The sequence below is a fragment of the Amblyraja radiata genome, chromosome 23 (genome assembly GCF_010909765.2).
Source record: "Amblyraja radiata isolate CabotCenter1 chromosome 23, sAmbRad1.1.pri, whole genome shotgun sequence".
Taxonomy (NCBI): domain Eukaryota; kingdom Metazoa; phylum Chordata; class Chondrichthyes; order Rajiformes; family Rajidae; genus Amblyraja; species Amblyraja radiata.
The window spans coordinates 9,958,460-10,102,638 of record NC_045978.1 but is presented as its reverse complement, the minus strand read 5'-3'; the positions used below and the strand labels follow the sequence as shown (position 1 = coordinate 10,102,638).

The 144,179-nt window shown below is 41.1% G+C and overlaps 1 protein-coding gene, 1 long non-coding RNA gene and 1 pseudogene across 5 annotated transcripts in view; 1 reads left to right on the top strand and 2 right to left on the bottom strand.

The window, feature by feature from the left end:
• Nucleotides 1–11,493: 11,493 nt before the first annotated feature.
• LOC116986544 lies at nt 11,494–11,646 on the bottom strand (annotated as a pseudogene).
• Nucleotides 11,647–30,578: 18,932 nt separating this feature from the next.
• On the top strand, nt 30,579–99,763 carry LOC116986221 (ubiquitin-conjugating enzyme E2 variant 1-like). Of its 4 annotated transcripts, XM_033041528.1 has the most exons (8): nt 30,579–30,798; nt 38,691–38,810; nt 42,347–42,438; nt 46,629–46,773; nt 51,886–52,098; nt 89,498–89,646; nt 94,992–95,117; nt 96,928–99,763. In XM_033041528.1, the coding sequence occupies exons 1-8, from the start codon at nt 30,603–30,605 to the stop codon at nt 97,072–97,074; spliced, it is 1,188 nt and encodes a 395-aa protein (XP_032897419.1). In that variant the 5' UTR covers nt 30,579–30,602; the 3' UTR covers nt 97,075–99,763. The 4 variants fall into 4 exon arrangements, with proteins under 4 accessions (XP_032897419.1, XP_032897416.1, XP_032897418.1 ...); XM_033041525.1 differs by lacking the exons at nt 89,498–89,646; nt 94,992–95,117; nt 96,928–99,763 and adding an exon at nt 53,557–55,249 and having other exon boundaries at nt 30,593–30,798; XM_033041526.1 differs by lacking the exons at nt 30,579–30,798; nt 38,691–38,810; nt 42,347–42,438; nt 46,629–46,773; nt 51,886–52,098 and adding exons at nt 61,349–61,416; nt 64,551–64,601.
• A 41,734-nt stretch (nt 99,764–141,497) lies between these two features.
• The window catches only part of LOC116986220, a 7,738-nt gene continuing 5,056 nt past the window's right edge, over nt 141,498–144,179 (bottom strand). Inside the window, exon 2 of the long non-coding RNA XR_004415442.1 lies at nt 141,498–141,836. This is a non-coding gene — a long non-coding RNA (uncharacterized LOC116986220). The remainder of the gene's footprint in view (nt 141,837–144,179) is intronic.

Sequence of the window (144,179 nt, the reverse complement as noted above, 5' to 3'; positions counted from 1 at the left end):
GTGTTGGTGCCGCATTACAAACAGTACATTTCTTTATGTTTACATTTGCAGGCTGTACAATGTGTTTCTTCTTCTGCTGTGCATAGCACTTGGTTGCAGAACTAGTGTGAATCCATGTTTTAATTTCAATGCAAAAATAGTTGCTGTCGGTGTTGATGTCAACTGCTGTTAGATGCAATTCTAAGAGTGGTTGCTAATGCCTAGATACGCATTGCTTTCAATGCAACAGCAATAGCTGCAACTGGCACATCCCTCCCTCTCCTCACAAATCACCATGCTAATTCACTGACACATGCTGTAATTTGATATTCTGATGCAGCTAGGGTTGCCAACTGTCCCGTATATGCCGGGACATCCCGTATATTGGGTAAATTGATTTGTCCCATACGGGACCGCCCTTGTCCCGTATTTGACAGTTACTACTCGGGTCGAGTGGACTGTCGGGTCGGAGCGCCGCGTCTGGCCCCGCCTCACCCGTCCCGACGTAGTGCAGCCCATGGAGTGCAGCAGCAGCACCTCGCCCGTGGCCCCGTCGGTCGGCAGCCTGGCCAGCTGTCCAACCTTCGGACTTTCGCTTACAGCCGACACCACCACCCCTCCTTCTCATGGCCGATCATCGGTTCATGAGTCGGATGGGGTGCCGGACTTTGCGCGTGACATCGCGTGGGCCAAAACTCCTCAGCTGGCCTGCCGGCAGCACCCGGGCCAACTCATCATTCACCCAGTCACGGCCGAGTTGGTCAATGAATTGCCGTCGGAAATGTGTCCCTTATTTTGACATGTTGTCCCTTATTTGTGAGTGAGTTGGCAACCCTAGATGCAGTGGACCATTTTTGCCTCCCATGTACTGAGCTTTTCCTGCAACAACTTCATACGAAAAGGAATCTTTAATAGTTGCGTTTCTGCCAATGTCAATCCAAATTGGGAGCAGAGGTGATGTTTGCCATGATTTCTATTCTGTTTCTGTGAACAACATGGGCGACACAGTGGCGTAGCAGTAGAGTACCTGCCCGACAGTGCCAGAGACATGGGTTTGAACCTATATACAGGTGCTGTCTGTATGTAGTTTGTACATTCTCCCCATGACCCGCCTGTGTTTTCTCCTAGAGCTCCGATTGCCTCCCACACTCCAAAGACGTGCAGGTTTGTAGGTTAATTGGCTTGGCCTTTCAGGAGAAACAGATGTCACTTGGTGATTTTCCATCATTCGAATACCTTTGTGCTGTATTGAAATGTTCCCCCAGAGTTCTCCTATTAATTATTTACAGGCCTCCTAAATATTATGCTAATTTTTTCGATGACTTTACAGAATTATTGTCTAGCATCTCCACTGACTTTGACTGTCTAGTTATAACTGGTGATTTTAATTTTCATACTGATGATTTGAATGACAAGGGTGCAAAATAATTTTTTACTATTTTAGACACATTTGAACTGTCTCAACATGTGAAAGAGGCTACTCATTGTAAGGGACACACCCTGGACTTGATTATCACAAAGGGTCTCAATGTTTCTGATATTTTCATGACTGATCCTTCATTGTCTGACCACTTCTGTGTTTTCTTTAATATATCTTTTATTCCCGACATACAGACAAAATCAAATACTGTCAAAAAACGGTATATAAATGAACATTCTAATGTACTCTTTAAAAATGCCATCTCCTTGTTACCACCTCTAAGCCCATGTTCTGCTGATGATCTTGTAGATAACGTTAACTCCAAAATTGTGAAAGTTATAGATATCATTGCACCTGTCACAGTTAAAACAATTTCTGGTAAGCAAAACGCACCCTGGAGAAAAGCTGCTTTTGTAACAGCCCAGAAAAGAGAATGCCGGAAAGCTGAGCGCATCTGGCGGAAAACAAAACTTCATATTCACCATGACATCTATAAAGAGAGCCTCCGTGCCTACATTTTAGACTTAAAAAGTGCTAGAGAAGCATTTTTCTCCAATATCATTAACAACAACACTAATAAGGCAAAAATCCTATTTGCAACTGTTGACAGACTGACCAACCCCCCAACACAAATACCACCTGAACTCCATTCCACGCAGAAATGCAATGAGTTTGCATTATTTTATACAGATAAAATTGAAGGCATCACACATGCCATCAATATCACCGCTTCAAACAAAAATGTTGGATCACCACCCTGTTTAGGCAAAGGTAACGTGGCAATGATGACATGCTTTAATGTCATAGACTCTAAAACTCTTGTGGAAACGGTGACACAACTAAGGCCATCCACCTGCTGCCTTGATGCTTTACCTACCAACTTCTTTAAGAATGTTTTTGACTGCCTAGCAATAGACATACTGCAAATAGTTAACAGCTCTCTTCAATCAGGCAATTTCCCAAAAGCCTTGAAAACTGCAGTTATTAAACCTCTTTTAAAAATGCGGAGCCTAGATGCCTCTATTATTAACAACTATAGACCAATATCAAACCTATCTTTCATAAGTAAAATCATTGAGAAAGTTGTCCTCCAGCAACTTAATCACTTCGTGGCTTCAACTGGCTGCTACGACAACTTCCAGTCAGGATTTCGACCTCTTCATAGCACCGAGACCGCCCTTATTAAAGTTGTAAACGACATCCGTCTTAACACAGACTCTGGCAAAGTTTCAATGTTAATGCTATTAGACCTCAGTGCGGCATTCGACACTGTTGATCACTCAATACTTTTGGACAGGTTGGAAAAATGGGTGGGGCTCTCAGGCACAGTCTTAAGTTGGTTCAGGTCATATCTACAAGATAGGAACTATTTTGTTTCCATTGGCGACTTTGTATCAGAACCAACCAACGTGACGTGTGGAGTCCCGCAAGGTTCGATCTTAGGGCCCTCTTTATTCAACATCTACATGCTCCCACTAGGGCAAATCATGCGAAATAATAATATTGACCACCACTGCTATGCCGATGACACTCAAATCTATGTAGCGCTATCACCAAATGACTATCGCACCATAGATCTGCTGTGCCAGTGCATTGAGCAAGTCAAAGACTGGATGTGCCAAAATTTTCTCCAACTAAATAAGGACAAAACGGAGATAATTATTTTTGGTGCTAAAAAAGAAAGGCTTAAAGTAACCCAAAACCTTCACTCTCTGTCCCTGAAAACTTCAAACAAAGCCAGAAATCTTGGGGTCATTATGGATTCAGATTTACATTTCGACAGTCACATCAAATCAGTAACAAAATCGGCCTACTATCACCTCAAAAACGTAGCAAGATTAAGAGGACTCATGTCAGCTCAAGACTTAGAAAAACTTGTACATGCCTTTATTACTAGTAGGCTAGATTATTGTAACGGTCTCCTTGCAGGTCTTCCGAAAAAAACTGTCAGGCAGCTACAGCTTGTTCAGAACACTGTTGCTAGAGTTCTAACAAAGACCAAAAAATTTGAACACATTACACCAATTGTTAAATCCTTACATTGGCTCCCTGTATGTCAGAGAATTGATTTTAAAATCCTGCTGCTCACCTATAAATCACTACATGGTTTAGGACCAAAGTATATCACTGACATGCTTCAACTATATAAGCCTTCTAGACCGCTAAGATCTTCTGAAACCAATCTGTTAGTGATTCCCAGAGCAAATACAAAACATGGGAAAGCAGGATTTAGTTACTATGCAACAAATAGCTGGAATAAACTTCCTGAAGATTTAAGACTTGCCTCAACTTTGACCACTTTTAAAACAAGGCTGAAAACTTTTATGTTTACTTTAGCTTTCAGCTAAATCTTAACTATATTGCACTTTTAACTTTTGCACTTTTTATAATGCATTTTTAATTTTGCTTTTCTTTTCTTTTAGTTCTTCTATTTTATTTCATTTTATTATTTCATTTTATTGTATGACATGTTTTTATGTGAAGCACTTTGAGTCTGCCTCGTGTATGAAATGTGCTATATAAATAAAGTTGCCTTGCCTTGCCTTGCCTTGGTCAAATTGTGGACAAAAAATATCCCGAGTGTGTATAGAATAGTGTTAGGGTGCGGGGATCACTGGTCAGCATAGACTCAAAAGGCCAAAGGGCCTGTTTCCGTGCTGTATCTCTAAACTAAACTTAAGTCTGGGAATGCTAATAAATTCTAACCACTATAACAACCATAGAACATTGATGTCCATAAAGGGAAACCGTTTATGTTTGCGAATTTTATGTGGACAATATGCATTAAAAGTGTATTATGTAAGTTTTAACACAGCAGCACGCATTTCTGATTGAAATCTCACCCTTTGGAAGCTAGTCACGCCAGATTGAATCAGATTGCCAGCTTTGTTGCTGCATGTGATGATGCTATCACCAAGCATGATGTTCATTTCCTCTTTCGACAACTGGAGTTGTTACAGAAATGTGCCTCTGTGACTTTATTTTTCACTTCACTGTCTGACAAGGAGGAAACTTTATACCAATACACCAACTTTTACTCTGGATGTGTCAGAATATGTTGCATTTAAAACTATAATCAGGAAAACGGACACAAAGTGCTGGAGTAACTCAGCTGGTGAGGCAGCATTTCTGGAGAACATGGATAGGTGACGTTTCAGGTCAGGACCCTGCTTCAGATTCAAGAAGAAGGGTCCCGACCTGAAACACCACCTATCCACATTCCCCAGGGATGTGGCCTGACCCCCTGAGTTACTCCAGCACTTTTGTCTAAACCAGCATCTACAGTTCCTTGTTTGTACTACTCCACCTGAATTGACCAGTGTTTTCAGCCGTTATCACTAGAGTTTTCTGTTAGAGTTTCCTCCCCTGTGAAGAAGTTACTTTGCTAACACACTCTGGTTAGTTATTCTTGATTTGGATTTACATACCATTGCTTTGCCTCCTTAAACAAACAGATCTGCCACGAATTGCAGAAGGAATTTATCCCACCAGTACTCCTGTGTGGTGACTTTGTTGGAGTATTCTTGATTTGGATTTACATACATTTACAAAGAATGGAGCATTTAAGGGCGGCACAGTGACACAGCAGTAGAGTTGTTACCATACAGCACCAGAGATCCGGGTTCGATCCTGACTATGGGTGCTGTTTGTACGAAGTTTGTACATCCTCCCTGTTACCGTGTGTGTTTTCTCCAGGTGCCCCGGTTTTCTCCCACATTCCAAAGATGTGCAGGTTTGTAGATTACTTGGCTTCTGTAAGTTTCCCTAGTGTATAGGATAGAACTAGTGTATGGATGATAGCTGGTCGGCGTGGACTCTGGGCCAAAGGGCTTGTTTCCATGCTGAATAACTCTAAACTTAAAACTAAACTAAACTTTTGTTGCTACCTTTGTACCTCTACCACTTTGTTACACTTGATGAGAGACAAATGTCCTTGATATTTTTGCACTGCCACTTCCATCAAGATTGCAATTTTGTAAAGTAGTTCAAACACAAGACTGTTTTACAATGCTATATCTGCAAGTATATCTCTTCAGCCCAGTATGGTAATATTTCTTGCAGTTCTAGTAATATAATAGGCATCACTAGGAGACACAAGAGACTGCAGATGCTGAATCCTGCATAGAACGAAGCAATGGAGTAATTCAGTGGGTCAGGGAGCATCTCTGGAAGACATGGATAGGCAATGTTTCAGATCAGAACCAATCTTCAGCCTGAAGATGAGTCCTGTCCAAAAACGTGCTTATTCGCATCCTTTGGTGATGTTGCCTGACCCGCTGAGTTACTCCAGCGCTTTATGAAATGTTACTAACTGAATAGTTTTATCTTCATGTCCAGCTCTGAACACTGAAGTATAACTTGTCAGTTATAAGATTCCTGAATGTTGTTGGAATACATCCCAATGTAATCATTGATGTGATTTACTCTTTGAGTAATGTTTAAACACACGCCACCTCAGAATCTCCAACAATGTGAGCTAGCTTAAACAAAGGGATATGGGGAGAAAGCAGGTACGGGGCACTGATTCTGGATGATCAGCCATGATCATATAGAATGGCATTGCTGGCTCGAAGGGCCAAATGGCTTGCTCCTGCACCTGTTTTCTATGTTTCTAATCACTATCCCATCACTACCAACATACTGTATGTCAGTTCCTCTTTACAAAGAGTACAATTTGCCATGAAGAGAAATGAATATTTCTCGTAAGAAATAAACAAATTCATTGAGGTTAGCACAACAATATTTTCTCACAACTTCACATCAAATCCCATTAGATTTTTCTTAAAGAAGAAATTCCCTCTTAATCACCTAACCTATGCATTAACCAGAGCCATGGTAATAACTCAGCGATATCACACTTTTCATGATAGCTTGCTGACAGATGAGCATCGATATAAACTCATCTTTCTCTTTTGGACATAGAACAGCATTTGATAATTTTTCAGTAAATATCGTACATATTAATCATTTTGATCATGTTAAAGCCACAATGATAATTCTGATTGGGCAAACTCCACACGTAAAGTTATGAAGGGCAATTTGAGCCAAGGATGTGGGAAGCTAGCAGAGCTGTTACTCCATTTGTCATTCTGGGCAGGCTTCAGGCCTGAACCAAATGCAGCCTGATATGACTGAAGTCTACAATTTCCCTTGTTCAGCTATTAAACAATAGTGCACTTTATACCATTGAGGGAAACTTCGGGATTTGTCAGAAAACCTTTTACTGGCTTCAGACAAGCTGCTGACCTGCTTCTTGTAAGTGGGTGGATTACAAAGTCTTTACAGTTCAGGCCTCTGTTCAAAAATCAGTAAGGGCCCCATTGATACAAAAACTTGCCTTCATTAATTTATTACACTTCTGCTTACAAAATACTTTGGGTCAATACCATTGGAGTCAGAGGAAGGCAGAAACCTCTTCGAATTTACTATTCACTTGGTGTAAAGGTAGACATAAAACTATTGTATACATTACTGATTGACCTGTTTACTTGGGTTTGGCAGCTTTTAGGATTATTTAACGTCTTCAAAATGTCACAGTGAACCTTTCCGCTGGGTACTGATATTAGATTATTTTAAAAATATATTGGGCTTGGTCAACAATTTCAAACATTGTTATTTTTTGTCATTTACTTAAATTGTTTTGACATGGATATTTTGATTCAATAGAGGTGTGGGGGGGGGGGGGGGGGGGGGACCACCGTGAGGGAGAGGGAAGAACAATGGAGAACCTGACCTGGGGGGTGGAAGTTTAAAAGATTTAAACTTTACAAAAATGGATTCATTCAAAAATGGAAAATAAGACAAGCTGTCACCTTCTCCCATTAAATTGCAAAGGCAGCAAAAAGCTCTAACCCTTGCTCTCAGTACACTAGAAAGATGTTGGTGTACCTTTTTCCAATAACATAAGTGAGATAACAAGCACAGCTTCATGAATGTCTCCTCTATAATATAAACATTAAAAGGATATTCAGACACTCTCGGCACTTACCCTTGCTCGATAAGATTATAATGTGCGTCATTCAGTAAAAGAACCAAAATGCTCGTTCTGCAGAAAAATAGCTTTCTCTTATAACCATATGTGGCTAACCCTTCTTCTCTCAGAAGAACCTGTCAATCTTGAGAAGCTGTCAATCTTAAGAAGCAAGAGGCTGTACTATGCTCTGTAGATAAGGTATTATTGAATCGCTGATTATTGGAGTATAAATATATGTACTTAAATCACTGCCCCTTTGTGTGGGGAAACTCTGTATAGTGTGTATCTTCATACTGTAAGAGTCTTACCACACCCGCCTAGTGAAATAAAGATTTTACTGCTTGTATACTGATTATATTTGCGTTTTTGTCTGTTTAGTGAAAATGAACCACAACAGGGGGACCGCCGTGAGGGGGAGAGGGGAAGAACAATGGACAATTGGGGAGGGTGGGAGAACAAAGGACAATGGGGACCCGGCGTGTGGGAACCGCTGTGGGGGGAGAAAGAAATGAGGAGCCGCCGTGCTTTGTAACTTTGTTAGTGCCGTAGGTGACTGCTATTTGTATACATTGGCTATGCAAGCAAAGAATCTCACTGTGCCTAGTCACATGGAACAATAAAGTAAAATGTTCCATTCCACTCTAATTGTTTTTTGGATCTTAAGAGAAGAGAAGGAAATGGGTTTTGTAAAGGGAGGTAACGTTGAGGTAAAAGAACAGTCATGATATTGTTGAATTACGAGGGGCCGTGGCCTCCCCCTGCCTCTATTTATTTTTCATACTATGGCTAGTGGTCAACAATTATCAGATACTATTCACACAATCCTTTGTCCCATTCCACCGACTTTTCTTCATATCCTTCCAAATGGTTTCTTGTAGAACTTTGATCCCTTGTCCTTTTAAAAGGTATTCTGTTTTTATTTGTATATCATGTTCTGCGTAAACAAAAATCTAATTTGTCCCTTTGTTCCTTCATAACTTTCATGTTTATTTATTTTAATACTCGAGACTATAAACTTCTTTATCAAAAAATCAGAATCAACTGTGCATCTAATAGTTGCTTGCAGAAGACAAAGGCATGGCTGTTCAATCAATAGGACCATGGTAAATGCTATTTTGGACTGGATTGTACTGAATTACAACAAGGAAATGATCTCGCTGGCATTGATGTCTATTTACCAGACATGCAACACTAGTCCCAGTGCCATGTTACAGTTCTGCTCATTCAGCTATTCAGTTTTCATTAGACAGAAATCAGAATTCAAATGCACACAGTAATAAATATCACATACCAGTCTGCAATATGAATATATCGTTACTCAAGAAAGTTAGGCCAAAATGATTTGTTAACAACCTTTCATTTATAGAGAGTAGGGGATTAGAAAAGAGAGAAAGACAAAAAGTTGCTTCCTGATGATCTTTAAATTTTTATTTCTCAATAAATATTAACCTGATTTTAATAAAAGTATCATTATTATTTTTATTCTCTTTATTAGGTGCTTGTCTATTTGGCCATTTCTAAATTAGGTGTAATTTGACCGTTTTACTTGTCGTATTAAGGTTGTTGGCCATATTTTATGATTAACATACTTTTGGCCTGAAGAGAAAGTATTCACAAATATTTAGTGGTCATAGAGTGATATAGCGTGGGAATAAGCCCTTTGGTCCAACTTGCCCACACTAGCCAACATGTCCCAGCTACGTTAGTCCCACATACTTGTGTTTGGTCCATATCCCTCCAAATTTGTCCTATCCATGGTTTCTCATTTTAAAATGGTTAAAGTTTCAATCTGGGGCCATCTTTAAGGGATGTGTGATATCCAGAAACAGTGAATTTATCACCCAGTTTAAGGCATCTAATAGGTAAATAATTTTGCACAACCAGATAATCAGGAAGATAAAAGAATGGATTAACATTCGCTGTAAAATAAGGCAGGCAGCAAAATTATGGAACTATAATAGAAGGTAAAACATTTAAAAACTTTGAAGTTCATAGATTTAAGTTAAGGGTCATTCAAAAATGATCAGCGTTAATTGTAACTTGTTTAAAAACTCAATCACCTTCAAAGGTTTGAGTTTAGTTTATTGTGACGTGCACCGAGGTAGAGTGAAAGTTTTTATAGTGTGCTAACCAGCAAGCAGAAAGACAATACATGATTACAATCGAGCCATCCACAGTGTGCAGATACAGAATAAATGGACAAATGGAAATAACGTTTAGTGCAAGATAAAGCCAGTAAAGTCCGATCAAAGATCGCTCGAGGGTCTCCAATGAAGTAGATAGTAATTCAGGACTGCTCTCTAGTTGTTGGTAAGATGATTCAGTATCAATTTATTGATTTTTGTTCATTACATGCTAACTGCATGTTATGTTTACAGGCCAGTTATGCTGCTGCAAGTAAGAATTTCATGGTTCCTTGGTCAGTACATACGACAATTATACATTCTTGACTCTCTTTTGACTTGAAAACATGTAATAGATTTAATGTTTTTGTAGAGACAATAGCTGAACTTCATATGATTCTGTGTTGTTTGCTTGTAGGAAAACTTCCAAATCACACAAGCAAATTATGCTTCTGTGATTAACTGCCAATATGCACATGCCAGAAATTCCAGTCAAGTGAACACTGACAATTTCACCAACAGTTTATCCATAAGCCCTGATTCTAAGCCCTATAGGGAATGGCTTCAAAATTCGTACATGTTTGTTAAGTCAATTAGGCCCAAAGAAACATAGTAGACTATCACAAGGTTACGTGTAATTCTCCAGGGATATTTATGAACATGCAATGAAATGACAAACCATATTAAGGTGACGGGGAAAAGATTTAATAGGAATCTGAGGGGTAGCTTTTTCTACACAAAGGGTGGTGGGTGTGTGGAACCAGCTGCCAAAGAAGCAGTTAAGGCTGGGACTATCCCAACGTTTAAGAAACAGTTATGCAGGTACAAGGATAGGACAGGTTTGGAGGGATTTGGACCAAACACGGGCAGGGAGGTAGTGTAGCTGGAACATGTTGGCCGGCAGGGGCGGAAACCCCGGGGGGGCCAGAGGGGACATTCCCCCCCCCCCCCCAAGTTTTTGTGATCCCTATTTTAAAATCTCCGCTTTTAGCGCTGGATTGAGCCTCCGAAGCCTCGCGCTTGTGTGTGAGTGTGCGCATGCGTGCGGGGCTGCCAAAAAATTGTGTCCCCCGTCCCCTCCATGTTTTGATAGCGAGTTCCGCTCTTGTTGGCCGGTATGGACAAGTTGGGCCGAAGGGCCTGTTTCCATGCTGTGTCACTCTATGACTATATTGCATGAAATTTAAACAACTATATACGTTTCAACTGTGAAATGAAAACAGGGTGTTTGCTGGAAACACAACAGACCTTTTCACAGACCTAAGAAAGGGATAAAACAATGTCACTTTATTAATTATGTAGAAATTGAACAAAATAATAATGTCATTTTGCCAATTAACACGCGTTTCATTTTTAATAGAACACCACTAGCCAACTTTGACGTAACACTATTCCTCAGCACACTGCGGGTTCCTCACCTGTCATCCCTTTCTCTTCACCAGTAGTCAAGTTTAATTTAGTTTAGAGATACAGCGCAGAAACAGGCCCTTCGGCCCACCGAGTCCGCACCGACCAGCGATCCACGTACATTAACACTATCCACAACACACTGGGGAGAATTTACACTTATACCAAACCAATTGACCTACAAACCTGTGCGTCTTTGGAGTGTGGGAGAAAGATCTCGGAGAAAACCCACGCAGGTCACGGGGAGAAGGTACAAACTCAGTACAGACAGCACCGATAGTTGGGATTGAACCCGGTGTCCGACGCTGTAAGGCAGCAACTCTACCGCTGCATCACTGTGCCGACCAATTTTTAAAAATATTTTTTTAAATATTTTTATTTATTAGAAGTACAGTAAATTACAATAGTACAAGCCAGATATATCTTATTACATTTATTGTACCCCTTCATTTTTTAAGCTTTAAGGAAAGGTATAGATAAAGAAAGTAGAGAATTTTCTTTTAATACTTTTATTTATTTATTTGTTTGTTTGTTTGTTATTTATTTAATTTATTTGTCAGATTTTTAAACATTATTATTTTATTTTATTTTATTTACGCAAATGCAGTCTGCCGCTACTACAAATTTGGCAGTATCCCGCATTTGGGGACATCGCAGGCGTCAGCACACCTGGTGCAATGGGATAGTCTGGCCCTGGGAGATCTGTCATCATGACCACCGATTCTCCCCGGCCAAGTCTATAACCCATTTAGTTTCTTTAATGTGAATGTTTGTCATTGGAGAGTCCTATAAACAGGTTAAGTGTGCAAGTGTTTGTTTTATTGCCTGAAACACTCTTTGCCTTGTACATAATAGAAGTTTGCATCAGCACGCCTTAAGAAAACATCAACGTCTGCTGCACACCCACAATTTTATCCCCTGAAGAATTTCTAGCCCATGTTGTTTTATGCATAAACTCAAAGACTGATAGAGTGATAGACCACTTGGGCTGTGCCTGGTCTTGGTTTATTTGGATGAAAGATGGTCAAACAGAAAATGTTAATCTTGCTATTCTCTGCACAGATGATGTCGAACCTGCCGACTACTTTCAACATTTTCTTTTTTCTTTTTATTTAAGATTTCCTGAACTCATCTTATGTTCTTTTGTTTTGGGCAGCAATGATAACAGCAAAATCAGACTCCAACCTTTTCAGATATGTCTTCTGCTGTTTTGGACGCAATCGTAGAAATTGCACAATCATTAGTCCACCAAAGGGTACAGAATACAGACTGTAAGAACAGGTCAAGCGTATCTAAGTGTAACAATAATAATATATGTAACCAAGGAGCACCAGAAATATTATTTTGAGAGCACAGCATGACCAATTGTTACAATGCACAATTGTTACAATGTTGCAATTTTGATTATCTGAATCCTGATATCGTAAAATCATTACAATTTGTTCGGATTCAGATGATTTTGGATTCAGTGCTAGTCTTCATGAAGAATGGTGAAGTGGCTCTGAAATGTTTGTAAGTTATAATTCTAAAGTCTTTGAGAATAAACAAGGAAGGGACGTAAATTAATTAAAACAGGAAACAATGCAGCCTGGATGGATCAAATCACCTGATTTCACACAAGATGCTTCGATTCTAACAGAGAATGCTGTATATTGAAATAATTCAAAATTAGGCCCTTGGAATAGACTCCTGCATGTAGATACTGAAGCAAAATGGGAACTCGTGTTAACTGCTTTAAAGACAGTGAGCAGCTGTTTGCGAGTAAGAGTCCAGCTTGACAGCAACTGTTTGTGACGCACAGCAGAGAATGAATTATTAGGAATACAAAGGTAGTAAGCGAATTAAAGTTTAAAAATAAAACACACTTTGAAAGCTCGAAAAAGAAAAGAATGGTCAAAGAAGAGGGTTAAAAAATACAATATGGAAAATAATATGGCTATTGAAAAGACTGAAATGCAAAATATGTTGAAGAAGGATTAAAGAACAAGGAGAGGTAACCTTATTGAAGCTTATAAAATTCTAAAGGGGCTCGGAAAGATAGATATTTTCCATGTGAAGGGAAATAGCAAATAAAGGAACAAAAGTCTTGGGTTAAAGAATTTTTTCATTCAGAACTGACATCAGAAGAAATTTCTCGAGGTGTCCCGTATTATTGGAATGCTGACCCCAGAAGAGGTGTTCAGTCAGTGTTCAATACATTTTTGGTCTGAAGAAGGATCTCGACGCAAAACGTCACCCATTCCTTCTCTCCAGAGATGCTTCCTATCCAACTGAGTTACTCCAGCTTTTTGTGTCTATCTTTGGTGTAAACCAGCATCTGCAGTTCCTTCCGGTAGTATGGGGGCGCTGTCAAGTATGGCTGCCCTGCCTACAGCTGTTCATCCTTTCACCCTTTTTTTATATTTAGTGTGTTAAAAGTTTTTGTCTTGGAGGTCTTCTAGTCTTTTTATGTGGGGGGGGGGGGGGGGGAAGGGGGGTAACTGTATTTCTCAGTCTCTACCTGGTCGGAGACGCGTCTTTCCTCCGAGCCGCATCTTCGCCCTCTACCAACTGGACTGGAGTGGCGTTTCCTGCCGGGACCAGCCAGAACTTCAGCTTCGGCGGTGGCGCAGCGCTGACGCACCATCGTGGGGCGGGCGATGCCTTACACGCAGGCAATGTGAGCTTAAGGTGCCTCATGACTAGAGCCAGGATGTTTAGGCACTAAAAAACCCTGAAATAGGCAGGCAAAAAGGCATAATAAAATTACAAAAAAGGCACGAAAAAGGCATGTATTTCCACCACCAAAATATGGTTAAAAATGACCAAAGTTGCCTGGTTGCACGTAATTACTAATCAAATTTGTCAAAGATATTGGTCAGCCAACCTAATATCCTTTTTTGTGCTTTCTTAGTTTAGTTTAGTTTAGAGATATAGCGCAAAAACAGGCCCTTCGGCCCACCAAGTCCATACCAACCAGCAATCCTACACACTCGACACACGCTAGGGACAATTTCTACATTCATACCAAGCCAATTAACCTGCAAACCTGTATGGTTTTGGAGTGTGGGAGGAAACCGAAGATCTCTTGGAAAACACTCGCAGGTCATGTAGAGAACATACAGACAGCACCCGTACAGACAGCACCCATAGTCAGGATCGAACCCTGGTCTCTGGCACTATAAGGCTCTACCTCTGTGCCACCATGCTGCTTTGTTGCCAAAATGAGTTTAGTGATGTTTTTGGGACGTTTTACTACACTTGCCTGGCCCAATCAGTTGTGAATTGTGCGCCGGCTGAAAGTGTGAGAAAAAGTTCATAAAATTTGACCCCAGGTAAAATGGTAGCATTTTGCTGGAAAATCTCCCTACGATCTACCCATATTAAATAAAGGACTCAAATGGTTATTTTAAGGTTTAATGGTTTGTATTCTTAAAAAAAACCCCCATCAGAATCTCAAACAAATGCTCCCATATGTATATATAGTTCTGAACAATTTCTGGATTAACAAATGCCAATAATGTGAGTCAATGTAACAATGGCACATATTTTAAATTCCCTCCATTAGGCAGTTTTGTGCCTCCTTCTTGTACGACCTGCGTAATTTGACGTATTGAAAATTGCCATCATATATTTGCCTGGGGCAAATATTATGTTTAAAATGCTGTGTAGATAAAAACATACAGTCAAAATGGAGAACTATGTGAACAAGTATCCAATTCCCAGGTGCATATCCCACTACCTGGCCACTCTGTTCTTATTCACATAGACCTAGAATGGTCCTTGTTTTCCTAGATCTTAACTTCTTGGACCAGAATAAGGCCATTAGGCCCATCAAGTCTGCTCTGCCATTCAATCATGGTTGATCTATCTTTCCCTCTCAAGCCCGTTCTCCTACCTGTGCCCCATAACCCCTGACGCCCTTACTATCAAAAAGCTGTCAATCTCTGCGTTAAAAAAATATCTATTGACTTGGCCTCCACAGCTGTCTGTGGCAATGAATTCCACAGCTTCACCACCCTTGACCTAAAGAAATTCCTTCTCATCTCCATTGTAAAGGAACATCCTTTCATTCTGAGACTGTTTTTCCTGCTTAATGTTTTCTCGGATACAATCAGGACTTGGTTCAAGATAAACAAATAATTCAGCCTAACCCAGCCTCACCTCATTGACATCTGGTTTATAAAAACACACTGCCAGTGAAATGTAACTTAGCAAGTGCTCAACAGCTCTATCATAAGCAAGGTGGGAGAAAGTAATGAAAAACAGGATGTATTGTGAGTTTCATTAGGATAATTATTTTTCAATATGAAACAGAATGGTGTGGGCGACTTAATTTAAAGTTCGACGGTCTAGAAATGTTCCTGTGTAGGGCATGTTTTTATACAATATGTTACATTTTTCTATTAAAAATCCAAATGTGAGATGTCATTGTATAGTGCTTTGGCAGCAAAAGTACATACAGACGTGTTTTGTTGGAATGTGCATTAAGTCACTGTTTTTTGGCAAAATAATCGATCTTTCCACTTTGAAGCAAGCTTTCATAAGAGGTTGTTTCTCTTTTAATTGGATTTCTTCGGGACTGGTCCACCACTATCCAACCAATATTTCCGTCACTCTTACCACCTGTGTTCTTGGTTCTCTAGTGTCACAAAATATTTCGTAATCACAACCCAATAACTTGTTGAATAATTTCTAACCAACCCTGACCTCCAATGGTCATTTCTTTGAACCCTTCCTTGTGCCTCCATCTGATCTCCTCACAGAAGGAGTTACTGGTAAACAATCTCTGTCACAAAATGAATGTGGCCCCATAAATACATGGTCTGTAAGCAAGTGATAGACTGATGCAACACCCAGGCACCCGGATTTATGGCTGCCACTGAGGCATTCTCTCCTGAGAATGTCTGACAGAGAGTTATCACAAAAACATAGAGATTAATGATCTTAATTATCATGGGATCAATCTTAATTCACTGTGGAATCTTCGGAGCAGATGGCACCAAGTAAACATCGCCTCTATTCTGGTCCTCTTGGTTATTATTTCTAATATATTTACAATGGTATTTTTTTTAGCATTTAGAAGAATGAGAGGAGGTCACATCGAAACTTATAAAATTCTTAAAGGATTTCAAAGGCTAATTGCAGTGAAAATGGTTCATCTGACTGAGAAGGATGGCACAATTTCAGAATAAGGATAGGTGCGCTTAGGATTTGGGGTGAGAGGAATGATAGAGTTCATTCAAATGATGTTCATTCAAAGGATGGCAAACCTTTGAAATTGTTTGTCACGGAGAGCTATGGAAGTCATTAAGTTCATTCTCAACAGAAAACAATAGATTTCAGGGTGTTATGTCAGGATGTAGATAATGCAGGAAAATAGCACTTTGATTGCAGATCAACTATGATCTTAGATAAACACAAAAAGCTGGAGTAACTCAGCGGGACAGGCAGCATCTCTGGAGAGAAGGAATGGGTGATGTTTTGGGTCAAGACCCTATGATCTTGTTGAGTAGTCAAGCAGTCGAAATCCAATATGACCTACTCCTCTTCCTTATGTTCTCTTTATATGCAGGTCTTAAAGATTCAATTAATTACATCTTTTCATTCAGTGTTGGTTGTTACATGCATGTGTCTGCTTCCCAATCTTTCTTTCTTCATGTGTCCATTTAATGTCAAAATGCAATAATTTTGAAAACAAACACTGAAGTTAACTTAATTTACCAATTATCAGATTCGTTTGAAACGATGTTTCATTGTTCCTGCTAAACTTCTCAAAAGCTTTATATGAACCATGTAATTGCAGGAGCTCTGGTTGAAATTTATGAGATCCTTAAAAACAGGAGAGGTGCTGGAAGACAGGAGGGTGGCAAATGTTGTGCCTCCTTTTAAGAAGGACTGTGGGGAAAATGCTAGGAAATCCAGGCCGGTGAGCTTAACATCTGTAGTTGGAAAGTTACTAGAGAATATTCTGAGGGATAGGATATACAGGCATTTGGATGGGCAAGGGCTGATTAGGGATAGTCTGCATGGTTTTGTACAAAGGAGGTCGTTTCTCACAAATCTGGTTGATTTGTTTGAAGACATGGCAAAAAAGGTCGATGAGGGCAGAGCTGTAGATGATGTGTACATGGATTTCAGTAAAGGGCATGTCCCACTTAGGCGATTTTTTTGGCCACTATAGGCGACTAGGCTGTCGCCACATGGTTGCGGGGTGACACCTCTATGGTCATGAGTTGTCTCCTCAAGTCGCCTAAAGAGTCGTAACCTTTTTCTTGTCGCCGCTGGATTTTGAAATGTTCAAAACATTTCAGCGATTGTGGGCTTGACGTAGCTTGTCTTCTCCTGTCGTAGGTGCTGTCGTAGGTTGTCGCCGGGTGATGACTTCGGTGATTTCCATTGGCGACTACCTACCTTAACGTACGTCAACAGGCGACAGGTACCGGCGACTGAATTGTCTTCAGTTGTCGCTGACTGGGTCGTAGCTTGTCGCAGGTGAACATAGGTTGACTTTGGTTATCGTAGGTTGTCGCCTGTGTGGTCGTAGATTGTCGTGGGCGTGGTCATGGTTGGACGTCCTAATGGGTCGCCGGTTGTCGGTTGCTTGCCGTAGCTTGACGTCAACCTGGTGGTCTGTTGTCATAGACATTGTCGTGGGGGGGGGGGTGTCCAGTCGCTGGTTTTTCAGCGACCTCGCCGGCAGTCACCGAAAGAATCGCCTAAGTGGGACAGGCCCTTAAGTCATTCGACAAGTTTCCGCATGGTAGGCTTCTCTGGGAGTCTAGGAGTGCAGGTGCATGGTTTTTTGAAGGTTGAGTTGCAAGCAGATAAGGCTTTTAGCACATTGGCCTTCATCAGTCAGAGCATTGTATAGAAGTCGGGAGGTCATGTTGCAGTTATATAAGACGTTCGTAAGACCGCAATTAGAATATTGTGTTCAGTTCTAGGCACCATGTTATAGGAAAGATATTGTCAAGTTTGAAAGGGTTCAGAAAAGATTAACGAGGATGTTGCCAGGACTAGAGGGTGTGAGTTATAGGGAGAGATTGAGAAGGCTGGATCTCTATACCTTATAGCGCAGGAAGATGAGGGGTGATCTTATAGAGGTGTATAAAATCATGAGAGGAATAGATCGGGTAGATGCACAGAGTCTCTTGCCCAGAGTAGGGGAATCGAGAACCAGAGGACATAGGTTCAAGGTGAAGGGGAAAAGATTTAATAGGAATCTGAGGGGTAACATTTTCACACAAAGGATGGTGGGTGTATGGAACAAGCTGCCAGAGGAGGTAGTTGAGGCTGCGACTATCCCAACGTTAGACATGCATAGGACCGGTTTGGAGGGATATGAACCAAGCACAGGCAGGTGGGACTAGTGTAGCTGTGACATGTTGGCCGGTGTGGGCAAGTTGTGCCCAAGGGCCTGTTTCCACACAGTATCACTCGATGACTCTAATTCATGGGTAGTTTTGTCCAGAAAAGTATAGGTACTCACTTGATTAAGAGCAATCAGCATGGTAAAGATCTGGGTGAAACTTGCCTGGTTCATGGGTAAGTGATCTTAAATTTCCAACATCCCAAAATGCACATCAGGATAATCATTACTGCAGGAAAGCAGAGGAGGAAATATCAAAAAGTGGGGAGGTAAAGAATCAATACTTTGTAACTGGTTCATGTTTAAAACTAGACTCTCCTCCCAATGTCGTTAACAGTGAGGCAAGCTGACCACATTGTGAATATGCTCTGTTTTCCCAGAAAGGGTTCCAAGTCACAAGGAATGTAGATGCTGGTTTATACCAACAAAAGACACAAAATGCTGGAGGAACTCAGCAGATCAGGCACCATCTCTGGACAACATAGGTGATGTTTCAGATAGAACACACGTTTAAGTCTGAAGAAGGATCCCAACCCGAAACATCATCTATCCGTGCTCTCCGGAGATGGTGCCTGATCCACTGAGTTAAACTGGCAATTTGTGTTTTTCTTGGGTTCCATTTTATATCAGATGGGGACAGGGAGGAGGTAAGGATGGTGACAGCAAAGCTGTGACTAGGTTTACTGTCCCTAGGAATGGGATGGTGTCGAGTTATGCTGCGGCATTTAAAACTGGCACAGGAACAAACATACAAAGCTAAATTTTTAGAGGGGGCGAACGTTCTTTATTCAAAAGAAAAATGGTAGCACTGCATCAAGGCATGCTCTCCCCAAATCTAAAGTAAAGGCCTCAGGCATTTTTTAGGCCTCATCTAGAAATGTGATGATGACAGAATGAAGCAGATCCCAGGTCAGTCCCAAGTTCTTCAGCAATCATTGAGGGCCATCAGCAGGCTGTTTACTAGCATGCAATTTCCCTTGGTGGAGAGGTCAATATATTACAGCAAGAGATTAAGGTTCTGTGGCAGAAGAATTACAGGGAAGTTGAGAAGATATTTTTCACACAGTGAGCGGAGGAGTTCTAGAAAGGGAGGGTGGGTGGAGGCAGAAATCCATACACTTAAAAATTGCCTGGATGAGGAATTAGAAGAAATGGAACATGGAATATTTTCGATGGGGATCTGGGAAATGGGAATAATTTCAATGGATTTACTTCTAGCTGACATAGGCCTGTTGGGACAAATAACCCCATTGGATAGATATCTGTGAATTAGTGATTTACCTCTTATGGCCTCTTGGACACTATCCAGCTGAAAGGATTATTCACGTTTGCGGGAATCTCTTGGAACAATAAGACCTCATGTTACCTGGAGACTGCTGTAAACAGTCCTGCTGGTGTTAAGGAAGCTTGTAGCTGCAAATCTGATGGTGTCTGTGCGAGTATAACAGTAATGTGTCATTAACAAATGAAATGTGCTTACGATTGCCCACAGACTGTTCCATGAGCATCATCATGTAGAGCTTTCTGCTCCAATTTATAGTGGTGCAAGTGGAGACCTGCATTACACAAATCATAATGTTACTTGTAGTGCACACCTGACACCAGGCAAGCTCAGATGTGCTCATATAAATAGTGGATGATAGCGCCCAGCACAACTTCACCAGGAAATAACCTCCAGCTCAACCTCATCTAGCGTAAAGTCAAAACTCAAGCATTTAGCACTCAAAAGAATGAGTGCTATGTAATCCATTATAAGCTCATATCAAGTTGTCTTACAGTTAGGGTATAATTGAAGATAATTATAAATATTTGCCTTCCTCTAATTTTCTTGTATACTTGGATTATTGTGTTCAGCTTTGGTCACCCTGAATACCATGAAGTTGGAAAGAGTATCGGAATCTGAATATCAATATTTGAATATCAGGACATCATGAAGTTGGTTAGAGTGCAAAGAAGATTTACTATGTTGCCAGAATTCAAGGACCAGACTTATAGGGAGAGATTGGACAGGTTAGGACATTATTTCTTGGAGAGCAGGAAGCTGAGGGGTGATCTTATGGAGGTGTATAAAACCTTGGGGGGAACTGAGAGGTGAATGCACATTTTACCCAGGGTGATGTGAATATGGAACATTGGTTGAGGTAGTTGAGGCAGACACAATAAGAACAATTAAAAGACACTTAGACAGGTACATGGATAGGAAATAGCAAATACACTACACCCACAGTATATAAAATTTGCCCCGCGGGTCCATTTCTCCCCACTCACCTTAAACCTATACCCCCCCCAGCTTTTGACTCCTCTACAATAGGGCAATGACTGTGGCTATTCACCAGCCTATCCAACCTCTGATTTACAAACATGTTAGCAAGTCTGGAAGGTTTGAGTTACAAGGTATGACCCACTGAGTTACTCCAGCTTTTTGTGTCTCTCTCCAGAACCAATGTTACATTACAAACAAGCATTACAAAGTGCTGGAGCAACGCAGCTGGTCAAGCAGTATCTCTGGAAGACGTTTCGGGTCAGGACCCTTTTTTGGACTGCAAGTCATTAGTCAAGCCACAGTATCCAGACAACATTTCCATATACAATTTGTTATACTGATTGTATTGGGAAGGGTGATTATAGAGTGATGGGTTGTATATATGACTAAGATACTGTATAGTATATGAGGGTTTTTTCTTTTCTTTTTCTTTTTTTTCTTTTTTGTATGGCTTTGTAAATATTTGATTAGTGTATAAATGTAAATAATTTGGTGTACATATAGTGGCTGGTGTACATATGGTGTACATATAGCTGCTAAATTTGTATAAGATAATTACAAGCAGTTGAATAAGGGGTGGGAATTAATAAGCTTTGGCTTCTTCCTGCTCCTTTTCGGACACATACGATTTCATTTATTTATAGATATTGTTTATGACACTTTATAAATATTCTTGTTTTGTTTTTTGTATGCTGTTTCACACTTGCTTTTTATTCTTTTATTCTGTTCGAAATAAATAATAAAATAAATAAATAAATAAATATATGCACGCTTGGATGCCAAGCCACGTGTCATCATTCAATCAAATGAGAAGATGGGCATTACATTCAGAATTTGCAAGACCAAGGTCCTCTACCAACCTGGCCCCACTGCGGCACACTATCTCCGACAATTGCTACTCATGGTGAGATTCAAGAAAACCTTTAGTCAATGAGCAAAGGGTATTTAAATATCAAAACCTCAGGCGGAGAACTTCTAATCAGCAGAGGTCCCTACATTTCTTTATACTCTGAGACCTGAACCATCAACGGCAGGCTTCACAAGGCACCGGAAGAATGCCACTAGTTTAGTTTGGTTTAGTTTAGCTTAGTATACTTTAGTTTAGTTTAAAGATACAGCGTGGAAACAAGCTCTTCCACCCACTGAGTCCACGATGACCAATGATCAGCCATACGCCAGTTCTACACCCCCTGGGGACAATTTACAGAAGCCAATTAACTACAATCCTGCATGTCTTTGACTGTGGGAGGAAACCAGAGCACCTGGAGAAAACCCACGCGGTCACAGGGAGAACGTACAAACTCCGTAGAGACAACACCCGCAGTCAGGAAGTAGTAGTGGTACTGTAAGGCAGCAACTCTACTGCTGCGTCACCATGCTACCAACAACTCTCTTTGCTCAAAATGCCCAAGGCCAACTCAGTACAATGATTAATTCTATAATATAAATACAACATTCACAATGACTTTCTCTGTTGCTACCAGAGACATTACTCGACAATATTCTAAACTTTTGCATCACAGAACCACACTTTCTTGGACAAATCCAAAACATTCCATTGCCCTGCTCTCAATCTACAGTCCTAAATTATCCACTACTTCAAAAAGATTATCCATGTTGACTTTCAAACTACCAATTGTCTCTGATAAGAAACAACTCTGCATGGAGACATTTCTTATAATCTCTTTTCACATTATAATTTAAAAAAAAGTATGTGTCACTGACTCTCCCTCCAGCAGTTGTCTTTTCAATGAAACAAAGTCTATTAAATTTAATGTTCAAGCCTATTGCTATATGCACGAGTACATTGAGGTACGGGTATAATTACAAATCTTGCCTGCAGCGGCATCACTGGCAAATAGACAAACACACAAAAACAAATTCTATGTAAATTACACGTAAAATTCTACTAAAGAAGACTGTGCAAACAAATAGGAAGTTACTGCACAAATATAATTAGATAAAACAAGTGCATATCAGTGCAAGAGGTGGGTCATAGTGTTCTGTTGTCGTTGAAGGTTTAGGGTTGTGTAGTTTGGTTCAAGAACCTGATAGTTTTAGGGAAGTAACTGTCCCTGAACTTGGTGGTGTGGAATGTTAGGCCTCTGTACCTCCAGCCTAATGGTAGTAATGAGAAGAGGGCCTGGCCTGGACGGTGGGCATCCTTGATGATTGATGCCATCTTCTTGAGGCATAATTCATGTAGATGCTGTCAATGGACAGGACAGCTATGCCCGTGAAGTACCGGGCTGGGTTCACTGCTTTACTTCAAACTTTAGAGATACAGTGCGGAAACAGGCACTTCAGACCACCGAGTCCGTGCCGACCTGCAATAACTCTGTATGTTAACGAACACACACTAGGGACAATTTTACAACTTACCTGAGCCAATTAACCTGCAAACCTGTACGTCCTTGGAGTGTGGGCGGAAACCGGAGCATATGTAGAAAACCCACATGGTCACAGGGAGAACTTACAAACTCCGTATAGGCAGCACCCGTAGTCAGAATCGAACCCGGGTATCTGGCATTGTCAGGCACCAATTCTACCATTGTACCACTGTGCCGCCAACTGTCTGCAGCCTCTTGCATTCCTGTGCATTGGAATTGCCATACCAGACCACAATTCAACCAGTCAGAGTACTTCTTACAGATTCAGATTCAGATTCAGAAAACTTTATTGTCTGTCGTAACAGAAAATCTTCTTTGACGTGGCTCAACATACAGACAGGACAATGTACTGATAAGCAGTCATACAACACAGATTTCTGCGAGCACACACAGTGTGTATAGATCTTAAAAACAAGTATACAGATTAAAAACTGTAAAAATAGACAAGATAAAAGTTGTGGATACGTGTAAAGTGACAGTGCGTCAGGGTTAATTTGTCCATTGTTCATTTTTTATTTAAGCTGTTTATGGCAATGGGTATGAATGAGTTTTTGTGGATGTTTTTCTTGGATAGGGGGACTTTATATCGGCGGCCTGATGGCAGAAGTTGGAAGGACTTGTGCAGGGGGTGGGTGGGATCCTGTGCAATGAGGTTGGCTTTCCTTTTAACTGCCTGGGTGTGGAGTACTGATAATTGATTTTGAGTTTTGCCAGTTATTTTGCTTGCTTGATTGATGATCCGGGAAAGCTTTGATTTGTCTTTGACAGAGGTGAGGGTGAACCAGGATGTGATGTTAAAGGTGAGTACAGATTCTATGTGATTTATAGACAGCTGTTAAAATGTCCTGTCTGACATCAAAGCTCCTGAGTTTCCTCAGCCGGAACAGGCGTTGTTGTGCCTTCTTGTACACAGAGTCTGTGTGCTGGGAGAAGGACAGGCGGGTGTCGATCTCTGTGCCCAGGTATCTAAAGGCCTCTACCTGCTCAACTGTCTGCCCATTCAGCCTCAGAGGTTCAAAGAGAGGTTGGGGGGAAGATGTTTGCCTCCCCCCACAACACAGCTCCTTGGTCTTGGAGATGTTAAGCTCCAGAGAGCTCTCTTTGATCCACAGCATCAGGGTGTTGACCTGCTGATAGTAGGTAGCCAGAGAATTGTGATCCTTGATGTGGGCCACCAGGGCCATATCGTCTGCATACTTAAAAAGGGGAATGTCACTGTTATTGTTTGTTATGTTGTTTGTGTAGATGGAAAATAAAATCGGTGATAAGACACAACCCTGGGGGACACCAGTGTTTAAAATCATGTTCTTGGATTTAAAACCATTTACCACCACATGCTGAGGCCGGTCCTGCAGGAAGTCTTTTATCCACAGGATAAGTGATGGGTTGACTTGTAGATCCAGAAGGCGGTTGCAGAGGGTGACCGTGTTGACTGTGTTAAAAGCGGAAGAAAAGTCCATAAATAAAATTCGTGTGTGGGGGTGTGGGGAGTCCAGCTGTCTGCTAACTGTGTCCAGGAGAGTCAAACAGGCATCCTCCACCCCACGCCTTGCCTTATAGGCAAACTGGAGTGGATCAAGCCTGTCCACCACCATAGCAGTGAGGTGATCACTTACCACGCTCTCCATACACTTGGAAAGAATGGATGTGAGTGCCACCGGTCTGAAGTCCTTCATCTCCCTGGCGTTAGATTTCTTCGGCACCGGTATAAGTGTGGACTCCTTCCACATCCGTGGGACACAGCTGGAGTCAAGGAGATGCTGGAATAGCTGAGTGATGACATCACCCAGCTGAACTGAGCATTCCCTCAGCACCTTGCCCCTGAGCCTATCCGGGCCAGAAGCTTTGTGAGGGTTGATGTGGCCCAGTATAGATGTAACCTTCCTTTTATCCACTGTGATTGATGAACTGCTGGTGAGGGTCCAGTCATTCTGGGGGTGTGTCTTGTCAAACCTGCTGTAATAGATGTTGAATTGCTGAGCAAAGGTGGCAGGGTCAGAGCATTGGATCAGGGCCTGTTTCTGGGCTCTGCCCATCATGGTGTTAAGTCCCTGCCATGCCTCCCTTGCATTGCCAGTGGTGAATTTTTCCTCCACTTTGTTTTTGTAGTGGAGTTTGGCCAGCCTGGTCTTCCTTCTCAACTCACTATTATACTGTTTTACTCTGTGTTTGTCTCCCTGTAGGAATGCCACTTTTTTGTTGTTAAGACACTGCTTCAGGTCCTTGGTAACCCAAGGCTTGTTATTAGGGTACAGCTTGACCTGTTTTGTTGGTATAACAGCGTCCACACAGAATGACAAATAGGAGGAGATAGAGTCTGTCAGCAGATTTAGGTCTCCCTCACAACTTTGGAAAAATATTTCCCAGTCAGTGATCTCCATGCAGCCCCTTAATGCATCGACAGAGTCATCGTTCCAGACTTGAATAGTTTTTGTTTGTATATCTTCTGTTTTTAGTTTTTGTCTGTATTTTGGAAGCAGCAGAATGACATTGTGGTCGGAGCGACCGAGTGGTGGGCGGGGCTTTGAGACATAGGCTCCCGGTATGCTACCGAAACACAGATCCAGCGTTCTGTCAAGTCTGGTAGGTGTGGTGACATACTGCTCCAAGTTTGGAAGCAGTGTGGTGACAACATCGCATCTGTTAAAATCCCCGAGCAGGAAGACAGGCTGATCGCTGCTCTGATTGACAGCTCTGTTGAAACAGTCAGCAATGCGCTCCGCTGCAAATGCGTTATCAGGTCCAGGGACATACGCTAGGATAACTGTGATCTGTGTGAATTCACGGGGAAGGTAGTGAGGCCTGAACGACACCGTCATGATTTCGTGGTGTTTGCTGCATTCAGTCTCTCTGACAGTGATGTTGACAGCCCACTCTGTGTTGACAGCCATGCAGAGCCCGCCCCCAATCGACTTCCGCGTCATCCTAGTGTCTCTGTCAAAACGGATGATCTTAAATCCATCAATATCGACATTGGTTATTTCTTCTGACAACCATGTCTCCGTGAAGCAAAAGAGACTTGTTTGACGGTAGTCTGAGTCAAGTTTGATGAGTGCGGAAAGTTCAGTTATTTTGTTGCGTCGTGACCGCACATTGGAGAGAGTTATTGCAGGTAGTGGCAGCCTCCTACCTCGTCTCCTCATTCTGTTCCGTATTCCTCCACTGGATCCCCTTTTCCTACGAATGCGCTTGATGTAATGATTTCTCTGTAAAATCTTTTTGAAGTTTTCAGAGACCTGCTGTATCTCTCTAAAATTCTAAGAAAGTAGCGGCATGGTGGGTCTTCTGTGTGATTGCATCGATATATGCTGGACCCAGGTTGGCATGAACGGAGTGGGCTGAATGGCATGTTTCCATGCTGCATGGCTCTCTTACAGGTCATCTCAAAATAATTTCCATTGTAGGAGCATTTTTCCTGATTTAATATCCAAATGGTCACTGATCTATTGTCTTGTTTTGCACTTCAGTGTAGTCGATCTCCCATCTGTACCTGAAGTGGACATAGATATGTAAATTGCATGGCATCATTAGTTGCAATTCAGGAAATCCTAGTTTTAAAGAATGCAGAGTTGCATGTTGATAGCTAGGTGTGTTAAAGAACGAAATGCTGTTGTCAAATCTTTTAAGTTGCTTTGCAACCTTATTAAATATTGGGTGTTCTTCAAAGCATTAAGAATTCACCATTCTCCTGACCTACATCCTCTGTGGAGAGAAGGCAGAATGGATGGTAAAGGTGAACAAAGGGACCATTAAAGGCTGCTCCGATTTCCTCCCATATTCGAAAGATGTACAGGTTTGTAGATTAATTTGCTTTGATAAAATTGTAAATTGTCCCTAGTGTTTAGGGTAGTGTTAGTGTGTGGGGTGATCGTTGGTCAGCGCAGACTTGGGGGGCCGATGGGCCTGTACCTCTAAAGCAAATCTCTAAAGTCATCATCTATGGAAAGACAAACAGTTAACATTTTATATTGGCACCCTTCTATTACATGAGAAAGTCAAAGATTGTTTTAAGATTGAAAGTAAGGAGAGCAATCACATAAAAATTTAAATAACAAAAAACGTGATGCTATAATATAAAATGAATGGCAAAAGAACAATGAAAGAATTAAAGGGTGGTGGTGTAATATTGTTCTACATGGTTCCTATAATAGTTACAGTCGACTTATAGTCAAGTCAATTTCGAGAGTGGGAAAATAACAAACAGTATGTATAAATATAACACAAGTGGTACAGCTGGTATAGCTGCTACCTCTTAGCGCCAGAGATCTAGGTTTGATCCTGACCTCAGGTTCTGCCTGCATGGAATTTGAACATTCTCCCTGTGACCTGGGTGAGCTTCCTCCTGGTGCTCCAGTTTCCTCCCACATCCCAAAGACATGCACGTTTGTAGATTAACTGGCCTCTGTAAATTGCCCCAAGTGTGCAGGGATTGGATGCAAAAGTGGGAAAACATAGAACAGGGTGAACAGGCAATAGATGGTCAGCATGACACTATGGGCCAAAGGGCCTAATACCACGCTGTACCACTAACATAAACAAAACAAACTAAACCATACCATAAATTTTAACATGAACCTCACATGAAATTTCTAAATGGAAGTGTGCGAAAAAATAAAATCAAGAGATTAGTGCAAAACACAATTAGGATAAAACCAAGTCCAAGGTAGTGCAATAATTAGCCAATACAGTTCCATTGTTTAGGTTTAGGTTTATTGTTACAGACCCTTCGGCCCACTGAGTCCATATGCATCATTGATCACCTCATTCCCACATTCACATCCAACACACGAGGGATAATTTACAGATGCCAATTAACCGATAAACCTGCATGTCTTTGGAATGTGCGAGGGAACCAGAGCACTGGGAGAAAACACACACAGTCAAAGAGAGAATGTACAAACTCCACACGGACATCACCCATGGTCAGGATCAAACCCGGGTCTCTGGCGGCTGTGAGGCAGCAGCTCTACCGCTGCACCTTTGTTGCAGGAAAGTAGCTGTTCCTGAACCTGGCATTGTGTACCTACTGCCCGGTGGTAGCAGTGAGAAGACGGCCCGGATGGTGGGGATCCTTGATGATAGATGCCACCTTTGGATGATAAAGGTGGCATCTATCACCAAGATAGACGATGATGACAAATGCCATAAAGACAGATAGAATTACTCTGGATCACACCTTATTTTCTTTATCATCCAAACAGATGGTACCAAACTCTGGCCAAAGCGCCCAAGGCACCACAGCTAAGCTGACTAGTTAACCTCCTAACTAGCTAACCTGCTAACATACTAACTACATAAGCTGACCAGGTAACCTACTAACTAGGTAACCTGACAGGATAAACTGCTAACATACTAACTAGGTAACCCGACCAGTTAACCTACTAACTAGGTAACCTGACCAGTTAACCTACTAACTAGGTAACCTGACTTGCTAACCTGCTAACTAGCTAACCTTAGATGAGGCCCTCACACGTGTCTCCTCGGCACCCTCAGCTCTGTCCTTTTTCCCCCTCCCCTTAGTCGCGACAGGGACAGAGTCCCCCTAGACCTTGCCTTTCAGCCCATCAGCTGTCCTATGCAAAACATAATCCCCTTTACGCCTTCCGCAGAGACCATTTCCTCAGCAACTCCCTGGTTAACTCATCCCTTCCCACCCAAACTACCCCCTCCCCAGGTATCTTCTCCTGCAACCGCAGGAGATGCAACGCCTGTCTCTATACCTCCTGCCTCGACTTTGTCCTGGGACCCAGACAGCCCTTTCAGGTTAGGTAGCAGTTCACTTGCACTCCTCCAACCTCATCTACTGTATCCATTGTACAAGATGTGGATTCTTATACATCGGCGAGATCAAACGTAGACTGGGCAATCATTTCGCTGAGCACCTTCGCTCAGTACGCCTGGACCTACCTGATCTCCCGGTTGCTAAACACTTTAATTCCCCATCCCATTCCCACACTGACCTTTCTGTCCTAGGCCTCCTCCATTGTCAGAGTGAGGCTAAAATGCAAAATGGAGGAACAGCATCTCATATTTCGCTTGGGCAGCTTACAACCTAGGAGTATGAATATGAATATTGATTTCTCTAAGTTCAAGTAACCACTGCACTCCATCCCTCTATATCTCTCACCCACCCTAGTCACACCAGCTTTTTGTTCTCACCTAGCAAACATATAACAATGGAGGAGGGGTAACAATGTTCACAAGTTATAGAAGTAGAATTAGGCCATTCGGCCCATCAAGTCTACTCTGCCATTCAATCATGGCTGATCTCTGCCTCCCCATATTCCTGCCTTCTCCCCATAACCCTTGACACCCGTGCCAATGGCCTGTTTCATTTATCATTGTCACTTTTTTTTTTTGCATATCTTTCATTCGTCGAGTCAAGAGAGTCAAGCGTGTTTTATTGTCATATGTCCCAGATAGGACAATGAAATTCTTACTTGTTGCAGCACAACAGAATATGTAAACATAGTACACTGTAAACAATATGATAAACGAGAGAAAAAAAGTTCAGTGTGTACATATACACACTTACAAGTACACACAAATATATATATCTACACACACACACACATATATATATATATACACACACACACACACACATGCTCAAAAACCAAATAGTAGCACAATAATCATAAGTCTATTGTAGCTCAGAGCCTATTTGAGGTTGTAGTGTTTGATAGCCTGATGGCTGTAGGGAAGAAGCTACATAATTGTTCTATATCTCTCTCTACATCATCGTCTACATCTCTCATTTCCCCTTCCCCGTGACTTTCAGTCTGAAGAAGGGTCTTGACCCGAAACGTCACCTATTCCTTCTCTCCAGAGATACTTCCTGTCCTGCTGAGCCACACCAGCATTTTTGTGTTTAAGAAGGAACTGCAGATGCTGGAAAATCGAAGGTACACAAAAATGCTGGAGAAACTCAGCGGGTGCAGCGGCATCTATGGAGCGAAGGAAATAGGCAACGTTTTGGGCCGAAACCCTTCTTCAGACTGATGGGGGGTGGCGAGGAGAAGAAAGGAAAACGGAGGAGGAGGAGCCCAAGGGCTGAGGAAGGAGAGGAGACAGCAAGGGCTAACAAAATTGGGAGAATTCAATGTTCATGCCCGCAGGATGCAGACTCCCCAAGCGGTATTGGAGGAACAGCACCTCATATTCCGCTTGGGGAGTCTGCATCCTGTGGGCATGAACATTGAATTCTCCCAATTTTGTTAGCCCTTGCGGTCTCCACCCATCCCTCAGCCCTCGGGCTCCTCCTCCACCTTTTTCCTTTCTTCTCCTCGCAACCCCCCCATCAGTCTGAAGAAGGGTTTCGGTCCGAAACGTTGCCTATCTCCTTCGCTCCATAGATGCTGCTGCACCCGCTGAGTTTCTCCAGCATTTTTGTGGCTCACCTGACCAAAGGTCTTAGAGCAGAGCTCCGCTATAGGATCTTTGCACCTGACGACGAGTCGCAGCCGCCTCTGATTGGCCACAAAGACCTGGAGATCGGCTGTTCTGATTGGTGGAGAAATCCCACCCGTCTCCTCCCATTGGACAGCGGCCCGATGTGTGTGTGTGTGGGGAGGGGGGGAGGAGGAAGAGACGCTGATTGGCCGGACCGGCGATTGGCCTCCGCGCACGCGCACGGGGTTTGTGTGTGCGTGCCTGCGCGCGCGCGTGGGGGGGGTGGGAGGGGAGTGGATAAAGATGGCGAGTCAGGAGGAGCGGCAGCACCAGCAGCACCTCTATCGCGTCGCCGGGTCGTCCATGGCTACCGGGGAGCCGGCCTGCGCCTCCCTGCCAGACTGCCGGCAGCAGCAGAGGGACGTGGAGGGGACGGGCCTTGCCCGCTGGGGCTCTCAGCATCCCGGGGCCAAGGAGCTGGCGCAGCTCTACTCTCCTGGTGAGTGAGTGAGTGAGCGGCGGCGGCGGCGGCGGCGGCGGCGGCAACAACGGCAGCCCATTCCATTCCAGCCCAGCCCAGCCCAGTCCATTCCAGCCCAGCCCAGCCCAGTCCATTCCATTCCAGCCCAACCCAGTCCAGCCCAGCCCAGCCCAGCCTATTCCAGTCCATTCCAGTCCATTCCAGCCCAACCCATTCCAGCCCAGCCCAACCCAGTCCAGCCCAGCCCAGCCTATTCCAGTCCAGTCCATTCCAGCCCAGCCCAGTCCACTCCAGCCCAGCCCAGTCTATTCCAGCCCAGTCCAGTCCAAAGTTCTTGGTTACTTGGTCCTCCAAAATATTCCAACTGGAATTTAAACTGGAGGTGGTGAAGGGAGGGAGCCCAGTCCATTCCAGCCCAGCCCATGTCAGCCCAGCCCCCGGGCGGTGATGGACACAAAGTGCTGGAGTAACTCAGCGGGAGAGACAGGACAGTATCTCTGGGGAGAAGGAATAGGTGACGTTTCGGGTCGAGACCTTTCTTTGGGCAGGGCCGGGTGGCCTTGGACATACTGACCCGCCTCGACATCTTAAGGTGAATCTGTTAACCATATAACCATATAACAATTACAGCACGGAAACAGGCCATCTCGGCCCTACAAGTCCGTGCCGAACAACTTTTTTCCCTTAGTCCCACCTGCCTGCACTCATACCATAACCCTCCATTCCCTTCTCATCCATATGCCTATCCAATTTATTTTTAAATGATACCAACGAACCTGCCGCCACCACTTCCATTGGAAGCTCATTCCACACCGCTACCACTCTCTGAGTAAAGAAGTTCCCCCTCATGTTACCCCTAAACTTCTGTCCCTTAATTGGTAACTTTACCCACTGCTGAATTATTGGTGTAGGAAGGAACTGGAGGTGCTGGTTTAAACCGACGATAGACGCAAAAAGCTGGAGTAACATAGAGGGTCAGACAGCATCTCTGGAGAAAAGAAAAAGAAACGTCTCCAGAGACGCTGTCTGACCCGCTGAGTTACTCCATCTTTTTGTGTCCAAATTGAATTATTGGTGCTGGATTCATGTAACAAATATGCTGAGAAACGGAATACATGTCTTTGATGTAACTAGTGGGAGAGTCTAGGACCAGAAACCTTTGCCTCAGAATAAAAGGACCTTCCTTTTGGAAGATGATAATTGCTACAGAAGGCTGTGGAGATCAAGTCAATTGATATTTTTAAGCAGGGGTTGATAGATTCTTGATTACTAAGGGTGTCAGAGGTTATGGGGAGAAGGCAGGAGAATGGGGTTGAGGAAAAGATAGATCAGCCGTGATTGAATGGCAGAGTAGAATGGCAGAACTTCTGAACCTTGCATCGGCTCGGGCCTCCAGGCCTGTGATGGCAGCGAGCAGGAATTGGCTGGGACTAGATGAATGGGGGCTCAAAGTATGAGGAGTTTCCATCCATGGCGGGCAGCAACGAGTAGGGGGCACCTCCTGGGACCAAGCTTGTAGACAGCCTGGTCAAGGAAGGGAATTATTGCACACTGGGTGGTGGTGTGTGTACGCATCTCCTCATATACGACCCTCAACAGATTAATTACTGGGTTCACGCCAGATCCCTTGCACCACAGAATGTCAATAACTATCTTGCACACTACATACACAGCTTGTCATGCAGCTTCCTCTACAACAGGAAGATAAAATTAAGTGTACAACATTAAGGAACTCACTGCCCTATTCATAAAAAAGTTCCAGGCTGTCAGTCATTTGTTAATCTAATCCTTCATCCCACAATCTCTCAGCAGCATTTTTGTTGGTGCTGCTCAATGCCCCTCAAAACGAGATTAAAGCGATATTGGGGTTGAGGGACTCCTCTCACTGGATAGGGAATAAGTACTCCTGGAAATGGGTAGGGAATAGGGAATATGGGGTGATTACGCGAAAAGCAAACACTCTTGCGGATGGGTTTGCAGAGGCCGTCTTGTGATGGGGAGGGGATATTAGTGGTAGAGGCTGTTCCAATGGAAACGTAAACGTTATACTAGGCATAATGAAAAGGTTAAGTAGCAATAATGGAGAGAGAGGGTTTTAATAACTGATTAAAAGTTAGTTATTGCCAGGGGAATTAAATAACAAACAGTTGATGGTGTAAGTCCCCAAGGAATAGTAACGTGAGAAGTAACAAAGTAAATAATGATCCTGGATAAGATACAAATTGAACACAGCGTTGATCTGGAAGGCTGTGTAATGCCTTGCCAGAAAATGGAGATCTCTTGCTCAAGTTTGCACTGGAACAAAAATGTTGCTGAGATATTGTAGGGTGTAGGATTAGATTATCAAATGACTGACTGTTTGGGACTGCTTATGAATAGAGCAGAGGGTTATTTAATTTAGTCTTCCTGTTGTAGAGGTAACTGCATGATGAGCTGCGTAAGTAGTGGACAACACAGTCACTGCTGTGCAAGGGATCTGGCATAACCCCAGTAATTAATCACTCAAGACTTGGTGTGGAGAGGCTGTCTGTAAGGGCTGGTGTTGAGCAAGTGGTGTGGCCGCTCAGAGCTGAGATGTGAGACTTGAAGCTGCACTGAGTATGGGCTGTTGCTGGGGTGCTGTCAGAAGCTACTGTGTGGATGGATCGATTGAATCCGATAGTCTCCATTGATGAAGTTGTCACCGTCAAGAAATCTCTGGATTGGGTAGTGAGTGCCATGCAGGCAGAGGGGTGAGACAGCAGATTTTATCATATTTTAACAGGGGATGAAAAAGACCGTGGCAGAGGGGCAGACTGTCAACACATGTTGCAAGTAGTCCCTAACAATGGCACAGACCTGAGCACCATAGCTCTGTGCATTGCAGCCACACCATTTGCCCAAGCACTCGCAGGCAGTCTCTCCACACTACGTCTTTGGGGTCTTCCATTGTTTGGTGAGCACCAGCAAGGATTCATACAAGGCTTCTAGCGCAACACTATCAAGTTAAAGTCTCTTTTTAAGTAGATGGGAGTACTTTTTTGCGTTCTGACTGGAGGGCGAAGAATGCTATAAATAATCAGTGCTCTGTAGATACCTGTACATCACTTGGGTGACTTATTGAGGCCTCCCATAAAGGAGACCATGATGTATTGATCATTACATTTATAAAGCTAACAAAATGAGGTAAGATTTTATCTATTATGACTAAGTTAATCTGCCTGATTCTTGTGTGGGGGAGGGAAGGAAATGAGCAATGGTCAGCCCTCTATTATACTACAGTCAGTCCCATTATCTAACTGCAGCCAAATCTAATTACATAGAACAGTACAGAATAGGAACATGCCCTTCACACAATGTCTGTGCTGAATATTAGGCCAAGATCAACTCTTTTCTGCCTGCACATAATCCATTTCCCTCCATTCCCTGCATACCCGTATGCCTATCCAAAAGCTTCTTAAATACTATTATCTTATCAGCCTCAGCCACCACCCTTAATGGTGCAATCATCAGCCTCTGTATATAAGAAAAACCCCTGCACATTTCTTTTAAACTTTGCCCGTCTCACATTAAATCTATGACCTCGACAATCTGATTTTTCCACCCTGAGGAAAAGGATTCTGACTCTCCTATCTATGCCTCTCATAATTTCATATACTTCTATTGGGTCTCCACACAACCTTTGGCATTCTGGAGAATACAATCAGTCTGTCCAACAGCTCCCCGTGGCTAATACCACCTAATCCAGGCATCATTCTGGTAAATCTTTGCACCATTTATCAAGCCACCAGATCCTTCCTGTAATGGGGCAACCAGAACTGCATGCAACACTCAGGTGCAGCCTAAGCAAAGTCCTATAAAGCTGCATCATGACTTTCTGACTTTGTCCTCCATACCCTAATCTATGAAAGCAAGCATATCATATGCCATCTTTACCACTCTACTGATGTTGCTACTTTCAGAGACTTATGGATTTAGACCCCAAGATCATCAATGCTGTTAATTACCATTAATTATGTATTTTCCCCTTGTATTTGATCTCCCAAAGTGCAATACCTAACACATGCTCAGGTTAAACTCCACCTGCCATTTCTTTGTCCATTTTTGCAGCTGATCTATATCCCGCTGCCTACTTGGCCTTCCCTACAGTCCGTGACACTAGCAATCTTGGGGTAATCTGCAAACTTGTATTCTTGCTGACAAATTTAGTTGCCTTTCTTAAATCAATTGAATTCCTGTTCCACACACTGAGTTCAAAACATATTTAAAACAGGAATGATGAAGACAACTTGCACAGTAATAAAAATTACCTGAAAATCTGCTTGGTAATACTTGGTAATGGTTTAGGAATCTATTGGCCAGATCACTGGTTGAAATCTTATCTGCATTTCATTAGTATCTGAAACCATTTTATGCCCATCTGAAAGTTTTATTTTAAACTGTAAACACTTAACAGTGCTCTCCTGTAAATTATAAACACTTTAATGTTCAGAAACAATAAAAACTTGTCAGATTGTTACTTCAGCCATTTAGCCATAAACTCTGAAGATCTCTTCTTTATACGTCTCTAGCTTGCTGCTTGTCCTGCTTTAATCTTGTTAAAATACTTCAAAATTTTCTAAAGCTATTCTAATATCTCTTTTGGCTTTGCTTTGTCTGATCCAATGGAGTTGCTTGCTTTGATATAGATGCTGGAGAAAGGGACAGATACAAGGCAAACAAATTCACTGAAGCTGGTTGATTTGCCTCGTGTATTAAGGCAAATGGAATACCCCAGTAATACAAAAAAGTACAACATCTTTTTCCCAAAATGGGAATCTCAATGAGATCCTTTATTTCAATTACACATTTGTCTATCATGGGGTCTTTACTCAATCCAAATGCATTATCTTACATTTATTGAAATTGAGATGCTATTTAAATACCTAGCGTTTCCTTGTATGTGGTCATCTCCGTCAGTGACGTGGATCCTGTGCTTGATTTTGGGTTGCTTTTAATCAGTGATGACTCAGTGTAACAATAAAACATACTGATATGAATTGTACCATTTTTGTTTTCAAGCAGTCATTTCTTGCGTTACAACTATATTTCCAAATGCACATATTGTGCACCCATTTGTTTATGGAAACGTAATACTACAGTGCCCTCCATAATGTTTGGGACAAAGACCCATCATTTATTTATTTGCCTCTGTACTCCACAATTTGAGATTCGTAATAGTAAAAAAAATCACGTGGTTAAAGTGCATACTGTCAGATTTTAATAAAGGACATTTTTATACATTTTGATTTCACCATTAAGAAATACAGCAGTGTTTATACATAGCCCCCCCCACCCCCCGCCCATTTCAGGGCGCCATAATGTTTGGGACACAGCAATGTCATGTAAATGAAAGTTATCATGTTTAGTATTTTGTTGCATATCCTTTGCATGCATTGACTGCTTGAAGTCTGCGATTCAGGGACATCACCAGTTGCCGGGTGTCTTGTCTGGTGAAGCTCTGCCAGGCCCGTATTGTAGCCATCTTAGGCTTATTCTTGTTTTGGAGGCTAGTCCCCTACAGTTTTCTCTTCAGCATATAAAAGGCATGCTTAATTGGGTTCAGATCAGGTGATTGACTTGGCCACTGAAGAATTTACCATTTTTTAGCTTTGAAAAACACCTTTGTTGCTTTGGCTGTATGTTTGGGATCATTGTCTTGCTGTAGAATGAACTGCCAGCCAATGAGTTTTGAGGCATTTGTTTGAACTTGAGCAGGTAGGATGTATGTATTGAGCTATGTATCTTGGGCAGTTCCTTCTCTCCCCCATACTTTGCTCTTGCCATCACTCTGATATAAGGTATTCTTCGTCTCATCTGTCCACAAAATCTTTTTCCAGAATTGTGGTTGCTCTTTTAAGTACTTCTTGGCAAACTGTAACCTTGACCATCCTATTTTTGCGGCTAACCAGTGGTTTGCATCTTGCAGTGAAGCCTCTGTATTTCCGTTCATGAAGTCTTCTGTGAACAGTGGTCATTAACAAATCCACACCTGACTCCTGAAGAGTGTTTCTGATCTGTCTGACAGGTGTTTGAGGATTTTTCTTTATTATAGAGAGAATTCTTCTGTCATCAGTTGTGGAGGTCATCTTTGGCATGCCAGTCCCGTTGTGATTAGTAAGCTCACCAGTGCACACTTTCTTCTTAATGATGTTCCAAATAGTTGATTTTGGTAAGCTTAAGTTTGGCTGATGTCTCTAACAGTTTTATTCTTGTTTCTCACTCATAATGGCTTCTTTGACTTTCATTGGCACAACTTTGGTCCTCATGTTGATAAACAGCAATTAAAGTTTCCAAAGGTGATGGAATGACTGGAGGAGTACAGAGGCAAATAAATAAATGATGGGTCTTTGTCCCAAACATTATGGGGGGCACTGTATTTAATACACACAGTAACTGGCATCAGTGACTGGATTAACTTGATTGAGGATTTTTTTTAAAGTTACATTTATCTTCACGTGTACCGAGGTACAGTGAAAAGCTTTTTGTTGCATGTTATCCAGTCAGTGGAAAGACCATACATGATTACAGTCGAGCTGTCCATAATGTACAGATGCAGAATAAAGGGAATAATATTTAGTGCTGCTGTTGGAGTAAAGGTTTAAAAGAAGGCAGCGATGTAATGAATGATTGCAGATCTGCTTTTGAGACCAGATGCAGGGAGTCACCTGGCTTGGACCCCATCTTTGTTTCAGACCCTGAATCATTTAAAAAAAAAAACACACACAGGTGGCAACAACACCTTTTTGAATGTAAAAGTATTATTGTCAATAGAGGTTTACTTGCTATTTATTTTGGGAGCTAAATGTTTATGCATTGGTTTTTAAAAAAAAGGTTTTATACTAACAAATCTCTAATAATAAATGCACCTCAACTAGGTCAAGCCTTAATAAACACCATTTTGGTGCCTGTAGTTTTTATGATATTTCAAGTTTTAAAAATTATTTTTGAGTTGTCTGGTAACAGTATTTTTGTTAAATATGACAGGAATTGGAGTTGAACATGTGTGCAATGATGTTCAATGTTTTCATATTTACATTTGTGGCTAGCAATATCCAATGTTTGTACAGATTATCTGAGAGCCTTCATGCTGTGAATATACAGTATCTTGATGTAATGATCTGTCAACATCTCGGGCTCATAATGTTGTTGCAAACTATTTCCCTCTTTCTCTCTCTCCCCCCCCCCCCCCCCGTGTCCCATCTGGATGCACACTCATTTCTTCCTTTCCCCTACTTTAACACCCCCACCCTTTTCAACCCATAGCCTTCCTCTAGCTTCACATTTTGTACCTCTTCTACATTCTCACAGTTTACCTTTTTATCTCTGGAATATGTCCAAATATCTGCCAATTAAACTCTCTTCTCCCCCCACCCACATGTATTCCATCTATCATTGCTTTATCCCACCTCTCCTCTTCTCCCCCCACCTACTACAATCAGACTGAAGAGGATCATGACCTGAAACGTCATCTGCCTGTGTTCTCCAGAAATGCTGCCTGACCAGCTGAGTTCTCCAGCACTTTGTTTTTATTATTGTTGGATTCTAAATTGGACAGCATGGTCTTCCTTTCCCAGACGTATAGCATAGACCAAATGAAGTGTTATTTCTGGGGCAACTGGTTTTAATTTACATTTGTATTTAATAAAAATATATTCAAGTTCTGTCTGTTAACATTAAACATGTTTCCATATAATCCAGTTTCCTGAGGCAGTAGGTTTCAAGTTTACAAACTGGGATCAGAGGAGGCTCTAGTAGAATATAAATTTTAAACTGGAAGGGTGTTAAGATTAAGAGTTAAGATTTGGTTCATAGCAAAGAAGGATTTCTGGTAAGTAGATGATATTTACATGTTTGCAAACTTAGTTGATGACTTTTTTTCTTTCCAACAGTGAAACGATTTCAGGAATGGTTGTGTGTTATTTTAAACATCAGTCTCATAAATTGGAACTTGTATCATCTGCTCATAAACTTCAGTTGGGAGCACCTTCATCTGATTCTTATTGGAATTGGTAAGTAATAGACATAAATTTAGTTTATAAATATTTATAAATTGAATTATGATTCATAAAAATGCACCTGATGAGACCCTTAACTGAATTATTCATCATCATCATGAAGGGCGGCACGGTGGCGCAGCGGTAGAGTTGCTGCTTTGCAGCACTTGAAGCGTCAGAGACGCAGGTTCGATCCCAACTACGGGTGATGTCTGTGCGGAGTTTGTGCGTTCACCCCGTGACCGCGTGGGTTTTCTCCGAGATCTTTGGTTAAATGTCTGTGGAATTCTCTGCCTCAGAGGGCGGTGGAGGCAGGTTCTCTGGATGCTTTCAAGAGAGCTAGATAGGGCTCTTAAAAATAGCGGAGTCAGGGTATATGGGGAGAAGGCAGGAACGGGGTACTGATTGGGGATGATCAGCCATGATGACATTGAATGGCGGTGCAGGCTAGAAGGGCCGAATTGCCTACTCCTGCACCTATTGTCTATTGTCGATCACACAGATGACTGTGCCTCCATTACATTGTCCTCCTTCCAGACCAAGCAATCATTCTTTGCTTTATTGCACATGATTGTCTATGATTCTTGTAGTTACTTTCTGTTATTGGTTGTCTGAGTAAGTAGCAATTGTGTAAAATGTGATTGGCGTCCTAGGAATTAGATTAATTGCGTCTGCAGTCCATTGACAGCAAATGTAATCGGCTATGAATATCATCAGCTATTGTCCGAGGTGCTCTTTTATCCAAGCCTGCAGGAAAAAAAACATTGCTGTTGAGTGCTATTTGGAGAAAAATAAGATTTACAAGCTAGAATACCACCACTAGTGACCTTGTGCGATTTAATTAGCAAACCTATTTCAGGAGATATAGCCTGCATCTGGTGGCAATGGCTATTTAATGAAGAACTTGAACTTGTCATGGCTTCAGCTTGTCAAAACCAGTGTGGTTTGCTTTTCATATACTTTGTCTTAACTGAGAGGAGATTCTAACTTTACATGATATCCACACCTCCTGGTGTCTCCTAGTTGGCTCCACCTCTTGCTTTGCTTTTTTTTAAATAATGAAAGCAGGAGCACAGGAGGTTGAGTGTAATTTAAAGAGGTTAAAAAAAAATCATGAGGGGAATAGATCAGGTAGACACTCAGAGTAAAATGCACAGTCTTTTGCCCAGAGTACAGGAATCAATAATCAGAGGACAGGTTTAAGGTGAGGGGGAGAAGATTTAATAGGAACCTGAGATAACGCTTTCACACAGAGTAGCGTTGTTACAAAACCTACCATCAGCGGCGCTTCAGATCTGCCACTGTGTGTGATTCCGGGGAGGGGGGGGGGGGGGGATTAAAATTCAGGTTTGTATTGGTTGTCAGAGAGGTATTTACTCGGACTTACAAGTTGATAAAGAAAATTCGTTCTGCGCTTCCGTTCCCATTTATATGAAAAAAAAGGGGGGGGAAAGTTGCTGGACAATTGCATCGCTGGATTGAAGTTAAAAGCGACTTATAACGCCTTCAACATCTCGGATCAAAATCAACATCAAGGACTTTAACATCAGGACAAAACAAAAGTTTTATAGTTTATTTAACATCTTACCTTGCTTGGTGTGGTTTCATTTTAATCTGATGAGTCCAAGTGAGTTTATTGTCATGTGTCCCTGTATAGGACAATGAAATTCTTGCTTTGCTTAAGCACACAGAAAATAGTAGGCATTTACTACAAAACAGATAAATGTGTCCATATACCATGATATAAATATATACACACATGAATAAATAAACTGGTAAAGTGCAAATAACAGAAAGTGGTTATTAATAATCAGAGTTTTGTCCGAGCCAGGTTTAATAGCCTGATGGTTGTGGGGAAGTAGCTATTCCTGAATCTGGTTGTTGCAGTCTTCAGGCTCCTGTACCTTCTACCTGAAGGTAGCAGGGAGATGAGTGTGTGGCTGGGATGGTGTGGGTCTTTGATGATACTGCCAGCCTTTTTGAGGCAGCGACTGCGATAAATCCCCTCGATGGAAGGAAGGTCAGAGCCGATGATGGACTGGGCAGTGTTTACTACTTTTTGTAGTCTTTTCCTCTCCAGGGCGCTCAAATTGCCGAACCAAGCCACGATGCAACCGGTCAGTATGCTCTCGACTGTGCACCTGTAGAAGTTAGAGAGAGTCTTCCTTGACAATCCGACTCTGCGTAATCATTCAAAATGTTATTTAGGCCCCGATATCGGTCGTGTCTTGCTTGCCGATATCGCGGGGCTTATGGCAGCGGCCACATTCTGACCTATCACAATCCACTCACAAGATAACCAAATGTGCACAATCATGTCATAAGAACATCTAACATCTATATTTTGTGTTATTGTCTATTTAAAATTTTTGGCTATTTAAAAAAATATTTTAGCCTTTTAAGAATGGGATAGATGTTTAGATCTAGTAATTGAATTTAGATGAATTTATTTGATTTGATGACACTGATGAATATGAATTTTTTGTTGGGCATTTACTGTTTGTTTTAACGTTACAATAACATTAAAGTTCTGATCTTGAGAATATCACATTTTTGATTTTTCAAGGCAGTCTAGGTGATTATTACTATTTATGTCACAACGGTCAATTTTGTAATTATCTAAAATCAGGTAACTAACTAATTATATGCTTTCATTTCAGGTCATCCAAGTAAGATATATCATATTTGTTTCAGAATGCTTCAATCTATAATAACTGAATTTCCATCAGTTCTCTTTATTTTTTTTTTTAAGAAAGTTATGGGCTTTTATGTCAACTGACTGTCCTCGATTACAGCTTTAATACTGAAGATATGAAAGTGAATTACGTATCAAATTAAATGCTTTACCTGATGGGATAAATTACAGGCTTGATTTTTTAAATCTCAACATTTTGTAACATTCCTACAGAGTGGAGGGTGTATAGAACGAGCTGCCAGATGAGGTAGTTGAGGCAGGTACTATTGCAATGTTTAAGAAACATTTTAGACAGGACATGTTTAGAGGGGTATGGGCCAAATGCAGGCAGGTGGAACTAGTGTAGGTGGGACATGTTGGTCAGTGTGTGCAAGTTGGGCCGAAGGGCCTGTTCCCACTCTGTATGACTGACTCTCTGATTCTATGAAAAGATCTTTAGGAATCTAACCTGCATTAACTAGGGGAGAGCTTTGCGCATAAATGCATATTTCACTCTTAATAGAATGACATGGGTACTTTCAAATCTAATAGGATGGCAATTGAGATCTGCCTGGTTGAAAATTAGGTTAAGAAATATTCCGAAATGATTCTGTCCCTCAATCTCTCACCTATAACCTCGTTAATAATCCTTAAAAATTGCCACATTAAGGTGTTGAGGACTTTGTGATATATTTTTATATTATGTGTTATATAACAGATGTTTTAATAAGTATCTTAAAGTTAATGGTCGGTTATGGGAATATTACTTAAGGGGCATTAAGGTTTATTACTTTCCGAATTATGTAAATGTGTCGTGTGTGTTTAAATAATCAGGTCATTAAAGAGAGCTTTGTTCTAACTGCAATTTTGTAACTAGTTGCAGGGATGGTTACTGCTGACTTTGCTTCAGGTTTGGTCCACTGGGGAGCAGACACCTGGGGATCTGTTGATCTTCCTATACTTGGCAAGGTACGTGGTAGGACTTCATTGCTCACCTTACTTCCTTATCTTCGTCATGAAAATCCTAGTCTTGTAGGATTGATTTGTTTGTACATCAGTTTCTTGGGTAAGAGGAAATTGCAGATTCTGGTTTACACCGAAGATACAAATTGCTGGAGTAACTCAGCGGGACAGACAGCATCTCAGATTGAAGAAGGGTCTCTACCCGAAACGTCACCCATTCCTCCTATCCAGAGATGCTGTCTGTCCCGCTGAGTTATTCTAGCATTTTGTGTCTAACTACATCAGTTTCTTTCTGTCTGCAGCTTATGGATTTGCATACTTCAAATTGCTCGAAATGTAATGGGTGTAGTGGGAATATAAACTTCAGACTTGTAGCATCTGTGCATATATTTGCAATCCAACAACAAATGTAATATTAATGTTTTTAATGTGGAAGGTACACAATATTAAAGTAATCTTTTTGTTTTGTTGGTATGGGGAGTTGAGTGAGAGTGATGGCTTATTATGTTGTGCTGTACTTGTAATCTTTCCTCTGAGCTACATGTATATCTATCGACTATACACATTCAGGAGCTACCTTTACTCGACTATTGATAATGGCATACATCAACTACTGGACTATCGAGGACCTTTCATCCATTGTGAAAATAGTTTGGTTGATTACATTTCTTTCCATTGTCATCACGCGGGCAGCACAGAGGTACAGTTGCTGCCTTACAGCGCCAGAGACCCGGGTTTGATCCTAACTACGGGTGCTGTCTGTACAGAGTTTGTACGTTCTCCCTGTGACCTGCATGGGTTTTCTCCGGGTGCTCCAATTTCCTCCCACACACCAAGGATGTACAGGTTTGTAGGTTAAATGTCTTGCTATAAATATACAATTGTCCCTAGTGTGTGTAGGATAGTGTTAGTGTGCGGTCTCGGTGGGCTGAAGGGCATGTTTCCGAGCTGTACCTCTAAACTAAACTAATCTAAACTTAACTTATTGCTAGCTAGGGTAGAGTGGATAAATAGACATACAGAAATTACTAAAGATATCAATAGGATCAAAATCAAATGCACCTTGTGGCTGAATCTTTTTTTGTGGAAGCAATGACAAATAGAAATTGTGATAAATAAGCTCAAATCGCCTCACTGAAACATCAAGGTAGCTGAAATCTTATTTGTTTTTCAACATTTTAAAAATTCCTGACTTATTACTCAGCTATTCATTTAATATGAGAAAGGTGCTTCTGTGAAATATTTCCTCCATAAATAATGCCTGAACACTTGAATATTTCTACCATGTTATTTTTGCCCTGCTCAGTTAGCTCAGTTTCAGATGCCATGTTCATGGCTAGAGCAACATTCTCTCCTGAACATCCTTCTTTCCTAACTCCTCTGCAACCTAAACCCTTAACATTTGTCTTGCATCCAGACGGGGTATCAACCATGTTGTTTTTCCACTCTGAATATTTTCAAAACGGTCTCATATGCATCTTGATCTCGCTTGTCACTGGGCTTAATGGCACTGACTCTAAATCTGAGCTGTTGTGCATCTTTCTCAAACACACCAATCTATGTGAATTGACAGCAAAGCTTTCAGCTTTTTGGGTCTCCCCTTAAAGATGACTGCCTTGTCACTATTCTAATGCTCTGATTACGAGCTTTATAGCTATTTGGCTTTATATGCTATGCATAGTGATCTTTTATTATTTTAAGAACATTAAATTCTTTATCTAAACAGTGATGGTGCAAATGTCAACTTCCAACAATTTGGTAATATGACAGTCGATACATTGTTTGCACGCTTAACCGCCCCTATCAAAAATGTTGCCCTGCAGTGGTGTGGTCCTTATTCGCTGGTTGCTGTTTTTGCTTACTGACTTGAGCCAGTTTAGCGTCTGCAGCAAGAACAGCTACCAGTTGTTTCTAGTCATTGCTGGAAATAGCTTGCAGTCTACACTTAATCCATTCTGTGAAGCTCTGGTTTCTGCCTATGCAAAAAAATAGCCGGTTGAGTGACTGCCCCACCGCTTTCACTCTTCAAATCATCTTTGTAATTCACTGGAAATGATCATACCAGGTCCTCAATTTCATTAGTAGACAACGAGCTGACTTGTTTATCAACGAGAATCAGTATATAATTTTATGTTGTGTTGGCATCTAGAATCTTAATGTACATTGGTGGCTTTTGAAAGGATATATTCTGCTGGCTGTTCAATCACATTACTGGTCATTTGATTTTGAGCAAAATTGATTAGTGCCAAATTATTCAAACATCTAGAACATGCCTTCTGCAGATGTTCTGGATCATGATGTCATATGATCACAATGGGTATAAGAAATATTGAAAATTAAACGCAAAAGGTTTGTTTTTTCACATTCGGTGAGAGAAGTATAGATATTGAGTTGTACAGTAGCTTGCTTTCTTAAACTAAGCATTTCTCTGAATGAAAAAGCCAGAAAGGATCATATAAAGTTGGTTAGTGTAGGGAGGAAATGCAGATGCTGGATTAAACCGAAGATCGATACAAACAGCGGCAGTAACTCAGTGGGACAGGCAGCATCTCTGGAGAGAAGGAATGGGTGAAGTTTTGGGTCGAGACCCTTCTTCATACTGATGTCAGGGGAGTGGGAGGTACATAGATAAGGAAGAGTAAGGTGTGAAAACAAGACGATAAAGTTGGTTGTTGTGTATAATCTGACGGCCTAGTGTTTAATTTCCATAGAAAATGCAATTTATTTTTTCTTATCAGCAGTGAAGGAAATGCTTGTTTGCAGCCTCCCAAGCATGTTGTTTAATGTTTTTTTCTGAGGTATTGTAACCAAAGTTTAATTTCCTTCATGATTGGAAAAAAATAAGACAAAATGGATAATGGAAGTTGTCCCATATAAAACAATTGAGCAGAATAAACCAGTACACAAGGATCAGAGGATTTTGTTAAAACATTTTAAAACCCTATGGAGACTTAACGATAATAAGAGATTTGCCTGCATGGTTTCTTTCACTGCCCCCACACTACAATCTCATTTCCCATCAATTATTACTAGGTTTCTATATGCTTCTCATCCATTTGCTGCTCCAATGTGATTTTTCCTAAATCTAAATGCCGATTTTAGCATGTATATTGATGACATCAAGTATTGCTACTTTTTGGAATCCTCCACAGTCCGTATATACTGATTCTATTCAACATCCACTTTGATGGGAAGATTTAATCTCTACAGTTTAATCCCTATCACAAACTCGGCTGCCCTGATCTGCACTCCATGCCTCTCCGTAGGGACTGTCTGAAAATGAGCCAGACTACAGTAACCATGCTGTCACACTTGACCCAGAGTTGAGTATTTAGACCTCTCCTATATTATATCCATAAATACTTGCTTCCACTTTTGTAACATTTCAGAATTTAGCATTTTTTACTTCAGCCAATTTTTCTGTGCCTTTGTTGTATTAGATTAGACTATTTCAACTTGCTCCCACCAACCTCTTGTAATGCACTCTCTGTGGACATATGATCCTTCAAGCTCTGCTGTCTGCATCGAGTCCCATCTGTCCATCATCCTGTCTTTGCAGACTCGCCCTGGCATCCAGATAGCAATCTGATATTTTCTGGGATATTTAATGGATAAGTACTTTTAATGTAGTTTAGTTTAGAGATACAGCGTGAAATTGGGCCCTTCGGCCCACCGAGTCCGTGCCGACCAGCGATCCCTGCGCACTTACACTATCCTACACACACACACAAAGGCCAATTTACTATTATACCAAGCCAATTAACCTACAAACCTGTACATCTTTGGAGATCCAAAAGAAAACTCATACAGGTCACGGGGAGAACGTACAAACTTTGTACAGGCAGCACCTAGAGTCAGGATCAAACCTGGGTTTTTGGTGCTGTTATGCAGCAACTCTACCGCTGTGTCATTGTGCTGCTCTGTAATATTGCAACCTTCTAATGCTGGATCTCTGCAGGGAACAATTTGTGGCAATGCAGTGTTTCTTGTAGAGCAGTTTCCAGAAGTATTGTGCATCTATTGTCTCTGAAATTGCTGCATTGCTTACTCCAGTAAATGCAAATTTTGATAACCATAGTATTATTCCCGTTTAAAATATAGGGCTACCTGCATTGCACGCATTTTAATTTTATTTTCGTATTTTTAAATACAAATCTAATTGTTGCTTTGTGTGTAATAATGTTTCTCTGTTCTAGGCTTTCATTAGACCTTTCAGAGAACATCACATTGACCCCACTGCTATAACAAGACATGATTTTGTAGAAACAAATGGCGATAACTGCATGCTGACTGTGGTTCCCCTGGCTTACATGGCATACAGGTTTCTTACTCTCTCCCCAGGTATGTTCATCTAATGTTCCGACTTTTCTACAACTGCAATGTGATTGAGCCTAATTCATTTTACACTGAATATTTGATGCCGAGGTATTGATTTGGGTGGTAAGAAAGTTGGATCAATGGCGTTTGATTGTGGATGAGTTGTGATCCTATGAAATATTGAAACAAGGTCAAGGAGCAAAATGGCCTGCACGCATTGTCCTATATGAGGCAAAAGGAAGTGCTTGTCTTTTGAGACTGTGCTAAGATCATACCTGTAAAGTAAGCATTCATTCATACCACTAATACTTTATTTTTAATTTCATTTTCGAGCAAGTCTCCAGGGTGTTCAATGAAACAATTGACTATTGTAGTTAATTGCCAATGAAGGTGATGCATTTGAAGTGATATTTTAAGAAAGACATGGGGAATGTACAGATTTTATCATCAAATTTGAAAGGGAGTAAGAGAGCAAAAGCCAGTGCCAACTTTTTTATAGTTTCATGCCCAGCTAAGAGAATACATTTCAATGGCTATCAACTAGATCTAATCTGTTTAGCACTTAGAAGGTCTGTAGTGCCAGAGATCTGTGTGCTATCCTGACTGTCAGTGTGGAGTTTGCATGTTCTCCCTGTGACCACGTGTGTATCCTCTGGATACTCTTGTTTCCTCCCTCATCTCACAGATGTGTGCATTTTGTAGGTTCATTGGCCCTTGTAAATTCCCCCTAATGAGTTGGGGAGTAGATTAATAAGTGGGATAATGGAACCAATTTGAACATGTGATGGAACCAGTGTGAACGTGATTGATGGTCGATGCAGCCTTTGATAAGGTTCTGCTTGGTAGGCTGCTCTGGAAGGTTAGATTACATGGGATCCAGGGAGAGCTAGCTGGGTCGAGAATTAGCTTCATGAAAGGAAAGTTGTTTTACTGACTTGAGATTTGTAACAAATGATGTGGTTCAGGGATTGATGCTGTCTATTGTTTTGTGGTTTTTAATCAATGATTTGGATGAGAATGAGGAAGACATTATTAGTAAGTTTGCAGGTGACATTAAGGTGGCAGTATCATAGATAGTAAAGATGGTTATCCATCATTAGAGCAGGAACTTGATCAGTTGGGCAATTGGTTGAGGAATCGTTAATGGAGTTTAATGCAGATATGTGCAAGGTGTTTCATTTTGGAAAGTCAAACAAGGGCAGGACTCTATACTGTGACTGACAGGGCCCTGAAGAGTATTGCCGAGCAGACAGATCCAGGAGTGCAGGTAATAGTCCCTTGACTGTGGCCTCGCAGGTAGATAGGGTGGATGAAGACTTTTGGTACATTGACTGTTCATCAGTCAGGATGTTGAGTATAGATGGTACACAGAAATGCTGGAGAAACTCAGCGGGTGCAGCAGCATCTATGGAGCGAAGGAAATAGGCGACGTTTCGGGCCGAAACCCTTCTTCAGACTGATCATTGAGTATAGATGTTATGTTACAATTGTACTAGACACTGGTGAGGCTGCATTTGACATATTGTATTTAATTTTTGTGACCCTGGTATAGGAAGGATGTTGTTAAGCTGGAAAGGGTGCATTAATGTTGCCAGAACTTGAGGTGCTGAGTTGGGCTCAGTTAGGCCTAAATTGCTTGGAGTGTAGAAAAATGTGGGGTCCTCTTTACAGTGTATATAAGATCATGAGGGGGATATATAGGGTAAATGCACAGTCTTTGACTCCGAGTAGTGGAATCAAGCACCAGAAGACGTAGGTTTATGGTAAGAGGTGAAAAATTTACTAGGTGCATTGTCATTAGTGCAACATTTTGATAGTTTAAACAAGTTTTGGGATATGCTAAGGTTTTGGCATAAATTTGTTCATCACTTTTTCTTAAATTAATGTTTTAATTAAAAAAAATGTTTTGGGCGACCGTTGTATTACTATTCTTTTAAGATCATTAAGACGAAAATAATTTTTACTTTGACTCTTTATATGTACATTTATTTTGGTTAATGTACAATGTTTAACATTACTTTTCACATGTAATATGAAAGGGCATGGCTGAAATAATGCCACATAGTGGAATGGTGGGTATCAAAACCAGTTTATGGGTCTGTGCAAGACTGGGTTGTGGGTGGTGGAACAGGGCAGTGAAGAAATTTGTACCCAAGGGTAATTTTGAGGTAGTGCGTCTTGTTATAGCTTTAGAGTTGATTTAAGGGACCATGTTTGAGGGGGAAAAAAGGCAGAGTTGTGAATTCCTGGTTAAACTGGAGAATTTGAAATAAAACAATTAAGGAAGTTGCTGTGCAATCCTTATTATAATAAGTCCTTTTTAGAATGCACTGATGACACGGGGCATTGAGGGAAGGGAATATATAAAAGTAGATGCTTGAATGATTAAAATTAGCTTGAGCGTACAGAATACCATGTATAAAGTAGGTCTGAGTGAACAAGCAGTTTCATGGAATGGGGAGCCTGTGATACACAGGTAGTGGAAGAATTAATTAAAATGGTTGGTCATATTTGTGAAAGTTTGAAGCTTTGGGTGATGTCATAATGCAATATACTGGACTGAATACAGGGTAAATGATAGGTATAATAATACTAGCCATCGATGAGGGCGCTGCATAGAGATCAAGACTGAAAATAAATATATGGCATGATGCCAGTTACGGTGTGTATTAAATACAGTGCCTCCCCTAATGTTTGGGACAAAGACCCATTATTTATTTATTTGCCTGTACTCCACAATTTGAGATTTCTAATGGAAAAAATTGCATGTGATTAAAATGCACATTGTCAGATTTTAATAAAGGCTATTTTTATATATTTTGGTTTCACCATGTAGAAATTACAGCTGTGTTTATACATACATAGTCCCCCCATTTCAGGGCACTATAATGTTTGGGACATAACAATGTCATGTAAATGAAAGTAGTCATGTTTAGTATTTTGTTGCATATCCTTTACATGCAATGAATGCTTGAAATCTGCAATTCATGGACATCACCAGTTGTTGGGTGTCTTCTCTGGTGATGCTCTGCCAGGCCTGTATTGCAGCCATCTTTAGCTTATGTTTGTTTTGGGGGCTAGTCCCCTTCAGTTTTCTCTTCAACATATAAGAGGCATGCTCAATTGGGTTCAGATCAGGTGATTGACTTGGCCACTGAAGAATTTACCATGATTTAGCTTTGGAAAAACTCCTTTGTTGCCTTGGCAGTATGTTTGGGATTATTGTCTTGCTGTAGAATGAACCGCCGGCCAATCAGTTTTGAGGCATTTGTTTTAACTTGAGCAGATAGGATGTGTTTATAAACTTCAGAAATCATTATGCAACTATCATCAGCAGTTGTTTCGTCAATGATGATAAGTGAGCCAGTAACTTCAGCAGCCATACATGCCCAGGCCATAACACTCCCACCACCGTGTTTCACAGATGAGGTGGAATGCTTTGGATCTTGGGCAGTTCCTTTTCTCCTCCATACTTTGCTCTTGCCATCACTCTGATATAAGTTAATCTTCGTTTCATCTGTCCACAAGACCTTTCTCCAGAACTGGTTGCTTTTTTTTTTAGTACTTCTTGACAAACTGTAACCTGGCCATGCTATTTTTGCAGCTAACCAGTGGTTTACATCTTGCAGTGTAGCAGTGTATTTCTGTTCATGAAGTCGTCTGCAGACAGATGTCATTGACAAATCCACATCTGACTCCTGAAGAGTCTTTCTAATCTGTCAGACAGGTGTTTGGGGATTATTCTGTCATCAGCTGTGGAGGTCTTCCTTGGCTTGCCAGTCCCTTTACGTTTAGTAAGCTCACCTGTGCTCTCTTTTTTCTTAATGATGTTCCAAACAGTTGATTTTGGTAAGCCTAAGGTTTGGCTTTGGTCCTCATGTTGATAAACAGCAATAAAAGTTTCCAAAGGCGATGGAAAGACTGGAGGAAAGACTGAGCTGTGAGCTCTCTTATACCTGCATTAAGGAGGCAATTAAACACACCTGAGCAATTACAAACACCCGTGAAGCCATGTGTCCCAAACATTATGGTGCCCTGAAATGGGGGGAATATGTATAAACACGGCTATAATTTCTACATGGTGAAACCAAAATGCATTAAAATAGCCTTTATTAAAATCTGACAATGTGCACTTTAACCACATGTGATTTTTTTTTTCCCTATTACAAATCTAAAATTGTGGAGTACAGAGGCAAATAAATAAATGATGGGTATTTATCTCAAACATTATGGAGGGCACTGTACATTGTGAATACAGTGGTGCTAGTAGTAGTAGTAGTGGAACTGGAAAAACACTGCATTGAGTTGGACCTATCATGGTGGAGTACTCAGCATTTTGAACATTTTTTAGAAAGCAGTGTTGTTCAACATCTTCTGTGGGGAGGGGAGAAAAATTCTATAGGACCAGGTATGCTCATTCTTTTCACATCAATCTACAGCTCTTGATTTGACCATCTTTCTTAATTGCTACAGTGTTTAACGGTGCCATGGATAAATATTAACTGGATGTCTAGTTGGTGGAGAATAACTACCCTAATAAATACTCCCAAAGTTGAATTCAGCTGGTGGCGTGGCTTGCAGTTCTACTACATTTCAGCTATCCCAAATGCAAATTGAATTTTACCTGGCATGTTTTTTTTTTTCCAATCGTAAAGCTGAATTTTTAAGTCAAGATGCATATCTTTTGATTCTAGAAGGGGGGGGGGGGGGGAAGGAGAGGTCCCGACCCAAAATGTCACCTATCAATTTTCTCCAGGGACGCTGCCTGACCCGCTGAGTTACTCCAATCCTTTGTATCTATCTTTTGAACCAAAGTTTGTACTTTTATTTCTGAACAAATAAATCTGAACAAAATATGCACTCCTTGAGCACATAACTCAGGCAGAAGTTTTGAGAGTGGTTACAAATGTCAAAAATGAGCTGATTGATTGTCCATCTAATAGGATTTGTAGTTAACTACAAACCAGTTGTGTAAGGCATAATATAGGTGAAAGGTATAATAAGCCTGTTTAAAGGGGAAGGAAGAATATTAGTGTTGTGATATGGAGTGTGGGTGGTGCATGCAAAATACTTTGACTTTCACCATTGTTTTTTTGCTGAGATGATTTTAATTGAACTATATTTATATTTTTACAGAGGCCATCTATGGTATTTATTCTTGGCAGTGCTACATATTTTCTCTTGGATTGTTTGTGACACTGACAAACCAAATTCACAAGTGGTCTCATACGTATTATGGACTTCCTTTGTGGGTCTGCCTTTTGCAGGACTGGCACATCATTCTACCACGAAAACATCATCGCATTCATCATGTATCTCCACATGAAACATACTTCTGTATTACCACAGGTGAGCACCTGGAATTGGAGTTGTTTAAATGTTATTGCTAATATATTTAGAACAATGTATTTGTGGTCACATTTCTATTAGTACTGTAGTCTTACAATCTGACTTGGAATTGGGGGGAAAGGAAGAAATTGGAGAGGACGCGATCATCGGCTCCCATCTAATATACAGTAGAAGTGACGGGTCTATCAGTTGTAAATGTTAAATCTCTGCCCACAGAAATACAAGGACAACTGGCTCAGCCACGCCTTCCAGCTGTATGCTAGTGTTTTAAATAAGAAGGAAAACCCGTAGCTTGTTGCTCTCCTATCACCAGCAATTCACTGCCATAGAAGAAATGTGGTCAAATTGATTTATACTGCAGTATTTCCATTCTCAACAAAATGCCTGGTATGGTGTTGAAATGTGGGGACAATGACCTTGACTAATCTTTACGCCTGCCAAAAAAAATGTGGGTTATTGTGAAACGTCCATTTGTGTAGTTCTTTGGTATTGGTCCTCAATATGACAGCGTTTTCATTTGCAGACGTTGCTGGCCTTTTGAGAAAATAGAGCTAAACAACCATCTTGAATTGTTGCAGGGTTTAATAAGCATCATCCTTGTTACCCATCAAAAGCAGTTTTTCCACGGCTCCTTAATACTGAATCTAATGCTCCCTTGTTGTCGAGCGTTTCCAGCAGTGTGATTCCTTTGCCTTTGCAAAGTAGTGTTTTCAGTAAGTTTATGGTTTTGTACAAAGAGGCTGAAGATGGCTTCTGTGATGGTTGGGTTCTTGGGAGAAGCAAGTGGTGAGATGTATTTGTATATATCCAGGTTGCTGTAGTGCAAAATGTAATTTGAAATTTTATTCTAATTGCATTTCTAACTTCATGAAATCATGGGCTGCATCCCCTCCACTTCTTTTTGGCAAGACATGCTTCATAACCCAAAATTATCCGGCCCGCATGCATATTTTTCTCTTCTGAGGACCCCCAACGTCCAGAATCTCAGAACAAGTGCACAGTGAGCGCGGCAAAACCACGACCAACCGTGGTGGAAACAGACTGCCCCTCCGCTCAATGGCCAATCACAGCGCGGTTCAGTCGACATATGGGGCAGCGAACGAAGTGCTGTAATTAGCCGCCGAGTGGAAGGAAGGGAGGGAGAGTCGGACCCGAGAGAGAGAGAGTTGGTCCCTAGAGGGAGGTAGAGAGAGAGGAAGGGGAAGGGGGGGAGGAAATAGGGGATATATCCCCTTACTTTTTTAGTTGAGGGATGGCCTGTATTATCCCCCAGTTTTTGGAGGTCGAGCAACAACAAAAAATAATAATTGTGCCATCGTCTCGGTCGCTCTGCTCCGCTCCCTCACCGGGTACCTGGTGGTGAGTGATCGCTCAGCCCCTCCACTTTCAAAAACGTTCTGCGACCCCTGACTGGCATTTTTAAACTTTTGGAAACCTAATGTTTTGTATCTTTTCAAGGTTGGCTGAACAACCCCCTGGAGAAAATAGGATTCTGGAAAACTCTAGAGGACATTATCCAGCGATTAACTGGGAATAAACCGAGAGCGGATGATTTGAAGTGGACTCAAAAAACGAAGTAACTTGCGCCAATATTTTAACTCTCTTAACCTTTTTGCCAACTAATTGCACCAGCCAAATCCATATCTGCGCTCTAATGTTGCACTCTGGAAACACCCAGCACTCAAAAAGGACTCTTGTGAAACAAGAAATTTGAAGGAACTTTAATGTATTTGAATAGTGAACATTCTGTGGGTCAAATTAACATTCAAATGAATACAGACTGTGCGGTACACCTTAATTTAAAAGTAATGAAGTCATTAGAAATGTTCTGTGGTATAATCATAAGGTTGTGTGAAGAAAGGAACCTTAAGGGGTAAATATTAAGGATGGAAATGCTCAAACCTGCAGTGTCCATTTGGTGCTTGCTTGTTTTGTATACTATAATACTGACAAAGCCTTAAATTTTGTTTGCCAGAGATATTTAACTATTTTGAATGTATGTTTAAATAAAGTTCAGAACTGCATATTATAAAAATAAAGTTGTACTCACAAGTGTTTGGGTGTAGTAATGAACAATTGAACAGAACTATAATAATTATGGTTGTTTCAAATGCAAGAATTTTAACCCTTTGAAAAATGGCGTAATATTAATGTTTCTTGTGTCTCCAAATTGGTATTTTCCTAGAGTACTCTATTCTTTGCACTTAATCAAAAATGTAAATCAGAAGATTCCACACATAGATTTGAATTTAAGTTTTATTTTCAAGGACCAGTTGTTGGAATGACTTGAAGTACTTGCCAAATAACAAATCGAATGATTCATAATACCTCATATTTGTGAATCCAACATCTTGTATTAAATATTATTTAAATTTTACTGGGCAAGCAGTTCAAGTTGTTTCTTTAGTTGGATATTCTTAATACGAGTACAGCCAATTTAAATAAAGTCAGAAGCTCGACACTGCAGTAACCTGGAGTCTGCATCATTAAAATGTTGCCATTATATGGATTAAAGAATCTCTACTCTTAGGTTTAGTAATTATGTGCAGTCCAATTATATTTACTTGTTTTAGCAACAAACTCAGCCTTCTTTCCCACTCCATCCTGAAGAGCCCTCCAAAAGTATTTCCAGACTTTTTTTGGAGGTGGCGGAGTCACAATTTCAGCTGCCACTCTGAATTACATCCATTTTCTATTCTTTTTTTTCTTGCCATGGCCCGTTTTCTCGCATGTACCTTTTTTTTTTTTTTTTTTTTTGCATTGTCTTTGCTTAGATATAAAATAGATCAGGGCCAGCTCCATTGTGCACTGGTTTATCTCTACTTTTGTAAGATTAAATATAACTGCTTTCATTTTTGCAAAGCAATTTTATTTTTATGTATTCAGGATCAGTATTTGATGACGTCAAGAGTTTTTGCCAACTCGTCAATCTCTCAGCTTGAGCAAAATGTTCTAAACTAAATTTATATTGCATCATTATTCAAATAATTCCTAACCCATTCTAAATCTGGTTAATAATCATGCTTTTGTCTTTTAATCTACTTCCCTGGGGTGCTCATTCGCTACCAGTAGTGCATTTATACAACAAAACTATGTACATGTAACTCCTGTATGATTTGTAAGATCAGTGTATAAATTAACATACAATTTGTGTAATGCTTGGATTTCTTATTTACACTTATTACAAAGCATGAAATTGAAAGTGACTCGCTAAATGTGTTTAACAATTTGCCTGAATTATTATTTTTCCATGTTATCAATCATTTCTAATTTGGAGCGAAGGGATGTGACGTGCTCTTATACAAATCGGTACAATTGGATGTCTGACTTTTTTTCAAAAAGAGTTTAAGAATAATCTTCCTACAGATGAATAGTTATTCCAAAGAAAACTTATTATTGCAAGAATAGAACTATAAGCTATGATTTGTGGAAGCTGTGGTCAATGGAAGAAAAAAGCCTTTTTCTTGTCTGGTTTTGAGCTTCATCACTGAGACTTCTATTTTCCTGATCATGTTTAATTTAACTTTGAACAAATGGTGAAGTTCGAATACTTCACTGGACCTGTCCCAAACCTTTATTTATTTCATGGGACGTAATGTAATTATGTCCCATTAATGTAACCTCCCATTATCTCAATGTAATGGGAGGTTTGAGTTGATTGAGAAGTGACTTTGTCAAAACTGAAAATATCCCCAGCAGACTGTGCAGAGCTATGGAATTAGATGTAATAGTCATTAAAGAAGCAGCCGTTGGGATGAAAATCAGAAAGTTCTTCACTAAAAGGTTGGTAGTCTGATGAGACTCGGTCATTGATTGCATTGGAAACGGACACTGACAAATTGCTGCATGTTGGAGCAAGTGATTGTGGGTTTGGGTGCAGGAAAATGACAGAATGGCAGAGCAGACTGAAGGACTGGGTCTTTCTCATATTTTTGTATTCCACCAAGACACCCCTCAAAAAAAGCTATTGTTCAAACCATATAGTGCAGTGTAAATCTAATCCTCAATGCATTTTGTTTGTTATTAACTTCAAATGTACCCTATATATCCTAAATGTCATGAGCATTTGAACTAAGTTCCAGAAAACAAGTATTGTAATTTTATAATTTGCCTACACTTTAAATGAAAAAATAAATCCTGAAATCAAATGGCAATGTGTCCAGTAATTTTTGGTTATGGGATGAGTTTATCCTCATGTGTAAAATTGTTAATATGCATTCTCGTAAGAACATCATAAATATTTTTGGTTCAACAAAAGCAAAATACTGCATATGCTGGAAATCTGAAACAAAAGCAAGTGCCGGTACTACAAAGGATAGGTAGAATTTGTGGAGGGGAAAAAAATCAACTTGACAGAGAAATTACTTAATCAGATCTGGGAAAAGTTGCAAAGCAAGTGAGTAGAAAGGGTGGAGCAAGTAAAAGTGACTAGGTGCGAAGGTGATGACTCGAGTGCTGGAGCTGCCTGCTGAGCGGCCATGAAGTCAATTGAGTAGCAAAACCAGTGCTTGGAAGTTGTATGGAAAATGTGAATGAAATTTGAAACTTCACAAAGGGACAACTGCAAATGTCAATCTATATTACTAAAAGTCTGATCTTGACCACTTCCTGTTCTGTATATTGATTTAAATAAAAACACTGCCACTTACGGCTGTGATTTTTGGCCATCTTACTCGGAGCCCCGCTCGGCTGCGCAGAACGAGGATTTTTTTTCCATCGATGAAAAATAAAAGAGTTATTAGTGTTTAAAACATGTTGAGATTCTCTCTCCTGAAAGCCACTCCCCTTCTGGAGGGACTATAACACCCGGAAGTTTTGAGTGCCTCAGTCAGTCTCTGCAAGATGGGGGAAGCGAGAGGGTCACGTCTCTCAGTCTGAGCTGTGAATAACACTGAACACGTGTCTACTAAACTGAGTGTGGTTTTACTGACCTTGAGTGCCCTTAATGTGGTATGAAAATGTGGTTGGTTTGAATTGAAGCACAGCAAATGGTTGTTGGTGGTTGGTTTGAAATGAAGCACAGCAAATGGTTGGTGGTGGTTGGTTTGAACTGGCAAATGATTAAAAGTCTAAACTTGACAACTTCCTGTTTGCACTGTATATTGATTTTAGATAAAACGCTACCACATACGGCTGTGATTTTTGGCCATCTTACTCAGTCCCCTCCGCTCATCAGGTGCAGAGGATTCTTCCCATCAATGAAAAATAAAAGTGTTATTAGTGTTTAAAAAAATGTTGAGAATCTCTCTCCTGTCAATCATGCCATGGAGGGGGCGGGGGGGGATTATAAAACCCAGAAGTGTGGGTGTGGTTCAGTCTCTGCAAGATGGGGGAGGGAGAGGTCACAACTCTGTCTGAGCTGTGAATCAATTGAACACACTGAATGTCTACTGAACTGTGAGTGTGGTGTTTTGTGTGGTTTTATGGTGGTTTCGCCCTGCTTGAAATGGTATGAAACTGCAATTGAATGTGTTGGCCTTGCACCCTGCATGAAATGGTATGAAACTCCATTTGAATTTGGTGGCCTTGCACCCTGCTTGAAGTGGTAGGAAACTGCACCTGAATTTGGTGGCCTTGCACCCTGCTTGAAATGGTAGGAAACTGCATTTGAATTTGGTGGCCTTGCACCCTGCTTGAAATGGAATTTCAAGGAATAGCTGTGTGTCAACTGCCAGCTCACCAGCCGTGAGTGAGCTGCCAGCACATCAGGCTTGAGTGACTGAGCTGCCACCCCAAGAATCCATTTGGCCCCAATGTCCATACTAGCCCTCTGGAAACCACGTTCACAGCGCTAGAGACTATGGTTTGATCCTGAGCTCGGGTGGTGTTCGAGTTCAGTTTATTGTCACGTGTACTGAGGTACAGTGAAAAAATATGGTTCCGTGCTATTCAGTCAGCAGAAAGACAATACGTGATTACAATCGAGCCATTTACAATATACAGATACATGATAATGTTTAGTGCAAGGCAAAGCCAGCAAAGTCCGATCAAGGATAGTCCGAAGGTCACCAATGATGTAGAAAGCAGTTCAGCACTGCACTCTGGTTGTGGTAGGATGATTCACACATACCTTTTGCCTGATGGGTGAGTGAAGAAGTGGGAGTGGCCAGGGTGCGACTCGTCCTTGATTATGCTGCTGGCCTTGCTGAGGCAGCATGCGGTATAAATTGAGTCAATAGAAGGGAGATTATTTTGTGCGATGGTCTGGGCGGCGTCCACAATTCGCTGCAAATTCTTGCGGCCTTGGATGGAGCTGTTCCCCCAACCAAGCTGTGACGCATCCTGATTAAATGCTTTCTATGTTGCATCTATAGAAATTGGTGAGAGTTGTAGGGAACATGCTGAACTTCCTAAGGCTTCCAAGGAAGTAGAGGCATGATGTGCTTTCTTAGTCGCTGCTTCAATATGGGTGGTCCAAGAGATGTTGTTGGTGATATTGACTCCTAGGAATTTGACGTTTTCTACCATCTCTACTTCAGTGCTGTCAATGCAAACTGGGCTATGTGTACCGCTTCGCTTCCTGAAGTCGATCACTATCTCGATTGTCTTGCTGACATTGAGAAAAAGATTGTTAACTTGATTAAGGTTGATGTGGAGTTTGCATGTTCTTCCTGTGACTGCATGAGTTTTCTCTGGGTGCTCCAGTTTTCCCCACACACCAAAAGTGTGCAGATTTCTGTAAATTGTTCCCCGTGTGTAGAGAGTGGATGAGAAACTGGGATAACAATGAACTAATATGATCGATGGTTGGCATGGACTTGGTGTGCCAAAGGGCCAGTTACCATGCTGTCTCTGAAGTAAAACTCCTTTGCTCCTTTGCAACTCATGTGGTCCTCTGGGGTAATATCCCTTCTCTTGTTTGAGACCCTTCTTCAGACTGGTTAGGGATAAGGGAAATGAAAGATATGGACAGTGATGTGGAGAGATAAAGAACAATGAATGAAATTTTTGCAAAAAAGTAATGATAAAGGGAACAGACCATTGTAAGCTGTTTGTAGGGTGACAATGAGAAGTTGGAGAGGGATCGAGTGGGGGAGGGATCGAGAGGGAATGCCGGGGCCGAAGTGAGAGAAATCAATATTTATACCACTGGGCTGTAAGCTGCCCAAGTGAAATATGAGATGCTGTTCCTCCAATTTACATTTAGCCGCAATCTGACAATGGAGGAGACAGAGGACAGAAAGGTCTGTGTAGGATTGGGAAGGAGAATTAAAGTGTCCAGCAACTGGGAGATCAGATTGGTTCACTCGGGCTGAGCGAAGGTGTTCCGCGAAATGATCGCCCAGTCTGCGTTTGGTCTCGCCGATGTGTAAGAGTCTCTATCTCGAACAACAGATACGGTAGATGAGTTTGGAGGAGGTGCAAGTGAACCTCTGTCCAGCATGAGATGACTGTAGGGGTCTCTGGATAGTCGAGGGAGTAGGTATAGTGTTGCATCGTCTGTGTAGGTATAGGTTTGCAGCGGAAGGTACCTGGGGAGGAGGTGGTTTGGGTGGGAAGGGATGAGTTAACCAGGGAGTTGCAGAGGGAACGGTCTCTGCAGAAGGAAGAGAGGAGTGGAGATGGGAAAATGTGGCTAGTGGTGGAATCCCATTGGAGGTGGCAGAGATTTCGGAGAATTATGTGTTGAATGCAACGGCTGTTGGGGTGGAAGGTAAAGACTAGGGAGACTGTCTCTGTTACGACTAGGAGGAGGGGGAGCCAGGGCGGAGCTGCGGGGTACCGAGGAGACACGAGTGAGGGCCTCATTTATAATGGGAGAGGGGAACCCCAGTTCCCTAAAGAATTAGGACATCTCGGATGTTCTAGTATGGAACACCTCATCTTGGGCGCAGTTGCGGCATAGACGGAGGACTTGGGCGTAGGGGATAGTCTTTGCAGGAAGCAGGGTGGGAAGAAGTGTCGTCAAGAGTCAGAGGTACTCCTCAGATTGACCAGTGTGTCATGGATGGGGTGAGCTGTATTGTCCAGGATGCTCCACAGTTTGAGGAGCATCCTCCCCTCAAAGACCACCTCCCATGAATCGGACTCCACCCCCAGGACGGAGCCAGCCTTCCTGACGAGTTTGTTGATCCTATTGCGGCCTTCGGTGCAGACACCAATAGGATAGGTGACACTACTAGATAGGTGACGTTTCAGGTCGAATCCCTTTTTCAGACGTTAGTAATACTTGGAGTTTAATTTATAGAAACAATGCGGCAACATGTCCTTCGGCCCACCGAGTCAACGCCAACCAGCGATTCCTGCACATTTATACTATCCTACACACTGAGGACAATTATACCGCAGCCAATTAATCTACAAACCTGAATGTCTTTGAAATGTGGCAGCAAACTGGAGCTCCTGGAGCAAACACGCGCAATCACAGGGAAGGGTTTCGGCCCGAAACGTTGCCTATTTACTTTGCTCCATAGATGCTGCTTCACTCGCTGAGTTTCTCCAGCAATTTTGTCTACCTTCGATTTTCCAGCATCTGCAGTTCCTTCCTCAACGAGAAAGTATAAACTCCGTGCAGACAGCACCCGTAGTCAGCATCGAACCCGGGTCTCAGGCAGCAACTCGACTGCTGCGCCACTGGTACCGAAGATGTGCACCTGTACTGAATGGTATGCAAAAATGAACCTCACTCTACCTCGTCACATGTGACATTGATGTACCATCGATGGAAGCTTGTGTACTTAACTTTCTGGTGCCTTTCCCCACAGTGGAAATTTTTGATTCTGCTGTGGGGGGGATGTTTGTGTTGAACTCTATAATGTGTTGTGTCCATTTTCTTTCTTTTTTTTTTTAAACCTTTTTCTATGGATTGTATGGAAACATTATCTATTTTATGTAAAGCACTTTGGTGTCAATGCGAGTTGACTTAAAACGTGCTATATAAATAAAACTTACTTACTTACTAGAGCTCCTCTCGCCCCCAAGACTGAACTGAGACATCTGCAGTGTGGGAAGGAACTGCAAATTGATGCCGAAGACAGACACAAAAATGCCGGATGCGGTAACTCAGCGGGTCAGGGCAGCACATCTGTGTGTGGAGAGCAGGAATGGGTGACGTTTCGGGTCGAGACCCTTCTTCAGTCGGGAGCAGCCGCCTGTCCCACTGCTGCAGGGGGCGGCGCGCGCTCCCGCTCCCGCTCCCGCTCCCGTCCCCGATCCCTGTCCGCGCTCGTGCTCGTGCCCAAAGCTCCGCTATAGGATCTTTGCTCGTGCCCGCACGCGCCCCCGCCGCCAGTTCCCGCGTTTAGTGACGTCACGCCCGGCGGAGGTCACTCAGCAGCGACCGGTAGCGACACAAGATGGCGACCACCGGGAGCAAGAGTGAGTGGGAGGTTGGGATGGGGGGGGGTAGATTGTGCCGGCGCGCTTTGGCTTTTGTTCTCGGATTATCTCCCCTCTCTACGCGGTTTTTGTTTGTTGTACTGTCTCCGCCCCTGCTGGTGGTGGTGGTGAAGATGGTGGGAATGCGGTCTCTCCCTCTCCCTCCCCCCTCTCACCGCTGCCTGTGGGCCCGGGGAGCCGCGTCCTCAGCTCAGCCACTCACTCACACACCGCTCGGGAGAGGAGGGGGATTTCCTTTCCGTTGAAACCCATCCCCCGCCCGAGCGGCCTGCCGCCTCCATCAGCGGCGTAGAGGGGTGTGGAGGGCGGAAGCGCCTCTAATCGGAGGCAATTCATTGCTTCCACGGGGTATTTTACCGCCGGGCGGCAGCCCAGGTCATCTAGGCAGAGCCGAACTCCGACTGCGCTTCACTTTCCTTTTGGGTGAGGCTGCGCTCCTTTTGCAGTTTTCTTGGGTTCACGCTCTTGCCTGCAAGTACATAGCGCACACAGGCCAGCGCTCTGCTCCCTTCACCGCCCTAGGCTCCCCTACCCCCCCCGGGATCTCTTTTATTAGTTTAAAACATCTGCTTAAATATTTCCAATGTAATTTGGACGTCCAATAGCAGTTTCCCTCTTAGTCGCAACGATTTAAAAAAATATATATACCTGCACTTATTCTAGCTACCAGTGTCGCATTCTGCAATATTAATCATAGTTGTTGGAGCCTTTTTTGATCACTATTTCGTCTGAATTTTGCATCATTCACATCATAGATGCCAATGTTTAATGTAGTTGTTTAACTGCTAGTTGTGATTTTCAAGCAGCAATCAAATTTTCCCTCTAACATTTAAGGCCTTTGGGGTCCTACATCTTACTCTTTCAATGCATCTATTGTTGTATTCAAGACTAAGAAGAATATTCATTTGGTTAATTTGGAACTAGGGAAAGAAGATGCAGAATTAATAGCACAGTTCAGTGTAGTTTGTTATTGGAGCTAATAACAGAGCAGAATAGAGCACTGAGGAAATTTAAACAGTCAAAGCTTTGCCCTCAATTTTTGAACATATTTGGAGATGCCATTTATACACGATGACTATGAAGTTGCCAATTTAACATTTCTGTAAGAAAGCTAGTTAAAATAACTTGCCATTAAAAATAACCAGTTTTTCTGCCTTTTATTGGTAGGGTAAAGTTCCAGGGCTATGAACACAAAATTAATCACTATATATGGGTGGAAATATTTGTTTCTGCTGATTAATAGTGCTCATTGCTTGGGATGCTTGTGAATAAAATGAAGGAATAATTTAGCTAGGGAATATAAAATGGCTATGAATAAAACTATAATATTGTTGTCCTGCAGTCAGTAGTGTGCATAAGATATGTCTACAGATATTTGCATTGGATAAACATAAAGAATGTGTTATCCAACACATACTCTAAATTAAGACACAGTGCTGGAGTAACTCAGCAGGTCAGGCAGCAACTCTGGAGAACATGGACGGATGATTTTTCATTTCAGCACCCTTCTTCAGATCAGTTCAGTCTGAAGAAAGATCCCAACCTGAAACAGTGCATGTCTGTATTCTCCAGAGATGCGACCTGATCTGGTGAGTTATTCCAGCACTTTGTGTCTATTTTTGTAAACCGGCATCTGTATTTCCATGTTTCTCCAAAGATTCTTAAATCACTACGTCATAATAATAGTTAAAATTGAATGTAATTGAAAGGGGTGTGAAATAACAGAGCATTAAGTGAGAGTCTTGATTTAGGCACAGATTTTAAGGTGGAAGAAACAAAAGAAAATGGGCAGGGAAGCTAAAACCAGGGCTGAAAACACTGGACGGACAGAGTACTGAAATAGAACTACTGCTCAACTTGTAGAAACAATTGCTTAGGTTGTAAGTGGAATATTTTATCAAGTTTCAAGTTTTAGCGTATACTTTAGAAAGGCCCTCAAGGTTGTGTGGACAACTTAAATTTGATAATAGTCATTCAGCACGGAAATGTATTTTCTGCCCAACTTCTCCGTGCTGATCAAATTGCCTAATCGAGCTAGTCTCACTTGCTTATGACTGGCCCATATCCCTTTCCTATCCACATACCTGTAATTCTACCTGCCTCTACTACTTCCTCTGGCAGCACGTTCCATGTCAGCAACACCTTCTGGAAAAAGTTGCTCCTCTTAAATCTTTCCCCTCATACCTTAAACCTGTGCCCTCTACTTTTTATCTCCCTTAACCTGAGAAACAATTCTGGCTATTCACCTTACGTCTGCCCTCGTGATTTTAGATGCCTCTAGTCACCAGTGGCCTCCTTCAATCCAGGTTTTTTTTTTTAAAGACCCAACCAAGCAGCTTATCCTTGTAACGCACAGTAACATCATAACGTTTTTTTGCACCCTCTCAGTTTCATGACATCCTTCCTATTACAGGATGACAAAAACTGTAAATTCAGTAAACAGTACTCCACATATGGCCTTATCCACGTATATGTTGTCCAGCTGTTAGTATGATGACCCAACTCCTATACTCGATGCCATATCCAGTGAAGGCGTGCCAAATGCCACCAGTCCCTGTCTATGTGTGTTGCCATTTTCATGGAACTATGTATCTGCACCCCTGGATCTCTGATCTCTGATACTCCATAGTTTCCTACCATTGACTGTGCATTAGGGTTAGAATAATTTATTTGAGAACTCCATCTGCCATTCTTTGATCCTTTGGGCCTGTGGTTAAAGATCCTGTTGTAACTATAGATAACCTTCACTGTTCACTATGCCACCAGCTTTCGTATCACCCCTAAACTTACTACATTCGCATCCAAATTGTTTTTTTAAAAAGGAGCAATAGTGGACCAGATATAGATCCCTGTGGCACACCTTGAATACAGACCTCCTGTCAGAAAAGCAATCCTCTACCTTCACCCTTTGTTTCCTAGCTTGAAGCCAATTCAAGCTCGCCTGGATCCTATGTGATCCTACCTTCCAGACTAGACTCCGGTCCTACTTTCCAGACCACCTTGCCAAAGGAAAGATTAATAAATTTACATGTGCAAAACTACGGAGGATGGTGTTCTTAATTACCGTGATATGCAGCTTCCACGGCCATTTCCTCTGCTTTCTAATTCTACAGCATCTGCGTTTTGGTCATTTTCCTCTCTCAGTAGCTTCCTTTCAAAACCAGGTAAACAAATTTTTGTTTTATCCGGTCTTTTCACACTGGAGATTTAGTTTTATACTCTTTTCTATTTCACCTTCTGGAATTGATTTTTTCCCCCTCTAATGATGTATTCCATCCCAGAGAATGAAGCCCAGCCGCTCCATTCTCTGGGATGGAAAGAATAGTTATGCGCATGCTGGTAATTTGTAAGAACAAAGTACTGCAAATAAACAACAAGTCTGCTGCTCAATATGAGGGTAAATTGATTGTTTCCACTATGGAGTATTGTGCCATTTTGGTTAATGGGGATGTTAATGGTGCTGTATGTTCATGCATGTTACATTTTTATTGCATCATGCTGAAGTTGTGAAGTGGGTAACCAGTTTGCAAATTGTGCCATTTTTATTTTTTACTGTTTCATTAAATAATTCAGTATTTGTTTTGCCGATAAATGCTGAGTCTGTTAAAACTCCATCTTTCGGCTTCAGCCTCTGCTATTTCTGCTCTCGCCCATGCTCTCTGTGTGGAACATTTTGTAATTTTATTAGTAATGCTTTATACCTATATGTTTTTGTTAACATGCTATCGATTTGTATAATTTACCGACTTTTCCTTTGCTGCTTGCTGGCTATCTAAAGATTCGTTTGTGAGCATCCTAATTTTTTGTTTTACTAGCTTGTTTTTAAATTATTTAAATTTCTTAAAATATAAATTATGCTGGTCAGTACTGTTATTTATACAATTCTAGGACTGATGAAGTGCAAATGGTGAGTAATCTAGAACAAGAACTGGATTATTTATCTTTTTATAAACCTTGTCTCAATGTTAGACTAGCTTTAATTTCAGATACAATATTGCATACAAGGTATGATGGAAACATTGTAAATGTGCTCATTGCTTTGTTTGTGATGGTACATCTAACTTGGGGATATTTGGAGGTAAACAATAGTGGGAGAATTCCAAAAAGCAAAAGATTTCAGATTTTTTTGTTAGGGTTTTGTCTTGTAAAACAAAGGTGGATCATTGGAATTATCTTCCAGAACAGTTGACAGAGTATGTTTTTGAGGCTGGTTGTCTTTGGTTCCTATATTACTAGGAATTGAAAATGACTAACTTGATAAGTTGTTAAATAACCCAACATAAAATGCTCCATATTCAATCAGCCTTTGTTTGCAGTATAAGTGGGTAAATTTTGTTAGAGCAGAGGTCCTCACCAGGTTACGATCGCCTGACTTGTGTACAACTTGTGCATACCATGCTCTCCATAATGTTTGGGCCAAAGACCCGTCATTTATTTATTTGTCGCTGAACTCCACAATTTGAGATTTGTAATAGAAAAAAATCACATGTGGTTATAGTGCACATTGTCTGATTTTAATAAAGGCCAATTTTATACATTTTGGTTTCACCATGTAGAAATTACAGCAGTGTTTATACATAGTCCCTCCCATTTCATAATTCCCCCCTACTCCATAATGTTTGGGACACAGCAATGTAATGTAAATGAAAGTAGTCATGTTTAATATTTTGTTGCATATCCTTTGCATGCAATGACTGCTTGAAGTCTGCGATTCATGGACATCACCAGTTGCTGGGTGTCTTCTGTGGTGATACTCTGCCAGGCCTGTATTGCAACCATCTTTAGCTTATGATTGTTTTAGGGACTTGTCCCCATCAGTTTTCTCTTCGGCATATAAGGCATGCTCAATTGGGGTCAGATCAGGTGATTGACTTGGTCACTCAAGAATTTTTTAGCTTTGAAAAACTCCTTTGTTGCTTTAGCAGTATGTTTGGGATCATTGTCTTGCTGTAGAATGAACTGCCAGCCAATGAGTTTTGGGGCATTTGTTTGAGCAGATAGGCTGTGTCTATACACTTCAGAATTCAATATGCTACTGCCATCAGCAGTAGTATCATCAATGAGGATAAGTGAGCCAGTTCCTTCAGCAGCCATACATGCCCAGGCCATAACACCCTCATCACCGTATTTCACAGATGAGGTGGAATGCTTTGGATCTTGGGCAGTTCCTTCTCTCCTCCATACTTTGCTCTTGCCATCACTCTGATATAAGTTAATCTTCGTTTCATCTGTCCACAAGACTTTTTTCCACAACTGTGATTGCTCTAAATACTTTGTGGCAAACTGTAACCTGGCCATCCCATAACCAGTGGTTTACATCTTGCTGTGTAGCCTCTGTATTTCTGTTCATGAAGTCTTCTGCGGCCAGTGTGACAAATCCACACCTGAAGAGTGTTTCTGATCTGTCGGACAGTTGTTTGAGGATTTTTCTTTATTATAGAGAAAATTATTATAGAGACGTCTTCCTTGGCCTGCCTGTTCCTTCGCGTTTAGTAAGCTCACCAGTACTCTCTTTCAATAGACAATAGGTGCAGGAGTAGGCCATTCGGCCCTTCGAGCCAGCACCGCCATTCAATATGATCATGGATGATTATCCCCAATCAGTACCCCGTTCCTGCCATCTCCCCATATCCCCTGACTCCGCTATCTTTAAGAGCCCTATCTAGCTCTCTCTTGAAAGTATCCAGAGAACCGGCCTCCATGGCCCTCTGAGACAGAGAATTCCCCAGACTCACAACTCTCTGTGAGAAAAACTGTTTCCTTGTCTCCGTTCTAAATGGCTTACCCCTTATTCTTAAACTGTGGCCCCTGGTCCTGGACTCCCTCAACATCAGGAAACCCTTAACAATCTTATATGTTTCAATAAGATCTCCTCTCATCCTACTAAACTCCAGAGTGTACCAGCCCAGCCGCTCCATTCTCTCAGCATATGACAGTCCCGCCATCCTGGGAATTAACCTTGTAAACCTACACTGCACTCCCTCAATAGCAAGAATGTACTTCCTCAAATTAGGGGACCAAAACTGCACACAATACTCCAGGTGTGGTCTCACTAGGGCTATCTTAATGATGTTCCAAACAGTCTCTAACAGTTTTGTTCTTGTTTATCAGTCTCATAATGGCTTCTTTGATTTTCATTGGCACAACTTTGGTCCTCATGTTGATAAACTACCATCGGTAGTGGGGAAACTGCAAGAGTCAGTTATTAAAGATGGGATAGCAGCACATTTGGAAAGTGGTGAAATCATTGGACAAAGTCAGCATGGATTTACAAAAGGTAAATCATGTCTGACGAATCTTATGGAATTCTTCGAGGATGTAACTAGTAGCGTGGATAGGGGAGAACCAGTGGATGTGGTGTATCTGGACTTCCAGAAGGCTTTCGACAAGGTCCCACATAAGAGATTAGTATACAAACTTAAAGCACACGGCATTGGGGGTTCAGTATTGATGTGGATAGAGAACTGGCTGGCAAACAGGAAGCAAAGAGTAGGAGTAAACGGGTCCTTTTCACAATGGCAGGCAGTGACTAGTGGGGTACCGCAAGGCTCAGTGCTGGGACCCCAGCTATTTACAATATATATTAATGATCTGGATGAGGGAATTGAAGGCAATATCTCCAAGTTTGCGGATGACACTAAGCTGGGGGGCAGGGTTAGCTGTGAGGAGGATGTTAGGAGACTGCAAGGTGACTTGGATAGGCTGGGTGAGTGGGCAAATGTTTGGCTGATGCAGTATAATGTGGATAAATGTGAGGTTATCCATTTTGGTGGCAAAAACAGGAAAGCAGACTATTATCTAAATGGTGGCCGATTAGGAAAAGGGGAGATGCAGCGAGACCTGGGTGTCATGGTACACCAGTCATTGAAAGTAGGCATGCGGGTGCAGCAGGCAGTGAAGAAAGCGAATGGTATGTTAGCTTTCATAGCAAAAGGATTTGAGTACAGGAGCAGGGAGGTTCTACTGCAGTTGTACAGGGTCTTGGTAAGACCACACCTGGAGTATTGCGTACAGTTTTGGTCTCCAAATCTGAGGAAGGACATTATTGCCATAGAGGGAGTGCAGAGAAGGTTCACCAGACTGATTCCTGGGATGTCAGGACTGTCTTATGAAGAAAGACTGGATAGACTTGGTTTATACTCTCTAGAATTTAGGAGATTGTGAGGGGATCTTATAGAAACTTACAAAATTCTTAAGGGGTTGGACAGGCTAGATGCAGGAAGATTGCTCCCGATGTTGGGGAAGTCCAGGACAAGGGGGAAATCCTTTAAAACCGAGATGAGAAGAAATTTTTTCACACAGAGAGTGGTGAATCTCTGGAACTCTCTGCCACAGAGGGTAGTCGAGGCCAGTTCATTGGCTATATTTAAGAGGGAGTTAGATGTGGCCCTTGTGGCTAAGGGGATCAGAGGGTATGGAGAGAAGGCAGGTACGGGATACTGAGTTGGATGATCAGCCATGATCATATTGAATGGCGGTGCAGGCTCGAAGGGCCGAATGGCCTACTCCTGCACCTAATTTCTATGTTTCTATGTTTCTATAAACAGCAATATGATTTTCCAAAGATGATGGAAAAACTGGAGGAAAGATTGAGAGCTGTCTTATACCTGCATTAAGGAGGCATTTAAACACACCAGAGCAATTACAAACACATGTGAAGCCATGTGTCCCAAAAATTATGATGCCCTGAAATGGGGAGGCTATGTATAAACACAGCTGCAATTTCTACATGGTGAAACCAAAATGTATAAAGATACCCTTTAATAAAATCTGACAATGTGCACTTTAACCACATGTTATTTTTTCTATTACAAATCTCAAATTGTGTAGTACAGAGGCAAATAAATAAATGATGGGTCTTTGTCCCAAACATTATGGAAGGTATGAGCAAGCATTTGGGAGTGGTTGGATTTGCTGACTTCTGTGGATTATCCAGGTTACCTGCAGTCCACAGGAACGAAACCTGCTGTTACCTCGGGTGGACCAGTGCTGTGCAGTGTTTCAATCCTTGCATTTGAAATGATGAATGCTATTCAAAGCATCAGGTTTTGCTCGGTAGTAGTGCACCATTGCTGAGTAAGACCATGGGTTCATGGGGACAGGAGTGCATAATACAGGTTGATGCTTTGTTGGAGTATTGAGGACTATACTATTGGAGGCATTATTTATGCTTGCTTCCTTGCTTGCTCCTCTCAACAACATGTTTGTCCTGCAACACATGGCAAAGGGACATTAGTTATTTGGCTTTTTGATATTAGTGGGACATGGTAATAGAAGTTGCAATAATAGTGGGACATGGTCTGACGAAGGGTCTCGACCTGAAACGTCACCCAATCCTTCTCTTCAGAGATGTTGTCTGTCCCGCTGAGTTACTCCAGCATTTTGTGTCCATTTTTGATTTAAGCGAGGTTCTGCATTTCTTTCCTACACAATAAAAATTGACCGTTACATTTTGCAACATAACTTCATTCAGAATGAAATGCTTTAGGTGACCTGAGGCTATGAAAAGGCCCTGGATAAATTAACTTCCTTCCTGCAGAGTCAGTTGGTGTTTTATGATACGATACGATTAAACTTTATTCATCCCCAGAGGGAAATTGGTCTACCGACAGTCACAACGCACAAGGTATTCTAAGCTGGAGTGAGCCCACCCTCACAGTGGTCCCCCCACGCTTGGTCCCCATTGCTCTTCAAGGTGGTACCCCCACCCCGGGTCCCCATTGTCCCTCCCCCCCCCCCCCCCCCTCACGTTCATCGACCGCGAAGCCCCACTGCCGCCGAGGCTCCCTTGGGCCCAGACAGGCCTTGCCGTCCTGGTGCACCGCAGTCCCCTGGGAGGCATGTAGGGCGGGGCGGGCTCGTTTTGGTCGTCATTTTTGCTGTTACACTAGAAACTGTTGTCTCCAAGAAATATAAATTAGCGGGATGGAATAATGAATTAGGCTTTGGAATATTCTCAGCAATGAATGATGATCACATGTTACAATCTTAAAATGTCTTGTGGCATTTCTGGCTGACCCTTGCATAAGTATGTCTGGCCAAAATGTTAACCAATGTGATAATCAACTTTTGTGACCAGAGTAAACCATTTGTAGTTTCAAGTTTACATTTATTGTCACATGCACCAATTGGTACAGTGAAATTTTGGTTACCATACAGCCATACGAATAAAAAAGAACACATCACACGATAGAATTTAACATAAAGATCCCCACACAACGGAATCAACGTTTCCAACTGTGAGGGAAGGCAACAAAGTTCAGTCATCCTCTTTGTTGTTCACCCGTGGTTGGGGCTTCCCGAGCCCTCCGCAGTCGCCGCAACGGCGGCCCGATGTTTCAGGCCCTCTCATCGGGATGATCAGAACTCCGACGTCGGAACGGAAGAACATTTTCAGCGGCTTGGAGTTCCGAATCAGCCACTTCTTAATGGAGACTGCGGCTCCCGAAGTCCACAGGCCGAGCTGGGCGGAGATTCAACACTGGCGGCCCTCGGCAAAGGGATCCCAGGACTCCGTGATGTTGAAGTCATTGCCGCCCGCGGCTAGAAGCTCCGCAACCACAGCTCCACGATCTTAAGCAGCAGGCCCAACACTCCGGAGTAAGGCATCGTCCACTCCACGATGATAAATCAGTACTGCGCTGCTGCTGAAGCTCAGGTCCGTCTCTGGCAGGAAAGGCCTCGCCAATCCAGATGGTGGGCCGTGGGGGGGGGGGGGGGGTGTATTCTCTATGACTGGTCAACACCTAATGGACAATCCGACAGCTGTTCATCAACAGGAGCGGCAAAGTGTTTACTGGGCTGACAATAGCCCACCTCAAGTAACAGTTGTCTAGAGACGCTTGGTGTCACAATTCAAAAGCACCAGGGAATGATTGAGTGATCCAGTGAAACAACATAGTGCTTCTTTAATTCAAACAAAATGGATCAATGGGCATCTGCAGGCTGAGGTCCACATTAAATCTATGGTCTGCAGAACAGATGATGAGTACAATACATACAGGGTATTTAATTTAATAACTAAGCACAGTTAAAGGCCATTGAGGGTCCAAGCACCCTAAAGCCTGTCCCACTGAGCCAAAAATGATGGGGGTAGCAGGAGACTTAAAGACATAGAAGGTGAACATTTGGCAGGCAGGATTGGCAGGATAGATTGGAGGGCTCATCTAGGGAGGCTATTTGGGTGGAACTGAGAAGTGGGAAAGGGGTAGCAACACTTATAGGGGTGTATTATAGACCGCCAAATGGGGATCAGGAATTGGAAGAGCAAATATGTAAGGAGATAGCAGATATTAGTAGTAAGCACAAAGTAGTGATTGTGGGAGATTTCAACTTTCCACACATAGACTGGGAAACACATTCGGTAAATGGGCTGGATGGTTTGGAGTTTGTAAAATGTGTGCAGGATAGTTTTTTGCAGCAATACATAGAGGCTAGAGGAGGGGCAGTGTTGGACCTCCTGTTAGGACATGAGACGGGACAGGTGGCGGAGGTATGCGTTGGGGAGCACTTCGGGTCCAGTGATCACAATACCATTAGTTTCAATATAATTATGGAGAGGGTCAGAACTGGACCTAGGGTTGAGATTTTTGATTGGAGAAAGGCTAACTTTGATGAGATGCGAAATGATTTAAAAGGAGTGAACTGGGACATTTTGTTTTATGGGAAGGATGTAGAAGAGAAATGGAGGACATTTAAAGGGGAAATTTTAAGAGTACAGAATCTTTATGTTCCTGTTCGGTTGAAAGGAAACAGTAAAAAGTGGAAAGAGCCCTGGTTTTCAAGGGAAATTGGACATCTTGGTCGGAAAAAGAGGGAGATCTACAATAATTATAGGCAGCATGAAGTAAATGACGTGCTTGAGGAGTATAAGGAATGTAAAAAGAATCTTAAGAAAGAAATTAGAAAAGCTAAAAGAAGACATGAGGTTGCTTTGGCAAGTAAGGTGAAAGTAAATCCAAAGGGTTTCTACAGCTATATTAATAGCAAAAGGATAACGAGGGATAAAATTGGTCCATTGGAGAGACGGAATGGACAGCTATCTGCAGAGCCAAAAGAGATAGGGGAGATATTGAACAATTTCTTTTCTTCGGTATTCACCAAGGAGAAGGATATTGAATTATGTGAGGTAAGGGAAACTAGTAGAGTAGCTATGGATACTATGTGTTTCAAAGTAAAAGAAGTACTGACACTTTTGAAAAATATAAAAGTGGATAAGTCTCCAGGTCCTAACAGGATATTCCCTAGGACATTGAGGGAAGTTAGTGTAGAAATAACCGGGGCTATGACAGAAATATTTCAAATGTCATTAGAAACGGGAATAGTCCCCGAGGATTAGCGTACTGCGCATGTTGTTCCATTGTTTAAAAAGGGTTCTAAGACTAAACCTAGCAATTATAGGCCTGTTAGTTTGACTTCAGTGGTGGGCAAATTAATGGAAAAGATACTTAGAGATAATACATATAAGCATCTGGATAAACAGGGTCTGATTAGGAACAGTCAGCATGGATTTGTGCCTGGAAGGTCATGTTTGACTAATCTTCTTGAATTTTTTGAAGAGGTTACTAGGGAAATTGACGAGGGTAAAGCAGTGGATGTTGTCTATATGGACTTTAGTAAGGCCTTTGACAAGGTTCCTCATGGAAGGTTGGTTAAGAAGGTTCAACTGTTGGGTATAAATGCAGGAGTAGCAAGATGGATTCAACAGTGGCTGAATGGGAGAAGCCAGAGGGTAATGGTGGATGGTTGTTTGTCGGGTTGGAGGCAGGTGACTAGTGGGGTGCCTCAGGGATCGGTGTTGGGTCCTTTGTTGTTTGTCATGTACATCAATGATCTGGATGAAGGTGTGGTAAATTGGATTAGTAAGTATGCAGATGATACCAAGATAGGGGGTGTTGTGGATAATGAAGAGGATTTCCAAAGTCTACAGAGTGATTTAGGCCATTTGGAAGAATGGGCTGAAAGATGGCAGATGGAGTTTAATGCTGTTAAATGTGAGGTGCTACACCTTGGCAGGACAAATCAAAATAGGACGTACATGGTAAATGGTAGAGAATTGAAGAATACAGTAGAACAGAGGGATCTGGGAATAATCGTGCATAGTTCCTTGAAGGTGGAATCTCATATAGATAGCTTTTGGTATGCTAGCCTTTATAAATCAGAGCATTGAGTATAGAAGCTGGGATGTAATGTTAAAATTGTACAAGGCATTGGTGAGACCAAATTTGGAGTATGGTGTACAATTTTGGTCGCCCAATTATAGGAAGGATGTTAACAAAATAGAGAGTACAGAGGAGATTTACTAGAATGTTGCCTGGGTTTCAACAACTAAGTTACAGAGAAAGGTTGAATAAGTTAGGTCTTTATTCTCTGGAGCGCAGAAGGTTAAGGGGGGACATGATAGAGGTCTTTAAAATGATGAGAGGGATAGACAGAGTTGATGTGGATCAGCTTTTCCCTTTGAGAAAAGGGAAGATTCAAACAAGAGGACATGACTTCAGAATTAAGGGACAGAAGTTTAGGGGTAACATGAGGGGGAACTTCTTTACTCAGAGAGTGGTAGCGGTGTGGAATGAGCTTCCAGTGGAAGTGGTGGAGGCAGGTTCGTTGGTATCATTTAAAAATAAATTGGATAGGCATATGGATGAGAAGGGAATGGAGGGTTATGGTATGAGTGCAGGCAGGTGGGACTAAGGGAAAAAAGTTGTTCGGCACGGACTTGTAAGGCCGAGATGGCCTGTTTCCGTGCTGTAATTGTTATATGGTTATATGGTTTAGGAACACTTCCTCAATTGCTACTCAATCCTTGGCATGATGGCCCTTTGCATCGTAAAGTAACACGTCGGGTCTTGTCATCACATGAGTAATAAGTTAACACAATTAAATGTTAAGTAAATAACACGGCTTCAGGAGAGAATATTATTTTTGCTGAAGTATGGCATTGAAGGGCTATAGAGCAAATCAGAAGTGCTGGAGGAACTCAGCAGGTCAGACAGCATTTGTGGAGGGAATGGGCAGATGATGTTTCACGTCGCGATTCTTGTTCAGATATTCTTGTCTAAAGAAGAGTTCTGTTCCGAACGTCATCTGTCCATTCCTTCCACAGATGCTGCCTGAACTCTGAGTTCCTCCAACACATTGGATTTACCTCATGTTTCCACTATCTTCAGTCTCTTGTCTCCACGGAAGGGATTTAGTTACAAATGATAATCTCCTTTTCATTCTGATGTCTGAGGATGAGAATGTACCAAAATACCTTGTGCTGGAATTATGACCATCTTTAAAGAAAAGAAAAATGCATCTGGGGTAACTTTAGAAAGATCTTCCTATTTGTACACACAGCAAGTATTCATGGCCACCTAAACCACCACTTCCCACTGAACGAGGAACTTCTCCCTGAATTGCAATGTGGATTCGATTAATTGCTGTGCACATTGGCACAATCTTCTCCATGAGATCTTAGTAGGAAAAGAGCTGTGTTAATCATAATACATGATTTAAAAATAAATCTCTTAAGGGTTTCTGACTGCTTCAGCGGTCAGATTATGTGTCCAACGAAATTCACCTCTGTCTTATCTGCTTCATTATTGACTCCAATGCCTAATCTTGACCAGTAGACTTATAAAAGAATCAATCTGAGGTCAAAGTAGTGAAGAGCAAATCTGTATCATCACTCGGACTCTTCTCAGTCTTACTGCATTGCTTCACCTGGTCCTCCAAAAAAAGTTTCCTGTTGTAGAACCAGACTCCTGAAACAGACAGGTACACAAAAATTCTGGAGAAACTCAGTGGGTGCAGCAGCATCTATGGAGCGAAGGAGATCGGCAACGTTTCGGGCCGAAACCCTTCTTCAGACATTTCATTTGCGATTTTCTCCAAGGCAGGAGAATACAGGAAGGACGGGAAATAATTCTTCCCATCCTCCCGAAAACAAACTTCCTTGGAAAAGGTTTGATAATATCACCAGCTTGTAGAATCCCTGGTCCACGGCTGCTCAAAACTTAGAAGCATTCTGAATGGAATTGAGAACTGAATTCATGTGTTGAGATTTCTCAGAACCCCGTTGTAAATGGGAAGAGTGCATCCACCTCCCAAAATATCCACCTGTCTACTCTGTCAAGCATTGCTGCTCCATTTGTAAATGCACCACCCTGGACCTCGATCTTGTTACTTGAATACTTAAATATGGATTGATGGTTGAATGCCAGGTAAGGAACTACTGAATGTGCCTTACTCTCTCCAAACTTGCTAACCTTTGACGGTACTCAATAGTACTGTGGTTGTAGTAACATGAGCTTATCTAGCTGCATGTTGAGGATCAAATGTAGGAGGAAAACTGAGCTTTAATTCCACTTTGCTAATGAATTGACTCGAGGAATTGTTTTGCAACTTGATTGGGAAAGATATCTTAACTAAGTACACTGAACCACTTGTTCAACATTACTCAGAACATAGCCATGTGAACAAAAGACCCAATATTTTTTATTTACTCCTTAAGTTTTATCTTAATTTATACATCTTTCACACTGTACGTATTCCTGAATGGTTTCACTAATCAGAAATACATGAGTTGCAATCACATTGATACTATAACACAATATGAAGGACTAACACTCATTATTCTTCAATGAGTTTAGCATAGCACTTGTTCATGTTTTTAAAATAAAAAATCAAAGAAAACTCAGCTATTTAAAGCTTCCATCATTTGTGTTTGTAAAATTTGCACAGAGATTGAAAGCAAACTTCCACTGTGAGGTTATACTTGTGCATTCATAACTCTGTTTCTTTGAAGATGGGATTGTTACCTTTTTAATATTGAGTTTGTCGAGGATTTGAACTAAACTGTAGTACAGATTAATAGAGTTAATCTAGCATATTTAAATTTAGCACAGTTGAGATAGTTTTAGCCTTTTGCCATGGACAGTGTCTGGGCAGTGGGCAGCTGTACGGGAAGGTGGATGCTCCCGCCCCCACAAGTCTCGGGCAGATGGGGCTCGGCAGCCTGGAAAGGCAGTCCATCCAGGAGAGGGAAAACTCTGATTTAAAACCTCCACTGCCTTGTGGCCATATCCAGTCATGGAAAAGGCTCCAGGAATAAACCTCAAGAAAATCCGGTCGGAGCCCCTAAGGCAGTTCGTCGTTGTGGCGACGGCACTGGTGCCAAACTGTAATGGCCCTGCTGTTCCTTTGGTCCGATCAGCGACGTGGAGAGGGGGGACGTGCTGCATGGGCAACGGCATGTCCTCCATATGACATCATCCATGGTCAGTCATGACCGAGGGTAGCCTACTATGGAACTGTATACATACTGTACATGGTGTCCCACACAGAAAGTCACAAATGCCAATTTTATAGATTAAGTTTATCTCATTAATGTGACTGAAAGAAATAACTTGGGTATGGTGAGGTATTTTAAAGTTATTTGACAAGCTGAATAGCCAAATTGCCTGCAACAAAAAAATTGGATGAATGGCCAGTTAACTTTTTTGCTGTTGGTTGGCAAAATGAGCAAAAGAGTTCTATTTTTGAATCCAAAGTAACCCAAACTTAATTGGAACAGTCAGTACCATATCTTTTGCTTAAGGTTTCAATGCTCTCGTGTGCTTGTAGTGTCTATGCCTGGAAAATGTTAAGCAAATTAGCCTTTCCAACCCTCTGGTAAGGAATTCAAAATATTCACGACCCTCTGAAGATATTTCTCATCATCACCTTGAAGGACCAACTCATTATGAGACTATGTTTCTTGTTTTTACACATGCTAGTCAAGGTGATTAACTCCACATCTACCCTGCAAACCCCTTTAACATTTGTATGTTTCAATGAGTACCCCTCTTTCTAAAGTCAAAAACAGTCCCAGTCAGCTTAATCTCTCAAATGTGGAATCAATATGGAGAGCTTTTGATGCACTATTTCAGCAATGCATCAATATTTTGGAAGGAGCATCAGATCTGCACAAAGTATTCCAGATGCAGACTCACTGTAATTGGAGCAAAATATCTCTTGTATTCCAATTCCCTTGCAGTGAAAATCAACATATGACATGCCTTCCTAACTATTTGCTGTATCTGCATGTTAACCATCAGTGATTCATTTATAAGGATGCCTGGGTTGTTCCACTGAACACTAATACCTTTCAATCTCTTAACATTTAAAACACAATCTTTGCCTTTGTAAACCAAAGTGGATGTTCTCACGCTGTTCCATCTTGTATTCTGTCTGTATACCGCTATTTCATATGATCTTCACATGATCATCCTTCTCGTAGTCACACTGTTGCCTTGGTTTGTATTGTTTGACAGGTGGCTTAACCTATCGAATAAAAGGATTGAGTTAGTTGCACGGGATTAAATGAGTTTGGTGGAATTGATTAATTGATTAGCCCAAATGTGTACGAAGGAACTGCAGATGCTGGTTTACACTGAAGATAGACACAAAATGCTGGAGTAACTCATCAGGACAGGCAGCATCTCAGGAGAAAAGGAATGGGTGACATTTCGGGTCGAGACCCTTCTTCAGCGTCTTGGATGCTGTCTGTGTGGAGTTTGCATGTTCTCCCTGTGACCGTGTGGGTTTCCTCTGGGTGTTCAGTTTCCTCCCCCATCCCAAAGAAATGCGGTTTGATAGGTTAATTGGCCTGTTTTTTTCCACTTTCTTTTGGCTACTCTACATGATTTTTTAAACGTATGAACAGTTATTTAACCAGGGAGATGTTTTAACCCTTTACTTTCCTTTTAATCTTGAGAGGTGCAACTTTATCAAGTGTCGTAGCTAGGTTACTGTTAAAAACTTTTATCATTTCGTCAACAGAATATCCCTGGGTGAGAGGAGCGAATACTTACAAGCTCATAAAATTTGAGTTCTGCTGCTGGATCTAAAAAGAGCCGTTTACATGTAGACTACAAAGGGCATCTAAACAACTTTAAAAACACATCAAAAAACACACAGTAATGGTCGCAAACAATAAAATCAGACACCAGGATGTTATCAATTTTTTACCCTCGGGATATTCACCACATCCAGTGTATTTCAATGTTTGAGTTGCCTCATTTACATGTTGAGCAAAGTCGAGCGTGTCAAGTAAGCTCAGAAACTCTATCACCTTGAGGTCTGTGCTGTTTACATGAATGTTAAAATCTCCATTTAAAATCACTCTTATCATATCTCATTATGACCAGTGAGATAAATTCAGAGAATTCCATATGGAATAAGGATAGCTGTCTGAGTGGTCTGTACAGTATTAGTGAGCACAGTTTCATCTGTTTTAAGGTTGGTAGTGAGATATTCAAAAGAACAGAATCTCCCAAGATCAACCTCTTGTGACCATATGTAAAATATGCACATAAAATCTTTTTTTTTTTTAAATTACAGCTATACCCCCACCCATTCCACTTTTCCTGACAGATTGGAAGAAATTATAGTTAGGTGGGCAAGCTTCAATAAGTGTTGACACTCCATCAATGTACAACATGTCTCCACCAAAACCATAAAATATATGTCTTCACCAAAAACATAAGCATAGTTGCACCAGAAAAATGAAATAAGTGGACGATGGTTGAAGCTAATTGTGTATATAAAATCAATGGATCACGAGGAATGCTGTCACAAGTTTCATTATTCGGGGAATTGCCTAGCCCTCTCCACTCAAAATAGTGTTTTCATCGATGCAGCGAGAAATATGTAAATCTCAAGGAATTATATGAATTGATTTTTTTTAAGGTCCATATTTAAGGAGTAATTATGGCTTGGTAATAATTTTTGTTTTAGACTGGCATTTTATGCAACATCCTAACCTTGATTTACTTTTGCCTCAAAAATAGTTTGTAAATGCTAGTTGTCAGTTCTCTTTATTTTAGTTTACATCACCACATGGAAACAGTCCTTTTGGCCTACTCTGCACACACCAACCAACGTTCACACTATTTCTAGGTTATCCCACTTTCTCATTTTGCAGAGGAAATCTCCCTATATATTTTGCAGAGGAAATTAACCTCGAAACCCACATGTCTTTGGGATGAAATAAAAGGACATACCTTTAAAAATAGATGAGGAGTTTCTTTAGCCAGAGGGTGGTGTATCTGTGGAATTCTTTGCCACAGATGGCTGTGGAGACTGTCTGAGTATTTTTAGAGATTGATAGGTTCTTGATTAGTAAGGGTGTGAAGAAGGCAGGCAAATGGGGTTGAGAGGGAAAGATAGATCAGCCATGATTGAATGGCAGAGTAGATTAGATGGGCTGAATGGCCTAATTCTGCTCCTATGGCTTGTGAATTTATGTAGGATGAAACTGGAGCACCCAAATGAAAACCACATGGTCACAGGGAGAATGTACAACTTATTCTTCCCTCAGATTCTATCACTTGCTTATACACAAGAGCAATCTAGAATGGTCAATTAACCTGACAACTTGCACATTTTTTAGATGTGAGAGGAAACTAGAGTACTGAGGAAATCCATCTGGTGCAATGAGGCAACATACTGTCCTTCTAACTGTGCATTGTCACCCTGTTTTGGAAGATAGTCATTTATAGCTGGTTTTCTGGAGCAGAATGTGAAGAAAATATGCTGACTGCGATTAAATTCTTGAGCTTATTCACAATAATCAAACATTTGATGTTCTCATTAGTTAGTATATTGTGAAATCCAGGGTTCATCAGACCTCATCTGTTAGCAATGTTACAACATTTTGAGATTTAAAAAATCAAGTCTGCAATTTATCCCATCAGATAAAGCATAAAAAGAAGTTTAATTTGACACCTAATTCACTTTCATATCTTCAGTATTAAAACAGTTATGGCCATTTTCATACTTGGAAATTAGCATCTTGTTCCCTATTGCTTTTCCATTGACTTAACACAAAAGCAGTGATTGAGGACAGTCAAAAGCCCATAACTTTCTTAAATATTAAGAGAACTGATTGAAATTTTCAGTTAGTATAGATTAAAGCATTCTGAAACAAATATAAAACATCTTACTTGGATGACCTGAAATTAAAGCATGTAATTAGTTAATTACCTAATTGTAGCTAATTACAAAATTGATCGTTGTGACGGAAATAGTAGTAAACACCCAGATTGCCTTGAAAATTCAAAAATGTGATATTCTCAAGATCAGAAGTTTAATATTATTGTATTATATGCTGCAAGTCCGTAAGAGATAGGTAAATAAATTACAATTTCTAACAATAGACCAAGTCTTTATGGAGAAGATCAGTTGCTAGCTGGTACATTGGCATATCATAATCAGTAGCATCATCATACTCCTCAGATTGTAACCAATAAGCAACTCTGTACACTTTGTTTTTCCTCAACTTTTCAATTTTGGCATTGTAAACTACAAGTTTTTGCTCTTCAAACCATGCATGACATGCCTTTCTGCCCACTACTTTCCCATTAACAATGTCCTGTAGATTACATTTCTTAAGAAAAGGATATTTTTTTTAAATAGCCTAAGTATCCAAATAACAAACTAATCCATTCACACAAGAATTCACAATATAACATGATTTTTAAATCTCACTGTCATGAATTTATATGCCAGATGGAAGGAATTTAATTAATTCCCATAAATTAATCCAGAAACATCCACTCAAAATCTAATCAAAATTATTGTTTTTTGCACAATACATGTGACTCAAACTGTTGTGAATATTTAGTTTAAAAATAATGATCATGGGGAGAGAATAACACAAAATATAGACAATTTAGACGGCTTATTACTTGATTGTCCAAAAAAAAGAGCATTTTAATCATCTTGCGAGTAGGTGTTTCTGGAACGTGATCGATTGGAACGTTGCATTTGCGGTGAGTTTGAACCCCATATTGGCAGGAAAGACACTGCTGGTTCGTATGGAGCCCAAATAACATTTTCGCAACGTAAAATTACATTAAAGCCATCCCAAGAAGCAAGATTATATGTAAAATAAAAGACTTACCCTTTGCTTTGTCCCGTTCTTGCGATCCGTCACGTTATAGGCTTTGAGGGCGTTAGAAGTCGCATTTTATTTTAATTCAATTAATAAATTGTCCAGCGAATTTATAAAAAATAAACCGCGAATGGAAGTCCGATCGATTTTTCTTCATCAGCCCGCAGCCCAAGGAAATCCGCCTCCGACAGGCAGTACAAAACTGGATTTTAATCCCGCCCCCCCCCCCCCCCCCCCCCCAAAAGGGGCCAAAGTCGCGCACACGGCCAGTGGCAGAACTGCAGCGCCACTAAAGGTAGGTATTGTAACATCGCTACATCTGTTCATTTCGTCTTGGCTGTGTTTTGTTTTCATTCAACGAAGCATGCTTAGCTCTGAACAAGAAGTGCCCCACTATGATCATGACAATCTATATTCAGTCTGGGATTGAATTGGAATGGTTGATTATATTGCCCACACAAAGTTGGTTGCAGGTTGATTCACTTTTGTGATCTCCAAAGCAGTTCAAAGTTTGAATTTTTACCTGAAAGAATGATGGCTGGGCACTCTTGGCTTTTTCAGCTTGACAACATCTTTCCTATAACATGGTGCCCATAACTGAGCACAATACTCTAATTTTGGTCTCGCCAACATCTTATACAACTGCAACATGACCTACCAACTTCTGTACTCAATACTCTGACTGATGAAGGCCAATGCGCCAAACCTTTTTGACCACTCTATCAGCGGCTCTGCCTTCAAGGAACCATGCACCTGCACTCCTAGATCCCTTCTGAAAGTTTCTTGCGTTAACCTATACCCCAAAGCTGAGCAACAGCGAGGGCTACTATAATTAAAATTAAGCCTAAGTTGCATATTTTCCTTCTATACATGCCTCTTGCTACTCCAGTAATTGGTTTCCCAAATTAAGCAACAAAGAAAATCTAAGTTTTACTTTAGTGGCCTTGGAATTCATCCTCCAAGAGGAATACAAAAATATTGGAATAAAAACAGGCGTCCTTTACTCTGGTTCCATTGAGATTCCCATCTGTGCAACTGCTTAGAAAAGATATGACACTTGGAGTTTTCATTCACTGTGTATCATTTGTACAACCCAACTTAAAAAAAAATATCATTAAATTAATTAGGGACTTTCTTTCTCGTGTGGTTTTAACACTGGTAACAATTCAGAGTGTGAATAGAGTAGACGAGAACAGAATAAACTAACCATTCATTACAATTATTGTACAAAACCACTACACTTGTGATTCCTTTATATATTCTGTTTAAAAATATGACAACATTTATCATTTGCCAAAAAATAAAACTGGTAAACTTATTCTTCTCGCTGGTATTGGATGTTTACTTTTCCCCATTAGTCAGCTTTTGAGGGGGTTGGCAGCAATCTGTTTGCTGTTCTTGTGTGATAAACCAAAAAGTTTGCACATCTGTCAACTAAGAGTGTAGCCGTTCCTGAATGGTTGCTTGATTATCTTTATTTACTGATTGGCCTGGTCAGATGCCCCGATTAACTGTCAGTACTCTCCATCAAGCCTCCTAGCTGCAATCCACTGTGCTTGCAGTTAAATGTTATTTATTGGTTTTTCCCTCTGCTACACGTACTGGATTTTTGTCATGGTATTTTGATTAGTGGAACTAGTGTGAAATGTAAATGCTTATGAACTTCAATTAATTATTTACAGAACTGTAATGACTTTTCAGCCTAATACTTTTTTTTTCAGTTTTCACTTTTCTATTCCTGTATTGCTTTAATATTTGTCCATATTTTTCTTTGAACTCCCATGGCATCCTTGGGTTAATCACAATTGCTTTGTAATTTCTTAATTCCTCTATTTTTCTTTGATACCTTGTTATTGCAGTGTTTCTTCTCAACTGCTGCCACATTTCTCATACCTGTACTCAGTCTCATCTTTGTCAATTTTGACAACGAGAAGTGTGCTTGACCATTAATGAGAATTCTTTGTACATATTACTATGTGCTGTATTTATTGTCGTGGTCTGGATAAAACTGGTGCATTTAAAATTTAATATGATCTCTAAGAAAATTAAAAAGATATACGTGGTGATAGAAAACCTACGGTGATGGTGGAACTGAAGGAAAATCATATTAGTCAGGAAATGGTGTTGGGTAGACTGATTGGACTGAAGGCTGAAAAATCCCCAGGCCTAATGGTCTGCATCCCAGGGTACTCAAGGAGGTGGCTCTAGAAATCGTGGGCACATTGGTGATTATTGTCCAATGTTCTATAGATTCTAGATCAGTTCCTGTGGATTGGAGAGTAGCTAATGTTATCCCACTTTTCAAGAAAGGAGGGAGAGAGAAAGCAGGGAATTATAGACTAGTTAGCTTGACAACAGTGGTGGGGAAGATGCTGGCGTTGATTATTAAAGATGTAATAATGACACATTTGGATAGCAGTAACAGGATCGATCGGTCCAGGTCAGCAAGGATTCACAAAGGGAAAATCATGCTTGACAAATCTTATGGAATTTTTTGTGGATGTAACAAGTGAAATGAACAAGGGAGAGCCAGTGGATTCGTGTACATGGACTTACAGAAACCCTTTGATAAGGTCCCACACAAGAGATTAGTGGGCAGAATTAGAGCACATAGTTTTGGGGGTAGGGTATTGACATGGATAGAAAATTGGTTTGGAGACAGGAAACAATGAGTAGGGATTAATGGGTCCCTTTCAGAATGGCAGGCAGTGACTAGTGGGGTACTGCAAGGCTTGGTGCTTGGACCGCAATTATTGACAATATACATTAATGATTTAGATGAAGTAATTAAAAGTAACAATAGCAAATTTGCAGATGACACAAAGCTGGGTGGCAGTGTTAACTGTGAAGAGGATGCTATGAGGATGCAGGGTGACTTGGACAGGTTGGGTGAGTGGGCGGATGCATGGCAGATGCAGTATATTGTGGATAAATGCGAGATTATCCACTTTGGTGGCAAGAATGGGAAGGCAGATTATTATCTGAATGTTGTCGGGTTAAGAAAATTGGAAATACAATGAGACCTGGATGTCCTTATAGAGCAGTCACTGAAAGTAAGTGATGTTACGTCACCGCCCGACGCTGTGCAACGTCCAAATTCGACGGCGTATGTTACATATCTGCCCCAAACTCAACACGTTGGGCCGTGGGTTGGATGGCCAGGTTATAGTCCGAAGAATCTAGGCTGGTAACTGGAGTACATTTTAGAAAAGCTGTATACTGTAAGCATTGGCGGTGTAGGGAGGAAATGCTTGATATAACACATGGGATTCTAAACAAGCTGGCTGCTGAGGCCTGAATGGTGGCAAGCTGATTTAGTATTGTCAGCATCGTGCTCATTAACTAAGTGGAGAGTATCATCAAATTTCTGATGGTAAGATAGTGGAAGAGCTTTAGATTTCAAGAGGGCAGTTGCTTAGTGTAGGGTGACTTGCTCTTGTTGCCAGTTTTGTGGCTGGACAATGAGGGTTCTGACGGGCTGGTCAATTATACCAACATTGTTCTGCAAATCCAGTTTTTCTTTGGTTCACTTAAATTTGGAAGGCATTTTTTTAATAGTGTTGCATATCAAGAATAGTCCAACCACATATTTGTACACCATTAACTTTTATAAATTTGGGTTGGAAGTCTCCATTCAGAAAGTTAACTGTAAACTCCATTAACTGGAATTTATTGAAATGTAAACATGGGAATCATTTGAATTTTGTTTTGTGTTGTGAGCATTGTTGGCAAAGCCATTATTTATTGTCTGTCACTGTTTGCCATCAAAAGTGGTGGTGAGCCACCTTGAACTACTGCAGACATTCGGATGCAATTAAAGCCACAATGCTGTTGGAAACAGAGTTCCGTCCGGTATTTGGATTGTGTGTCACCTGCAACATAATCTGCAAGCCTTGGCACCTGCTGTTCCTATCTTTGGTGGTGAATATCACAGCACCATGCTTCTCTGGTGGTAGAGGAGATGAAAGTTTAAAGTCGTAGATAAGGTGTTTTGTCCTTCAAATTGGTAGCCATTACCCATTCAGAAAACAAAATACAGTCTAAAGCATGGGTAATGACTCTTTGAATGTACTATTGCTTGCCAAATCCATGCACTTTTCCAGAACTTCATGGATGAATACCTCTAACTGGATATCTGCCACTGATAGTAATGAAATGGTTATTATTAAAATCATAAATGACAATCATAAAATTAGATACTGGAAAACTGGACCCTTCAGACAAATGGTCTTTGACCTGAAACAATCGTTGTTTCTCTTTCCTGACCTGGTGTTTTCACGTTTTCAGTATTTGTTTTCTAAATGGCAGCTTGTGACTGATAAAGTAAACTACGTAGTTGACCACACATGGCGTGCAGTGATGAGTGTCTATTTAAATGCCCAACTTTCTCTATGGTTTTTATTGACTCTAATTTGCCCAACTACTTGGCTAACATTTGCTATTGATTAAATATAAATTTCCTTCTGCAATTCACAACCCATTGCGTTGGTCCCTGTTGTGACACTCCCTGACTGTTCAATTTTCGTCAACATTCGTGGCAGGCAGGTTCTGAACTTTAGAAGATGGATAAAGCTACTGTATTTAACTACAGCAAGAACAGAAAATTCATTTAGCAAACATTTATGCCAGTAGAATCAAAGCTTGGGAATTTTTTTAAAGTTGAAAGCAATTACAAAAATTTAAGTGCAGGAAGGAACTGCTGGTTTAAACTAAAGATACACAAAATAAGCTGGAGTAACTCAGCAGGTCAGACAGCATCTCTGGAGAAAAGGAATAGGTGATGTTTCAGGTCCACACCCTACTTCATACATTATTAAATATATTTTTATATAAAAAATTAAGTATTTCCCTTCCACTTTTTTTTATTAGGGTAATAAATATTAATTGTTGAAAACCAATAAAAGACGTGTATAAATAACCTTTTCTTTAAGACTTTCTCTTTGACCAGTTCTAGTTCACTGCAGATGACAAAAACCTATTCTTCATCCTTAAAGGGGGATGCCTCTCCAGGCATTACTTAACATTTAAAATTGACAATCAACCGCTGAGCTCCTAGAACCATGCACATTGGTGCTCCATTTAATGGCTTCCTTCAAATAACTAAAAACAAAGTGTTATAGACAAAGTGTTGCTCCACTTTGTCTATAGCTCTCTTCTTAAATCTGGCAACAGCAATGTAACAACCCTGACCAAATCACAGATGAAATCTTCATGAATAGTGATTTGGTCAGGCTTGTTACACTGCTCTCTGCGAAACACATGATGATGCATTATGGACGTTTGCATTTAGACAATGCCGAGTGAAGCATGTAGCACACTAGACGTCAGATGTAGGTGTCTGGCAACTTTCTCTGCTCCTCAAACTGCCATTAGGTCCCAGGAGCATTCTGTAACTTGCTAAGCTATAGGAGCAGTATACATTTTTTCTACAGGCCCCGTGGCTTGGCTGATATCTCCAGTGCAGTCCCTTTCCATTGAATGGTGTCATCAAATTTTATTAAAATGGTAAGTTTTATCTGTTTTCTCCCCCCTCCCCCATTGTACATTTTTAAAATTATTGACATCCGTCTCGAATGCCTGAATATCCAAAACATTTCCAACAGTGAAATGAGCTGCTTATCAAAGGATGTCAGGGAGACTCTGGAAGTGGATGTGTACGCAGAGACCAGGTTGCCAATTTTGCCATGCTCTGTTCATGGGACAGTAAAGTCCTTGGACGTTTCTGGTACAGACCCTTCTTCAGAAGTCTGTCCTGCTGAGTTACTCCAGTATTTTGTGTTTACCTGTGGGGAAAATGTATCTTGCAATGGGTTCTCTTACTTCAGCCGCATGTTAACTTTAGAATCTCTCAAAGATCTTGATTCTCTCATTACATAACAAATGTTTGAATGGTGCACTGACTGGCTGACATTTTACAATTTCGTTGTACATGGTTCATGTTACAATGACAATAAAGAAACTATTCTACTTACTTCCTACCACATGATGATGTAGGGACAATTTCCAAAAATATATTGTTGACACATGGGACATTCCTACATCACACTTCAACGTCTCTTCTATCCCCTTACCACGATTTCTCCTGTGATGCCAGACTTCTGTATCTGGTGTGAACAATAATAATGTCAGGTTGTATCATTTATAAGTTTTGTGCCAAATTGAACATTTGGTTCTCAAATCTTCACTGGAACGAATTCCTATATCATCTGTATATTACAGATGTACAGTATATCTGTATAATTGCATTGATGTGCTAGTCAACCAACTCATCCAAACCTATTGTATCTATTTTTTTTCATTAATCAGTTATTGCACCGCCAAAGCATTAATTACAATTCGTTAAGGACCTGTTCCATTTGATTATTTTTTTTGGGCTGAAACACTGGTTAACAGCGAATAAAATGCATTAATTTGTTCATCAAGATGGATGGCAGTCTTAGGGAAACTTGGCTTTTATTTTGTGATTCAATCACACTTTTAATCTGGAAGGAAGTACTAGTAGCTAATAATTCAGAATTATTACTATTGCTCTGAATTGCTATGATAAAAAAATAATTTTGCCAAAAGGGTTTCCCGAAGGTCCAGGCCAAAATGATAAACACAGGAAATAAACAGGAAGTAAACTCTAAATGTTAGTATTTTTACAAACCAGTAGTACATTAAGTAGTACATCTGTGTGAATTTGCACTATCCTGTTTTGGCTAGAAAGATTTGTGGAAATTTAAGGTTTAAGTAAAAACTAGACTAAGTGGGACCTGAAATGTTGCCTATTTCCTTTGCTCCATAGATGCTGCCTCGCCCGCTGAGTTTTTTCAGTACTTTTGTCTACCTTCCAAGTGGGGGGTCCCTGTCACACAGGTGGCCCGGTCCTCCAACGCAACCCGTTCCCCAACGCAATATTCCACCACTCACCCGTTCCCCCAATGCGACCCTTACCCCCAACGCAATATTCCACCACTCACCCATAGCCCCCAACTGCGCAGGTGCGGATCATTTCCCCTCATCTCCCAGCACTCCCCCTCCTTTTCATCCTCCCTATTCTTCAACTAAAAAATAAAATTCCCTTGTCCTGCCCCTGTCCGTAGCAATGTTTCAAATGACAGGACTCGGTGTCCTGTCTTTGTAATATTGTAACGGGCAGGGACAGCAGGTTGGAATTGGATTTTTAACAGTGAGAAGTTTAATTTTTGAAGTTTAAAATGTGAATAACTTGTAAAATATAACATCAATCTGAACAAAACTTTGATAAAACACACCACAGGACAATTGTGAATAAGGTGGTCCAAAAATTGTAGCGTTATCGTGTACCTTTTTCGCGTAGTTCCGGGAGCACATGGGCACGCACGCACACAGACAGAATCACAAACAAGATGAGAGTTTTAGTAATAATAAAATAATAATAATAATAATAATAATATAGATAGATATTCTAGTATTTGTACTATGGGTATGTCTTTCTTTTCTTTTTCATCTGTTGATCTTTTTAATGGCATGTATAATTAGAGGCTGACTGGTATATCCTGTGAGACCTGTTTGTCTTTTCACTGTAACAAGATAATTTGGAGAATGTTGCATTGCTGTTATACTGAGCAAGCAAATCCCATGACAATGTTTTAAAGTGGAATTCGGAAGCACCTGTGCAGAACAAACCGTTTTCTTTAGATCATTCAGTTTGTTCACGTGCCAAGAATAATAATTTCCATGTTGAAAACTAGTTCATAAGTTATGTTAGAATTAGGCCATTCAGCCCATCAAGACCCATTCAATAGTGGCTGACCTATCTTTCCCTCTCGACCCCATTTTCCTGCCTTCTCCCCATAACCCCTGACATCCTTACTAATCAAGAATATGTCATTCTCCGCCTTAAAAATTGTTGGATGAGGAGGGCATCAGACCAGCAAGAAACCTAAAACTTAAAACAATATTCATAGGTTTACTCGAACCTTGTTTTATATTTTGGATGGATGGATGGATGTTTGGGAAAATCTTGAAATGCTTCCTGTTTATATATTGAAATAATGTAATATGACCGATAATGGCAATTCACACAATTCATGTGCTAAATCACGAGGGCTACAGAAACTGTCGTGATTTAAATTGCATTGTATGCAGCCGTAACTGTAAATTGTATTGTTGCAGCTGTAACAGTTCCGCGTAATTTTCGCCTTTTGGAAGAACTAGAAGAAGGCCAGAAGGGAGCAAGTGATGGGACAGTAAGTTGGGGACTTGAAGATGATGAAGATATGACACTCACAAGGTGGACAGGGATGATCGTTGGACCTACCAGAGTAAGTGTGATTTTTAAATTTTTTGTCTGGTGGCATGATAATTATCTGATGTCCTTTGGTTACCCATGATTCATATAATTTCGGATCAAATATTTTGTTGTGTTTTGTTTAGTTTGGAGATACTGCGCAGATACAGGCCCTTCAGCGATTCCTGTACACTAGTTCTATCCAACAGATTAGGGGCAAGTTACATAAGCCAATTAACCTACAAACCCACACTTCTTTGGAATGTGGGAGGAAACCGGAGCACCTGGAGAAAACCCACACGGTCACAGGGAGAACGTGCAAACTCCGTGCAGACAGCACCCGTAGTCAGGATTAAACCTGGATTAATGCTCTAAGGCAGCAACTCGACTGCTGCGCCACCATGTTATGAAAATGCAGAATCTGAGAACAGGAAAGACAAACATTTCTAAGCCAGGTCCTGTAAAGGAAATTGGAGTAGAAGTCCCTCTCAGTTCTAGATTAGTTTAGACTGACTCAACAATTATATTCACATTTGTTGCAAATTTCTTGAGGTTTTCCTAATAAATCTACTGGCTGTGATCTTAAATTGACTAGGCATCTGTAAACGTTGAAGAAAAGTGTGTGATGAAAACACAGATTCTTCACTATAGTCTAAATATCCATGAGATAAATTCAAACATGATCATATATTTTTCAGCTTCTCTTGAGGCTTAACAATGTTTTTGTATGTTTCATCTTTTATAGGATCATGCTATATGTAATTACTTCGAGCAATCGATTTCATTATTTTGTGAACAGTGATGTTAAGTGTCATGGGTAGGCACAAAATGCTGGAGTAACTCAGCTGGCCAGGCAGCATCTCTAGAGAGAAGGAATGGGTGATGTTTCAGGTCGAGACCCTTGCTCAGACTGATCTGGGTTTGACATGGGTTTCAGTAATATATGCTTTAAAAAAACATCATATTTTTATGCTTGGAACATAGGAGGAGGCTGTTCAACCTATCCATGTTGGCACTTAATTAATCCCATATCATAAGACATAGGAGTAGAATTAGGCCATTCAGCCTATCAAGTCTATTCCGCCATTCCATCATGGTTAATCTACCTTTCCCTGTCAACCCTATTCTCCTGCCTTCTCTCTATAACCCCTGACATCCATTCTAATCAAGAATCTGGCAATTCCGCATAAAAAAACCCCAATGTCTTGGCCTCCACAACAGTATGTGGCAATGAAATGTACAAATTCACCGCCCTCTGGCAAAATAAATTCCTCCATCCATTCTAAAGTTACACTCTATTTATTCTGAGGCTGTGCCCTCTGGTTCTAGACTCTCCTAATACTAGAAACATCCTTTCCACATCTGCTCTATCTAGGTCTTTCATGATCTGGAAGGCTTCAATGAGATTCTCCCCTCATTCATCTAAACTTCAGCAAGTACAGGTCCAGAGCCATCAAACGCTCCTCCTAGGTTAACCCAATCATCCCCGAGATCATTCTCGTAAACCACCTCTGGACTCTTTCCAGTGCCATCACATCCTTCCACAGATATGGGGCCCAAAACTGCTCACAGTATTCTAAATGTGGCCTGATTAATGCCTTATAAAGCCTCAGCGTTACTTCTTTGCTTTTATATTTTAGACCCCTCAAAATAAATACTAGCATTGCATTCTGCCTTCCTCACTGCCAATTCAACATCATAATCATACTTTATTAGCCAAGTATGTTGTGCAACATACGAGGAATTTCATTTGCCATGCAGTCATGCCAATAAAAAGCAACAGAACACACAAAATACATTTTAACATAAACATCCACCACAGCGACTCCTCCACTGTGATGGAAGGTGAAAAATAAGTTCAATCTCTTCCCTTCTTTGTTCTCACACGGTCGGGGGGCTCGAGCTTTCCGTTGATGGGACGATCTTGGCTCCTGTAACCGGCGGTCGGGCACTCCGCATCGGGGCGATCAAACTCCTTTATCGGGGGCGAATCTCGCCTTCCCTGCGCCGGGTGATCGGACCCCGGTTCGGGGCTGGTTGAAACCTTCTGCATCGTTTTGAGCTGCCGACATCGGTCTCTACCCGAGACTGCGAGCTCCTCGAAGGTGAAATCCACAAGCGTCGACCACAGGCAAGGGATCGGCTCCGATGGTAAGTCCACGGCCCCGCGGTGGGGCTCAAAGTCAGTCCCGAGCAAGGCCGCCAGCTCCATGATGTTAGGCTGCAGAACGACCGGAAATACGATCCGGAATACAATCGCATCTCCGGCAAGGTAAGAGATTGAAAATAGGTTTCCACTGACCCCCCCCCGCCCACCCCCCACATAAAACAAACCAGAGAACATTAACACATACTTTTAAAACACACTAAAAATAACAAACAAAAAGACGAAAAGACAGACAGATTGTTGGCGAAGCTGCCATCGTGGCGCCACCCAGTGGAACATGTAATTTAATCTATTGGCAATCCTGCACCACCATTCCCAAGTCCCTTTGCATCTCGGATTTCTGAATCCTCTCCCCATTTAGAAAGTAGTCTACGCCTTTATCCCTTCTACCAATGTGCATGACCGTACACTTTGCTACACAATATTCCATTTGCCCGCTTTCCCAACCTGTCCACATCCTCCTACACAGACTTGCTACTTCCTCAACACTACCTGCCCCTCCACCTATCTACGTATCATCCACAAATGTGCCCACAAATCTATCAATTTTATTATCCAGATCATTAGTATATAACATGAAAAATAGCGGAACCAACAACGACCCCTGCGGCACACCGTTAGGCACCGGTCCCCTTTATTCCCACTCTTTGCCTTCTGCCAGTCAGAGCAAATCTTCTATCCATGCTAATACCTTGCCTCTAATGCCTTGAACTATCTTGTTTAGTAGCCTCATGTGTGGCATCTTATCAAAGGCCTTTTATACTATGGGCTAGCTTACCCTCCTTTCACCACCTACAGTTTAAATTCCATTTGGAATATTTTGGAGGACCAAGAAACCAAGAACCTTCATATTTCATCTTTTCTCCCCTTATTGCTTTTCCACTAATATTTGCCATGTTATATACCTACTTATTTCCCTGTAATCTATCTTATCTTTTCACACCCATCAAATCCATCATGATTTATGGTAGACAACTAACCAATGAGCCTGAAGTCCTCTGGGAATTGCAGGAAACCAAACACCTATGGAAAATTGCATGCCATTTGATGCAGGTCTACACAGCACGAGAGGTCGGGACTGAAGCTGAGCTAGTAGCAAAAAATTGTTCTGCTTTTTGTTTTGCTTTTTGATTGCTCAGGCATGATTTCCACTGAATTTGAAACTATATTTGGAATTGATTAAGATCTGCCATTGATTAAAATCCAAATTCATATATTAATTTTCTCTTTGTTACATTGCCTTACATTAAAGTTTCAAGGGATGTAGGTGCTACTTAACACTTTGATTTATTAAATGAAAACTACCAAAGTCAGCTGCACTGGAAAGTTAATAAATTCCTGAATCTACATATCCGTAAATTTTTTCAGGTATTTCAACCTTCTTGATGGGTACTTCCATTTTGACCAATAAAATATATGGTTAAATCTTTGGCTAATCTGTGTAGAAATCTACTAATATAGAGATAAGAACTTGCAGATCCTGATGCTGTGTACCTGACCCGAATTACAGATGTTGCCTGATGTACAGTGCCCTCCATAATGTTTGGGACATGGACCCATCATTTATTTATTTGCCTCAGCACTCCACAATTTGAGACTTGTAATAGAAAAAAATCACTTGTGGTTAAAGTGCACATTGTCAGATTTTATTAAAAGGTATTTTTATACATTTTGGTTTCACCATGTAGAAATTACAGCTGTGCTTATACATAATCTCCTCCATTTCAGGGCACCATAATGTTTGGGACACATGACTTCACAGGTGTGTTTAAATGCCTCCTTGATGCAGGTATAAAAGAGCTCTCAGCACCTAGTCTTTCCTCCAGTCTTTCCATCATCTTTGGAAACTTTTATCACTGTTTATCAACATGAGGACCAAAGTTGTGCCAATGAAAGTCAAAGAAGCCATTATGAGACTGAGAAACAAGAATAAAACTCTTAGAGAATAAAACTGTTTTGGTAAGCCAAACCTTAGGCTTACCAAAATCCACTGTTGGAACATTATTAAGAAGAAAGAGAACAGTGGTGAGCTTACTAATCGCAAAGTGACTGGCAGGCCAAGGAAGACTTCCACAGCTGATGACAGAATTCTCTCTATAATAAAGAAAAATCCCCAAACACCTGTCCGACATCAGAAACGCGCTTCAGGAGTCGGGTGTGGATTTGTCTATGACCACTGTCCGCAGAAGACTTCATGAACAGAAATACAGAGGCTACACTGCAAGATGCAAACCACTGGTTAGCTGCAAAAATAGGATGGCCAGTTTACAGATTGCCAAGAAGTTCTTAAAAGAGTACTGGAAAAAGGTCTTGTGGACAGATGAGACGAAGATTAACTTATATCAGATTGATGGCCAGAGCAAAGTATTGAGGAGAGAAGAACTGCCCAAGATCCAAAGCATACCATCTCATCTGAAACGGTGGTGAGGGTGTTATGGCCTGGGCATGAATGGCTGCTGAAGGTACTGGCTCACTTATCTTCATTGGTGATACAACTGCTGATGGTAGAAGCATAATGAATTCTGAAGTGTTGTGACACATCCTATCTGCTCAAGTTCAAACAAATGCCTCAAAACTCATTGGCCGGCAGTTCATTCTACAGCAAGACAATGATCCCAAACATACTGCTAAAGAAACAAAGGAGTTTTTCAAAGCTAAAAATCTGAACTTAATTGAGCATGCCTTATATATGCTGAAGAGAAAACTGAAGGGGACTAGCCCCCAAAACAAGCATAAGCTAAAGATGGCTGCAATACAGGCCTGGCAGAGCATCACCATAGAAGACACCCAGCAACTGGTGATGTCCATGAATCACAGACTTCAAGCAGTCATTGCATGCAAAGGATATGCAACAAAATACTAAACAACACTACATGACATTGATGTGTCCCGGACATTATGGTGCCCTGAAATGGGGGGACTATGTATAACACTGCTGTAATTTCTACATGGTGAAACCAAAATGTATAAAAATGGCCTTTATTAATATCTGACAATGTGCACTTTAACCACATGTGTTTTTTTTTTAATTAAAAATCTCAAATTGTGGAGTACAGAGGCAAATAAATAAATGATGGATCTTTGTCCCAAACATTATGGAGGGCGCTGTACTTAGTTGCTCAAGCAGTTTGTTTGTTTGATAGCAATACAATTATTTTTATTTGATTTATTACAGAATTATGTGAAGTCATAAACCTGTTTTCTTTTTGCAGACCATTTATGAACACCGAATATACAGCCTTAAAATAGACTGTGGACCTAGATATCCAGAGATAGCTCCACATGTTAGATTTGTATCGAAAATAAATATGAATGGAGTAAATAATTCCAATGGAATTGTGAGTCTTTTTACAATTAGAATATTTATGACTAATGACATATCCTAGTAGCGGAAAAATAGTGGTTACTTTTCGACAAGCAATGATTTGAAGTTTTGACGATATATCATGAAATATTTTGGGTATTAAACAAAAGGAAACCATTTTAAATACATTGCTTCTGCTTTAGTGGATTGTTGAACCCTACATCTCAAGAGATCTGATTTACTTCTGATTAATGGCAAATTATTTTTCCACTTGGAACAGTATCCTTTGACATTTGACCCACAAAGGATTTGTTGCTTTCTTGAATGGCATAGCTGAAATTTCACAATTGAGCAGTATTATAACCTGGCCATCAAGCGAGGATTTGGAAAACTGAGTCAAGCAAGGAATAAACAATATTTAACAAATCATCCATGTAGTTACATTTTAATAATGGCCCGTCTTTTACAAACCCAATTTAATCTTTCCCATGAATGAAATGGTTTTACATATAGCCGCCTTGCAGTAACATAAGAAAGATTTTGAGTTCCACTTCTACCATTGATTATATCTGAAGTTTGTCTAATGAACCATGAATCAAGTTAGTTTAGGTTATTCCACAAGATGGAGCTATTTTGAATTATAGAAAAGCCTTTTGAGGAAGATGCCCTGCTTCAGTCTTCAGGGTGCATGTGGGATATTTTAATATAATTATACACATTGACAAAACTGATTTTCCAGCCCCTCTGTTCCAGGGTCTTTCTGGATTATCCGTTTTTCCGGGCCAACATAGGGCTTTTGATAATTAAATGACAATACACCCCTTACCCACTAATGACACCCCTCCAGTGTCTCTAAAACACCATGGAGTACCAGAAACTTTAAAAAAAATAAAAAAAATAAAAAGGAAACTGAATGTGAATGGGATGACCTGCCAACCCATCCCTGGCTCCCACCATCTCCCCAGCTGTTTAGAGTCCCGGCTACCGACCCCACTCTCCTGTCGAGAGAAGTAGGCGTCGTTGGTCGAGTGGGGCGGATAAAGCCACCGCCGACAGCAAAAAACAGCAGCAGGTGAGAGGGACTCATTGGTGCACCTTGCGACTCAGGAGTTGTGTCAGAAATGATTAGTATGGGTGTCGGGGGGTTATGGGGAGAAGGCAGGAGAATGGGATTAGGAGGGAGAGATGGATCAGCCATGATTGAATGGCGGGGTAACTTGATAGGCCGAATAGCCTAATCACTTATCACTCCTATCACTTATGAAGCCAAGGTTCTCAACAGCCAGGGGAGACGGTGGGAGCTGGGGATGGTTCGGCAGGTCATTCCATTCACATTCAGTTTATAATGCCATCTAGGAACTTCAACTGAGCTCTTGTAACTTTGTTCGGAGTATAGGGTGGGGGGGGGAGGGGGGAGGGGAACCATCAGTTGCCGGAAAATCGGTGTTCAACCTGTACTACATTTAAATTGCTTTGTTTGGTCATTGTTATGTTTCAGGCAGTTTTTAATGGACCATTAACTAACATTGACTAGACCATTCACTAACAGCGTGACATCATTAATCACTTGAGTGAATGCATTTGCATTTTTATGGATATTTTAAAGGCATTACTACATCTTGCAACATATTTTGAATAACATTTGGAAATTTAAGTTGCATGATGCTGATAATATGTAAGCCAGATATAATTTATAGAATATGAATTTAGTAAGTAGAAACTGCTCAATGTAGCAATATGCTCCTGTATTGTATATTAAGGGAAGGAACTATGGACATCTTCAATTTTACAAAGTGAGTGTATATATTCTTCAGTTTTGTAATGTTTATTTGCATCTCTTCCAGGTGGATCCGAAAAGCATATCAGTTCTAGCTAAATGGCAGAATTCATTTAGTATCAAAGCTGTCCTGACTGAGCTGCGGCGTCAAATGATGTGTAAAGAAAACGGGAAACTCGCTCAGCCCCCAGAAGGACAAAGTTTCAACAATTAATCTGGAATAATTCCTCCCTCATTGAAGCTTACTTCATTTCCACTGTACCGTAGTGTTTTTTTTCTAGGCGCATCTTGTAGATCTCAAAGTACTGGAAAAAGAATAATTCCCATTAAAAAGCAATTAATCTTAATACTGTAAATGTAAGCCAATACTAATTGTTTTTGGACAAAAGTTGTATGATAACACAAATAATCTTGCGCGTAACCACTGTCCACATAGTAGAATCTTTGATGTCAGGAATTATCTATTGAAATTAGTACTGTTGAGACCAGTGTGGCACATTTAGCTAAAGCTGTGAATATGCACATCACACAGACACTTGCTGCAGGTTTGCCCTTTAAATTATTGTCCCTTTGCAATAGTATTAAAGCTCAGGGCTATTTATTAGAGTCCAAACACAAAGGTTGGAATGATCAGTACAGTATTGTTTTCTGGTCTCCATCTGCCAATGGGATTTATTTTTCTTTTCGAGCCAACTTTTCCTTTGTGCTGTCTCTAGTAAATGCTGAACACGGCTGATGTATTTTGGACCACTAACCTTAGTTTGCTGTATTGTGGATGCAAGCTACGTGTATAACTATTTGGTGCGTCCGGAAATTTTTTGACATTCATATTTGTACAAAGCCACATTTTAAAGCAGTGAATATCACCACAACTCTTAAACAGCCATTGTTTCCATTAAAGGCATATTTTGTTGAAAAATGTTTAAGATATTAGATGTATGGATATAACAGTCTCAGAAATTAAAGAATTTAACATAACTTAATGGTATCCTATTGATAGCCTTTTATTGTGTCAACCTAATTATGAAATATTAAAATTGTGCGTTAAGGGATACATGGATTATATTTAAGCTAAATGTAAATGCAATAGCTTAGATTGAATCAAATTTACATGGGCTTATAAAATGAAAGACAAAAAACATCTTAAGTTCGTCATTAAGATTTTTCATGCTTTAGTGAACTGAATAGTGTCATGTACTGCACTTAAGGCTATTGTAATAGAAATAAGGCATTTAAAATATATGTTTGGGTTATTTGTATCTTTTGAAAGTTTGTCTGCAATAGTTGCAGAATTTGAATTGGTTTCTGTAATTCTTACGAAAAGCAGTTCAATAAGTTGAAGCAATTGTTTTGAATCTGGGGCTTCAACTATAAGATGAAACTCACTGTCCATTACACAATGTGGCTTGGTTTATATGAAAGCACAATCTGGTTCTCCGAGCTTGAATCCACACACAAGACTGCTTTGCTTATGTATTAATTGATAATCAAGAGTATGGATAGAAAATGTTGCAGTTGTCGAGTTAAGGGTGTACTACAATTGGCCACCAATTATTCACGAGATATTTGAATGAAAGATTATTGGTCCATCATAATTTCCACATCTGCTACTACCCCTATCTCCAAACCCAACTTTTCTTGGTGCAAATCCCACCCGTCTAAATTTGAATTGCAAGGTTATTCTTGTTCTTTATCTGCAAAATTGACAAATTACTTGTCATCAATGTCTGTAGACATTTGCCATTTAGGAATACTATCCCAGATTCTAAGGCTTTCAGCACTCCACCTAGAATGATATTTCTTCAGGGGAAAACAAGGCAATGATGTTGATAACACCTTCCTCCTTTTAATTCAGAGATAAAATGGGGAGCTGGTGTTGACTATGAAACCCATTGACATTGCTTTATCATTTGATAAATAATGCATTTGTTCTACTGCCCCATCCTATCCTTGTCAATTGCCTTTGGTAATTAAAACTCTACGTCTCATTCGTGTGCACTCCTATTACCGTTTAGGGTAGAAAATCCCCAAAATACACAACCCTCTGAATGAGGAATATGTTATCCTCACCTGAATATTATTTAGGCAAGCTCTTATTCTGGGAATATTATCCCTAATCTTATTTTTTTTAATTGGGTAAATCAGCTTCTCAGCATTTACTTTGTCAAGCCTTATAAAATCATGAAGTTGGCTGCTATTGAGTTGGGAAAAGGTCAGCATGCGTGTTTTGTAACTGTTTTCCTAAAGATCATTGTATTTACTATGGTGAATAAACTTTCTGCCCAGTACCTAAGTAAATAGATAAATCTGGAGGAGAAAGAGGATCTTTAAAGTGTACCCAGCTACTGAGCTTGTCCCAAAAGTCTGCAAAAGTAAATTGCAATGTCGCTGAGTTATTCCAGCATTTTGTGTGATCCTTCAAAGCAGGCTTAAGCTTTGGAACAGCAAGTGCTTTATTTGCATAGGGCAAAAGAATGAGCAATAAAAAGTGACAGGTGAAAAACAGACTTGCTTGTCTCGATATTCAATGCAATTCTTGTTCAAACAAAACATTATTATTAAAATGTGAACCAGTAATTTGGAATGCATTTCTCAGCTGTAGCTCTTGCCTAGCTGATCATTTAAAAAATGTTCATTTGATAAGATTGGAAGTAAATGTATTGAATAATTCCAGGTGAAATACTATTCATTAATTTCACTTTGAGGGTTCCCCTCAAAGTGAAACCTGATCTGTGAAGTATATGTAAATGAAAAATGGAGCTGCAATTTTCATTATTACATTTGTTCTTATACTAAATCACAGAATATTGGTTGTGTTAAAAATGGCAAATGATGTTTGCATATATTGTCCCTGGGCTGATTAACCAATTAAATGTTTTGTACCACTGTGTGGGCTACGGCGACTAGCACCTTTTTGGAGTCCTTTCCAAGAAACATACCTAGTAATGCAAAATGCAGATTAAATTTCAGTGGGGAGTTTAAAAAAAAATTGTTATCTGATGTGCCTAGGTGTATTTTATGCCGGGACTGGTAAACGAGATGTTCTATTATATAGCACAGAGTATACAATGTTCAGCATAAACTTCATTCTTGCTTTGTGAAACCTATTCCTCTTTTGAAATATATAAGACTGGTTTTGATCTTGGACAATTTGTTCCTTTGTGTATATTTTGCCAAGCAGTTAGTTTTTGGCTGATTTGTGTCTCAAACCTCAACATGCATGGAAGAAAAATTGTTTTGCGCTTTTCCATTGACTAAACAAACAAAAAATATTATTGGGGTGCAGGACCAAACCCATGACCACAGTAGGGTCATTCTGTTTGTTAGTTCACTAAATTAATATTTTTAATAAATTAATATTTTATTCCCCTTGAAACTACACACAGTAATTAGTTCCTAGATTGACTTTGTTTCCCACACCCATGTTCCATTTTAACATTCTGCCCTGATCTATGATTCCCTTCACCACCACCTTCCTACACTGTTTGCATGCAATCACACTGGCGTATTATTACTTATAATGTACTTGTTGGAAATTCGGAATTTTGCAAGGATATAATTTCTCTTCCTCGTGCTTTCCCATTAATAACTTAAACATGAAATACATGAGTTGGAAATTAAAATAAAATTTGAATGCATTGAAGATAAGATTTTTTTTAAACTACTTAACAGAACAAGTAGTAGCCAGAAAAATGAATATTCCCAACGATTTGCCATAAATAGGATGATACATATGAAGGTCAGGAAATAAATCAGAGTAGATGAAAAGTCAATGTGGGTTCCCAGGGCCTTATTGCTAACCCACCCAAACATTCCTCTTGTGGCAATGCATCAGGATTACTACAGGTTCAAGGATGTGAAGATTTCATTTTTTCATATTACATTTTTTTATGTTAGACGAAGGCAGCATTAAACTAAACACTCCCTAGCCTTTATATAATTTAATTTTGTTTCTTTGCACAAATCTGATTTCTTGTTTCATTAATGCATATGCTTAACCAAAGTTTAACATAGCAATTTGCATAATGCCTAATATTAACTCAGTTAACCATGTGTTCAGTGGACACAATGTGCATTGTTTAAAATATCAACTTGCAGTAGAATCAAGAGCATATGGTTTTATAGAGACGCATTAAAGGTGAAATAAGAACCTCGCTAATTTCAATGCAACATTCAACCTGTTGAATAGTGGCAGCAGAAGTTAAAATTTATTACATGAGGTTTTGAGTAATATTTTTCAAATTGATTCAATTTTTCTGTAATTAAGATTGAAATGCTCGTTTGCTTACATTAACATCTATAAACTCAAATGTCTTGCACATTGCAAGTAGAATGCATTGACAAGAAATGCTAACGGTAGTTATTACTTTTCCTTTGTGAACACTTGTGATGGATAACTAATGAGCCTTTCCAACTTAGGTGACTTTTTAGGCGACTGCAGGAGACTATGCAGTCGCCACATGTTCGCGTGTGGTTGCCGGGGAGTCGCCTTCATGGTCGTGAGGAGTTCCCGCATTCTGGGAAATAGTTGCGGCCTCATTATGGTCGCCGCAAATTTTTCAACATGTTGAAAAATTAGCGGCAACTAGAATGAAGCCGCCGTGGAGAGTAGTGAGAATTTTCGTGCTGTAGGTGGGTCGCCAGGAGGTCCTAGTGGGTTGCCAGGAGGTCTTAGGTTCTCGTAGGTTGTAGCCGGTGAATTTCATTGGCTCATTGGGGAAATAAAACGTAAGCAGCAGTTTTTAGAACCAAGGAGAACCGACCGGTAATGTTAATGTCCGCCGAGCTTCACAGCTGTGTATCTCCGGCTTCTTAAAAGTTGTTTCCACTCCCACCTCTCTCCCCCCCCCCCCCTCTTTTAAAGGACTTACCATACAGTGTACTTTTTAGCTTAATTACAGCGCCAACCTTCCTGTTCATCATGGTGTGTGTCTATCACATTGGCTTTGCACTGTGTGAATTGCACTCAGACAGCGCTTCCCCCGCTTGCCCTGTCCCCCGCCTGCATAACGGGCTGGTGAAGGAAGGGATGTGTTTGTGTGTGTTCCACTCTTGACAGTCGCCGTTCCAGTTGCCGGTTTTTCAGGTGACTGCCGGCAACTTGACAGTCACCGGCAGTCGCCTGAAAAATCGCCGAAGTGGGACGTGCCCATTAGAACGCTGAGTTAATTCCAACTTGGAATTTTCATTATGGAATTGTTGCTTTGTGTACTGATATCTATATAATTGAATGCCTTGCAGGCAGTGTTTAGAATGTATCACACTCCAAACTGTAAAACCCTACTGAGTGCATGTGATACCTCTGATTAACTCGCATTCACCATATCACTATCAACAATGAAACTGAATACCGGAAATAAATTTGATTTGAAGGTATGATTGACATTTTAGTTTAGTTCTTAGTTATTTTTTAAATGATTCACCATAATATAGTATTTACGGTGCCTTTTGTGCATTACAATATGTGTTGCAGTACCATCTCCATTTATATTTGGTTCGAACTCTTTCATTATAGAAGTCTCTTTAAGGCTCTCAAATAGCAGTATTGTAGTTGTGGAGGCAAGAATTAAACCACATTGTAATTGCACCTTGAAGGTCTGATTGCTTTGGGCAAGCTGACTCTTAATACCAATGTGGAACTGCGATGGATGACTGGGGATACCTAGGCGTGCTTCTAGTGTTGCACATTGAATTTTGATGCAATATTATTTCATTTTGTGCATTTTCCTGTCCAGTTGGTTTGAATACTTGAGATGAATATTTTTTTCTAGTCAGGCCCCAATTCAGCACGAGTACTCTAAAATTATACAATTTAATTGCTTGTTGCATGTTTATAAGAATCTCCCTTCTCATAAATAATAGGCCAGCTTTCTAGTTGCTGAGCAGTCTTGATTGGTCTTCAGAATAATTGACAGGGAGAGGGTTTTAATCATTGTGTGTTGTGTAAACCTGGGTATTCCAAAGTGAGTGCGTTTAGGAAGATGGGCTGAGTGAATGAGTACTTTGTCACATGTGATAAGTCACAGTGAAATTCTTTGCTTGCATACCCAAGTTATGCTGAAAAAGTTACATGTATCCGCGCCAGGTCCCCCTTTGTTTTCCCGCTCTCACGGCGGTACGCCCACGCTTGGTCCACATTGTTCTTCCTCCTCCCTCATGGTGATCCCCCTACGCCAGGCTCTTCATTGTTCTTTAATGACTCTGTTTGAGTACAAGATGAATTAAAATTCCCCTCGCTAATATCCAGGCGAGTTCTATGCCTTCATTCTACCTAAACCAGGAAAAGATGGCGGCATTTTTTACACTCATTCGAGCAAAAGATTAGGTAGCGCTGCTTAATTTTAGCCCACTATAATATAATATAAATACTGGAAAGCTTGTTTGGAAGCATAAACTTCAGTTTCCCAAAGGGGAAGAGGAAACAATACAAGAAATGGGCCGATTTTAATGCATGTTGCCATTGGCATAATTCCAACTCATGGGTCATAAAAGTAGGAAAGATTGGAATTCAATGAAAGTGATGTTAGAATGCAGGAGTCAAAAATATTATACTTTGCATGAAATATTCCAGCAACAACATTATTTGAAGGATCACATATACAATGAAACATTTATTGAACATATACAATGAAGCTCGATCCCCAACCAAATCACGGAGCGTAGATAATTGCTGTGCTGAAATATTTTGATGCAGAGAAAAATCGAGGAGAATGTTGGGCTGTTGCCCTTAAAATGCCATTTGTTTTTGTATTTGCCAAGTACTCAGGGAAAATATAGTTGGGGAATAGTTTTGTTTGAGCCAGCAGACTCATTGAGCCTTCAATGTCTTAAGGGAGAGAGCAAAACATGATGGGGGAATACACAGGGAAGATGGAAGGCGAAAGAAAATGTTGATGGTAAAATTTAACCAGAGATGGGAACATTAAATATTGATTAATAGGTTTTTGTTAAAGTCTGTAAATGTGATGAATAGTTTTAGAATCGTAGTCTCATTTTGCATGGTGCTTCTCTGATTCTGAATTGGAATATTCTAGGTTCAAGTTGCAGCCTTGATACTTCTAGAATAAAAATCTAGGTATTTGCTGCAGTCCCGGGAGAATGTTGCATGAATACATTTGCTGGCTTTCACATGAGACCTCAACCCAAGACATCTTTGGATGTAAAGGAATTGTGGCATGGGGTTGTTATCCCCAGTGAATTGGCTAAAATGTATCTCTTAAACGATCTTTCTAAATCATATAGCTATTGTCATGTCATTGCGCAGATATCAGTTGTGCATTTCTCAACTTACAAATTGACAGCTTCGAAAAATACCTCGTTGGAGGCAGTTTTGAGATAGTTTGAATGGAATGTGAAAAGAACTACAAATGCAAATCTTTTTATGATTCTGAAAGGAATATTGTTTCGCCTCAGAGACTCCCCCGTACAAAGTGTCAGAGTGACTTGGTCTTCCAAAGATGTCCCATTTATCTTATTTTCATACTGCTACACAACTAAATCATCTCACTGATTTGTTTTCCAGATGCTTGTCTATGACAACACATTTGTTGTAGGACTGATTTATAACCATATTTTTGGTCCTTTCAGATGCTATGTGTCTTTGATAATCTTTCATATTACTCCTGAATGCAATCAAAATACGTCTACAAATGTAACGCAATGAATGTTGAAAACTCGGTACTTCTGGCATCATTCTGATGTGATTGCTGATTCTGTACTTTATGTAAAATATATGTGGTTATTTTGAACTGAGTTCATATTGGCTTTGAGCTCACCACAACAAATTGCAAACCTTAAGGATGTCTGCTGTGGTAAACAATAAAGAACATATTGATAATAAGATATCACGTTAAAATAATTATTGCCCCAGGCAGAATTAATACATTTTATCCCCCTTGAATTATGCTGAGTTGGATGTCTCACTTGAGGAAAAAAGAAAGCATTAGTTTGTAAACACCGTTGCATAATTATTAACTGGCTACATACTAAAGATATCTATTGCCTCCCAAAAATAACAACATTGCTATTTTTGCTTTCTCCAAACTTAAAAATCCTGGGTGGAAAAGTTAATACGTTAATAATAAGAATATGAAGTACTAACTCTTATTTGAATTGGCATCTTTTCAAAATTTGGAAATGTAAATCAATCAATTTATTATTGGACAAACGACTTTAGCAGCCAGCATAAAAGAAAGGGGATGTCCAGTTACAGTGATTCATTACAGAATAAGCTTAAGAAATGCCAAAGATTGAGATGGTGGGATAGGGTTAAATAAAGCATTATCTTTAGCAGAATATTTATTTTGAAGATTGATTTAGATATTGATTTTTTTTTTCCCCTTCCCACTTAGCATTTTGTTTTGCCTAATCCAAGCTATCTGCACCTGGAGTGAACAAGGTGGGAAACTTGAGCATGACAACAGCAATGTGGATCAAGGGACTATGGCACAGAAAATGAATGGGAGGAAAAATCAAATTATAATAATGGGTGGTTCTATTATAATGGTCATTGATGGAGTCCAATGTGGTCATGAATGGCAATCAGGAAGAATATGCTGCCTACACATTACTGGACTAGGCTGGCGGGTAAATTCAAAGGTGTAGCCTCAGAAGGGGAAAGCTTGGACCAGTGATTCATGTCAGAATAAACCTCAAAAGTTCCAAAGAGCACTGTGATGTAAATTAAACAACAGGTTCTTTAGCAGAATAATCTTTGGGTTAATGCCAAGGCATATGAAAGATGGCGTTGAAACAGTTGAGCAGGAAAGCTGGGAACATTGCATGGGCTGATTATTAGTATAAGCAGTTGATATTAAGGATTGTGGTGGGAGATTCAGTTAGTTTGCATAATTTTCCAGGCTGCTTATGAAAATTGTCTGAATATGAAGTATTTTCATCCCATCTGCCCAATTGCTTGACTCCACTACTTAGCTGACAGATGATGCTGAATGCAGTGCACCAACATACCCTGCTGGTCTTCCTCTTCCCCCTGCTGCCCGCCACACTCCGAGGCAGAGTGTGGAAGCTCTGGCTCTGCGTTTCCTTGCACTGCTATCACCAGCAACAGCTGCCGTCTTCAATTGGGAAATCATTCAGCAGGCAGTCGATGGTGATGAAGTCTCCATATCTGCCTGGGATGTACTGTGAAATGCCTCCGAACTGATGCAGACAATAATCTCCCATTTTCAGGAGGTCTGACATTTTCCACTGTGATTCTAGGACCTATGCTGCTTTCCTTTGTATTGGAGAATCCCCTGATATGTATGAGCAACTATGTGTTGTTTACTCTCATGGAGCATGAGAATTCCCCATGCTCCATAACAACTTGCAGTTTGAGGGATGGAAACCTGTCCAATTCATAACAAGTTATTTGTTATTATGCAGACCCCTTGTGAAACCAGTAATGCAGGCAAATCAGAGTGCCTGAAATTAAAGTAAATAAAACTCTTCACAAACATCCAACATTAAAAAATAATTAGGAGCAGGAGTAGACCATGTTTCCATGATTCAATTCCACCGTTCAATAAGATCACTGATAATCTCATTGTAACCTCAACTGTGCAGTCCCATCTACCCATGATAGACTTTAACCGCTTCTGTGTCTACAGTGACCTGGTAATTTCTGACAAAGCAGTGCAGAATATTTTTAAGTCAAAGTGATCATAAAAACGACCCGATGGTGAGGAAAGTGAATGTCAATGTGACCTCTCTTCATGGAGAGAACAGTGCAGGTCTGGAAATGATCTCCAACACAGTCAACCCAATGTAACATTTAAATTGGGCAGCATAGAATCTCAAAGAATAATGCAATCCAATTGCACTTCATAAAATATTTAGAAAACATACAGGGGAAGGCAAAGTGGAATAGTTCTACTAATTAAGTATAATGTTGTGGCAGTGCACAAATCTAGGAACAATAGCAGGAGAATCTGAGGAAAGGCAAAAACATAAATAATGAATTAAAACAGTAGTAATCCATAGTTCCTCTAGTGATGGGGGTTGGGAAATGCAGACATATTAGGAAAATTTGTAAGAAACAGATGTTAGCAATTTAAAATAACCCCAAATTAATTGGCAAAAGATTGTAAACGCAGTTCAATTAAATGACATTTCTACAGTGTACAGTTTTTCTTTCCCACAGGTCATCAAGGGACAATTTGCTACTCGATTGGAGAATGGATTAGGTGAAAAGAAGGATATTCAGGTAAAAGTGACAATGATAGATAATCATTGTGGAAAAAACAATAAAGATCAGAGTAGTAATATGCAGAGCATAGAGTTTAAGCAGCCGAAAATAAAACTTGGGTAAATAATATAAACCATAATGGCAAGCTTCCTCAGTAAAATATCATGATGCAGATTTGAAGCAGTATTCAGCAGAATCTGGGAGAAATATTTTCAATTTAAAATACAATAACTGTCTAAATATTAACGAGACATCGTGGATGAAAAAATAAACTTAAGGAAAACATTGAGGGCATGGGGCTAAGTATACGGGCAAGAGCAAAAAGCGTGGCAGTGCAAAGGATAAAGAGAATAGAATGTCAAATCAATTTGAGTTTATTGTCATGTGCACAAGTACCATGAAGTGAGGAAAATATTCCTTGTAGCAGGATCACATGCATAGACTCAGACAACACGCAATGTATGTGTTATACTTAAATTGTACAAAGATTATAAAAGACTGAAAGGAAAAATATTCTGCGTAGTAAGACACTAGTCCCAGACAACAATTAGATGATGCAAGAAGTGGTTTATTGTGTTCTGTTGCTGAGGTAGGATTCAGGGTTGTTCAGGTTAATTCAAGAACCTGAATGTGCCAAGAAAACAAGTAGGTAGAAGAAGCAGAATTCTAAAACTATACTATGAAGGTAAATAAAACAAAATGGTAACGTTCTCCAGTTGCGAAAGCAAATAAAATCTATGAGTCCAAGAAGGCTTGAGACGGAATAGAGTTACAGTCAGTGGTACCAAAGTATAAAATTATTTAAAATGTTGTTTTGATAGTTGCAAGGACGATGGAACAAGTGAGCAGACATCAGAAGTGAAGATTAGAAACAACATTAGCACATTTAAAATAAATTTTAAAAATCCATGCATTTTGAAAGAAGATTGGAAGAGGTAGTTGAGACACTATATGTGTTTAACAAGAAGTGAAATTGTGCCTCACAATAGTACTTGTCCAAACTTTTACAAACGTTATAAGGTTCAAACCTTTCTAGTGGCCCAAACACAAGCTAAAGTGCTGGGCTGTGATCATGTACCATTTCTATCACATGAAAAGCTTGGGTGATATCACAAAACAGAATGGTTGTTGAACACCCTGTGTAGCAAAGAACTGTCCTCCATTGGTTCCATATTGAAGTCAGGATAGCCTGTTTTCCGCTTATCATGTAGAGAGTGCTATCACTAGAAGTGTGGCGAGGGTTTAAGAAGTTGACACACCACCATATTCTTAAGGGCAATAAATGTCAGCAACATCTGCATCTAGGAATGTGAATAGAAAAAGTCATAATAACAGATTAGGAATAGAAAAGAGAAGGGGTCTCGTGGCCGGGACTAAGAGTTGATGAATTAACACTATTGAATAGGAGCATCCAGTAATCAAGAACATCTTTGTTGGTGCCATCAGAGATTGGTAATGAGGTGTATCAGGAACATCAATGATTGCGAGCTGTGGGGATTAACAGCATCAAGTAGATTGGAGGTTTGAGTGCATTGAGGCTTGGGAGGATGGGAGCTCAGAATTGTCTGGAAAACAAAGATACAGAGAATAGTCAACATGGATTTTCAAAATTACAGTTTTATTTGATGGGGTAATGCAGTCAAAGCAGAACTTTGTAACGCTGTATGAATGAACGCTGGAGTTAGATTAAAAGTACGAGAAGGGTTAGCAGCTGCTTCATTACAGGACATGGAGATTGGGGTTGAAAGCTGCATGATTGAAAGACAGAATGATTGATCTTCAAAGCACCAGTTCTGAGTTTGATGGATTATTGGAGTACAAGGGTATTGGAGTTGAGGCCAGAGATGGAACGTGGATCCACTAACAATCATCTTCATAAGTATTTGGGAAGCTACTTAATTATTCTAGTGCCTTCAGCTGCACTATAGTTTATAGCATAAACCAATGGCTAAATTGGATAATTATTTGTCCGAAACACCAGTGGCTCTAATACCCAGGTTAAGCTACACAAATTTAACAATCAGGTGGCAATCTTATTTTTAGGAATAACGGAGGAATTTGGCAGAACCTCACAGATTTTATGATGGTAACATCAAACTATTGAAGTGTAAGTTAATTTTATTGCTGAGTTAAATCATAATTATTGTTTAATTATATCCTCTGGCACTTTTTGTCAAGTGAATCCATCAGATTATTATTTCAAGCTATGCTGTTAATTTTATATTTTGTTTAAAAAAAATTGTGTACAATATTAGTGCACGTTTCAGTATCATCTGTGCAGTGTATTTTAAACATCTACATTGTCTTTGTTCGGGTCCAAATATGTGATCGTATTGGAGCGCATGTGAAGTTCGTGCATCTTGAACAAAGTAATAGTTCCACAAATTGGTTTTGGCAACAGAGTAGAGATGATATTCAACTAAATTTGACTTGTAGAGATAAATAGGGGCAGTTAAATCTAAACTATCAATATGACACTAACAGAAAGAATACATTCCCAAACAAAATGATAATTTTCACGTTCTGGGTCCACTGAACAAATCAAGCACAATTAAGGGGAAGATAGACACAAAAAGGTGAAGTAACTTAGTGCGTCAGGCATCATCTCGGGAGAAAATGAATAGTTGAGTTACTCCAGCATTTTGTGTCTATCTTCTGTGTAAACCAGCATCTGTAGTTCCTTCCCATACACTTAAGGGGAAGTTAAGAATCATAAAATAGATTTGCTGAACCAAGAGTTTGAAGTCGGTGACAAGAACCTGCAGTATTGACGTAGATCAAATAACATCAACCAAGTCTGAATTCTTAACCACATGATGAAATGATGTTGGAGCTGGATCCTGTACAGACTTCAAGAGGTGAAATGCTAAATATAAGCAAGTAGGACAAAATAACATAATTTTCTTCAAAGCCAGAAACAAACAATCCAAAAATCGATTTGACGACAAAATCGTCATTTTGTCTTATTATGTTTATTATGATGCAATTGAAATGGTTTGGTGTCTGGAAATGAATCGTGGGTCCAAAAACTGGGATACTTCTGCCTTTAGATTATGCAAAAGTGTATCTTGTTATTTTCAACAATAACCAAAAATAGAACTTTAAATAGGGGTTGGTATTTTTTTTTTAAAGTATTTGCCAAAGTACAAAGTTGCAGTTAATTTGGGAAGGAAAAGCTTTATACATTGAAACAATAGGGATGCAAATAAGCAATATACTGTGGATCTTTCAACAAGATGCAAATGCTGATCCTTGAATAAGCACTTGTTATCAAGTTTTAAAACGGTACAATGTTGTGATAATATAGTAAATTGTAATTAAATATACAAGGCATATTTCACCATTTTGACCTATCATATATATATCTTATAAACACAAAGATAGAACACAAAAGACCTGTTAAGATAGGAAAACTGAACACACTGTTTATTACAAAATAACTATTTACTCGGCCATTAGGCTTTCAGATCACAATAGTAACAAATCCAAAGTAGGTCAATAACTTTAATCCAATTGACATAAATAACTGCAATATTGATGATATGGATTCAGCTGGCATGAAATTATTTAACGTATTTTTCAGAATTAATTGTGTTTTAACAATCAAATATCAACTAAATTCCTTGTAATAAGCCTCATATATATATAGATACAGTGCATTCAGAAAGTATTCAGACCCCTTCACTTTTCCCACATTTTGTTACGTTACAGCCTTATTTTAAAATGGATTAAATTCATTTTTTTAAATCATCAATCTGCACACAATACCCCAGAATGAAGAACTGAAAACAGGTGTTGCAGAAATTGTTTAATACCCTTCCCCAGATCTGTGTCCCGACACAATCCTGCCTCGGAGGTCTACGGACAATTCCTTCGTCTTCATGGCTTGGTTTTTGCTCTATATGCACTGTCAACTGTGGGACCTTATATAGACAGGTGTGTGCCTTTCCAAATCATGTCCAATCAATTTAATTTACCACTGGTGGACTCCAATCAAGTTGTAGAAACATTTCAAGGATAATCAATGGAAACAGGATGAACCTTAGCTCAACTTTGAGTGTCATAAGCAAAGGGTCTGAATACTTATGTAAATGTGATATTTCAGTTATTTCTTTTTAATTACTTTGCAAAAATTTCTAAACACCTGTTTTGCTTTTTTATTACGGTGTGTAGATTGATGATATAAATAAATGAATTTAATCCATTTTAGAATAAGGTTGTAACGTAACAAAATGTGGAAAAAGTGAAGGGGTCTGAATACTTTCTGAATGCACTGTAACTAAGAAATGAAAAGTGAATATAACAAATATATCTTAACACTTAAGCATTTGCGGACATTTATATATATAATCTTACCACATGTAGCTCTGATATACAAGAAGACCTGACCCAAGCCATGAAAAACATAGGTCATAGCCAAAAGCATAGGTCATAGCCAAAAACATAGGTCATAGCCAAAAATTAATTACCAATTATTATTCTAACATAAAGTCATTAGTTATTTTTAAAGAGCACACTGACATGTAGCCAATTGTAGTATCAATACGGCTATCTGGATTGAAATTGGGTAAAGTTACACTTAACACAGTGAGTCCTCATCCATTTTTGCTTTGTAGGATTCAGCGACCATTTGAGGCTAATTCAATATAATGCTTTATTTTAATTTCCTATTGTTAAATGAAAGTTGCTCTTAGTCTTGCCATGCCTTCTCTTTAACAGAATAAGATATAAATTAAACAGTATGTCACAATGTAAAATTTACTGTGTACTAAAAGTAGGAAGCACATCAACTCAAAAGGTTGTTACTGTTAAAGGTAAATATGTTTATACTGTAACCATAGCTTCTGTATTGAGCATTTAAATTAAGTCTGATTCATGGTTCTGTTTAGACTTCATAGCTATGATTCAATAAATTCTGAGTAGATATTACTTTTTTTCAAAAGTGTCCATAAAGTAACAGAGTCCAAATAATTCATATGTCTATAGATGAACTACAACTAATAGTTTAGTAAAACACAAAAGTGTTTTATAGTTTAGCTCTCTTTTGAATCTTGAACACTCACTCATAGAAATTCTTATTAGCCACAATGAAGCAAATAGGCAAAAATGAGTTTTTAACATTGAAAAATGTTGTTCAATTATGCCAAGACATGTGGCAGTGATGTTTCATGTGTGGACGCTAACATGTTTCAGGTAATGTTGAAATATTACCTAAAACATGTGTTGTGGGAGAAAAGGGGGAAACCGATTTTCAGTCAATTCCTCAATGGAGAGGCGACTTTTTCCATGTCGCCTCTCCGCCTCCCCTCTTGCAGCCTAACAGCTTGGATTGGAGCGGCCTTTCCTGGAGTCAAGCCCAGAGCTTCAGCAGCGGGCGCAGCGTGGACTTTTCCATCGCGGAGTGGGAGCGAACCCTTGCCGGGGGTCGTCAGAAGGGAGTGCTCCAATCGCTGGCCTGGTGACTTTGGCATCATGGGGCTGTGGTCTGCGGAGCTTCTAGCCGTGGGCGTGGCGTGGACTTGCCATCCGGAGTCTGGGATCCCTTGCTGGGGATCGCCGGAGAAGAGCTCCGACCGCCGGACTGCGGCCTATAACATCCTAAAGCGTCTCCGGTAAGAAAGTGGCCGATTCGGGCACTCCAAGCCACGGAGTGTGTTCGATCGTCCCGAAGTCGGAGTTTCGATCATCCCGACAAGAGGGCCTGTACATCCGGCCGTGCGTAGCGGCGACTACGGCGGGTTTATGGCCCCGCCCACGGATGAACAAAGGAGGAGGACTGACTGAACTTTGTTGCCTTCCACCACAGTGAAGAATGCTTGGTGGATGTGTATGTTAAATTCTATTGTGTATTGTGTGTTCTTTTTTTCAACTATCACTGCTGGCAAATTCATTTCACTGGACCTTAGTTTGTGCATGTGACGAATAAATTTGACTTTGACTTTGAATAAAGTTCCTCAACACCTTAAAGACAAAGGAAATAATAATAGACTTCAGGAAGAATAAAACGGACATGGTACCATTAATTATCAGAGGGGACTGTGTGGAGAGGGTGGCGGATTTCCGCTTCCTGGGAATCCATATTGAGGAGGACCTGACGTGGAGCGTGAACACCTCTGCGCTGCTGAAAAAGGTCCAGCAGAGACTGCACTTCCTGAGGGTGCTCAGGAAGAATAACATCAATCAGAGACTGCTGCTGTCCTTTTATCGGTGCTCCATTGAGAGCATCCTAACATACTGTGTATGCGTGTGGTACACCAGCTGCACAGTGACTCAGAGGAAATCGCTCCAGAGGGCCATTGACAACGCCCAGAGGATTGTCGGCTGCCCTCTCCTTACCTTGGAGGACTTACACAGTTCCCGCTGCATCAAAAAATCTCAGAGTATTATAAAGGCCATTTCCCACCCCGGACACTCCCTGTTTGAACTGTTGCCGTCAGGCAGACGGTACAGATATACAAGGACAAGGACAAACAGACTTAAAAACAGTTTTTACCCCACTGCTATAAAGGCACTAAATGTAGCCGCCAAGGAACGCAGGGGCGATACATACTAAGGGACTGTGGTACACTGTGAAATCGACAGAAGGATGTAGGGTTGGGTGTTTATGCGTGCTATTTTCATGATATTTATTTTAGTTGTTTATCTTTTTTAATATTTTACCTTGTATGTATCGTTAGCTTTTAGAAATGTTTGAATGGTGCACTGACTGGCTGACATTTTTTAATTTTGTTGTACATGGTTCATGTTACAATGACAATAAAGAAACTATTCTATTCTATTCTATTCTATTCTAACTGTGGATGTTGGTTAATACACAAAAAGACAAAGTGCTGGAGTAACTCAGCAAAGGTACACAAAATTGCTGGGGGAACTCAGCGGGTGCAGCAGCATCTATGGAGCGAAGGAAATAGGCGACGTTTCGGGCCGAAACCCTTCTTCAGACGTAACTCAGCAGATCAGTGTGCATTCCTGCAGAGCATTGGTAGGTGATGTTTCGGGTCGGGACCCTTCAGAAGGATCTCGACCCAAAATGTCACCTATCCATGTTATCAGGAGATGCTGCCTGACATACTGAGTTCATTGCCAGCAATTTGTGTTCTTTTAGGTAATGTTGGTTGCAGACAGCAGAGGGAGCTGCTGCCTTCACAGTGATATCTGAACACGAATTGCTTTATATTTCAGAAACATTCCCTTAGTTTCTGTTATAATTTGTGTTGCTCATGGGCCAAGCCCCACATTACAGATGATAGGAATAAAAGAAGGCTGCAATAGTGATCAATTGACTGCAATGTTGGAATATAGACCACTATTAACAACACTTTTAGAAATTGAATTTTGGGAACTTTTGCAACATAATGGGATTATCCGTTTACAAGAACGGAATTGCTAAGAGATGAACTGCATTGGAAGTTTACTCAGGGTCACTAGCAAAACAATGCATGTCTCGTAACATCTAGAGGAACAAAGTTATGCATATGATTTATGAGTTGATATCAATGCCGCTGTGATGATTTTGTCTTTAAAACAATTTTGTACTAGAATTATAATTGGTAATTAATTTTGTCTAAATTTGCATGTTATATGTGGAAAGAAAACTTCAGCGTATGGCACTCTGCTTTTTATTGGAAAAGTGGATGTTATAGTGGCATGGGGGGGGGGGGGCAACGAGAACAAAGAGGGACCATTGGGACTACATTGAACACTTTGTAACTTTGTCGGCACCGATATGTGGCAACTCTTTGCATACTTTGTGTATAGTATGCAAAACAAAGAATTTTGCTTTGACTTGTCACATGTGATAATGAAGTATCAATCACTCATTCATTAAACAAAAGACTCACTTCTCCTCAACATGAATGTACCCACATAGGAGGTACATGAAAAAATGGACAAATACTGATTGTTCACCTGGGTGACAACATAGACTCAATGGGCCAAATGCTGCCCTCCTCTGCTGTAAGTAGACAATTTATTTGGCGTCCTACAGCACTAGGAAAATACAACGGAGTGCTGATGTTTAAAATCACATTTCAACTAGCAGAATTTGTGACTAATCAGAAGCGTAAAATTTGAACGCAAGTATTTCTTCTGATTCTTAATTCTCTGCTTCCATCCACCAACTGAGTTGCTTTGACATATATTGTTAAAACAATGTGTTTGAGTGTACTTCCTGTCCCATTCACTTTTGTAACAATCTACTAGTATATTTTGCTCTTAATTCATTTTTTGAGCTGTTGAGGGTGTGTGACCAGCAAGGGCAGCATTTATCATGAGTTTAGAGGTACAGCGTGGAAACAGACCCTTCGGCCCACCTAGTCCATGCCAACCATCGATCACTAGTTCTATGTTATCCCGCATCCTACCCACTAAGGGCAATTTATAGAAGACAATTAACCTCCATACCTGCACGTCTTAGGAATGTGGGCTGAAACTGGAGCACCGGGAGAAAACCCACAAGGTCACAAGGAGAATGTACAAACTCGACACAGACGGCACCCCTAGTCAGGATCGAACCCGGATCTCCGGTGCTGTTAGGCAGCAGTTCTACCTTTTCACACTAGTTCTATGTTACTCTACTTTCACAACCAATCCCTCCACACGATGGGCACTGAGGCCGATTAACCTTCAAACCCACATTCTTTGCAATGTAGGAGGAAACTGGAGCACCCGGAGGAAACTGACGCGGTCCCAGGGAGAACGTGCAAAGCCCACACTGACAGCACCTGAAGTCAGGATTAAATCAGGGACTCAGCCACTGTGAGGCAGCAGTTCTACCAGCTGCACCACTGTGCCGCCCAAGTTAACCTTATTTGCATTGTGAATTAGTGCAGCATGTACACTCCATAATCCCTCTGAACAAGGTTCGTTCTGTCTCATCACTGGGTGCTGTGTTATGGATAAGTATGTTCCTTCTTTTGATGTTGACAAGTAAATATTACACAAGTCTGCAATTCCTATGTATAGATTGGCACTTAAAAAAAAAGAATAAAGCACATTTCATCATAAACTTATACAAGCTTGGTACGTATATCCTCAGTTTGTTTCTCTCAGGCAGATGCCTAATGCGTGATTAGACATTTTTTTTACAATCCAGTATACTCTAAAATAAAATGAATGTTCTCTCCTGAGTAATTCTGGCTGAAATGTATTACCACTCTAACCTTGTAAAACTGTAACCTTGCAACCAGCATAATAGTAGGTCAGTCTTTTCCTTGATGACTCAAGGTTTGCTATTTAATTTTTTATTTTAACTTCATTAGGTTTGGTATAAAATATTAAAGTCTATTATAAATTGGTGTATGCTGATGAGCAAGTTGCTGCAATAACGCATTCTCCATTATTGAACTACTTTATCCAATAATGATAGTTTTATGGCAACAGGTACAGATCATCGCTAAACTAAAGCTTTGACAGATAGAAAGGCACGGTAATCCATGTAATCCTCTTTATGTTTTACGGCCCTTAAAAAGGCTTAATGAAGACCTTAACTAACAATGATGGCTGTTTGAGAGGAGAAGCGAAAAAAAAAGTTCTGGGCTCCAGATTAAGTGAAATTTATTATGTTGTTTCAGGTTGTTTGCCAGATGTTTCTTAGATGCTTTTCAGGTTGTTTGATCAACAGCGAGCAAGGTCTATTCGAAGATTTAAAAAAAAAAAAAAAATTTAAACGGGCATTGTCAGCATTAAACATTCAATTCTAACATTCAGCAGCAGCCCCTTGAAATGTAACGCAGTCACTGGCAGCTATGTTATTTTTCTTTTTAAAAAGAGGGGATCATTGATGTTTTCTGTAGAATATTTCCATATCCTGCGTGGGCCAGTGTTGGATTGCCACCTGCTATTGCAGTGTCCTCCCCCTCATTTCTCTGGCGCCAGGGCAGTGTGGTCCCTGCAATGTGATTATTTGTGTTAGCAGATAATTTAGCCCAGCAGACACATGTGCCAAAGCTGCCTGTACCTCGTAATAGTCTTCAACAAAAGCTACTTTTATGGCTCCCTTCTCTCTATTTCTTTCCAAATTGCGCTCAGATTTTGTACGAGGAGATTATTTTTGTCTGTTGCTATGAGAGACTGTAATGTTTATGTTGTCTTTAAGGGGATACCAGGTTGATTCAATCATTTCAATAGACTTCTCACATTCTTTTGCATAGAGATTACACTTCCTGTTTAGTTACAATTAGGTGGAAAATAAGTTGATGTTGATTCTACTGCTTTGCTTCTTAGGAAGATATATTACCAGGTAGAGACCTGGGGAGTATTTTGTAATAGGAGCCAATATACATAACTCTAAGGGGGAAAAAATTACAGCTTTCACTTAATATTAGTTCAGTAACTTTATACGAAAAGCCTGCATTTAAAACCATTACGAGTTCATTGTGAAAAGTTAAGTTGGAAAAACATTTAGAATGGAAAGAAAATAAGTTGTGAGATCAACAGGGGCTCACTCAACTGTATTTATTGTTGTAGTTCCAAGCCTTAATTGATTGGTATTCAGAAATATTCCAAAGCTCTACTCCTTAGATATTGACAATTTTTCATATTATTTTCCATTTACCAGCAAATTCTTTTTCTTCCCTCTTGCCAATTTTCGTCTGACATTTGCCTAGCATTTGAAAGGCATCTTGTTTCAGCCGCGTAAAACAGGAAGTTTGCAACAAGATGATAAACCATTTGGTCGCAGGCCTGCTGGTGAGAAATTCGGCAGGAGATAAGACCCGAGGTGCTGTTCATTACAGAAGAGGCTTTGCGTAATTAGAGAGCCTTCCTTGATGTGGATTGTGTGGAGTATGCAAAGAAAGTCAAATGAAATCAGTGCTGGGCTGAGCCAGGGTCCAGAAGGTCACCATGGGAGAGAGATTCAAGAGAGAGAGAGAGAGAGAATGAGTGTCGGGTATGACAAGGAAAGGTTGGGGCTAAACAGTGAGTAGAAGTCAAAGAGTTGGTATCTATGATGACGTTCGGCTGAATGATTGGTTAGGTGATCAGTGTTGTTGTCATCAGCTGGCAATCAGTATCTCCAAGGTTAGGGACCTTCATGGTTGGAGTGGGATCCATGGACAATGGGTAAAGGGATTCATAGTGAGAAGGGGGCACAGGGATTGGGGTCAGCAGATTGTAGGGGGAGATTGATGGGTGGGGTTAGGTTGAGTCAGTAAATGAGTGATCATTCTGGGTGGCTTGGGGTGTGATGGGAACTGCTACCAAGGGTGGTAAGGGTGGTGGGGTCGATGTTTGGGAATTGATAAGTTCATCACTCAAAGGAATGTTACCTGAGTCAGGTGCCCTGCAGCAGAATGGTATCTACACAGGATAACGTGGTGGCATAGCGGTAAAGCTGTTGCCTTACAGCGCCAGAGACCCGGGTTCGATCCTGATGGTGGTGTCTGTATAAAGTTTGTACGTTCTCCTTGTGACCGTGTGGGTTTTCCCCGCATGCTCCAGTTTCCTCCCTCACTCCAAAGACATGCAGGTGTGTAGGTTAATTGACTCCGGTAAAGACTGGAAATTATCCCTAGTGTGTTGGATCGTGCCAGTGTACGAGGATCGCTGATCGGTGTGGACTCAATGGGCCGAAGGGTCTGTTTCCACGCTGTATCTCTAAACTAAACTAAAAGGACAGGTTTTCTGTAAGTAAAGCTAAAACAGGACTTACAAATTCTGTCGAGGTCGCTTCTGTAAGAGTGTCCTGTGGACAATGTAAGTCATTCATGTGTTCCTGTGTGAATCACCAGCACAGCATTAGGCGTGCATTGGAAGCCATCGCGCTTCCCCAGGCCTCACTGTACATTCGCAGGTCAGATGCATGGCCTCAATGTGAAAGGTTGGCCAAGTGTATCGTAATTGCAAACGGCAGGTCAAATTTAATCGAGCTAAGAAAACACCCTTTCCGTCTACACTCAATCATCAAAGTGATAGAATGTGTCATTGAGCCTACTATCAGATAATAGCTCCTCACAAATAAGCTGTCCAGCAGTGTCCTGACTTGGTCAGACTCTGGAGCTAACCACAGCCTTAGATCAAACAGAGCTAAATTTTAGAACTAAGTTCGGAGATAGACTGCCCATGCAAAGTTGAACATCAAGGGTAACATTCCAGTGGTTGGAGTGGAGCCTTCCACACAAGATGACTGTTGTGGTTTTGGAGGTCAGTCATTCCATTCCCAGGGATTTAGCTCTGTTTGGGCTAAGGCTTAATTAGTTCTGTGGTCTGACCCAGTCGGGGCTTTGGCAGGAACTTGTTTGTGAGGAATTATTATTTGATAGTAGGGCCGATGGCATCTTCTGCCACTTTGCTGATGATTGAGTGTAGAGTACTTTTAGGTTTGGGTTTTTTATTGCCGTGTGTACTGAGGTACAGTGAAAAGCTTTGTTTAGCATGCTATCCATTCAGCTTAGATAATACTATACATAAATATAATCATCAAACTCAAGTACAATAGGTAGAGGAAAAGGGAAGATACAGAAAAGTGCAGAATATATCAGCCATGATTGAATGGCAGAGTAGACTTGATGGTCAAGTCTACACACTAGGAATATATCAGCCATGATCACATTGAATGGCAGTGCTGGCTCGAAGGGCCAAATGGCCTACTCTTGCACCTATTTTCTGCGTTTCTAATATGTTTCACAGCAATGCAGCATACCAGTTCCATAGACTAGGTCCAATGTCTGCAATGAGGTACAGGTGAATCGGACAATAGTCTAGCTTGTGGAAGGACGCAGATAACAGAGGGAAATAAGCTATTCCAGAGTCTGGTAGTGTGCAGTTTCAAGCTTCTGTATCTTCTGTCAGATGGACTAATTGGGTGGTTGTTCAGCTCTACGAAATTAGACTTGCCTTTTGTGATCGAGGTTCCGAAGGACTTTCTCAAAGTGTGTCCTCAGACTGACCATGATAAGGTGCCTCATCAATAACCTCACTTCCACCATTAGGTCAGAAGGTAGATGGCACAATGTTTGGTTCACTGTTCCCCTGTGAATGAAAGAGTCCATGCCTGAGTACAGCTAGACTAAATAACATTGGTATGGTATGGTTTATTATTGTCACATATACCAAGGTACAGGTAAAAGCTTTTGTCTGCTTGCTAATCAATCAAATCAGATAATACTAAACATGAATACAATCAAGCCAAACATAAGTGCAACAGACAGAGTGAAGAGAAAAATACCAGAGTGTAGAATATAGTTTCACATCTTTAAGGCATTTGCTGACGAATGGCAAGTATCAATTCCCTCCAAACAATTGCCAGGCCATCTCCAAACAAGAGTTGAATCACTCACCTTGGACATTCAATGGCATTATCATTGCTTAGGATCCCAGCATAAAAATAACCAGACCAGCCACCTAAATGCTGTGGCTATACGAGCAGCTCCGGGGCTGGATGTCCTGTGGCAGAAGACTCGCCTCCACAATGCTCAAGTCAGAAGTGTGATGGAATATTTTGTTCAACTCAAACACTGGAGAAGCCTAACGCCATTGAGGTCAAAATAAAGCACTGAATTGGAACTTCATCCACACCAAACATTCTTTGCTCCCCCACCACTGCCACACTGTGGCTGCAGCGTGTGCCATGGACAAAATGCTCCACAACTATTTGGCTTGGCTACTTCAGCAGTAGTGACCAATCCTGCCAACTCCACCATCATGAAGCAGTGAGGAGCGGTCAGCATAAATGTGGAGGATCCCATCCATGTGACACATCATCCCAAATTGGACAAAGGAAGCCATTTCTAGGTCTATATCTTGGAACTCCCCTCCCTATCCAAACATATTGTGGGTCTACCTCACCAGAAGGACTACATTGGTTCAAGAAGATAATTAACTACTCCTTTTCAAGGCAAACCAGTACGCTATAATAAATGCTGACCTTGCTACCTAAGCCCAAATCCTAAAAGTGAATGTATAAACTTACTGATTTGCCTGTTTTGGTTGAAGTGCCACATATTGAGTTTGATGGAAGATGATAATGTAAAATTAGTTATGTTATGCTTCAGTAGGAAAAAGAAAATTACTATACTTTAGGGATACAGTACGGAAACAGGCCCTTTGGCCCACTGAGTCTGCGCTGGCCAGTGATCACCCTGTACACTAGCACTATCCTACACACTAGGAACAATTTACAATGTTTTAATCAAAGCCTATAAGAGAATTATAGAAGTGTTCAAAATCATGAGAGGAATAGATCAGGTGAACACACATAATCTGAGTAGGGGAAACAAAAACCAGAATACATAGGTTTAAGGCTAGAGGGGGGAAGATTTAATAGGAACCTGAAGGATAACTTTTTTACACAAAGAGTGATGGGTGTATGGAACGCGCTACTGGAGGAGGATGTTGAGACAGGTACGATCATAATGTTTAGAAACATTTAGAAAGGTACATGGACAGGAGAGGTTTAGAGGGATATGGGCCAAATGCAGGGAGGTGGGACTAGTGTAGATGTGGCATCTTGCTCGGTGTGGTCAAGGTGGGCTGATGGACCTGTTTCCGTGTTCTATGACTATTTCTAGTGTAATCAAAATACTAGATATAGCACAGCACAGGGACAGGCTCTTCAACTCACAATGTCTGTGCCAAACATGATGCTAAAATAATCTAACCTCAACTGTCTGCATATGATCCATATTGCTAAATTCACTGCATATCCATGTGCCTGTCTAAAGGCCTCTTAAATGTCACTATTGTATCTGCCTCAACCAGCACCCCTGGCTAGTGTGTTCCAGGCATCCACCACCCTCTGTGTAATAACTTGCCCCGCATATCTCCTTTAAACAATGCCTCTCTCATATTAAAGCCTTGTCTGTGATATTTCCACCCTGGGAAAACTCCCTACCTCAACCTAAGCCTCTCATAATTCTGTATACTTCTATCGGGTCTCCACTCTAACTCTGTTGTTCTCATGAAAATAATTCAAGTTTGTCCTTGTAGCTAATGCCCCTAATCCAGGCAGCCTTCTGGTAGAAGTTTCTGAAACATGGTAGTTTTATGATTAACCGAGCAAACAAAATGGTTTGCGGCCCAAATTGAATGGACAGGAGTCTGGTGCATGAGGTGAGAAATTCATTGAAATATTCTTCTTCTTAAACACTGAGCATTCAGTTTTTATTTGTGTGCCAAGCGGCAGTGCTAATGGATGCATCACGGTGGAGGAATTCTTCCAGCCTGAATCTTGTCACAGCACTGGCTTCCATCCTGCTGAGCTGATTAGCCTCTGCTCTGCCCTAAGATACTGCCTGCGGTGTGGAATAAAGGGACCAGGACCTGACCCCTTGATGCTGTGGAATTTGTTAATCCAGTTGATTGTCATATGACTTGTTAAGATACTCAGTTTTTAACCCTTTAAATTGTGCTTTTACACTGTGCGACATGTCTTCACAGCACATAATGAAGAAATTAACACAGGGAATGAACTCTTCTTTGCAAAACCTTCAGTTAGCATGACAATACACGATTACACGAGTACACTGATCATTGTAACTGTGAAAATATCATAATTTTTTATTTGCAAGGAGTGATAAGAACTTTTTTTGCATAATAACCATATAACATATAACCATATAACAATTACAGCACGGAAACAGGCCATCTCAGCCCTACAAGTCCGTGCCGAACAATTATTTTCCCTTAGTCCCACCTGCCTGCACTCATACCATAACCCTCCATTCCCTTCTCATCCATATGCCTATCCAATTTATTTTTAAATTATACCAACGAACCTGCCTCCACCACTTCCACTGGAAGCTCATTCCACACCGCTACCACTCTCTGAGTAAAGAAGTTCCCCCTCATGTTACCCCTAAACTTCTGTCCCTTAATTCTGAAGTCATGTCCTCTTGTTTGAATCTTCCCTATTCTCAAAGGGAAAAGCTTGTCCACATCAACTCTGTCTATCTCTCTCACCATTTTAAAGACCTCTATCAAGTCCCCCCTTAACCTTCTGCGCTCCAGAGAATAAAGACCTAACTTATTCAACCTTTCTCTGTAACTTAGTTGTTGAAACCCAGGCAACATTCTAGTAAATCTCCTCTGTACCCTCTCTATTTTGTTGACATCCTTCCTATAATTGGGCGACCAAAATTGTACACCATACTCCAGATTTGGTCTCACCAATGCCTTGTACAATTTTAACATTACATCCCAGCTTCTATACTCAATGCTCTGATTTATAAAGGCTAGCATATCAAAAGCTTTCTTTACCACCCTATCTATATGAGATTCCACCTTCAAGGAACTATGCACGGTTATTCCCAGATCCCTCTGTTCAACTGCATTCTTCAATTCCCTACCATTTACCATGTGGATTAACTCCATAATGGAGTTAGTGTGGCCCAATATTGTATTTAGGGTGGCATAGCTGTGCAGCTGGTAGAGCTGCTGCCTCACAGCGCCAGGGATCTGGGTGCGATCCTAACCTTGGGTGCTGTCTGTGTGGAGTTTGCTTGATCTCTCTGTGATCGCTTGGGCTTTCTCCGGATGCTCTAGTTTTCTCCCATGTCCCAAAGATGTGTGGGTTTGTCGGTTTAGTTTAGTTTCGTTCAGTGTAGAGATACAGCACGGATGTAGGCCCTTTGGCCCACCGGGTTGGCGCCGACCAGCATCCCTGCACATTAACACTATCCTACACCCACTAGGGACAATTTTTTACATTTACCAAGCCAATTAACCTACAAACCTGTACATCTTTGGAGTGTGGGGGGAAACCGAAGATCTCTGAGAAGACCCACGCAGAGTCACGGGGAGAATGTACAGACAGCGCCCGTAGTCGGGATCGAACACGGGTGTCTGGCACTGTCATGCAGCAACTGTATCGTGCCGCCCCAGACTCATTGAGACATGAAGTAAAGAACCTGTATGAGAACAATACAGGGGGAGAAGGATTGAAGAGGGAAACAGTCAATGAGGCAAATTACTGAACAAAGTCAATGCACAGTATAAAAAATTGTGTGTCAGTTAATCAGAGAGAATGGAAAGTAAAATGATAAGAAACAAATATGGTGGATGACAAAGAAATTGAATAAAACAAAAAAATATTAAAGGGAAATAATATAGTGACATGCTTTACATCTAGTGTTTGATGGAAGATGATAATGTAAAATTAGTTATGTTATGCTTCAGTAGGAAAAAGAAAGAATTAATAAGTGTTTTTAGATGAAGTATCAAATGTTGAATGTATGATATGAATGTAGATATTGCACACAGGCTTTATGCTAAGTAATTGAATTCATTCTTTGTTTGTGTCATTGAGTGATTGGGTCATACAATGTGGAAACAGGCCCTTCAGCCCAACTTGCTCACACCAACCAACACGTCCCACCTACACTTGTCCTGCCTGCCTGCGTGTGGCCCTCGAAACCTGTCCGATCCATGTTCCTGCCGATAGTGCCGATAAGCAGGTACTATCTTAAACGTTGTGATAGTACCTGCCTCAATTACCTCCTGCAGCAGCTCGTTCCATATGCCCACCACCCTCTGAATGAAAAGGTTACCCCTCAGGTCCCATAAAAACTTTTGGTGTTTATAATTAATAATTTTGATGAATAGTTTTGCAATTGAAAATTATTAATTCGATTACACTGAGTTAGTAGCGTTCGAAGCTAATAAGCATTATACTTGTGTTAATCATCCTGATTTTATTTTCATCCTGAACTAAATGCTTTTAAAAAGACCCGTTAGATCCTATTCCTCATTCTCATACACCTTTGTTCAGTGTGGTTTTTATATTGCAACCTCAGTCTCTAATGCACCAGTTATCTGCTAAGGTGGATATCAGCACAACCAAAGCAGCTATTGTTTTAGATGAAGTAGGCATTATTTTGGGGGGGAAATGATTACAGTGTCCTTCTTTGGGGACAAATGTTTTGTTGTCCATTCCTCAGTGTTTGTAACAAGTGCCGATGTCAATAGAACTGTTAAGGATGCAGATTTGCTGCCGTTTGCCACATCATGGTGAAAGGATTAGCTTCAAACTGTGTTACTGATTGTGCAAACCACTAGGCTTGATCACCAGGACAGCATCTTGTCTCCTGGGTCCCTACTGAGCTGGCGTTGAGGTCATTGACCTTACAACAAATTAAAGGACAAAACACTTTTTATCCAGACCTTCAAACTGGTGGCAGCCCTTTGAATGGATTCCTTTTAAGACAAGTAGCTGAATAACGTTTTACTGCTGTTGAGAATGACTTTAGAACCCTTCCAGTCTAAGGGAGCCGCACATGCTTTTGCAATGAAAAAATCTGTACACATTGAACTTTGATTACAGTTCGCAGACTTCTGAAATTCCAGTGATAGTTCTGTGGGCTTGATCCAAAATAAACATTGTATCCTATTTCATTCAGAAGCACAGATATAATCTTGGATGCATTTATTTTAAACGCAAATATAAGATTAATTATAAGATTAATTATGGTAACCCGCTCTGACTGCTCCCAGGATGTGCCCCAAGAAATCTTCTCGTGTCTCTGCACCTTGCATTGTGGGCGCCATTGTTTCAGGAGGATACAGACAGGATTTTTATATTTATTGCTACTTAATAAACTATTTAGGGGAAATGAAAACCCTTTGCAAAATTTGCAGCTCTAATCTAATTTAGGGCTTTGTTAGCTACTCATAGTTAACTAACACAGAATGATGCTGGTCCTGACCATATTATTTTATGTATTTACAATTTTATCAAGCAAATTAGCCTACAAACCAGTATGTCTTTGGAGTATGGGCGGGAACCGGAGCACCCAGAAAAAACCCACGCAGGTTACGGGGAGAATATCCAAACTCTATACAGACAACGCCCATAGTCAATGTCGAACCCGGGTCTCTGGTGCTGTAAGGCAGCAACTCTACCGCTACGCTAACTTGCCACCCAGTGTTGCGAAGTTAATACAGTCCATGAGTTCTGCACAGGTGCAGGTGGTAGCCCCGATTTAGGTATTCGTCGATTTAGCGAAGAAGGAGTTGGGGAATAGGGCCAGTGTACGCCTGGAACAAATTATATTCTGATGCGTTTGTTGAAAGTATCCAACTGATAGTCAACTGGCTGCACAACTTAAAATACCGATGTCCATGTAATGCTTCCAATTCACTTGCTGCCATCTGTTTTTATATTAAATATCCCTCTGCCTCAATCACTCCCGGTGGGAATACATTCTGTACCTCTGTGTATAAATTTCCAAGCTCTCTTGCCATTCTTGTGTTGTATATTTAATGGTTTATTTCTTGTCATTGATTCCCCAACTAGAATACATTTCCATTTTCCATTCTAATCAGAGTTGCCAATTTGAAAATAAATTCTATACAATTGTTTTCCTATGTGTCCATACCTACTAGAAGCATGCGTGGGTCTGCCTCAACTAATTTACCTTCGAGCCCTTGCAGTTGGCAGAATAAGGAAATATTCGTCCCAGATCCTGTTCAATCCCAAATCTTAGATAATGAGGGAAATGTTTTTCATGGCATGCTTGGCATTGCAAAGCAGAGGGATTTCCAAACTGTGGCTAACTTCGGAAATTACTCCACAATATTCAGAAGGGCCGGCACAGCGGCGCAGCGGTAGAGTTGCTGCCTTACAGCGCCAGAGATCTGGGTTCGATCTCGACTGTGGGAGCTGTCTGTACGGAGTTTGTACGTTCTCCCCATGATCACGTGGGGTTTCTCCGTGTGCTCCGGTTTCCTCCCACACTCCAAAGACATACAGGTTTGTACGTCAATTTACTTTGGTAAAAAATTGTAAATTGTCCCTGGTGTGTAGGATAGTGTTAGTGTGCGGGGATGGCTGGTTGGCACTCAGTGAGCCAAGGGGCCAGTTTCTGCGCTGTATCTCTAAGCTAAACTAAGCTAAACTAAACAACACTGTCCGAACATTTAAATATGACTAATGACATTACCACTAATATATTACCCATTACTAATGTGAGGTCAGGCGATGCACCAATTTATAACACAGGCCCAATAAGCCCAGAGAACAATCATCTTGTCCACTCCCTGTAGAGACAGAAAGCCTACCCCCCACAACAGCACCATTTTGCTTCACGATCAATGGGTCATGATGTGCTTCTCTTTCTTCTAATTCTCAACCGGTTCCCTTTGTTCACCTTTTCAACAAGGCACCTCTTTCTCTTCTAAGTACCCTGCTCAGTCATCTCTCTTTCTTCATTCTTTGTTTAGCTCTCTCAATAGGCCTCTTCACCTTCACCCTAAGAAGTTTCTCATTTTCTTGCAAAAACTAGATCTCGCTCTTTTTCTTCCCCCTGTGATTGCCTCTCCTTTTCTCCTCCTGAATTTGCTCAAAGCAATCTCTAGTGTTTTCATGCATCTGAATGACACTGGTTTCACTGACTTTCTCTGTCTCTCTCCTCATTGTTCCCAATTGGTATTCGTTAATGTTATCATGTACATTAAGCTGCAGCGGAAAAACTTTGTTTGCATGCTATTCAATCATGTTATAACATACATGAGTCACAAACAGTAGTGCAATGAGGAAAATAACCAGGCTTCTGAACCAGGAGTCTGAAGAAGGGTCTCGACCCGAAACATCGCCCATTCCTTCTCTCCAGAGATGCTGCCTCACCCGCAGAGTTACTCCAGCATTTTGTGTCTACCTTGTGAATATAGTGCTACAGCCACAGAGAAAGTGCAGATTAAAAAATTGCAAGGGCAGCATCGAGGTAGGTTGGGAAATTAGGACTACACCCTTAGCCTATGAGAGGTCCATTCAATAGTCTGATACAGCGGGGAAGAAACTGTTCCCGAATCTGTGGCACCTGCTTCCAAACCTTTGTATCTCCTGCTCGATGAGAGAAGGGAGGAAAGGGAACAAAAGTCCATGATTATGTTGCCTGCTTTCCTGAGGCAGCATAAAGTGTAGATGGATTAGATGGTCGAGGAGGCTGGCACGTGTGATGGACTGGGCTGCATCCACGATTTTTGTTCCAGGGAAGATGGTGGAGGCAGATACAATAGTGGCATTGAAGATTCTTTTGGATAGGCACGTGGACATGCTGGGTATGGAACGATATGGATCACAGGCAGGCAGTGAAGATTAGTTTAACTTGGCATCGTGTTCAGTCTGGACTTTGTGAGCCAAAGGGCCTGTTCCTGTGGTGTACTGTTCTAACTGCTATGTTCTTTGTGATTTCTTGTGGTCTTGGGCTGTTGCCAAAACCAAGTTCTGTTGCATCCTGATAGGAATCTTTCTGTAGTGAATCTGTAGAAATTGGTAAAAGTAATTAAAGACATGCTTAATTAAGATAAAAGAGAAACGATAGATTTATTGGAAGGGTAGTCTGGGGAAAAAGTGTCCTCAATTAGAGTCATGGAGTCATACAGTGTGGAAGCAGCCCCTTCGGCTCAACTTGCCCACACTGACCAACATGCCTCAGCGCTATTCCCATCTGCCTGTGTTTGGCACATATTCCTCTAAACCTATACTATCCATGTACCTGTCTAAATGTTTCTTAAATGTTGCAATAGTACCTGTCTCATTAGGAGGTGCTACTGAGCTGCGCTAATTATCAGGAACCATACCTGGTCAAATAATTATTTGTGCTGAAGGCAAAAGCATGGGGTAGACATTTATCTGGAGGCTCAAGCAGAATGTTACAGTTGTGTGCTGTAGAAATCAGCCTCCATCCAGGTCTCCGGGTTGGGGGAACAGGTATTGCATTTCTACGGACCGATGAGAGGAACACTCCTGTTGAAACACAAGCAGATTGGGAAGTAGGTGTGTGGTTGCATAATTTGTGGAATTAATGGCACAGGATGCTTCCAACATCTTGCCTACGTTTAATTCAGAGATACAGCGCAGAAACCGGCCCTTTCCGACCCACCGAGTCCGCGCCGACCAGCGATCCCCGCACACTGACGCTATCCTGCACACACTAAGGACAACTTACATTTATACCGAGCCAATTAACCCACAAACCTATACGTCTTTGGAGTGTGGGAGGAAACCGGAGATCCCGGAGAAAACCCACGTAGGTCACGGGGAGAACGTACAAAATCCATCCGGACAAGCACCCGGAGTCAGGATCGAACCCGGGCCTCTGTCTCCGTAAAGCAGCAAATCTACTGCGGCACCACCAAGTCGTCCTCACATACTCCAACAAATGAAACAGGGTGCTTAGTTAGAATAAAGACGTTTTAATGCCAATGCTTAAATTGGAAAGGTGTAAAAACATAGCAGCTGTACTTCAAACAACAGGTCCAAAAAGCATGTAACGTAAGCTTCAAATTGGCAATGACTATGTTGTGGGTCCTGGATGAGTGAGTGGAGATTAGAATAGTTTGCCCTAGGAGATCAGGTGTAAAGCAGGCACCATGCAGACCAGTCTTGCAGGTGGACATCAAATACCTGCTGTGTGCTGGTACAGACGTGGCAGAAAAAGCACCAAACCTTTGTTTGGAAGTCCTGTACAATATTGAGCTGGGTAACTCCTAACGTGGTACACTCCACCTGGACGGCCTCGGTGACAAAGTAGGGGCAGTACTGACACATAGCAGGTACCTGATATCCCCCTGCAAAACTGGTGTGTAGTGTGTCTGCTTTACACCAGGGATAGACTCATAGAGTTTCACAGCATGGAAACAGGCCCAACTTGCCCACATCGACAAACATGTCCCATCAACACTTGTCCCACCTGCCTGCGTTTGGCCCATATCCCTCTAAACCTGCCCTATCCATGTACCTGTCTAAATGTTTCTTAAATGTTGTGATATTAGCTGCATCAACTACCTCCTCTGGCTGCTTGTTCCATACATCCACCACCCTTTGTGTGAACAAGTTACCTCTCAGATTCCTATTAAATCTTTCTCCTCCCCTCACCTTAAAGCTATGTCCACTGGGTCGCGATTCCCCTACTCTGGGCAAGAGACTCTGTGCTTCTCTCAGATCTATTTACCTCATGATTTTGTACACAAAATGAGATCCTAATGCAATACATTCTAACATCTACTCACTGATCCAGGACCCACAATGAATTCATTGCTAGTTCAATGCTTACGTTACATGCTTTTTGAATCTGTTGCTTGTAGTACAGCCATTACGATTTTAGTCCCGTCGATTTTAAGCATTGTTATAGAAAGTCTTTGTTCTAACTAAGCACCCAGTTGAAGAAGGGTCTCGAGCTGAAACGTCACCCATTCCTTCTCTTCCTGCTTGTCCCGCTCAGATACTTACAGATGTTGGAAGTGCACGGCTGATGAATGCAGTCCTGTGATGAGAGGTCAGTGCTTACAGCGAGATGTCTGCATGACCTCCTTTAAGATAAGGCATACTGAAAGGTCACAGCACGTGATACTTCTGTAAATGCTTTTCTTTTCTGAAATCGAAATCCATTGCAAAGAAGAGAATTTGACAGGACTTTGTCAAATTTCTATTGTTTTTTGAGAATTGTGCAGTTATTTGGAACGTGATCATTCTGTACTCAGAGAAGCTGATCTTAAATTGACCTGAATCCGGCAAATTGGGCTTTGCAAGCAGTAAATGTCTGACTCCAGGATTGAATTGTACTATAAACTATGGAAAATTGAAGCCTGTTATTATAACCCATTTGTTAATGTAAATGATATTTAACCAAAAGTAAACTTCTGACTATCCTGAAGGATGAAGGAGAGAACATTTCAGTACTATTTATAATCTGTCTATATATAACTAAAACTCTGATCTTGTTATCTTCCGGTTGTGTGCGGTCTTTCTATTTGCGCAAAACCAGTTTGCGATAGCGCTACGATTTTTCGCCAGTTCACTCACCGTTCTCCTGCGCTGCGATTGCATCAAGTTCCGTTCCGATCGGTTGAATGTCGTAAAAGTTAGCGAGGTTTAAAAAAAATCTTAAAAACCGCACGTGCGCAGATCGATCTCTTCTCATGCCGTTCAGCGCCGCGCGGATTAGTCTCTTCCCCTGTCACTCACCGGGATGGTTCACCCCTTCCTGCGCCATCGCGTCTTTACTGAAGCTGAGAATGGCCGGCGGAGGTTTCTAACCGGACACAATTTTTGGAGGGACCCCAAGCAGCCCAGCCCCAAGCAGCCCAGCCCCAAGCAGCCCAGCATTGGAAACCCAGCGTGGGAGACCCAGCCCAGCCCAGAGTCGGAGACCCAACCCAGCCCAGTTGGGGATGTCGCCGATGTCGGCAAACGGAAAGCGGAGACTCTGATCCCGGCAGAGGAGAACGGCCAGCGCCAGCTGTGAGTCCCCATCGCACCGCCAATTCCAGCCCCTCTGGTCCCCCTTGCTGGCTCCTCCCCCCCGCCCCTGTGATACCCCCCTTTCGCCCATGACTCTTCCCCCGTCTTTTTTCCAAGCTCACTTCCCCCCTCCTCCCCCAGCCCACACACCCCCCTCCCTCCACAACTCCCCCCCCCCGCCCACACACCCCCTCCCCACACAACACCCCCTCCCCCCCCCCACAACCCCCACGGGTCCCACTTAGTCCAGTAAAAGTTAAAATCTAGCCTGTCTTATATAAATGGAACAGTAAAGAACTTCATAAATACGGGATAGAATATTCATTTAATAACGATGTACATGTTGTAGCATTCCGATCCCAAATTGTGATGCTTCTATATTGTAATAGAGACTAATTTCGTAAAGTCATGAGGATTTAGTTTAGTTTAGTACAGGCCCTTTGGCCCACTGAGTCCAGTGGAGAACATGAATAGGTGACTTTTCGGGTTTGGTCCCTTCTTAATGAGCGGAAAAGACAGGTTGAAAGCACAGTCTTTTACCCAGGGTAGGGGAATTAAGAACCGGAGGACATAGTTTTAGGGTGAGAGCTCCAACATTTAATAGGAACCCGAGGGAGATATTTTTCATTCAGAACATGGACAGGTGATGTTTCTAGTCAGGGCTCTTCTTCAGACTGATAATGAATTATTGATCATTGATAATTATTGATAATGGTCGTGGCCATGGGTGATAAGAGCAAAGGGTGGTGGGGTAGGGGGTAGGGGGGAGGGGGGGGGGTGTGAAACATGTTATTAGTAGAGGTGAGATCTGACACAGGACACTGGCAAATTTGTGGCACTGCAGAGGGCAATAAACATTCCATTTGGTGAGATTGCTGAGAAACTGAAGGTGCTGTTCACCCCAGCAACGCCCGAAACATTTCACAGTTACAAGTTTGGTTCTTGTAACCAGATGCTGGAGGAGGCAAATGGGAATTATATTGTCAGACGTAGCAGGTATAATTGCGGCGGGTTTTAAGAGAGACCGTTGAGGAACCAGTTAGTGCGTGCGTTAAGAAACAACACAGGCTTAAGTTCCTTAACTTTTTAGAAGGCAGCGGTAATCATGGATTTGATGGAAGTGAAAACGAGAAAGCGTGTTAGTCAGGTTAAGGTGCCAATGTGAGTTTATGGAGCAAAGCAACTGGGGCAGTTATGATTATTTCTGTCGCACTTTCTCCATCAGGAACTGGGCGCATGAGTGATTCTTGTCGGTAACCAGCTAAACATTGGAATTTGATATGCATGAAAATTGCAGGTAGGAAAGGGTAGGATGTCATGTTTCTGTTGTTAGGGATACCATGCAAATTCCATCTCCTTAGTTAAAATTGGTATAATTGTTTTAAAATTGGACACTTAGAGTCATAGAGTCATACAGTATGAAAACAGGCTGTTCAGCCCAACTAGCCCACGCCGATCAACATGCTCCATCTACACTAGTCCCACCTGCCTGAGCTTGGCCCATATAAACCTTTCCATCTAAACCTTTCCTATCCAGGTACCTGCCCAAACGTCTTTTATTGTTTGTGATAGTACCTGCCTCAATGACTTCCTCTGGCAGCTTGTTCCATACACCCACCACCCTTTATTTTAGCATCATGTTAGGCAAGGACCGTTGAAGAGCCTGTTCCTGTGCTGTGCTGTTTTATATTCTATCGAGTATTTTGATTACACTAGAAATAGAGTCATAGAGTGATACAATATGGAAACAGGTCCATCAGCCCAACTTGCCTACACCGACATCATGTCCCATCGACATTAGTCTAATCTGCCTGTGTTTGGCCCATATCCCTCTAAACCTATCCTATCCATGTACCTGTCTAAATCTATCCTATCCATGTACCATGTATATTCCTCTCATTATCTTCCTCTCATTATCTTTATAAGATCACCCACCTGCGCTCCAAGCAATGATCCTAGCCTGCCATTTAATAGGAACCCGGGACATATTTTTCATTCATGTCTCCATATGCCTGTCCTCAAGTCCTGGCAACATCCTTGTAAATCTTCACTTGTGTTGCCACTTTCAGGGAGCCATGAAGCTGGGCTCCAAGATTCCCATGAACATCAATGCTGCCAAGGGTTATAAGGTCTACTCCGCCATTCAATCATGGATGTTCTATCTCTCACTCCTAACCCCATTCTACTGCCTTCGCCCCATAACCTCTGACACCTGCACTAATCAAAAATCTATCTAATTCTGCCTGAAAAATATCCACTGACTTGGCCTCTACTGCCTTCTGTGGCAAAGAATTCCGCAGATTTGCTATCCTCTGACTAAAGAAATGTCTCCTCATCTTCTTCCTAAAAGAACGTCCATTCATTCTGAGATTATGACCTCTAGTTATAGCCTTTCCCACTAATGGAAACATCCTCTCCACATCCAGTTTGCCGATGGGTTTTGCTGGGAGACAGAGTGGTAAAGAAGGTGTACCTGCGGTAAAGAACAGGTGGCCTAAACTCATGAGAGGAATAAATAGAGTAAATGCACAGTGGGTTTTTTTTAACCCATAGTTGGAGAATCATTAACCAGAGTGGTAAAGAAGGTGTATGTTATGCTTCTCTTCATTGATTGGAGCATTGAGAATTTGAGTCAGGAAGCCATGATGCAGCTCCAGAGGACTTTGGTTAGGCCACATGTGGAGTATTCTGTGCATAACTCCATCTAAACAAATTGAATTACTTTGCACTCCATCTTAAAAAACCACTGACCTCTTCCTCATTGTACATTGGGTTAATTTTCTAAATTCTGCTGCCATTTCTTGCGTCATTTTCTCTGAATTGCCACGGGACATTTACGTAAAGAGCCCAACACTCGATGAAATGTGTTTTCAGACTATCTTTTTTCCCAGTGATTCATATGTGTAATTTTTATGTATTTGGCATCGAGCCCTTCCTTGGGATTTCTTTAATACAATGTGTATGTGAGTTTAACCATACAATAATCATTCTTTGTGAGAAAACACTTCATCTTTCAGGCACTTTTTGTCGAAATCCCTGCTTCGCACATGGAAATCTTTAAAGTTGAACATCTGTAGCAAAGGTCATGTAAATCAGAGCATAATTTTCCTTCTGACAAAGCCTATTTCAGTGTCATTCCAGTATCAGCTAAGAACAGATGGATGAATAATTTACCTGAAGCTCCCTTTCCAACTGCATACAACTTCAGCAGAAGTGGTATTAACTATTATCAATTTAAGTGGATACATTTCTTCTATAACATTCAACGATATGTGGTGGCACGCTGGCACAGCTGTAGAGTTACCACCTTACAGCACCAGAGACCCCAGTCCGATCCTGACTATGGGTGCTGTCTGTACGGAGTTCGTACTTTCTCCCCATGACCGTGTGGGTTTTCCCCGGGATCTCCAGTTTCCTCCCACACTCTAAAGACGTACAGGTTTTTAGGTTAATTTGGCTTTGGTAAATATTGTAAATTGTCCCTAGTGTGTAAGACAGTGGCAGTGTATGGGGATCGCTGGTCGTTGCGGACGCGGTGGGCCGAATGCCATGTGTCCGCGCTGTATCTCTAAACAAAACTGAACAAAACTATATACTAATATCATAAACACTCACAAAGTACGATTATTCTTTTGGAAGCTGAAGTGAAACTAAAGTCTTATCCAGCAGAGGAGAATCAATCATTTTAATGTAAGTGCACTTCGGTCTGGAGAAGCTCTTAGTTTGAGTTCAGGATGCATGGATATTATAAATGCATCAGAGATCTTCATACAGTGGGAGGCCCAGGCAGAATTAAGATGAATAGTGGTGGGAGTATGATGTTGGCTGGGAAAAGCAGACAAAGAGAAAATGGAGAAGTTGTGTGGGAAAGGTCAAAGTGCAAAGATACCATTCAAAAGCCACCATATTGGAATAGAGGTCACCTTGGATTATTAGAAGTACAGGATCTGGTAGAATGTCAGGGATGGGAAGTTTAAAACTTGATTGTGATGGATGATCAAACCAATTGAATGGGAAACAAAAGAAATCCAGAATATGTGCGCACAGGAAACTGCAGATGCTGGAATCTTGAGCCAAAAGCAAAAGTTTGGAGAAACTCAAGCAGCATCCATGGAGGGAATGGACATTCAAGGTTTCAGGTCGAGACTCTTTGTTTGGACTGAAAGAGTAGAGAAGATACTGCCAGTATAAAGACGAGAGGGGGATGGGTATGTGTTTTCAAGCTTCTGTGTCGCCTGCCTGATGTGAGAGGGGTGAAGAGAGAGTGACCAGGGTGGGATCCGCCATGAATATGCTGGTGGCCTTGATGAGGCAGCGTGAAGGGAAGATGGAGTCAATGGAAGGGAGGTTGGTTTGTGTGATGGTCTGGGCTATGTCCACAATCTTTTGCAATTTCTTGTGGTCTCAGATGGAGCTGTTGCCATACCAGGCTGTGATGCATCCGATAAGATGTTTTCTTCAGCACATCTGTAGAAGACGGTGAGGGTTGTTGGAGACATGCTGATTTTCCCAAGCCTTCTAAAGAAGTAGAGGCATTGGTGTGCTTTAGCGATAGGAGCATGCAGGTGAGGAAGGGCTGACGGAGTTAGGCGGGGGAGAGGAGGGAGGGTGGAGACAGCTACAGAGGTGATAAGTGGCTGCACATTATAGAATTGGACAAGAATGGAAGAGTGGAACCAAATGGAGTGGGCTTGTTGGGCATCTGGGAACAGTGGGAGTAGAGGGTAGAAAACCTATTGAGAGGATTGAGTGGGTGATGTGCAGATGGGGTGGGTGGGGAGGGGGAAGGTAGCTGGTTGATGGAGGCATGGAGTAGGTTTGGGAAGAAGGGTGTATGTGTATGTGCGGACCAGTATTCCCCTTCTGCAGACACTTTCTCCCCCCAATCAGTCAAAGAAGGGGCCCGACCCAAGCCGTGGTCTGACCATTCTCCCCGCAGATGCTGCCAGACCCACTGAGTCCCTCCAACCTCTTAGTTTTTTTGCAGAAAGCCAGCATAGTCTGCATCATATTTATTAAAGGCATATTCAATGCAGGAAGGAAAATGAATGCCAAAGAAGACAGAAGAATCATAAGATGGAGTTTGCCAAGGAAAATCTTTAAAGCTCATCCTGCTGACAGTTAGCTTTTCTATTTAATGAGATATTTCTGCTGAGTTTTACATTCTTGAGCAACAAAAGTAATGGTTCTTTCAGAAATGTTTATTTCTTGTTCCTTGGAACCTGCCGTCAGTGAAAGGAATGCACATATTGAGAATGGGCTAACGTGTTGTTTTACATTGTATCTCTTTCTGACTTGAAACTCTAGAATGCATGATCACTTATGGAACACTGCAGGAAAGCTGGGCTTGCTCTTCTATGGATGACACCAATCATTAATTTAGTTTAGTTTATAGATGGGACATGGAAAGTTCTTAAGGGGTTGGACAGGCTAGATGCAGGAGGATTATTCCCGATGTTGGGGAAGTCCAGAACTAGGGGTCACAGTTTAAGGATAAGAGGGAAGTCTTTTAGGACCGAGATGAGAAAATCATTTTTTACACAGAGAGTGGTGAATCTGTGGAACTCTCTGCCACAGAAGGTAGTTGAGGCCAGTTCATTGGCTATATTTAAAAGGGAGTTCGATGTGGCCCTTGTGGCTAAAGGGATCAGAGGGTATGGAGAGAAGGCAGGGATGGGATACTGAGTTGGATGATCAGCCATGATCATATTGAATGGCGGTGCAGGCTCGAAGGGCCGAATGGCCTACTCCTGCACCTATTTTCTATGGAAACAGACTCTTTGGCCCAATGAGTCCACGGCGACCATCGACCACCCGTTCACACTAATTCCACATTATTTCACTTTCCAATCCATCCCAACATTAGGGGCAATTTACATGAGGCCAATTCAGTGACAAACCCGCCGACTTTGGGTTGTAGGGAGAAACCGGAGCACCCGGAGGAAACCCACAAGGTCACAAGGAGAGCATGCAAACTCCACACAAGACAGCATCAGAGGTCAGGATCGAACCCAGGTTTCGTTTCGTTTAGTTTAGTTTAGTTTAGAGATAGGGCATGTACACTAGCCCTTCGGCCCACTGAGTCTGTGCTGACCAGCAATCACTCGTACACTAGTTCTATCCTATACACTAGGGACAATATGCAGGAATCAACTACCCAACAAACCCTGCACGTCATTGGAGTGTGGGAGGAAACCGGAGCACCCGGAGAAAACCTACACGGTCATGGGGAGAACGTACAAGCTCCATACAGACAGCGCCCGTCTGCACAGAGTTTGTATGTTCTCCCTGTGACCGCGTGGGTCTCTGGCACTGTGAGGCAGCTCCACCAGCTACGCCACTGTGCCACCCACTTTCTTTTTGATTTGAGTGTCACATTCCTTCATGAGAGGCACACTAGTTTGACCTGCACTGAACACTGAACGGCGATGACTTGAACATTTATACTATTAATTTTTTTTAAATTTATTTTATTTATTTATTCCGAACAAGTAAAGACATTAAAGACATTAATAATAACAAAATCGAAATTATCAAACAATTGGACATTGCAATCAATATTTACAAAGCAATGAAAAGAACAAAAGCAAAGTTCCAATGTGTCTGTACAAGCTCGAAAAGGAGTGAGAAGAAGAATAACTTATTAAATCTCACCCCTTTTCCCCAACACTTCTACCATGATTAAAAATCAATTAATTAATAATAATAATACTACCCTAGGCAATTTCCCATAATACCTACAGACATATATATACATACAACTATTATGCACATACAAACTTCATATCTGAAGTACCCAAACATAAGTAAACAATAGTAAAGCAATAGATAAACATCTATTGCTTTACTATCATTTATACATGGTAAAAACTCCCAGATAAACTTCAGGGAAGAAAGTGGACCTAATGCAGAAAATAAAGAGAATTAGGATGCAAAAGCCAAAGGCACAATCATATAAATAGGTGACAGTGAAACAATTTGAAAGTAGCGAGAAAGATGATGTAAATGATTCAAAAACCTGCACTGTTTTAACTGTGCAGAAAGCTTTGTGCTGGCTATTAGTTTATGTCCATTTCTTTTTAGGCAGGATACCTTCACATCTGTTAAAATCTAAGGGCCATTGATTCCTCTTGGAGGCCGGATTTACTTTTGCTCCTTCATTGCTTTGAACATTAATCTGCTTAATGGATGTGAAACATTTTCAACTGCGCGACCAAGTCCCAGGCTCAGGTTTGAGGTGAGATGCACCAACAGAAAACCTGTTAAAGAAATCAAACTCTGACGTGTATGTGCCCTCGTATAAGGAAAAAGAAAACAAACTTCTGCTGCTAATGCAATTTTTGGGTAGCTGTCACATTTTGTGGTTTAAATGAAACAAAAAGAGGATTACAGCACAGCATTCCAGAGTGTACAGATGAGGTGCCTGGAAGTCTTGCTGTTGGCGATGAAGTGGTGAGGTTTTGTAGAGTGAGTAGAACATTTTTAGACATTGGAAGGTAGGTTTGTGGTGGCAGGTTAAGGAAGGAGGCCAGATATAAAGGGAGGAACATAACCACCTTCTCCAGAGATGTTGCCTGGTCCGCTGAATTACTCCAGTATTTTGTGTAGACCACAAAGTGCTCGAGTCAAGCAGCATCCGCAGTTCCTTGCTTCTACAGTTTAGAAAGTATCCTGACTAGTTGTGTCATGGCCTGCTATGGCAATTCCAGCACACAGCAACGCAAGAGGCTGCAAAGAGTGGTGTACTCAGCCTGACGTATCTTGGGAAAAGCCCTCCCCACTATCAAAAGTATCAACATGAAGTTTTGGTTCAAAAGGTCACAAGTGATAGGAGCAGAATTAGGCTATTCGGCCCATCAACCCTACTCCGCCATTCAATCATGGCTGATCCATCTCTCCCTCTTAATCCCATTCTCCTGCCAGGTTGGAACTCTCCTTCAGGCCCAAAATGCCACCCTTTCCTCCAAAGGTGCTGCCTGACCCGCTGAGTAACTATCACTTTGTGCCTATCTTTGGTATAAATCAGCATCTGCAATTCCTTTCCACAAGCTGACAGTAAACCTGTCTTGACTTAGCTTGAAGATAGACACAAAATGCCGGAGTAACTCAGAGAGTCAGGCAGCATCTCTTGAGCAAAGGAATCGATGATGCTTGGCTTCGAGACCCGTCGTCAGGCAATCCCTTTAGTAGCACCTATTAATTTGGATACTTACCTTATTGGGTGAGTCTTCTTTCCTCCTGATTATACAACAAATACCAATGTAAATTTATATTGAGCCTATAAAAACGAGCTGAGTAAATGAATGCTGGGCACGAGGGCTGAATTATTAAATGCTACATGTATCAGGCTTACAGTAAATGTCTGGCAGCTGAATGCTAATGTGGGAAGCCAATACACATCAGAGAATTGGACACAGCCTAACATATAAACGGTCCCCATATGTCTTCCGGCAAATACTTAGCATTTCATATATTTTAAAACTCTACTTCCCAAGTTATTTCAATCATGATTAATTGTGAGAAAATCTTGACCAAAGCAATTAAATAATTATTGCACAGTCTTTAAACAGCGGGTGGTATCTGAAATAATTAAAACCAATCACGTTACTTTGCACCACTTTCGTGTTTTTTCCATTCATTGATCATCCTACACGCTGCAGCACTGACTAATGGGGCAGGGATTGCTCTTGGGTTTTCTCTCCATTGCTCCTTCCTATCGCGACAGCAAGACGTTTTAATTGTAGAGCATTTTAATAGAATGATTGTTTTTACGCCTGCATAATGGCTGAATAATCTGGAGGAGAAATGCGGGCTACTTTAGCCACTAGTCTCAGCCTCTCCCAGGGGAGGGACGGCACGGCAGCGCTGCCTCACAGCGCCAGAGATCCAGGGTTCGATCCTGATCTTGGATGCAGTCGGTACAGATTTTGTACGATCTTCCTGTGACCACGTGGGTTTTCTCTGGGTGCTCCGGTTTTCTCCCATATTCCAAAGGCGTGCAGATTTGTAGGTTAATTGGCTTCTGTAAAAAAAAAAATTGGCCTTATTGTGTAGGATAGAACTAGTGTACGAGTGATTGCTGGTCAGTGTGGACTCATTGGGTCAAAGGGCCCGTTTTCATGTCGTGCCTCTGAACTAAATTAACATCGAGACAGATGACAGAGGTAGGTTATTAATGTTATCTGCCTGTTGGAAGGACACATGGGGCTTCTGATGGGACATCCGAGTGTAGATCAAGGAAGAGCAGCATTATAAAGTTGAAGAGTGAAGGTTGGATCTATGGGAGGCTCCAGAGGGAGAGGTGCTGTTGTTATAGACGTGCCATTGGAGCTGGTTCTGTTGTTATGACCACATGGATGAGGATGTAGCAGGTGAGTGTAGGTGAATGTGACCTAATTATTTAGTTTTGTTTAGTTTAGTGTAGAGATGCAGCATGGACACGGGTCCTTCGGCCCACAGAGTCCGCACCAATCAACAATCACCAGTACTCTAGTTCTATGTTATCCCAGTTTCACATCCTACACACTAGGGGCAATCTACAGATGCCAATTAACCTACAACGCGCATGTCTTTGGGATGTGGGATGAAACGGAGCACCCAGAGAAAACCCAAGCGGTCACAGGGAGAACGTAGAAACTCCACACAGACCTCACCAGTGGTCAGGATGGAACCCAGGTTTCTGGCGCTGTAAGGCAGTGACTCTACCGCTACGCCACTGAGCATCCCCCATGTTGATGGAATATGGATGTCACTGGCAAAACCATACCTGAAGATACAGGACAATAGTGAGACTGAATTCAAAAGGATGGCAGATTTCTATCCCTAAACGAGTTTAATGATCCAGGGTATATTTTTACAACAATCTGGTAGTTTCAAGTTTACCAAGATCAGTATTTTTTCAAAAATTCCAGACTTATTTGATTGTTTGATTTTAAATTCCTCAGATTCTGAGCGGAATTCAAACCTACATCCCTTCGTGACTTGGGGTGATGATCCAATGGCTTAATCACCTTCACCACGCGATGGTGGAGTGGTGTGGTGGACCATGGTAAGATTGGTTTAGAGATGCAGCATTTAAGGTTTGGAAAGGCAGCTGAGGTCATCTCTCTCGTCCTCCTTGATCTTGACTCAGACGTCCGATCAGAAGCCTTGTGTGAAACCAGAGGCTTTCCGAAAAGCAAATAACGTTAAATCTCATCCCACATAATCTCCGCGATATTCTGTTAGAATCATGTCATAGGTTTATGACAAAACCAAATGTCTGAAAAGGCAATATTTTCAACATGTGACCATGGCAACATTTTTATTGATAAAATAAACACTGCGTAGTTGGATCCATCTGGGAAGCTATGAATTGAAACTTAGAGTGGGAATGATCGGCATCATAATCCCATCCCAGAGGTGCATAAACTGGTAGGATTTTACATTGGATGATGCACAACATGAGAATGAACATGAGTCTGAAGAAGGGTCTCGACACGAAACGCCACCCATTTCTTCTCTCCAGAGATGCTGCCAGTCCCGCTGAGCTACTCCAGCATTTTGTGTCTACCTTCGATTTAAACCAGCATCTGCAGCTCTTCCCTACAATGAGAACTAACATCTTGGAACCCTGCAGTTAAAGAATGTGATAACTTATCAAATATCCAGCGACGACACAAAAATAATATAGTTCCCACAAAGGGTGACCCTCAAACGTTACATGGCTGGAAAATATTTTACTTAGTTGTAAACTTAAATGGGTAGCGTGAGAGCCTGACCTGAGCTAATTTATTTTCCGTCTCTTTTATTCCTATTTTGTCTCTTATTTTTTGCTGACTGGGGAAATAATCACAGGGATTTTATGCATGATCCCATTTTTTTTAGTACAAGTAGCCTTGAGAACACAGATTGTTTTACATGCGATTTCACTTACTGCACCCTAAGGTCCACCTTGTTCCAGGGGCTTTGTTGAGAAATGGTTTTAAAATGTATTCAATTTCTGTGACTTTCCTTTGGAAATACTAAAATATGCAGATAGGTCGATTAATTAAAATAAAGGTACAAAAATACGTACTGTGACTTGTTAAAAAAGACTGCTCGCACAATGATTATTTATAGAAAATATCTATAGCATGCAATTTTATAGCATTGCTCCTGCCAATAACATTTAATAAGTTTGGAATCCAGATGGAACCTTGAAGCCTCTGCCAGAGACCTAAAATCAGATCTTAGTCTTGGCTGATAATCCAATTCAGGCTTTCCTCAGTGAATGTAGTATTTCCTAGGCATGATGTTACTCAACATTGTGTGTTAATGGTGCTGTGTCATGCAGGGATAAACGGCTGCATGAAGTTGATTAAAGCTGCACATCATTTTGGTTCTTTTTATAAGATTCTAAAATTCTAGGAGCAGAATTAGGCCACATCAAGTCTACGCCAGTCAATCATAGCCCATCTATCTTTCCCTCACAATCCCATTCTTCTGCCTTCTCCTCAAACCCCTGACACCCGTACCAATCAGGATCCGTCAATATCCATCTTAAAAATATCCACTGATGGACAACACAGCCTTCTGTGGCAATGAATTCCACAGATTCATCACTCTCTGGCTACCCTTTATTCTGTAGCTATGGCCTCTGGTTCTAGACTCTCCCACTGGTCGAAACATCCTCTCCACACGGTAGAGTTGCTGCTTTACAGCGGCCCAGGTTTGATCCAGACCACGGGTGCTGTCTGTACGGAGTTTGTACGTTCTCCCTGTAACCTGCGTGGGTTTTCCGGATTAATCCCACACTTCAAAGACATACAGGTTTGTAGGCTAATCGGCTGGGTAAAATTGCAAATTATCCCTAGTGTGTGGGGATCACTGGCCGGCGTTGTCTCGGTGGGCCGAAGGGCCTGTTTCCATGCTGAATCTCTAATCTAAAACTAAACTAATCAATTTTGTTACGTAACATGCTATAGTTATCAGCTTGGAATAGGAGATAAAGTTAGTTAATCAGTTAGTTTTTGTAACGTCATGTATAAAGAGATGCAAGCTATCCCGTCATATCATACTATACAAGAGTACAAGAGATCCTCTTCTGGAACAGCATGCAGAGAGTAACTATGTTACAGCACCTATTTGCGACTTTTTAATCTCTGAAATGTCTGATCTTGGCCCAAAGAAATATGACATTTCTAATTTTCTCACTTTATGGCCCTCTGTCCTTGTGGCACCGAATTGATAGAGTTTGGGTTCTGCCTGGCCCATCGAGATGGCATCAACTATTTCCACCGCTGTTCCATGGAGCTGCTGAATGACAATAGACAATAGGTGCAGGAATAGGCCATTTGGCCCTTCGAGCCAGCAGCTCCATTCAATGTGATCATGGCTGATCATCCCCAATCAGTACCCCGTTCCTGCCTTCTCCCCATATCCCCTGACTCCGTTATCTTTAAGAGCCCTATCTAGCTCTCTCTTGAAAGCATCTAGAGAACCTGCCTCCACCACCCTCTGAGGCAGAGAATTCCACAGACTCACAACTCTCTGTGAGAAAAAGTGTTTCCTCGTCTCCATTCTAAATGGCTTACCCCTTATTCTTAAACTGTGGCCCCTGGTTCTGGACTCCCACAACACTGGGAACATGTTTCCTGCCTCTAGTGTGTCTAAACCCTTAACAATCTTATATGTTTCAATAAGATTCCCTCTCATCCTTCTAAACTCCAGAGTGTACAAGCGCAGCCGCTCCATTCTCTCAGCATATGACAGTCCTGCCATCCCGGAATGGAATTGGGACCAGTTGTAGTTCGGAGAGGGGACTGAAAAAAAAGATCCTAATCCTGATCCTAAACACACGTGTATAGATAGGGCAGGTTTAGAGGGATATAGGCAAAATGCAGGCAGGTGGGACTAGTGCAGATGGGACAAGTTGTGGGCAAGTTGTGGGCAAGTTGGACCAAAGGGCATATTTCCATGCTGTATTACTCCGGGA

Coding starts and splice junctions, on each gene's coding strand:
- LOC116986221 (XM_033041528.1), top strand. CDS start 30,603: ATGGCGAGTCAGGAGGAGCGGCAGCACCAGCAGCACCTCTATCGCGTC. Junction 46,774..51,885: donor GTTTCTTACTCTCTCCCCAG/GTATGTTCATCT, acceptor ATATTTTTACAG/AGGCCATCTATGGTATTTAT. Junction 95,118..96,927: donor TAAATAATTCCAATGGAATT/GTGAGTCTTTTT, acceptor CATCTCTTCCAG/GTGGATCCGAAAAGCATATC.